The sequence below is a fragment of the Kogia breviceps genome, chromosome 18, assembly GCF_026419965.1.
Source record: "Kogia breviceps isolate mKogBre1 chromosome 18, mKogBre1 haplotype 1, whole genome shotgun sequence".
In the NCBI taxonomy this organism is placed as follows: Eukaryota; Metazoa; Chordata; class Mammalia; order Artiodactyla; family Physeteridae; genus Kogia; species Kogia breviceps.
This window is the reverse complement of record NC_081327.1, coordinates 26261846-26406024: the sequence shown is the minus strand read 5'-3', so window position 1 is coordinate 26406024 and position 144179 is coordinate 26261846. Positions and strand designations below refer to the sequence as shown.

The 144179-nt window shown below is 43.7% G+C and overlaps 1 long non-coding RNA gene across 1 annotated transcript; it reads right to left on the bottom strand.

The window, feature by feature from the left end:
• Positions 1-42000: 42000 nt before the first annotated feature.
• On the bottom strand, positions 42001-118277 carry LOC136793043 (uncharacterized). Its single transcript, XR_010837778.1, has 3 exons — positions 118219-118277; positions 114684-114738; positions 42001-42210 (listed from the first exon to the last, which is right to left on the bottom strand). It is a non-coding gene; the product is annotated as an uncharacterized lncRNA (long non-coding RNA).
• Positions 118278-144179: the final 25902 nt, after the last annotated feature.

The window sequence follows — 144179 nt, the reverse complement described above, 5'->3', positions numbered from 1 at the left end:
CCAGGGATAGCGGGGAGAGTCCAGAAGAAGCATAGACCCAGTGGGTAGCACATCCAAGGACCTGAGGAAAGGTCCTGAAAACCCTACCGAGATCCAGAGCTGCCTTAGACCCCGTTCCTGCTTCCTGAGGCCTCACCCGACTGCCATCCTCCCTGCCCCCAGCGACAATAGCCGCTCCCATCCCGAGTCAGCCAAGAGAGACACTGTTTCTTCATCCCTGAGTGCCTAGTTGAAATGTTTGTTTCAGGAATGAAGCTATTGTGTAAAATTCAACCCATCTGAACCTCCAGCAGCTTATGGCAAGGGAGAAGTCCCCTCGTTTGGCTAATGATCAGAGAAAGCTACAGTGAAACAGCAGGGACGCTCTCTTCAGGGCTGACCCAATGTGACTTTTCTCTGTAGTAGAAAGTCGGATAAAGAATGAGAAACATGGACGGAGACACATCCCGCTAGGACATTAGGAGAAACAGCTAACTGACAAGAAACAATGGTTTCTGAGATCAGCTGCTCTGACAAATAAGTGAAGTCTTTCTTAGTTATTCCTGCTGTTGGGTTTTACTCCTTCCTATGTCCTAGTCCCAGTTAACTATTTTCATACAGTTCTAAAGGCTGGGTTCATATAAGTTTTCTACTACACCAGGAAAGAAAAAAAACACTTCATGCAGACGCTTTTAGAGTAGTTTAATACTCTTGTAAATAGATCAAACAAGCTGAAACCAGTTTGCAGTCCCCAAATTTGAGTCCACAAGAGTACCAAGCAAGCAACCTAGTAGAAAAAAAAAGCCCATCTATCTTTTTCTTTTCCACTCAAACAATTCTAAGAGGGCCCTGAGATAACAGGATAATTAACCTCCTTTCAATAACTAACAGGAGTTAGTGGAAGCAGCTCTGATCAGAGAATGTGGAAAATTGCATTTCATACTGGGTACCACTCAACACTGGCTACCTCATCTTGGGCAAGTTCCCGACCTCTTGGGACTTTGGTTAATCCAGCTATAAAGTGAAATTTGGGACTTGGCCAGTTGTTTTCCAATTATGCTTCCTGTAGCCCTAGGGCCATGTGAAGGAATTGGAGCAGGTGAGGTCCTAGGTTCCCCACCTGCATTAAAAAATGCAACTCTGTGTTGCTTATTGACCTCTGCCTATTCTTTCCATTCAAAGGTTTCATTGCTTAAAATATTCTAAAAATAAGATAAAATAGAAAACCACTGAACTTGGTGGCTTCCAGAGTGAACTCTCTGAAAAAAACAATCACTATTGCAAAGGGAAAAATAATGTTTCTAAGATTTATGCACAGACAAGACACAAAATTAAAATGCCATCAGTGCGGAACATCAGTGTCAACTCTGGAGTTGGGTCCTTTGATCACTTAACAGACCCCAGGATCAGATTGGTTAGAGGATATTTATATCTCACCTTACTAATCCCATTCCAAATATTTGATGTATGTTGCTTAAAATAATCAACCCTATAATAAATAAAACCTTAGTTTTGTTTAGTATTCACTAATCAATATTTTATAGCTAAGAAAGAATGTATAAGTTCACTTGGGGACCTTGTTATAAAAGCAGCTCTTCTGGCCAGTCCCCCAAGATTCTGTTCTAGAATATCTGGGGTGGGGACTTGGAATCTGCTGTTTTAAGAAGTCTCCCAGCCTATAGATCACACTTTGAGAAGTACCACTTGTGTTAGGTTGGAGCTCCCAGAGGCAGACCCTGGCATGAAGTTTTTGTGTAAGTGATTGATTAAGAAACTACTCCCAGTAGAAACTGTCAAGAAAGTGAAGGAAACAGGACAGGAAAGGGAAAGAAAGTACATACGGATACAACTTCAGATAAAGTCTCAGGTTTGTTCTAATCCTGCAGGGAGATGCCTAAGAGTGAGTGAGTTCCTACAAGAGTCAAGGGATCTGGGCTTTCACACACCAGTCAGTCATAAGCTGACCCACAGGGGATGCAAATTCCCAGGTACCACCATCTCTCTGCATTGAAAGTGGTCCTCATGAGAATCTGGGTGGAGCAGGGAAGGTGAAATGCTTCACAAACTGAAAACTATCAAGTGGGTCAGGCTTAAGAGACCACAGTTGAAGGACACATTCAGTCCAAGATGCTCCATTGCTAGAAAATCAGTGCCAACTAACATGAAAAAAAACATGAATGCCCAAGGAAACATTTATGACAAGCTTGGATGGGTGAATAAAAAGGGAATACTCAAGGTGAAAATGTTACTGTACTCATGCATCAGTAATTTCATGTAAAGTCAAAGATCCATCAAATATGACACTGTGAATTCAACAGAAGATTTTCTACTCAAATGGCATTAAATTTCTTTTTGACACTCTCAGAGGGCAGATTTATGAAATAACTGCCCATTTCACTGCCACTTTCCACTATCTTAATTCTTTCCCTTCAAGGCACTCATATATTTCTACAGTTCTGATGATTATACATATTTTTCTTGTCTCTGGTACTGAGCCATAAACTCCATGAGGGTAAAGACCACATTTAATGGTCAGTACACTCTAGTGCTTACAGTAGAGGTCTTCACAAACTCTGAGCAGGTAAATAAAGGCTGCAGGTTGACTTAAACTATCCACAGTCCAAAGCTTTCCTTTGTTAGCTCCATGTAAGCAAAACTTTTCCTAGCCTTCCATTATATTGGATTCCTTGGGTTAATCAACCAAGGAATCCTTTAGGTGATTAATCCTAATTCCTTAGGTAATTAATCAACCAAGTATTTATTGAGCACCTAGTCTGTACCCATTTTGACATTGAGAAGGTTACAAAGTGGTATAAAACACAGTCCAAGTACTCTGGGCTCATTGTTTGAGAGAAACAATGTTTAAATCATATGAATCAAAACAGAGAATAATGTAACAATATAATCAAGTGTTACATTATCAAATGCTACTAAAACTCAAAAGGGAGAGTATATATCAAAAGTTAGTTGTAAAGTACAAGCTATAAAAGCAAAAGGAATTAGAGTACATTTCATCATCATGTCAGCTCTGCTCAGTTGGCAGTGGTTGCCTAGAGAATCATCTTAAGAAATCTTAGCCCAAGTATGAGCTGAGACACTGTCCAAATTGATAAGCAGTATCTGCCAGAGCAAAAAAAAATGATGAGTGGTTTTATAAGTGAAGCAAATTTTATATTCCCAGCAACAACATTACTCTTTGTTCAAGAATAGCTTAAGATGTGGTATATAAATACACTGGAATGTTACTCAGCCATAAAAAAAAGAATGAAATTCTGCCATTTGCAGTAACATGGATGGACCTAGAGAATATTATGCTTAGTGAAATAAGTCAGACAGAGAAAGACAAATCCTGTATGATATTACTTATGTGTGGAATCTAAAAAATAACACAAATGAATGTATATAGCAAAACAGAAACAGACTCACAGATATAGGAAACAATCTAGTGGTTACCAGAGAGGAGAGGAAGGGGGTAGGTGCAAGTTAGGGGTATGGGATCAAGAGATACAAACTAATATGTATAAAATAGATAGGTAACAAGGATATATTGCATAGCATAGGAAAATAGAAACATTATCTTGTAATAACTTTTTTTAATTTATTTTTTATTTTTTTTGCGGTATGCGGGCCTCTCACTGTTGTGGCCTCTCCCATTGCGGAGCACAGGCTCCGGACGCGCAGGCTCAGCAGCCATGGCTCACGGGCCCAGCCGCTCCGCGGCATGTGGGATCTTCCCGGACCGGGGCACGAACCCGTGTCTCCTGCATCGGCAGGCGGATTCTCAACCACTGCGCCACCAGGGAAGCCCTGTAATAACTTTTAATGGAGTATAATCTGTAAAAATCCTGAATCACTATTCTGTACACCTGAAACTGATATAATATTGTAAATCAACTATATTTCAATTTTAAAAAAGAAAAGCTTAATAAGAGAAAGATTTTAGAATCCAACTACCAAAGGGAAATCCTATATTTATATCAGACAAAATAGACTTTAACTTAAAGAATTACGGGTCTTTCATAGAGATTGTCATACTGACTGAAGTAAGCCAGACAGAGAAAGAGAAATATCATATGATATCCTTTATATGTGGAATCTAAAAAGAAATGTTACAAATGAACTTATTTACAAAACAGAAACAGACTCACAGACTTAGAGAACGAATTTCTGGTTACTAGGGGAGAAGGATGGGGGAAAGGGATAGTTAGGGAGTTTGGGATCGACAGGTACATGTATATACTGCTATATTTAAAATGGATCACCAATAAGGACCTACTGTATAGCACAGGGAACTCTGCTCAATGTTATGTGGCAGCCTGGATGGGAGGGGAGTTTGAGGGAGATGGATACATGTATATGTATGTCTGAGTCACTTTGCTGTGCACCTGAAACTGTCACAGCGTTGTTAATTGGCTCTACCCCAATATAAAATAAAAAGTTTAAAAAAAAAGACTTAAGGGGTCTTTCAGAGTTTGACCACTTAACAATGAACAAAGAGGAAACCAAAAATAAATGACGTCAGGAACAGTGTTTCAAACTAATGCTTTACATGTCAAAGAATTAATAGATATCTTTGGAGAAACTGATGAAGCTCTCAAATATTTTCACTCCAAAAGTGACTTTTCTGTGGCATTTTAATAAAAGTCAATGGTTAGGAAAGAGATGTTGTTGAAAAAAATTATATAAAAAATCCTATCCCTTGATTCATTCTTTGTTCATTCTAAGAGTTAGTGAATTGTGTTTATTACTGATATTTTGCTAAATGTAAGATAAATTATTTGTCCCTTTTTTCAAGATATAGACCCGTTGAGACCTTTTTATTTCCTTCACTTATGAAATTTTGATGTTTGATTTTAAGTAAATTTATTCTCAAAAGTCTTTATCTTCTGCTATTTATACTTAGATAATAGGATCTTCTTACATAGAAGGGGCTTATTAAGTGTTTATTCAATATTTGGCTGAATGAATAGGTATGATTTGTCTGCCTTCAGGCGTGAACACAGTTAAAGCAACTTTGATCAACAAGGCAACTACAACATGGTTCTTAAAGACGATTCTGGAAAGGGATAGCTTAGCAACCTTGAGTCTTTCACTCAGAGAGAAGAAACTGGCAATACTTTATTAAATCTCACCAGTACATCTCCAGTCCTACTTCGATAGAGGCACACATAGATGTGAAGCATTGACTATGTGCCATACACCATGCAAGCATTCAGTACCATGAACTTCCTGTAGGGAACTTGGAGATAAATCAAACAATTAAGATATAGAATCACTTGCTGTCTGATATATAATTGTATAAAACCAAAGGCTAATGCATATAATACAGATACTGAGAACCAAAAAGGGGTTAAGACAAGAAGAAAATAGTGTGACAATTATCAACAGCAAAGAAAAGGAAGAGTAGAGACAGCATTAGGAAAGGTAAAATGAAGATAAGGCAAGATGGCACATAGGAGTTTCCTGTGCTCCCCTCCTCCCATGACACACCAAACATACAGCTACACACAGAACAATTTCCTTTGAGAGGGATCCAGAAACTAGCTAAGCAATGCTGACACATTAGATGAATGAAAAAATACCCACACTGAAACAGGAAGGAAAGGCCAAGATACATTATCACCATAAACCCCATCCCTGGCACAGCACCATACAATCAGGAGAGAATGCTCAACTCCCACTTTCTCCCTAATAATTGAAGGGTTTGAACCCAACATTTAGCACCTCAACTTTAAGACTCCCAACTGAGGGATAGGCTCTCAAAATACCTAGCTTCAAAGCCAACCAGGCTCTTACCCATGAGACCCACAAGAGTATAGTAAACAAAAAAGCATCTCTTAACCAGTTATTCCTCCCAGGAATACAGAGGGAGCAGGCAAAAATGCTCATCCATCTCTCAGTCTTTCCCTGAAAGAAGTTTATCCACATACTTTAAAATCTGTTGCCCAGGAGTCAGGCTTCTAATTTAGCTGTGATCCTCCCTGGAGACCAGAGAAGCTGGTGGATACCTCTCCCATCTTTTCACTTCTCACCTGGCTCTGATAGCCATGGGGCTTACAATTCACAGACCCACAGTACTGTGGCAAACAAAGAAGCAGTTCCTTCTTCTGCTTCTAAGGATCACACCCCCTCTTCCTGCAACTATACACCCAGGCACAGCACAGAGGGAATAGACAGAAAGGCCTGTCTCCCAGTTTCTCCCTGGAATGAGATTAACTACATACTTTCTCAGCTACTGCCTGAGGGCCTAGTTTCCAATCAGTCTGCTTCTAAATGCTGACTGTGATATTCCCTTTTGGGAAACTAGTGGATCTTGGCATACCCTCAACTACCGGGAGCCACTAAGAACAAAGAAGGAAGCTTGGACAATCACAAAAGTTTGACAGACAACTAGGAGCTTGGGCTGGGCTAATTGATGATGTTCATCTCCTACACAAGACCACTCTGTCCAGACTGGGAGAGGTGGCTGTTTTGTCTAATGCACAGAAACCAACACGGAGGGTCCAGGAAAATGAAGAAACAGAGGAATATTAAAACAAAAGAACAATATACATCTCCAGAAACAGATCTTAATAAAATGGAGATAAATGATTTACCTGATAGTTCAAAATAAGGGTTATAAAATGCTCAATGAAGTCAGAAGAGCAATGAATGAATAAAATGAGAATTTCAACACAAGCCAGGACATGGAAGCAACCTAAATGTCCATCAACAGATGAATGGATAAAGAAGACGTGGCACATATATACAATGGAATATTACTCAGCCATGAAAAGAAATGAAACTGAGTTATTTGTAATGAGGTGGTTAGACCTGGAGTCTGTCATACAGAGTGAAGTAAGTCAGAAGGATAAAAACAAATACCGTATGCTAACACATATATATGGAATCTAAAAAAAAAAAAATGTCATGAAGAGATTAGTGGTAGGATGGGAATAAAACACAGACCTACTAGAGCATGGACTTGAGGATATGGGGAGGGGGAAGGGTAAGCTGTGACGATGTGAGAGAGTGGCAGGGACATATACACACTACCAAATGTAAATTAGATAGCTAGTGGGAAGCTGCCGCATAGCACAGGGAGTTCACCTCTGTGCTTTGTGACCACCTAGAGGGGTGGGATAGGGAGGGTGGGAGGGAGGGTGACACAAGAGGGAAGTTATGGGAACATATGTATATGTATAACTGATTCACTTTGTTGTAAAGGAGAAACTAACACACTATTGTAAAACGTTATACTCAAATAAAGATGTTAAAAAAATAAATAAATAAAATAAATAAATAAATAAAAGAGATAACAAACACTGGCAAGGATGTGGAGAAAAGAATACCCTTGTATACTGTTGTAAACGGGCACAGGCACTATGGGAAACAGTCCAAAGTTCCTCAAGAAATTTAAAATAGATTATCATATGATTCAGCAATCCCACTTCTGGGTGTATATCCAGAGGAAACAAAATCATTATCCCGATGAGATATCTGTACTCTCCTGTTCACTGCAGCATTATTCACAATAGCCAAGGTATAGAAGCAACCTAGTGTTCAAAAATGAATGAATGGATCAAGAAAATATGATATACATAATGAAATACTATTCAGCTTTAAAAGAGAAGGAAATCCTTTCATTTGTGACAACATGGATGAACCTGGAACCATTACGCTGAGTGAAATAAGCCAGACAGAGAAAGACAAATACTGCATGATGTCACTTATATCTGGAATCTTTTTTAAAAAATCACACTCATAGAAACAGAGAATAGAAAAGTGGTTGCAAGGAGCTGGGGTGGGCTGTGTGTAAGAGGAATAGAGAGAGGTTTGCAAAAGGGTACAAACTTTCAGTTATAAGATCAATAAGGTCTGAAGATCTAATGTATAACATGGTGACTATAGTTGATAACACTATAGTGTATAATTAAAAGTTACTAAGAGAGTAGAACTTAAATATTCTCACTAAAAATCAAAAGGTAAATATGTGAGGTGATGGATGTGTTAATTAACTCAATGAGGGGAATCCTTTCACAATGTCTAGGTCTAGTGAATCATCACGTTGTATACTTAAAATATCTTACAATTTTATTTGTCAATCATACCTCAATAAAGCTTGAAAAAAAATTAGAAAATAAAAGAAAAGGTAAAGTTAACACCTGGGTGTTAGGGGCTTAGGAGAGTTTTGTTGAAGAGTCATAGGGAGTTAGGTGAACATGGGAAAATCCTATTCCCTTTTCAAGTCTATCCATGGGTGACATTTTAACAGTCTCTTTCACTGACTCTTTGAGGAGTCTGCATGTGTAAGCATGTGTGTATGTACATACCACTGGTCCAAAACCACGTTTTCTCCTATTAGTTGAAGTTGCTGTCTTTTGTGAGCAACAAAATGTTCAGTAATACACAAAGACTTAGACTTATGGGTTTCCAAGCCCTGTTTTTCCATACCCAAAGAGATTATTTATCAGTTTGGGTATTGTATCAATTATCTACTGCCCAATAATGCTGTATAATTAGAAAACATAAAACCTCTGTAACATACAGTGATAAACTTTTACTGAGCTAACAAGGCTGCAGGGCTCAGCTGAACTGAATTGGGCTCATCTGATCTTGGCTGGGCTCACTCACATGTCTGGTGGAGAGTGACTGGTTGTTGACATCTAGAAATGTCTCAACTGAGATGAGTAGTGTGACTCAGCTCTATTTCATGTGTTTCTCATCACCCATCAGGTCAGCCTGGGCATGTTCATTTGGCCACATTAGAAAGTAAGAGGTATTAAATCTAATTGCACAAGTTGTACTCAAGCCTCTGTGTGCATCACATTTGCTAACATGCTATTGATCAAAGCATGCCACATGACAGAGCCCAGACTCAGAATGAGAAAGAGGGACAAAGTTACATGGAAAATGGTGGGGATGGAGACCTGGGCTCCTAATGCAACCAATCTACCATTAGAGTAATAACCAGTAGTTACAGTCATGTGATCCATTAGACACCCTTCCCTAAAGCCTTCTACAGGCAACCCTTGAACACCGATAGGAGAAGGGGGAGGGGATTATTTTTTAAAGTGAGGTAGCTGAACAGCCAGCGTTTTCCCAAGGCTGCCCTGGTCTATTCAGAATAAAGATGCGGGCAATAGGCCATGCTTGGATGCCTCAGACCATCTGCCAACAAAAACGGAAAAAAAAAAATTAATTATGAATGGTGTCTTCCCATGCTAATCATTTGTTGTAAAGGATTTCTCCAGCTTGTTTATAATAGCTGTTGCCTAAGGGTGCATGCTGTATAAATTGTCTGATTACAGGATACAGAGCGCTTCTTAATAGGCCTCAGCTGATTAGGAGAAGGGAAAGAAATTAAAGAGGCCATTTCCCTTTAGGTATGCAAATACCTCCCAGAACAAAAGACAAATATATGATAGACCATGATGAAACACACCCTCTTTTCTTTTTACCTTAAATTATGTACCAGGCAAGGAGCAAGCTTCATTGCATGTGTCAGCTGAGATGTGAATGGTCTAGTAATTGAAACAATACCAATGCCAGAAATGCTTGTTAGATGTCGAGCTAAACTAGCTCTCTGGGCAGCCCTGCAGCAAATGGGAGTGTGCTACTTGGATCTTTGGGTAAGGAGTCACTTCTGACTTTGGGATAATTTGACTCTGCCTTGTTGAGCTAAATTTGTTTGTATCACATTGGTCTTCTCATTTCTGAAGCCAGAACTTACATGTCAGCATCTGGCAGGGAGGACAGTTGGAAAGGCAGGATAAATGTGTTTGAAAAACAGTGAAAAACATGGAAGTCTACAGACCTAATTCTTCTTCTCAGGCACACACAGATACCACACACACACACACACACACACACACACGATCAGGATTTTCTGTTCCTACAAATATTTTTCCTCTTAAAACGTTCCTTAGTGTTTTGAAGGGATATATTCAACATAATACTTCATTGTGATTTTACTTTGGGGGTGGGATAGGGGTTCATAGGTCTCCCCTCTCACCTAGCTTATAAGAACTAAAATGCAGAGGTGTGGGGAGATGCTGAGGGTGGCGCCTAAGTAATGATTCTAGCTGTTTGGAAGTAAATGCCTTGAGCCCCAGATTTCAGGTACTTCCAAGTACCAGTCTTGCATCCTTCCTGGGTGAGTCTTCCTACTTCATAGAACAGTAAATCTCATGTACATCTTATTAATGCTTCATTAGAGCTGATTTCATTTTCTGTTGCTGTATAACAAATTACTCCAAAACTTAGTGACTTAAAACGGTAACATTTATTATCTCACAGTTTCCATGAATTGGGAACCCACTTTAGCTGAGTCTTCTGTCTCAGGGTCTCTCACAAGGTGGCAGCTGAGGTGTCAGTCAGGGGTGGGGTCTCATCTGAAGGCTTGACAGGGGAAGGATCCATTTCCAAGCTCACTTGCATGGCTGTCAGCAGGATCCAGTTCCTGTGGGCTGTTGACCAAAAGCTGCCCTCATTTCCTTGCCAGATAGCCTTCTCCATCTGGACAAGCTGACAAAAAGAGCCAGAGGGAGAATGCCAGCAAGATAGAAGTGACAATCTTTTATAATCTAATCTCAGAAGTGGCATCACACTGTGTTAGCTGTGTTCTATGCCTTAGAAGTGAGTCACTAAATCCAGCCCACATCAAGGGGAGGGTATGAATATTAGGAGACAGGGGTGTCACTGACAGCCATGTTAGAAGGCTGCCCCCTGGCATCATTTACCAAACTCCTGCCATTTCTTCTCACAGAATCAACTCCAGATGCTGGCTCAGATTGTCAGCCTTTGCAGTTGTGGTTCCCTCCACACACTTTATAAATGATTATTTTCTCATCATTTGAATATAAATTCAAATGTTACCCTGTAAAAAAATGTTTCAACCCCTACCTAAATTAGTCACTTATTTCCAATCATTCACTTGTTATCTCATTAATCCATTTTGCTTTTTTCATAGCCTCTATGAAAAAATTATTTGTTTATTATTGTTACTTCCCTCTCTAGACTCTAAGAAAAGGAAAAGATCTGGTCTGTCTTGTTCAACATTATATTCAGTGCCTAGAACAATGCACACAGTAGGTGCATTATAAATATTTGATGAATTAATGAATAAATGAACAAATCCCATGTAAGGTTGTTCAAGAAAGCCCAGCTCCCAAGTTTAAACAAGTTGTTTACATCATAAATGCCTCAGTTTCCCTGTGTGTAAAATGAGAATGCATTCTCCCTAGTTCTCCTTTTGCAAAGGGAAAATTAAGGGTAGCTGAGGAACATGTTAACTTTGAAGTATAAAACCAGTATTGTTTTTCAGGAAAAGTTCCTTGAGTCAAAAACTTTTCTCTTCAAACAAATTAAAAGCACCAAAACCTTAAAGAGACTAGAGAATGGACTGGGAGGAAATTTGATCATAGAATCATATTGGGGTCAGAATATCTCAGTTCTAGTTTTGAATGTATCATAAATTATGAAACCAAGGACCAATTCCTCTTCCTAAGCCTCACTGTCCTCAAGCTAAATTAATGAGGTTGGACCAGATGATTTAACTATGCCAACTATGTGTTGCAATCAAACCACTGGATCTAAATAAGCATTTTTTAGGTCACTTCTGAATCCTAAAGGAAACCAGGAAATTCTTTTGAATGAAACCTAATAGAATTCCTAATACATTCCAATGGAATGGTCTATGGAGTCCACTGTATGGAATACGTAAAACTGGGATTACCTAGAAAACGCAAGATGGATAATCATTACATCTGAAAGGCAGCTTCCCAGATCTGACTTCAAAATGTAAATCCTTAATGAATGCATAGATAGAAGGATAGATATGTAAAACAGCAAGTATTATAAAATGTTAACATAGAACCTAGGAGGTGGATATTCAGGTGTTTATTGTAAAATTCTTTCAGTTTCACTACATGCTTGGAAATATTCTTAATAAAATATTGGAAAAAATTAAACCTCAACATCAATAGTTTAAGGGCTCAAAACCTTGACAAACACATTTAGGTATTCTGGGCTGTAAAGGTCCTCTTTCTCAGAATCATCATGTCATCTCATTTCTTAGACTGTCACTTTGCATGGTGGTTCATTCAAAAAGCAATTTTCAGAGGCTATCTGGAACCTTCTAAGGTCCACTAGTGGGTGAGAGATATTCCAGAGTTGTGTTAAAATGCAAAGTGCAAAGAGCAAAGGAAGTGCCAGTGACCACATACTTGCCCATTTCTGACCTCATTTGACCCCATGAGAGAAGCAAGGTAGGCAACAATGTGACCTTCTCATAGGAAAGAAGATGGAAGCCCCAGGAAATGAAGTGACCTCCCCTGGGTCACATAAGTACATGGAAGAGTCAGGATTTGAACTTGAGTCATGGGACTCAAACCCTGCATCATTAATAAAGCATGCTTCTAGCCAACACTAACTGCCTAAAGAGTTGTATCTGTTCTCTCTCTGCATAAATTTAAATTTAATATATGCAGCAGACCCAGAGAGTCTCTCTAAGGATCTATTTCTGCTTAAATTGAGCTTATTTTCTATCTTACTGAGGTAAATACCCACTCCTCCCATTTGGGACTCTCCAAAACGTGGTGGGAGGCCCCTGTCTATGGCAGCAAAGATCAAATCAGTGTTGAAAATATTGGGTTTTGAGGAAGCTTCCCATCAAAAGCACTGTTACAAGTGGAAAACTTCTAGTCCAGGGGTTATGAACTGGTGGCTGCCAGCTGAATGTCATCCACAGAAGTGTTTTATTTGACTGTACAAACTGAAAGCAGAATTCAGGTGCTTTTCTATCTTAGGTTCTGAGAAGCACGAGCGGGAGACAAGAAGGACATCCTGGCTGTATCAATTAGAGCCATCTTTCAAGAAGAAGGGACACTGTGAAGGATGCTGTCTGCATCTTGCACAATTTTCTGATTCCATATCATTTCCTTGCACACCTACCCAACTTTCCACTACCAGCACCTGCCTTCCTTCTCTAAGGACTTTCTCTAGCTGCCACAGCCACTCTGCCTGTGTGTAGCAGGCCACAAGAACAGGGTCAATACACCGTGGGAGCAGCCCTCAGTCGATGCCTCCATGTGTGCTAACTCTGGGGTATGATCGACACCTCTCAAGTCCCCAGTGGGATGGAGTTCCAGTTGCAATATCAAATCTTTTTGGCTTCTCAACTTTCCCTGTCTTGCTTCCCGTGATGAATAATTTTATATGTCAACTTGTCAGGGCCATGGATGTTTGGCCAAACATTATTCTGGATGTTTCTGTGAGCAATGAGTTACGGATGAGGGATGTGTCCGTGGACTTTGAGTAGAGCAGATTGCCCTCCATAAGGTGGGTGGGCCTCGTCCAATCAGCTGAAGGTCTGAATAGAACAAAAGGCTGACTTTTTCTGAGCAAGAGGGAATTCTCCAGCCAACTGCCTTCAGACTTCAGTGGCAACATTGACTTTTTGGACTTTATCTGCAACATCAGCTCTTCCGGGTTCTCTAGCAGATGGCCTTTGGACTTAAACTGCAACTCTTTCCTGAGTCTCCAGCCTGCCAGCTTCCCTCGTCAGATTTTAGATTTGCCAAGCCTCTAGAATAGGGAGCCAATTCCTTAAAATAAATCTCTTTCTTTGTATACACATCCTATTGGTTCTGTTTCTCTGGAGAACGCTGACTAATATAACACCCCACTCTTATATGGGAATTTAACCTTCTCAAACAAATTACTTGTATTTGAATCCTGGTCTCAGGATTTATTTCTGGGGTAACCTAAGAGATCCTGAGCATCTCACTGAGAAGAGATGTGTGATTCTGGGTGTCCTTGTCACATATTGTTCTGCCTTGTGTATCGTATATCAATTAATTCTCACTGCAAATCTGTGCATGCAGTAGGCACTATTGCCACCCCCATTTTACAGATGAGAAAAACGAAATGCAAAGAGGTTAACATGGGATTAAACCTTAAATGACTGACTCCAGAGCTTTCATCTTAAATTGCTCTTCTGTCATGTCTAACATTTATTTATCTAGTCAAGAAAATAGAAAATGATCCTTCCACGCTGAGCCACACATTTCTCTTGGATGCAAGTACTTCGACTAGAAGCTTGACTCCACACCTCTGTCAGCTTTTCCTATAATAAGCTGACATATCTGCTGCTGAGGGCAAAAATCCCTGTTTCTAAGAAAAGTGTGCCACTTTGAAGGGAAAAAAAAGAGAGGAAAGCAGAGAAAAAGGGTAGGGCGGCACCGAATGAACAAAAAAGGACCTCAGGAGTCTTCATGGAAAACAAACAGCTTTTGCAATGCAACATTTTCATGAGTTAAGTGCAAATGAATCAGGAATAATGAGAAACACATGGGCTAAATTTTCCTTAAAACGTACGAGTTTAAAAATTAAGAGGAAAAAATGCTTGGGGAAAATGTGTTTTAAGTTTTAGGCAAACTGAAAACATTCACAGAATGCATCAAGATATTGGTTGAGCCCTCAAAATGACTGGGCTGGTCCATCCTAGACAGGGAGTGTTAAGGAAACAGATCAACAGTGGAGGGACCCACGTTGGGCCAGCACAGGACGAAGCTTTAGAGCCGAGCCAGGCTCCCTGAGAGCTGTAAATGGGGAATTTAAAGAAATACTAATTTTCTTTCATTTATTTCTCCAAGTAACACAAGGCACTGTGCCGGAAATGTAATACTAATGAATAAATAATACAGTCATTTGATAAATTGTTTGTTGACAACATGCAATGGATTTAATGTTTTTTTTAAAGTCCCTCACAATCTGTGTTAGCAAGAGAGTTGAGAAACAAGGAAGATGTGTTGGGATTCCGGAGGTTGACAGAACTTACAAGCCGAAGGGATTCAGCTGTCATTTCCAGCTTCTGGGTGGCAAAAATGACGTGTGTCAACAAAGAAGGACCACAGAGGCCCAAACTCCTTGTTGCCAGCAGAACAGCCATCCAGCCAGAGGAGAGAGTTCTGTGGAAGGCTGAGCAGGACTTCCTGTGAAGTCCTGTGAATAACACTTGACCTTGTGAATATTCTGTGAATAACACTTGACCTTGAAATTGGCTTTGTTTTTCCTAACAAGGAACCTGAGATACCCACTACTTTTTGCAAAAAGAACAAAAGGCTCTTTAATCACGACCTGGAGCCTCACTCCTTCCCATTGCTGCTCTTCCAAAGAGTGACCTTCAGGAGACCAGATACCTTCCTGGACACTGTTGACTCCACCCTATTTCCACAAAGGGCCAAGTGCAAGCCAAGCACATGGACCTACGAATAGACACTGCTTTGGAGGATATACAGAATATTGGGTTTTCTAGTTGTGAAGATGGGCCAGGCCTGGGTGTGGGTACAAAGAACAAAAGAGCAAGTTCTTATAAAGAGACCCACACCCCAAGCAGCATGAAGGTGTATTTGTGATTCTTTTGCTGGCTGCTGTTTTATTGTTGTGGATGTAAGGCCTTATGGAATTCAAAGAATATGGTCTTTGGGTTTTTTGGCCCAAGTTGTTTCTGTCCTCTTTACTATCTAGAACTTCTCGAGTAATTAAAACACCTAATTGTAGCTGAAATAAAAACTCAGAGGGAAAATATGGCTTTGTACCACATTCTCTCTGTGTTCAAGATAATCAAAGAAAATCAATGCAAACAAAGATTTTGGGGAAAAAATGGGAGGGGAAACTTTTCTGTGGATAGGGAAAGAAAAATAGTCTTTTTGAAGCTTCTTTGAAAGAAAAGAGCCTCAGTTTAAGAGGCAACCAGCTCAGTCTCTCACTTACTAGGTGAACAAGCTAATTACCTTTTCTGAGCCTCAATTTTCTCTTCTATAAAATGGGGGCTGATGTGCAGGGCAATGTGAAGATGAGAAGTGATGTAGGTGATGTGTCTGGCACATAGCAGGTAATCGGTACTTGCAAGCCGTTTGCTAACATCGTTTTTAATTAGTAGGTAGAAAACGGGAAAGTGAAGTGCAGCTCCATAAAAACAATGTATTTTGGTTCTCATCTGTCTGCTGATCAGAGAAGCTGGAAGGAGACTTCTTAATGTTCCTGGAGTCTCAGCAGAGCAGCGTGGGCCTCCTGCACAGCGACAATTCTGTGGAGGTGGAGTGACATTTCCAAAATGACTTGATTGACACCTTCAGCCATAAAAATAAAATAAAAAGTAACCTCTGTCTCATTAAGGAATACAGAGAACCCTCCTCTAGATCGCCCACCCGAAACACAGAAAGGCTTTGCTGGGAATGAAACATTCTCAAGGTGCATTTTGGGAGTAATCAAGAGAGCACCTTGGGCTTTCCTTGCAGGACTGGCTAGGGCACCCCGACCAAGAGCGGTGCTTCCCCCAGAAAAGCAACCTGGAAAGTCAAGGCCACTGGTGTCTGTAAAATTCTTCCAGCAAACAAGGGTGGATTATTTCAGAGGAATTACTCAGTGCATCTTCTAAAGCTGCATTTCTTAAGATATGTTCCTTAGGTCTTTAGGGATATTAATACTTAGTTAATAAGAAGTAAGTTCTGTCATCAAGTTTGTTTGAGAAACACTGTTAAACTTATGAAACATGTTTCTTTAGTAGAGATCATCCTAGTGTAATTTATATATGCTTTAAAGAACCTAAGAATCTTGCAGAGGGGAATGCAACTTGTATCTTTTCCCATATTTACTTGATCACATATCCCTTTTGTGGGGGGAGCATGTCAAGGACCACATGATCCCAAGAATACACCTCGGAGAGGGCTGGTATAAGCAATGCTGATCCATCAGTCAATTGATTCTTCTCTTGGATTTTCTTTTTTCCTCTCTCTTGGATTTTGAGTGAAAATTTTTGACTATCTTTTATTGTTGTTTACTGATTTACACCTCTAGTTCCCAAAGTGACTGCACACCTTAGTCATTTAAGCATCTTAAAAAACACATCAACAACAGCTTAAATTCTGGAGCCCCATCCTAGATCCCCAGAGATAGCAGCTCATGAGTCTGTACTTTCAAAATCCTTCACTGGGGAGTCTGGGGCAGCCAACCTGGCACAGCTAACCAAGGCCTGACACTCAAGGGTCAATCCTCTACCCTGTAACATTGACACAATCTTTCATCTTCTTGTCATCACAGACTTTAAGCTGTTGCCATGGGTCTTATCTAAAAGTGAAATGGCAGGTGATGGTGCCCACCCAAAGGGAATTTTGAGGCCTGCAGAGAAAGGAGTATTTTCTTTCCTCTCTCCAGACTCAAGTAAGAGCAATCACTGACTTTCCCTAAAGCCCTTTAATTCTATATTTAGGAAACTATAAGGAAAGAAAGGGGAAAAAAAAAAAAAAAGAGCCAACCACAACCTCACACATGATGGAAAAGATTGTAGGTTCCCAATGGCTATGTTGGCAAAATGCAGAATGAGTTGAGTTCTGCAGGGTGTTACCATTCTCATATTGGATTTTTCTTTTCTAAAGTAGGTGAGTTAATTTATCTTGAACCCACATTCCTCCAGAGTAGAGATCTGGTATGTTCATCACCACAAGAGGTAGTACAATCTGGACACACCAAGTCTCATGTATGCCTGCGAGCAGTTTTAAAAGGCTTTGGTTAGCTCCAATTTTATTAGAACGAAAGCTTTTCACAAGTAAGAGGCTTTATGGGAGTTATTTTTAAAGTAATGTGTTTTTATTGGATTCTGGTAAGATCAGTGAAATCACATGACATTTTAAAAGAATTTCAAACCAAAAAATGATGTTCAAACAACTTACCTGAAACACAAAAGCCAGAAAAGTCAGAATAAAATATTTGAATTCAAGGGGGTTAACACCAAGATAAAAACAGTTCTGAGGAAACAGAAGAAAGGGGTAAAGGAGAACCCCGAACCAGGACAAAGATGAACTGAGTCCAACATCTACACTGTCGCTCACGTATTAAGATATGAGTATCTGTTTCTCTCTTGGACTCAGTTTCCCCCACAGATATGGGGATCGCCATTGGTTGTGTTGAAAATTAAAATTATTAGAAAAGACAGCATACTCTTAGTTACCTAGACCTCAAAAGAATAAACTACATGACACACAAAAAACCAACTGGGTGGTGATACTATCAGCAGAATATCAGACACACAAATCACAGAAGATCCAAGTGGGAATTCTACCATCTCCTGTTCCACCTCTTTTGTGTCTTTGTTTCCTTCACCTTTATTGTCTTCTTTTCTGATTATTAAAGTAACACATGCTCAGAGAAAACAATGTTTTCTCTGTCTAATGTCTAATGTCTAATGCAACCTGTAAAAGATAACCTCTGCTTTCAGGTGAGAAAACAGGCCAAGGGAGAGAGAATCATGACTTGGTCCCATGTTCCACATCAAAGCAGTTGGTTATCTAGGACCAGAAACCATTTATTTCAATAGCTCTAAACCACAGTCTATATCCTAATATGTACTTACTACATACACATATGCACATTTGCTATGAATTTGTTTCCTACTTTCCTAAAACATGCAGGCATGTGCACACACTCCCCCTCACAACAGACACACACTCGTACAGACACAATGTGATAGTAAGCTTCATAAAGGAATGGCAAGGTCTATGTCTTTCTAATACAGCACTGTAGACCCAGTGTCTAGCATTTACTAGGTACTCAATAAATACCTGAATGACTAAATGAATAAATCTAGGTACAATGCTTTTTCAACCAAACCATGGCTGCCTCATAACGCTTTGATCCAATACAAATGAGGAACTAGATAGATCTATCAATGATCAATGATAGATCTATCAACCTGCAAAAGGACTCCTCAGAACTCTTCCCTCTAATTATAGAAAACAAACAATTAAAGAGTGAATACTCACCTGTTCCTTAGAAGAATGAATTGAGGCAACTCGGTCTTCTAGAAAGAGAATAATGAACTTCTAGAGACCTGGGTACAGGTTATGTCCATGCCATTGCAATTGTATAAACTTGGACTTCTGCCCCTCCCAGAGTTGATGATGATATTAGCTGAACTCTTTCTCCTTGAGCTGGTATGAGGGTTAGTGGATTCATAATTTGGGGGAGGAGCAAAAGTTAGAAGTGTTTTATACACACAAAATTTCTACCAAACAAAAGGAGCTTTCTGAGAATGCTATTCTGTCCATTTAGGTACCATGCAGTGATATATAGAAGATGTAAAAATGCTATCATAAAATAATGGTTGATCCATCTTGATAGTATACCAAGGTGAAATTATGGCATTAAAGAATTTGAAGATTTAAAAACATTTTTAAAATTTTTAATATAATATAATAAAACATAGAATAAAAACATTTTTCAATAAAATAAAATAAGAAAAAGAAAAATGTTTTCATAAAGTATGGACCCATCTTACTGTAGATTCTGGTTGTTTTCAATAGGATGTGAAAATCACTCTTTTTTGAAATGAAATCTTCAGGAGAACCATCTCCCCTTATAAGCTCTGAAGAAGGACTCCATCTCCTTCCTCCAAGAGGAGATGACCTTCAACTTTGAAATGCCACCTGGTTCTACCAAGACTCAGTTTAACTGTAAGACCCAACATTATTCAGTAGTAAGAGATCATCCATTTTGGACACAAATTGAGAAAGGGAAAAGTTGAGCCTAGGGCTGCCGTTGCTTGGAGATTCTTAAATGGAGAAAAGATTAAGCTATGTTTAGTATATTGACCACTTACCACTGAGAGTACACTGCCTCTACTTTGTCCCATTCCTTTTGAGTAATGGATCATTCCACCATTTCCCTCTCTTAGTGGGTGGAATTATAACGAGTCATAAATGGTGCTTACCAAATATATCTGGCTCTTCACATTGTAGAACTGTGCTTCCTGGCCTCCTGGGGTGGTGTGAAGCCATAGGACCAGTTCCCCCTAATGAGTTGTGACTGAAAATGATGTGTATCACTTTGAATCTAGAAATTTTTTTCCCAGATATAATAGAGTTCATTTATTGGTTCCTTTTATGTATTGAATATAGGAAATTTAACTGCTAACAAATGTATCTTCAGAGATATGTTTTCTCTGCCATGACACCTAGTGACATTTCTGGTATGAGCCTACATCCCAAAGTATGGACAAAGGGAACAAAGCCCCCAGCTGACCCCAAATGGACATACACAAGACCTTAATTTTGACGTTCTAAGCAACTGAAATTTTAGAATTGTTTGTGACTCCAGCATAACCTAGCCTGTCAACTAAAGCAAATTAGAAAAGTAGAGAATATTTACATCAACTTACCTACAGCCTATACCTATGAAAAAACATTGCAAAACCTAGTGACTTAAAACAACCATTACTCTATGTGCTTATGGTTCTGTGGGCCAGCAATGTGTGTTGGTCTCAGCTGACTAGTTCTTCTGCTTATTCCACCTGAGTCACTTCTATACCTGCAAACGTGGGTATATGGGGTGGCAACTTGTTTGTCCAGGGGGTTTCAACGAGGGTGGCCCATCTATGTTCCATGTATTCTCAGTCTTCAGCAGGTTAACTGAGGATGAAGATCTCAGCAGGTTAATCTTAGATGAAGATCTAAGCCTCAGTAGAGCAAGAAAGCAAGAGCACAAGCTGTAATGTCTCCTGAGGCCTATGATAAGAACTTCCACTTTCCATAGAGTACAAGTCACTAGTCCAGACTCAAGGGAGTAGAAAAGTAAGTTCTACCTATTCATTGTAGGAACAGGAAAATAATATTTAAAAGGGTGTAAATATAAGGAAAGAAGGAATTTGTGGGTTTGGTTTTTTTTCTTTTTTTGGCAATCTATTACATCATCTTATGATTAGAATACTCGCCCAGAAAGTTTAGGCATTGAAATGAAATGTTGTCCTTTTTTTTTTTTAGCATCATCAACAAGATTGTACTGAAAAAATATTAGCTCAACAAGACCATTATATCACTGCCCACCCATAGAAAGCTGTCATCACACAGTCTCCACGAGGCTACGTGGCCTCCTTGTATTACATGCTTCTTTCAACCAATGGCTACCCTATCTCCCAAGACACCTGGGTCATCTCCTCTGTTATTATTTATACAATGTTTTATAAAACACATCTCTCCCAGGAAGATGACTTGGAAAAATCAGATAAGAGCCCAAGAATCCCCAGTTTGACTTAAGTGGATTGGAAGTCCCACAGTGGTTCCCACAACATAGGTCAATGACTGATATTTGAAAACAGTGAAGGCCACAGGGGTAATTTGGATATGATACAAAAGGGGACCCTCCTTTTGAACATGGGCAACTTGATGAAAACACTGATGAATAATAATAGCTATTTCTGAGTATTCTGAGTACTTAATATTACTGCTAGTAAGAGTATTAAAAGCTTAATAAGGCATGTTCTTTCCTAGGAATGAAGTTATATCTTTATCAAAATGTGAGGAGCTTGGATAAGTGGTGAAGGGGACATAGAAAGTCTATGTTGATTACTTGCTTGTGCAATTTGAACAGAGTTGAAATAAAATCCACTGAAAAAGGATAGTCACCAGAAAGAGAAAATATAAAGTGTTGAGGAGCCAATGGCAGGCCACCTAGCCCCCATCTGAGGCCCACCCACCATTCTACCTTCACCTGTCACCCCCACCTGGCTAAAACTCCAGAGTCCATAGGCTCATTCCTCTTGTCCCCTGGATCCTTGGGCCTGCAATGTCTCCACCTTCTAACGTCCAGAGAAGAGCTGAATCGATGGCCAGGTGCATGGTTCTCAGGACTGACATCCCAGATCCTGCTTTCCATTGCTGCACAAAAAAGGCAATGGGCAAGGGGCACATGAGGACAGGAAATGCGCACTCAGCCACATCTCTCCTGAAGACTACAGGGAGACAGCAAGACTCTTGCTCTCTCAAATGGAATGTGAGCAAAATTCCCTGGGGACAATTGGATGGATCAGCTCTAAGGAGTTCCAGAATTTGAAAGGGCAGCCAGTCTCTGGGCTGGTTGTGAAGGTTGTAGGAAAATTGTAGTGTCTGCCCTTGGAGTTGCTCCCTGCTGCTTGCCAGTTCTTTTTGCCCTACACTGACACCCTGTTTTTTGGTAGTCATGTGGTGACTCTTGAGGGAAGGAAATGAGTCTACCTCTACCAGCAAGCCATCATGAGCTAGATGAGGGGATTGCAGAGCCTCTCCTACCCCTAATATATGCTCGAATGCTTATTTCACTCTTAGCCTGCTGTAGTTTCAGCCACTCAAATATCTTTGGATGAAATCATAACAGGGTATTTGAGCTGAGACTGGACTTCTGAAATCTTGAGAGCTTAGAACCGAGGATATGACACAATTTTTAAGCTGCCAAAAGATTTCTAGTTCAAAATACTAGTAAATAACTAAAGTATGTATTTACTGGTCTTAGTAAATAAAACACTAATAAATTCAAAGAGTACTGGGAATAGGAGGAGGAAATCCTTCAGGAGACCAGAACATCCGAGAATCTTCTGGAATATGGAAACTGTATGGGCTCCTACTGAGCGTATAATAAAAGTGGTAGCTGGAATCCAGAGCATTTAGGGAAAGCACCTGCAAAGGTGGTCGGTGGTGCTCTTGGCAGAGCCCTGGAGAGACTATCAGCTATGTGTCTGTGGGTAAACAGAGCAGAAGTGGCAGAGAGGCAAAAATCAAGGTGATGAATTGAAGTTCTGTCAAGTCTCCCCTCTACCATTCCCTACTAGTATCATAACTGAGTGACGGTTTCACCCAAGACCTGGACTGTGGCTCCTGATATGGCTATCAGTGCCTCTTTCAACATGGAGGAAGGGCTTCCCTGGTGGCGCAGTGGTTGGGAGTCCGCCTGCCGATGCAGGGGACGCGGGTTCGTGCCCCGGTCCGGGAGGATCCCACATGCCGCGGGGCGGCTGGGCCCGTGAGCCATGGCCGCCGCGCCTGCACGTCTGGAGCCTGTGCTCCACAGCGGGAGAGGCCACAGCAGTGAGAGGCCCGCATACCACACACACACACACAAAAAAAAAAAAAAACATGGAGGAAGGGATAACCTGCTGGTCAACCTGCCTTTCCTAATTTCCCACCCCAGAGGTCAAGGTTCAAGTCACTCTGCCATACCATTCAAGGAAAGGTGTGTTGGAGAAGCAGAACTGTGTAACTGAAATGAAAATCCATGTCACCCAAGTCCATAATTGACACACATAAAGGGGCAGCCAAAGATCAGGAGAAGGTGGAGGATCGACTGCGGGTAACTTTCAGCCCAAAACAAACACAAAAAACGACGATGCAGAAAACAGAAAATTCAGGAAACAGCAGAGAAGTTCCAAAAGAAAATCTATTAAGTATGCTCAGAGATATTTAAGATCCATGAAAAAGAACAGGCCACTCTGAAAATAAATCAGAGGATAAGAAAAAGTGCTTTGAAAATAAACATATGATAATATTGTGGAAGTTTGTGCTTACCTACTGAGCATCCATTCCATTCTTACTCTTTCCCAAAAGAACTCCCATTTTGTTGAGGTGTCCACCATCCCAGGGATTCCATGTGACTCAATAAGAACATTTTGGTTATTACAAGAAGAGGGTGGGAGGCAAAGGGGATGGAGGTAGAGTGGGCTAAGGAATGGTCCCTAAAGATGTCCATGTCTTAATTCTCAGAGCCTGTGAATATGTTGCCTTACATGGTAAAGGGACTTTGCAGATGTGATTAAATTAAGGATCTTGAGATGGGAAGATTGTCCTGGATTATCTGGATGAGCCATTGTAATCACAAGTCCTCATAGGAGGGAAGCTGGAGAGTCAAGTTGATAGCAAGAGATGTGACAATGGAAATAAGAGGTTGGAGTGATATGAAGAAGGGGCCGAGAGCCTGGGAATACAGGTGGTTTCTAAAAGCTGAAAGGCAAGGAAATGCATTTTCCCCTGAAGGCTGCAAAAGGAGGATAGCCCTGTCAACACCATGATTTTAGACTTCTAACTTCCAGAACTGTAAAAGAATAAATTTGTGTTCTTTCCAGTGATTGTGGTAATTTGGTATAGTAGCAATAAAAAACTAATATAGGAGATGTTATTGAACTTTAGTGGGCAGATATCATAGATGCTACTTGTCCTGAAATGCATGAGCAGTTGCTTACAATGAAGCATCATCTTGACCAAAATGGCAATGGCGCCAAAGCTGAGAAACCATGCATCGCCCGCGCACCACGATGAAGAGTGGCCCCTGCTTGCCTCAACTAGAGAAAGCCCTCGCGCAGAAACGAAGACCCAACACAACCAAAAATAAATAAATAAATTTATTTTTTTAAAAAAACTGCATCTAATTTGTTAAAACAATATGGGCCATTGGAAGAAAGGGTCAAATAATCTGAAAATAAAAAGAAATTATTTGAACCTAGAATTTTATAATTGGCTAAACTACAAAAATGATGAGCGTATGCGTGGGGAGGGGGTAGATATCAGACATGCAGGGATTTAGAGTTTTTCCCCACAAATATTTTCCCAAAATTTACTTGACAGTATAATGCAGGAAACCGAAAAGGAATAAAAGAAAACATGGAATTCAATCAACAGGAGATCTAACTGAAGACTGAAATGAATAGAAATCCCAGGATGAGTTCTGTGAAGCAATTCTCAAAAACAATATACCCAAGTTTGAATTAGCAGTCAGAGGGCTACTAGAAAAGCTTTCAAGAAGAAAGTGGGTTCATTCTTAATAGTGTGATTAAGTAGTTAGACAATCTTGATTAGGACATAAAGGCATAATTTTGTCAACCAGAAAAAAAAATACTCCAGGAAAAAAATATATAAGAAAATTCTTTGTGTAAGTAAAAGCAAACTAAAAAGTAGCATAAATTGAAGCAGCAGAAGGAGATGTACTAGTTTCCTATGCTGCCCTAACAAATTACCTCAAACTTAGTAGCTTAAATAAAAAAACATACTCTCTTATGGTTGTGGAGAGCAGAGTTCAAAATCATTCTCCCTGGGCTGAAGGCAAGATGCCATCAGGGCTGGTTCCTTCTGGAGGCTCTAGGGGAGAATCCCTTTCCTGGCCTTCCCAGCTTCCAAAGGTCACCTATATTCCTTGGCCCATGGCCCCTTCCAACATCTTCAAAGCCAGCAATGTAGCCTCTTCAGTCTCTCTCTGACTTTCTGACCTTCGTTTCTGAAAGGGATCAGGATATGTCAACCCCAAGTAGATTCTTTGTCATAAGAATTATTTTGTGCTGAAGACCTGTGAGTTCCTGAAATCCCTTATATGCCTAAAAGTAGATATTCAATTGTCATAAATCCCTTCCTGGGGAGCAATCTTCTCTTCTTGGAGAGAAGTTGGCAACACAACCAGGTAGACATCTTCACAAACTATCATATGTATCATCTGTATTCCTAAGGACCCATTTAACTTTCCAAAGAGTCACTTGCTTTTTCATGTGTCCTTTTTCCTCCTCCTTTTCCCTACTACATTCCATACACAGACCCTAAATTCTAACCACCCCTTTGAGTTATCTCTGGGTACTCTTGTGTGTATTCACCATCATGCACATGCTAATAAACTTCTGTTGGTTCTTCTCCTGTTAATTTGTCTTTTGCCAGGCAATTTGTAGGGCCCTAGCCAGAGAACTTGGAGGGTAGAAGGAAAAAGAATTTATCCTCTTCTATATTTCAATCATCACATCTCCTCTGACTCTGATACTTCTGTCTCCCTCTTAAAAGGACACTTCTGATTACATTCGGTCCATGTAGGTAATCCATAATCCAGGATAATCTCCCCATCTCAAGATGGTATCTTCTTCCAGGTAAGGTAATACATTCACAGATTAAGGGATTAAGATGTGGACATCTTTAAGGGGTCTTCTTCACATAGGGTGAGAAGGGAGAATTCATGTGATTGATGTTAGAGACATTTTCATAAAACCAGTATCACTACAGTTTATGAGGTTTCAACCTATAGAAAAAACACTGATTATTGATTATAGTTATAGGACATAAAGTGTTAATAAACCTAGGTAATGTAAAAATAATAATATGGATGACAGAAATTAAAGAAAGTGGAAGGGCTGTGAGGAAGTGCTAACTTCATCTTACAAGGGGAAGAGATGAGATATAAGGTAATGTTATTAAATTAAGAAATAGAACTATATTATTTAGCAGTTATAAAGCTCTCCAATAGGAAAACTTGAAATAATTTAACTAACAAAACTGGGAAGAGGACATGGGGAGAATGAGTTCAGACACTCATCTTTCTTATCAGGAAGTCAACAGACACGGCTCAGAATTGATTGACCAAGAAGTAAAGGTGTATTTTATGTGGACATGTGAAATTAACTGAGGAAAACTAAAAGCATAAACAGTTAAATATGGTTAACTCTGTGTGTTGGGGACAAAAATATGGAGAGTGGAGGAAAAGAATGCTTTGCTTTCCATTTTATACCCGGATGTCCCTCCCAGAACCCGGAAGGGGATTACTTTGCAGCTACTGGGAGTACTGCCTGCAGGCAGTCCTCAGGTAAAGAAAGCTGCCTCACCCAAGTTCCCACCTCCTACTGAGGCACCCTACATAAAATGGTTGATCTGGGGCAGCAAGTCCCATGCAGAACAATTCTTAAAGGTCATGCCAATTTCAAGGCTCCCCATGGGGTCACTGAACCATTGGGACAGCATTGCAGCCCGACCACCCCTTCTGCCCCAGAACTGCTCCCATCCTTTCCCTCATGCATGGATCCCAAGTCTTCCCTAATAAACTTCCTACTTGCTGGTCTCCTTCTCAGTCTGCTTCCTATAGGGCTCAAGCTGGGATAGATCCTTTTACACTAATTTTTTCAAACTCTGCCTAAACTACTTTTTGTGTCAGCACAAAGCCACGAGCAGACTCTCGTTTGTTTTTTTCTAGAAATGAAGGTCCATTTAAAATTTGAGGGAAGATTGAATCTTGATTTTGGGAAAAATACAGTAAGGGACTGTTTGCCCACACCATTACACCTACTTCTCTCATCTATAATGGAGAGCTTTAAAACAATGAGGAGCTAAAATGTTTTGCACAGTAATGGAAAACATTGTCTTTTTGGAGTGTGTGTGGCCTTTCATCTTCTCAGTACACTTAAGTGCAGGGTTTTTCAACTGCAGGGCTTGTTTGTGGGTTTTAAATTCAATTTAGAAAGTCAAAACCCAACATTTTTCTCAAAGGAACAAGAGTGTATTGCTATTCTCTGTCCAAATGCATGAACATATAGAAATTATTGTCAGAAGTATCTCACGCCATGGGTAATTGTATGGTCTTAGTCATAACTTCCAATGGTTTCCCACAACACATAAAATCAAATCCCAAATCCCAATCAAATTTTACCAGGTCCTACAAGATTCCATCTCCACCTACGTGGAGACTGTAAATCAACTACACCTCAATAAAAATAAATAAGTTAAAAAAAATCTGGCTAAATGGGCGTTTCCTCATGGAACAGGGAAGACAGGGCTGAGCCGGCAGGAAGATCAAAGGGGTCACCTACTCTAACCCCTTGCCGAGCATGACTGCTCTTCTGAACAACCTCAGCTGCTCAACGATCTTATCAACTGCCCTCCCGGCCTTGGCTAACCTCTCCAAAGTGATATTAGTCCCATCTCACGCAATTACCTTTAAATGTGTCAGTCTCCTGTACTTCACTATAAATTCATTAAGACAGATTTACCTGCAAATCACTTCAACATTGATGAAACAGATACCAAGGCACTGAGCTCAGAATTTTACATCAATAATCTATCTTAATTTTCTAAACTTTAGTACTCATCACTATCCTAAGAGATGTACCCTAGCACATATTTGCCCATTTATTTATTATTTTACTTTCTTCGTTAGAATTTAGGTTTTGTGGGACCATCAGTTACAAGTGAGTGCAGTAAATAGAGTTGGATAAGTGAATGAATGAATGAATGAATGAATGAGTACCTATTCCATGCCAGTTACAATTCTAGCACTGGCAATACCGAAGAGAACAAGATAAGAAGGCCCTTGCTCTCTTAAGGTAGACCCAAAAAAGGCCATAAGTGGATAGGTAAATATTTTATTTCAGAGGATGATCATTGCTCTAAAGAAAAAACAGTAAAGCCAGTTAGTGAGCTTGAGAATGACTTGTGGCAGGAAGTGGGGAGTTAGGGGAGCCCTCTCTGAAGAAGCAACATTTAAGCAAAGATTGAATCATGAGAAGAATGTAGCAATAGTAAGATTCCAGGGAAGAGGATTCCAGATGGAGGAACAGCATGTGCAAAGGCCCTGAAGTAGGAGTTTGTTGTGGCCAAGAAGCAGAAAGAAGGTCACTGTGTCTAGATGTGTGGGTGCCAGCTCAAGTTCAGAAGAGAGGAGACACAGGCAGGCGCCAGATCATGTAATGTAAGCACTCTGGGTGTTATTGGAAGCCATGGAATGGTTTAAATAGGAGAGTGGACTAATATCCTTAAAAGATCACCTTGGCTTCTGTCATAAAGGAAATGTGGGATACATATATACACAATGGCGTACTACCTAGCCATAAGAAAGAATGAAATAATGCCATTTACAGCCACATGAATGGACCTAGAGATTATCATACTAAGTGAAGAAAGTCAGACAGAGGGGCTTCCCTGGTGGCGCAGTGGTTGAGAGTCCGCCTGCCGACGCAGGAGACACGGGTTCGTGCCCTGGTCCGGGGAAGATCCCACATGCCGCGGAGCAACTAAGCCCGTGAGCCATGGCCTCTAGGCCTGCGCGTCTGGAGCCTGTGCTCCGCAACGGGAGAGGCCACAACAGTGAGAGGCCCGCATACCGCAAAAAAAAAAAAAAAAAAAAAAAAAGAAAGTCAGACAGAGAAAGGCAAATAGCATATGATATCACTTACATGTGGAGTCTCAAATACGACACAAATGAACTTACCTATGAAACAAAATCACACACAGACTCACAGACATAGAGAACAGACTTGCGGTTGCCAAAGGAGGAGGGGTGGATTGGGAGTTTGGGGTCAGCAGATGCAAACTATTATATATATGTATAACGGAATCACTTTGCTAACATAGAAACTAACATAACGTTGTAAATCAACTATACTTCAATAAAATAAATTAGGAATAAAAAATAGATCACCCTGGCTTCTGTCCAGAGAATGGACTATAGGGGACAGAGAAGCACCAGGGAGTGGACAAATGGACAGGTAGACGGAGGACTGGATGAAAGGGCAGCAGAGAAGGTTGGCTGCCTGGAGACAGGAGACCTAAGGTCGAATCCCAGTTGAGCCCTACGCCTGCCCCAACCACTGTATGGAATGGGTGAGTCGCTGTCTGCCCAGGCCTCTGTTTTCCCACAACTAAAACAAGAGGATCATGGAGCCATCTTTCAGGACCACTTCAACGGTGACATTCTGGAAACTTCTGCATCTCAGTACGTGGGCCTCTCACTCTTGTGGCCTCTCCTGTTGCGGAGCACAGGCTCCGGACGCACAGGCTCAGCAGCCTAAGCCATGGCATGTGGGATCTTCCCGGACCGGGGCAGGAACCCGTGTCCCCTGCATCGGCAGGCGGACTCTCAAGCACTGCGCCACCAGGGAAGCCCCTGCATCTCAGTCTTGTCCTTGTCCTTTGGGTTCAGAGATAAATCTAAAGCCTGCAGGTCGGACCCCCGGCCTGCCTGAGCAGCTCTGAGACTGCCCACCCAACGTGCAGGTGACAACGCTCAGGCCAGCTTTACAGTGTCCTGCGGCTGGGGACAGGCTCCTGGAGCCCAGTCGTGTCCCTCCTACTGGCTTTCCCTGTCTCCATCAGAGGGGACGACGCCCACTTGATTCTGTTTCTTAGTCAAAAGAGAGACGGCACCCAGCTTTTAAAACAGCAACTCATCAGGGAGCCTTCGATAGGGTCTATTTCTTGCTTTGCTCTTTGCAGCCCCACTCAAAGAACACATGGGCGCCCCTCCTGGCTCATCCCAGCGTCTCCTCTGGGAGGGGAGAGATGCTCCTCGGCCAGCATTTCAAGTGCTATAACTTATTGCATTCGGTTGACTCTAAAACCAAAGAGAAAAGGGGTTTGACCTGGTTGGATATTGAATCTGGCTCCCTCCCTCTCTCTTTTCCTTTCATCTCCCAAAGTGGTCCTCTCCTGGCTCATGGGAGAGGGCTTGCGCTGGACCGGGGGGGTCACACTGCCTCCCCTTCCCGACTTCCTCAGCTCCCTCTCGCCCTTCGGACACTTGCTTGTGCAGCTGCTTGATATAAATTCCCCACATACATCTCCGGCCAGCCAGTTTATTTTTATAAACAATAAATACGACGACATTCCTATAGTGTCCCACTCTGGCCGGCCTAGTTTACAGAGCCGGGGGACAGTGATGGAGAGTTGGTGGGGTTTATACAGATGGTGGCCTGCATGTCATAAATCTCATAAACACGATGGAGGGCTGGTGTTTTCTTTTTCCAGAAACACGAACAACAACAACTCGCTCCCCACCCCGTTTTCTTTCTTTCCCCGAGATCACAAGGCATTATGGAGGCCTACAAATCACCACCAGAAGATATTAAGTTGCTTGGATAACACTCAGGATCCCTTCCGGTGTGTTATTTTTCTTCATTAGAAACAATGGCCCAAGTGCACCAAATCCTCTTTCCCTCTCCTCAAAATTTATAGATCACAGTCTCTAAACTAATTGTTAGTTGCACACTAGGTCACAAGCTGTTCGTCCCCGGTGCAATTACCTCCGAGGCCCCGATTAAAGGGCAGAAGCCGAAGTGTGAGAAAAATGAAACACTCTGGCTGGGTGGGTACCGTGCCCTGACATTGGTCTGTGGATAAGAGTGAGTGAGGGGCCCCCTTATTCATTACAGACCCTTGTTCAAAGCCCAAGATATGACAGGCCATGGGATACAGGCTGCCGACCGCTTTTATGACGTTATGAACCAATGTAGCTTCCAGGCCACTGCAAGCATCTTCCTGGGAAAGTGGAACAAAATCCGAAGCCCTGGGGTCCATTAGAGATGCTATCTGCTGCTTCTTTTTTTGTGTGTGTGCTACGCGGGCCTCTCACTGTTGTGGCCTCTCCCGTCGCGGAGCACAGGCTCCGGACACGCAGGCTCAGCAGCCGTGGCTCACGGGCCCAGCCACTCCGCGGCATGTGGAATCTTCCCGGACTGGGGCACGAACCCGTGTCCCTTGCATCGGCAGGCGGACTCGCAACCACTGCGCCACCAGGGAAGCCCTGCTGCTTCTTGTAGATAGAGAAATTGAGGCTGAGACAGAGAGCAACTTGCCTGACATCACACAGCAAGTGGTGCCACAGTGAAACCACTAACCCCATATTTCAACCTGCTAATCCCCGGAAACACTGATGCCCTGGGAAATCTTGCCATTTGGGGGGGAAATTTCAGTTCAAAATGTCATAGGAGGAATGGCTCCCACCGATGCCCCCAGCCATGACCGGGGTGCGTCACCAACTGTAAACACTACCAAGAGAAAGGGCTTCTTTTAAGGGATCTCAAGGTGATAGTCTTTCTCCACGTGCCTAGGGGCAGGGGGAGAAATGTGCTATTTTGGCATCAGTCCTGGTCCATCAAACTTCTGCTACCGGTCTGTGATGCAAGGATGTTACCAGTGCGCCACGCAGAGCAGCTCAGCACCCACTCTTCTGGTCCACTCCAGCACCTGGGACTATGCCCCAGGGCACTTGCGGACAGAAGGAGAATGCACAGAAATGCCACCGAGTGAACAATCTGGGAGCAGTTCTCAACAGCGGAAGTAGGGGAGCAGGTGGAGAAATGCCCCAGCTTCCTCACCCCTCCAATGGAAGGACACTGACATGTAACCTATGGGTCTCCTGGAGGTCCCCATCCCTGAGGTTCCCAGAAGGAAGAGCCTCACGGTCACGGGCATACCCTCTTCCTAGCACACGCTGTAGTGGCTGCCTTCCCTTCCCCATATCACTCCCCTCAGCCCTGCCTGTAATTCCTGAGGTCACTGTCCAAATAAATTCTCTGCACTCAAATCCTTGTCTCAAGGTCTGCTTATGGGAAAAACCAAACCCAAGATACTTCACAACCATCCTTCCACTTATAAATGGCATGGATGCCAGTTGAGTGGACTGGGCTTTTGCTTTTTTACTTGTTTCACCAGGATTTTAAATTCAAGGTATTTTAAATAAAGACAAAAAGGAATTCCCATTTCCTTTAAAAATCAGAAATTCTGGTGCCCACACATGGCAGCCCAAGCAGGAGCTGGGAGCAGCTGCCCCTTTGATAGACCTCTTGTCCCCAGTTTCTTCAGGTCCGCACCAGACCCTGCTTTCTTCTTTCATGTCGGCTTCCTGGTCCCTGTGGAGAGTTGAGTTTTTGAATCCTAGATTTTGATATTATTCTGGACCTTTTCTAAAGGACGGCAAACAACAAATTAAGCAACAGCCTTCCATTCTGTTTAATTTCTTCCTTACATCTAACAGAGGGACTCCCAAACACTTGAGAAAGTACTGCTCTTTTTATTCTTTTTCATTTCAGGTTCTTAGAATGATGGTTCTCAATTTTTACAGCAGAAGAGTTTCTCCCCAACCTCCAGGCACACTTTGGCCCATTTATGTAAGCTCCATGCACTTGACTCAGATCCAACAGGAAGCCAAACCAGTGAGTTTCCCTTTGACTTCAGTTCATGGTGGGTTCCAGGTAGTCAGCTTCGGTGGCTGTTATCAGACTGTCTTGCCTTGAAAACACGTTTTGCATTGTAGAATTTTACTTAGCTTTGCCTTGGATGAAAGAAAAATTACGTTTAATAGAAAAAAAGTTCCTTTGAGGAGATAAACTTTCAAAAGTAATTCCATCCTTTTACTACCTCATTCCTCACCACTATTAATATTCATGGATATTGTTTTCTCCTTGTATAGTTTCCCAATTTTTTTTTTTTTTTTTTTTTTTTTTTTTTTTTTTTTTTTTTTTTTTTTTTTGCGGTACGCGGGCCTCTCACCGTTGTGGCCTCTCCCGTTGCGGAGCACAGGCTCCGGACGCGCAGGCTCAGCGGCCATGGCTCACGGGCCCAGCCGCTCCGCGGCACGTGGGATCCTCCCGGACCGGAGCACGAACCCGCGTCCCCTGCATCGGCAGGCGGACTCCCAACCACTGCGCCACAAGGGAAGCCCCAGTTTCCCAATTTTTAATCACTTCCCTTTTCCCTCGCATCAAAGTACTACACATGCAAGCTCTGGGGGAATCAGAGATGAACCATTCATGATGCCTTCCCTCAAGGAGCTCACGGTCCGCGGGGGAGACAGACGGTGTGAAATAATTTGCAGGGTTGCCTAGGGAGGGTTGTGAGAGTTCTCAGGTGACAAGAAGAAAGGGGTGATCAGTTCACAGGCCAGGGGGAGGGAAGGCTTCAAACAGAAGACCCTCCATTGCGCTTGAAGGCTGAGGAGCAATTTGCTAAGTGGAGGAGAGGAAGAGAGGCTGTCCAAGCAGACAGACCAGGTTGAATGAGACACAGAGGTTCAGAACTGCCTGGGACATGAGTTCAGGGAAACAGTGGTCACAGAGACATCTGGAAGACCAAGGCCAAGGAATTCCTGAGCCGAAGCTCCATTTTCCAATCTGAGGTACAGGGGAGCACCTGGGCTTGGAGCCCCTGGAGGTCACCTGTATTCCAGGGCTTCCCGTGTCAGTCAGTACTTTTTAGGTTGCACATGGTACTTCCTCTCTGAGAATTGATTGGCTGGTGCTCCTGGGAAATCTAGAGAATATCATGGCTTCATTGCTGCAGTCAGGACCCTTCCTCCATCTCTTGGCTGTTCTTTCCTCATTATTGGCTTTGTTTTTTTCAGCCAAGTTTTTCCCCAAGTGATGACAAAGATGGCCAGTGATATCTTCAAAGACATATTTAATGACTTCAGTCTTTCTGGAAAGACAGTATCTCTTTCTGATTAGTTTCCATGAAATTCCAAGAGAAAGAGCCTCTTTGGCCCCCACATGCTCATTTATAGACCAGTTACTCGTGGCCAGGAAGATGAATTATTTTCACTGGACAGTCTTGAGTCAAGGGCTAATTCCTTCAGCCAGGGGTGCAGTCATTTCCCATTGCTATTTACTATGAGTAGTAGAGGGTCAACAATCCATGAAAAATTGGGGTGCTATCTCTGAAGTGGGCAATGGATGCAGGGCAGAGGAAAGCAAGCACTTCCTCTTCTACAATTGCATCCCTAGCGCCTCACCCTCCAGATGTGTGCTCTGTGCAGAGGACACCATCCCTGTTGCCAAGATGATAACTGCCTTAACGTTGCTGGTCCTCAGTTTCTACTCTGACCTGCAGCTCTTCTGCCCGAGCAACATACTCATTTGTCTCATCTGGAAAGAATTCTGTGATGCTTCTTCTGAGGATAACAGCTATATCAATCAAGGTACACTGTTTCGTTAGCTTTATCAAATAGCACGATTTCTACACTGGTGAGCTGTTTTGGTGACTCTAGATATTCCAGAGTAGCTATGTTTCAACATATTCTTTTATCCTTGCTAATTTTTTTGCCCAAGTCCAAGTTAAGAGAAAAATTAGCAAACTTTGTGGCAACATTCTTATGCCTGTTCGAATTTGCTTATGCCAGCCAAGGTAGCTTTTATCATCTACAATTCTCAGCTGTTCAATTTTGCTTATCAAGCAACTGTGTTCAGCAGTGATGTCACTGGCCTGAATTTATTAACACAGATCTTTAAACCTCACAAATGACCTGTTATGTTACTTCTGCCATTGTTGTGCCTTCTTTGCTTGCATAGTATCGACTAAGGAGATGTCAGAAAACTACTACAGAGAGCAGAGCTCTCCATATCCCAGGCACCAGAGATAGGATTTTTAAAAATCCTCTGATAATAAGGGTATAAAATAGATAAGAATTTATATATAAATAAATTCTAAATAAATATATATATACATGTATGCAACAATGAATATTATTTGACAGGCCCTGTTCTAAGAACTTTACACATAAGAACTTTTTAATATTATAAAAATATAGTATGATAAATACATTTTACAGAGGAGACAGGATCTCAAGCCAGACTCCAGAATCACTCTGCTTAACTACTACAACATCCATTCATTGAATAATCACAATGAGAACCAATTACAAATTGTGGTTAATATTATGATGGTTAAGTTTATAAGGGTCTTATAAGGAGACCAACCTGGTCGTATGGGTGTAGTGGGGAAAGGACATCTCGGAGGAAGGGACATGTGAGCTGAAATGTGAAGATGAGCTAGAATTATGTTGGTGTAGGGTGGTGAGAGCAGAGAGAGAGGCAGGTGGCAGGCAGAGGGGCAGTGGTTATGAACTTGGCCCAGGACCCTAATGAAGCTGGTGGGTTCTGTACAGTACAGCGATTACTGGAGAGACAGTACAACAAAGTTAGGGACGGGTAGGTTCATGCTTTGGGGGATTTTATTTGTGGTAGGCAGAATAATGACCCCAAAGTGTCCTTGTCCTAATCTTCGGAACCTGTGAGTATGTTACCTTATATGGCAAAAGGGACATTGCAGATGGGATTAATGGTACAGACCTCGATATGGGAAGATGAGCCTGGATTATCCAGGTGAGGCAATCTAATCATGAGTCCTTAAAAGCAGAAGACTTTCTCCAGCTGCGGTCACAGAGAAATGTGTTCATAGAAGAAGTCGTCAGGGAGATGCAACCTAGCTGGCTTTGATGGGGAAGGAAAGGGACCACAGAACGCAGGTGGCCTCTAGAAGCTGGAAAAGACAAGGAAGCAGAATTCTCCTCTAGAGCCTCCACAAAGAGATGCAGCACTGCCAACACCTTGCTTCTAGCCAAGATCCTGTCAGACTTCTGACTCCAGAACTGTAAAATTATAAATTTGTCTTGTTTTGAACTAAGTATGGGATCATTTGTTACAGCAGCAACGGGAAATGAATGCATATGAGAAGCTATTGAAGGCTCTGGGCAGAGAAACGACACTCTCAGATTTGTTTTTTAATTAGCTGCATATTTTTATCTGGGTCTCGCACTATGTCACCATGACTTAGGGGTCAAATATCAGACACATTTTACTGAGCTATTGACAAGTTTTCGATCTCGGTGGGAGAAAGCTAACATAGGGAAACTATGTCATAGGACAAAGTGTTTGTCCCCTTTGCTGTCACAAAGCACGTGTAATGACTCCATCTGTTGTCATCAGCCACTGACCCTAAAGCCCTGCAGCAGCAGAGATTTCTAGGGGCCTTGATGCTAATTGGATCTGCGTTCAGATCCTGGCTTACCTTAGGTGTCCTTAGGCAAGTTGCATCGCCTCTCTGAACCTCACCTTCTCATCTGTAAGATGAGGATTCTGCCAACACCCACCCCACTGGGTCATCATGAGGAATAAAAGAAAACCTTAACAATGGCCTTGACACAGAGTAGGGCTCCAAAAATGTGACATTCTTCTCCTCCTCTGTAGTTGCTTCCACTTCTCCAGTTTTTCCAGGTCAGACAATGCAAAAATTGTCTGGACAGTTATAACCCTGGACATGCAGAGACTTTAAAAATGTAAGTGCCAGGGAGAGTCAATTATTAGTACTGGGTTGAGGGCCAACCATCAAAGGACGTGGTGGAGGAGAGAGACCTGGCGATCCCAAGAAGCACAGGAAAAGAGGGGAAGAGGAAGAGGCAAGGCAGAGAAGAGAAGAAAGATAATTAAAGGTGCATCAATGAGCAAGTTACCACTATGGGTGACTGGGGCGCATTCTACTGGAGACCTTCTGAGAGGCTGTGCCGAGCCCACCTCAGAATTGTCCCCCTGGAGAACAGGAGGCCGGGGCATTTATCCACTGGCGACCATCCCCAAATTGTTAGTAGCTGTCCCCAAGTTGGTAACTCCCCCATCCTTCTGGGTTGCCCCCGCTTGCAGGGCAGAGCAAGCTCTGTGCTACCATAGATGCCCTCGGCAGTGAAGAAAAGAGGTCCGGGTGGCTGAAGAGAAGGTGTGCGCTGAGGGGGACTCAGGGCCATGATCATGGGTGTCAAGAGCATCTGTTCCCTGCATGTGGGAGAAAGAGATGATGCACGCGGCTGGACCAAAGTCCAAGCAGGAGCGTGCAAGGCAGAGCTACACACTCCAGGGTTCACTGCATGGCCCCATCTCCTTAAAGGGCCACCAGTGGAGGAAATACACGGCCAGCCTGGGCAGCAGGATGGCCATGTGAGGATAGCAGCTCGCCCTTCAGGTTCAACAAAGCCACAGCCAAGGGAGTAGAGAATCTGAGGGCCAGTCCCATGGGGTGTCCTTTGGGGTCATGCCTGGACTCCCGCAGCCAGGGGCCTCCAGAGGGACTCAGAAATGTGGGACAAATCTGGGACCTCAGAGTGAGCACCGGGCATTATCAAGACCCAGAGCACCACAGAGAGGAGAAAATCATTTTCCTCTTCAGGGTGGCTTAGGGTATGGGTCACACCTCTCTAATCCTCTCAAGGATGAGCACCTCTCTCATCTGGGTTCCCCAGACAGGTAAGAGGAAAACCAGATGAGAGGGCCCCTGGGCTCTAGAGAATAAAATTCCACATGATATGATTCCCAACAGCAAATCCGTGACCTGCTGCTTCTGGGAGAAATTTGCAAACTTTCAACTTTTGAACCTAAACTCATAGTAAGAAAAAAAAATTTTTTTTTTAATGTGTCAATCCAGCATATACACATGTATATAACTGTAAAAAGCTAGTTTCATGTCATCACATAATACGTATCCTTACTACCTGTTTCAGTCTGATATTGCTGTTATATTATGTCATATGACATTATATTTTGTCTTTTAAAATGCTGGTCAAGACTCACTAAATTAATTGTACAACCCACTTTCTGCTTCCAGATTGGTGGCACCCCTCAATTTGATAACACTGAGCTAGCAGATAAGGGACTGGGTACCAAAATAGGAACTCTGGGTGGAGAAAATGAAGCTTGCCTGGGTCCCACCCCACTGTATCTCTGGTGAGCTGTCCAGAAAGATAAGGTTCAAGTTCAGCTGAAGGCAACAGCCTTTTTTAAGGCAAGATTTTTATTAAAGTATAACATATACGGAAAAGGATGCAAACATACTGTGATTGCCCCAGTGAAGCCAGTACCCCAGAGGCTTGCTTGCACCCCATCCCAGTCACTATACCCTCCCCCCAAATCCTGACTCCTAACACCAGATGTTAGTTTCACCTGTTTTAGAACTTTGTAAGTATCGAGTCATGTAGGAGGGACTTTTCTATGTCTGACCTCTGTGCAGTGAACCTAACGGTTCTTCCATGTCCCTGGGTATGAAATTTGTTGAAATTTGCTGAAATTGTTCCTTCTCGTTGCCGTGTACTGGTCACTGTGTGACTAGACCATAATTTGACTTACCAGCTCTGAGCCTTCGATTGTCTCCGGTTTGGGACTGTAAGTACTGCTCTGAGCATTCATCTTTGATATGCGCTCATTTCTATCCAATATTTTCCCATGAGTGGAATTGTTGGGTCACAGAATATGCATATGTTCAGCTTTAGAAAATATTAGCCAGATGTTTTGCAGGCCAATTCTGGAAAAATAAAAATGGTTAGAGGTTCCAATTTTTCTTACTCAATGTCAAAATCATTTGTAGAGAGCCCCATGGGCAGTTAAAAATAAATATTCTTACAGTTGAAATTACTTACTCTACTGAGGAGAAGAATGTCAGTGAGAAAACGGGCCGCCTTGTCAGCCAATATCTAGGCACTTGGGGAAGCCCCAAGGAAACATCTTCCTATTTTGTCACTTTAAAATTGAAACATACCATGTAGGTACACCCAGAAAACTGCAAGTCCCCCTCCCAAAGGTGCCTCCCAGCTCGGGTTTCTAGAAATCCACACCCCATCCCCACCATTTTCAGGCTACGGTGCTGTTTACACTTGTGAAAAAGTTTGTTTTTAAGTAGCCACCTAGAAGCATCAAGATTTGGGGAGGCCACATGAAGGAGTTATTGAGGACATAAGTTCTTGAGTCAGACACAAGTTTTGAAGCTTTAGTCCTAATGGGTGACATTGGGCTCATTATTTCACACCTTGGGTTTTGATTTCTCCATCTGTGAAATGGGCATAATAATGATATCTCATAGGGTCCCAGGGTAGTAAAGAGGATATTCTGAAAAGCATGAACCAGAGTAGCACAGTTCTGGGGGCTTAATTCTCAGTAAACACTAACTGCAGTCAGCATCATCACCATGATTATTCTTACTTGCTAGCTGTCAGAGTCAGGGTGTTCAGAGCTGGGCAGCACTCAAGCTGTGCCCTGAAGACACAGTCTTCCCCCATCTTTTTTCACGCATCCTCGGAGCCTTCACTCTCCACACCCCACCTCTCAACAGTAACAGGAGTGTCCAGGCTACTAGTGCCAGAATCACATCACACGGAGCCTGCTAATCCTCCTGGCTCTCAGATGTGGTTAGCTGGGGATGGGGACGGCAAAAGCTGGGGGGTGACCAAGATGCAAACACAGAGCAGAAAAACTGAGCTGCCTGAAGTTTGCAGCCAGGAGCAAACGGGAAACAAATTAGTTCAACCCCATAATGTAAACCGGCGTTGACAGAGATGCATGGAAGAGCTGTGTAAAGAAACATGCCACAATTTCTCATCCAGTTAGCCAAGGAATCAGTGCCACAGCACACAGGCCATGTAGAAGACACTGCATGCAGGCAGTAGCTCAGGGCCTGGGACTACCTTTAGGACTCTCAGGTGTGGCAGGTGCCAGGGTCAGCTTTGGCGGAGGGGGACTTGCCCTCAGATGTACCTGGTCCATGTGTTTCAGTACCTGAGAGTCCTACACGAGCGCTTGGAATTAGACTTGGAATTTTAGGACGTGGACATAATTTCATCCAGAGACTTTCACACAAGGACTCTGTGAATGTGAGTGCTGTAAGGATGGGGAAACACTGAAGAGGTGGGATCCCAGCTTCAAACAGAGCTAGTCTCATCTGTTTCATATTAGGTTGAATCATATGACATTGTCAATTTTGATGGTCAGAAGCAGTTCATTGATAATTTCATATGGTTTGATATATTCTATTGGTGTTTCATGTAAGTTATCATTTGACCCAAACATTCTGAGGTTAAGTGTATTGGGTGTAGTCCAACCTCCTGACTTTCAGATGGGGGACAGACTGGGTGAGATTCTGCTCCAGCCACCAGCTGCAGGAGGAGGGCAGGGCAATGGGGTTCAGTCTACCTCATCAGCCCCGACCCTAGCAGAGGGCCTGATATACACTGAGCATTGGAGTAGCACATAAAGGAAGCAGGGATCAATTCCATCATGGTTACTTTCCTTATTCATTCATGTATTCATGACCAAGCATTCATTGTACCGTATGTATCAGGTATTTGACTAAGTGCTGGGTTATGGCAATTAAGCAGACACAGAGCAAACTCTACCCAAAGCCATTTCTAGTCCAGTGGGTGAAAGAGACATTAAGCAGATAATTCCTGAGTATTTATTACAAGTGTGATAAGTGGCAGGAAGGAAACAGTGCAAGCAATCCTTGAGTACTTACTAGGTGCGAATCTCCAGGCTGGCCATCATGGAGGGCTGGTAGACAATGTATTGATCATAAGCATTTGGTATCCATCCCTTGGAAGGAGTTTCCTTTCCTCTTCTGCTGAACTCAAGCATGGCCATATGGCTTGTTTTAGCCAATAAAATGTGAGCATGGGTGATCGGCCACTCCCAGGTAGAAAATTCAAACATCTGTGTGTCATGCTTTCTTTTTCTTCTGCCACACTGGTGCTTCATTAGCCAGAGTGAAGGCCATGTGGAACAGAGTCCTAGACCTGCTCACCATGGATGTGAAATGTGAGCAAGAAATAAACATTTATGGTTATAATACCCTAAAAATGTCAGGTTGTTTGCTTCAAGTTGTTTCAGCATAAACTTGCCTAATACAGAAATAAGCACACTTACACTCTAATATGAAACCATGTGTGATTTTCTATGTCCCTCTTCAGTGCCAAGTGCAATGTCTTCCATCCTGACAAGTACTCAGCAAATGATTGTGTACCAATGATTCAACACAGGGTGTGGGGATTGCTGTCAAAGAAGGGCAAGCATGGTGTCCTGGGAGGTCAGTGAAAAGATAGCCCACCTTCAAGTCGAGAATGAGGGTGTCTTAAGCACAGACTGACCCACCCTAAATACTCAATAAATGGTAACTACTGTTATGATCATGCTATGATTCTAGTCCAATTCATGTTTGGGGAGTGGCCTGTAGGCAGGTTGGACCAGAGCATATCATACTGCCCAGGCCCTTTCTTCATACTCCAGGCATCATGGGCAGGAGTGGCCAGGGTCTCACATTCTTAATACCTCATTGCCAGAGAAGTGAAGTACTTCCTTCCCTGCTCAAATTTTTAAAATCCTAGGGAAGACTTCCTATTGGCTTGGTTGGAGTCACGTGTCTGCCCTTGAACCAATCACTGTGGTCTCTGGGTAAGATCCAGCTGAAAGAACTAGCCAAAACTTGGTCCTATGTTATAGGATGATCAGAGGTCAGAGTAATTGCGACAGGCCGGCTCCCCATTTTTATATGTTTAGACAATCACATACTGAGTACCTACTGTATAGAAGACTTTGAACTTGGCACCACAGAGAGATATAGGAAATATAAACGGAGGAGTTTGAGGGTTTGAGGAAGCAGAAGCAAGAAAAAGCTACAGCCTAGATCCTGTCTAGCTTCACTGTATGGACATTCACCGTGATACTCTGCCCTGCCTGGAATATGGCCTACCTCCCAGAAAGCTCTAGTCCCCTCCCAGCAGCTGGCTGTCCCTCCTCCCCCTCCCCTAAGGAGTTAAAAGGCAATGCAGCCTGATCCTGGGCCTGAAAGCAAAGTTGGATGAGAATGAATGGGGCTCTGTAAGGCATCTTGTAGCTCTCTCAACTCTGCTCTGCTCCCATGCACTGTGTGCTTGTGGTTTCTGTCTCCTCTTCTGTTTATAGTGCTGGACAGCTGCTGCATCCCCCAACCCTCACCTTCCCTGGGTGCCCTCGGGGAGACAGAGATGAAGCCATCCAGCTCTAGGGCACATGGCCCAACTTTGTCCAGAGTTGGAGCCTTCACACTGCAGGCACTGCCTCCAGGATGAACTGGATCTAACCAGAGTCCTGAAACTCACCAGCAGGGTAACCTGGGATGTTGGAGCAGCTGGGAATGAGCTAGGCAGGAAGCAGCATAAAATATGTCTGCAGTGGCTTGAAGAAACTGGGGTTCATTTTTCCTTCATAACAAGAAATCCAGCTCTTGTGGTTCAACCATAAAAGACCCAGGAACTCTGAAGCTCTTTGAGCCTCGGCTTCATTTTGCAAGCTGGCCACTGCAGTGCTGGGCAGCACACCTGTGAGCAGATGAAGTGATGAAGGGAAGGATGGGATAAGTCTTGTCTGTCTCTTTTATCAAGAGAGCAAAACCTTTCCCAGAAGCACCAAAAATACTTAGGTCTCATTGGTCAGACCAAAGGCTGTGGACGCTTCTAACTCAAGAGAGCCTGGCAAAACAGGTATTTTGCTTCTCTGGTCCTCATGGTGGAAGCAAGAAATAAAAAAGTGTTGGGAACAACTGGAGGTCAGATAATTAGCCATGTCTGCTCCAGAAGGTTACTTCTCTAAGCTCTGTGTATTAGTTTGCTAGGGCTGCCATAACAAAGTTCCACAAACTGGATGGCTTTAAAAGCAGGAATTTACTGCCTCAAAGTTCCAGAGACTAGAAGTCCGAGATCGAGGTTCCTTCTGAGGGCTGAGAAAGAACCTGTTCCATGCTTCTCCCCAAGTTTCTGATGGGTTGCTGGCCATCTTTGATGTTCCTTCACTTGTAGAAGCATCACCCCTATCTCTCCCTTCATCTTCACAGGATGTCCATTCTCCCTGTGTGCACTTCTGTCTCCGAATTTCTCATTTTTATAAGAACACCAGTCTTATTGGATTAGGGCCCGCCCTAATGATTTCATTTTAACTTGATTACCTCTATAAATACCCTATTTCTAAATGAGGTCACATCTTGTGGTCCTGGGAGCTAGGACTTCAACACATGAATTTGAGGGGAGACACAATTCAGCCCATCACACCCCAGTTTCCTCATCTATAAAAAGAGTACTACTCTCTTTACAGAATTCCTAGCCACACTGTGGCATGGGACTTAAACGGGGTGATCCCCTGAAGGAGCTGGCCCAGAATACACAGCTGCTATGGGGGTGGCTTCCAAGCTCCACTCTGTGGCTGAGGCTGAGGCAAGGTCCTATATAAAAGGAAGGAAGGTGGGGCTGAGGAGACGGCTGATCTCCAGCCTCATCAAGTGTGCCAGTATCCTCAAGATGATAGCCAAGATTGCCAGGTTTCCAGCCCAAAGCTTGTGAGGCAGACATGACTCAAGAACACACTAGCTTGGCACTCATGTTCCAAGATTGCCCCCTCCCACAGCCAGTTAAGGACAGCTGGTCGCCTGAGTCAGTGGGACTTTTGTCTACAATTCAGGGCGGCCCCCAAATACTTGGCAGCCCCACTGGGCATGTGTTTCCAGGGAGGCCGCCTTTAGCAGTTCCAAGGGAAAGGCAAATCAGGGACTTCCCCAGCCTTGCCTGGCAATCCCTTCTCTTCTATGCTGTGATGGAGTTCACCTCTTCTCCCGGGGGTCCCTTCTGATGCCTGCAAGAGCAGGACATACTGCAACCTCGCAGGTTCTGAGGGGCCGCTCTATCTCTCTGCACCATAGTGTATTGAGTAAATTACAAGGTTCTTATCAGTGCTGGGGGCTTTATTGTTCTGCCAGGACATCTCCCTTTGTCAAAAAACACAATAACGTGTCGTAAGTAGTATTTTTTAGGTTTACCATGCAGACAGACTAATTGTATCTTTTAATCTGGGTCAGACTGCTCTTGCTTATTACAAATTGGCTCTGAATCCTAAAAAGAGAGGGGGTAAAATGTGAGGAACATTTGCAAATAATTCAGAGGCAGAATTACCTTCAGATAAACATTATGTCATGTTGGGTTTAAATGCATACCTGGTCCTCAGCCCAGTTATGCTCTGGTTGGCCCAGAGGGATGCTGGGGGACAGAGGGGGGACCCCCATTATGGATCCTGGCCGCTTACATGAACTGTGAACCAGGGCACGCCCCCTCATACGATAGGACATAGAACCATATGTAGCAGGCTGGAAAATAGCCCCCAGAGGCACTGGGTTCTAATTCCTGAAAACAGTAAATGTTACCTTATTTGGAAAAGGGTCTTTCTAGATACAACTAAGGATCTTATCCTAGATTATCCAAATGGCCCCTAAATGAAATCACAAGTATCCTTATAAAAGAGAGGCAGAGGGTGTGATGAGGCCACAAGGCAAGGAATGCTGGTAGCCACCAGAAGCCAGAAGAGGCAAGGAACAGGTTCTCCCCTAGAGCCTCTGGAAGGACCCTGCTGACACCTTGACTTTGGTCCAGTAAGACTGATCTGGGGCTCTGGCATCCAGAACTGTGAGAGAATACATTTCTATTGTTTTAGCAACCAAGTCTGTGGAAATTTGTTATAGCAGCCACAGGGAACTAATACACCAGGGGACTGGTGTCAGTGGCTTCTCTGTGTGCAAGGAGGACCTTCCAAGGCTGAAGAGGCCCCCAAGTGATATGGGAAGTGTCCTAGAAAGGATGGCCATTAGAGGGGCATGCCCTATGTTCTAGCTCCTGTGTCACCACTTTCCCAGTTGCGTGATCCTGGACAAATGCCTAAGTTCTCTGAACCTCAGTTTCTTCATCAGTAAAATGGGATAACCATAGCCCCCTTCACATTGTTGTTTGAGGATTAAATGACATAGCACATGTAAACCACAGCCTGACAATCAATGGAGGTTATCCTTTTTTAAAAAAACATCTGGGACTTCCCTGGCAGTCCAGTGGTTAGGATTCTGTGCTTCCACTGCAGGTGGCACGGGTTCAATCCCTGGTCAGAGAACTAAGATCCCACATGCCACATGGCATGGCCAAAAAAATAAATAAATAATTTTTAAAAATAAATTATTTATTTAAAAATAAATAAATCTTTTGGGGAATTCCCTGGAGGTCCAGTTGTCAGGACTTGGCGCTCTCACTGCCAGGGTCCCAGGTTCCATCCCTGGTGAGGGAACTAAGATCTCACAAAGGAGGTGGTGCAGCCAAAAAATAAAATAAAATAAGAAAGATCTTTTAAAAATTTCTTTCATTTCACCTCTGTTGACTTTCTGGAGCTATTTTCAGAGTGTTCTGAAAGTTCCCTGGGGCACCGTAAACTGTATTCTTATCCTCTGTAAACTCAAAAATTTGCCACACAGTGCCATTTATGCTAAATTCATAGGCTTATATCATTGAGGGCCAATTTCTCCTACTCTCAAAACACTTTACAGAAAGAGTTGATGATAATAAAAACAAACTAGAGCCCAAGTCAGGAAGGAGACCTCTATATTAAGTGGGGAAAGAGGGACATGTTCATCCAATTCACTGATGGAAAGAAAGACTTCATGTGCTTGTGCTTTTTCCAGTTTTTTTCTTGTAGTTGATTTCTAGTCTCATACCTTTGAGGTTGGAAAAGATGCTTGATATGCTGTCATTCTTCTTATATTTATTAAGACTTGTTTTGTGGCTTAATATGTGATTTATCCTGGAGAACTTTTCATGTGCACTTGAAAAGAATGTGTATTCTGCTGTGTTTGAATGGAATATTCTATATATAACTATTAAGGCCATGTGATGTAATGTGTCATTTAAGGTCAATGATTCTTTACTGATTTTCTGTCTGGATGATTTATCCATTGATGAAAGTAGGGTGTTAATGTCTCCTGCTATTATTATATTACTGTCTATTTCTCCCTTCATGTCTGCTAATATTTGCTTTATGTAGTTAGGTGCTCCTATGTTGGGTGAACATGTATTTATAAGTGTTATATCTTCTTGTTGGATTGATCCTTTATCATTTATTTGTCTCTTAACACAGCCTTTGTTTTAAATTTTATTTTGTCTGATATAAGTATTGTTAACCCAGCTTTCTTTTCATTTCCATTTATGTGAAATACTTTTTTCCATCCCCTTAATTTCAGTCTATGTTTGTCTTTAGATATGAAGTGAGTCTCATAGGCAGCATATAGTTGGATCTTGTAATTTTATCCATTCACCCACCCTATGTCTTTTGATTGGAACATTTAACCTATTTACATTTAAAGTAATTATTGATAGGTATGTACTTATTTACTTATTGCCAATTTTCTAATTGTTTTCTTGCTGTTTTTGCAGTTCCTCTCTGTTTCTTTCTTCTTTTCTTGTTCTCTTCCCTTGTGATTTGATGACTTTTCTTTAGTGTTATGTTTGTATTACTTTCTCTCTCTCTTTTTCTTGTTTTTCAGTATAGTTGATTTACAATGTTGTGTTAGTTTCTAGTGTACAGCAAAGAGATTCAGTTATACATACATATATATATATTCTTTTTCATATTCTTTTCATATTCTTTTTTATCTGCTAATCCCAAACTCCTAATTTATCCCTCCCCATCACTTTTCCCTCTTGGCAACCATAAGTTTGTTTTCTCTGTCTGTGAATCTGTTAGTTTTGTAAATAAGTTCATTTGTATCATATTTTAGATTCCACATTTAAGTGATATCATATGGTATTTGTCTTTCTCTGTCTGACTTACTTCACTTAGAAAGATAATCTCTAGGTCCATCCACATTGCTGCAAGTGGCATTATTTCATTCTTTTTATGGTCAAGTAGTAACCCCCATTGTATTCCTTTCTCTTTATTTGTTGTATATTTATTATCTCTTTTTGGTTTGTGGTTACAATGAGGTTCTTATACAACAACTTATGTATATAGCAGTCTATTTTAAATCGATGTCATCAATTTTGAGCTCGTACTAAAAACACTACATTTTTTACTCCCTCACCATGTTTTATATTTTTAATGTCATATTTTACAGCTTTTGTTTTGTATATCCCTTAACTAATTATTGTAGATATAGATTTTTTTCTTTCATAATTTTTATATCTTTAGCTATGGTATTTTTGTTTGTTTGTTTGTCTAAAGAAATCCCTTTAACATTTCTTGTAAAGTCCATTTAGTAGTGATGAACTCTTTTAGCTTTTGCCTGTCTGGGAAACTTTTCTTTTTTCCATTTTTTAACAGCTTTATTGATATAATTCACATGTCACACAATTCATCCACTTAAAGTTTATAGTCCAGTGGTATTTAGTATATTCACAGAGTTGGGCAAACATCTCTACAATCAATCTTAAAATTGATTTTAGATTCAGATTTTTATAATTGATTTTTCGTCATCCCAAAGAGAGGCCCCATATAGCCTATAGCAGTCACTCTCCATTTCCCTTCAAGTCTCCCTAGCTCATGGCAATCACTGATCTGCTTTCTGTCTCTATAGATTTGCCTGTTCTGCATATTTCATGCAAATGGAATCATAAAATTTGTGGCCTTTTATCTTACTTGGGAAACTTTTTATCTTTCCTTCAATCTGAATATTATCCTTGCCAGATAGAGTATTCTTGGTTGTAAGTTTTTTTTTTCCTTTCAACACTTGGAATATGTCATGAAACTCCCCTATGACCTGTAAAGTTTCTACTGAAAAGTCAGCTAGTAGTCTTATGGGGGCTCCGCTATATGTAACTAGTTGTTTTTCTCTTGCTGCTTTTAATATTCTCTCTTTAAGTTTTGACATTTTAATTGAAAATTGTCTTCGTATGGGTCTCTTTGGGTACATCTTGTTTGGAACTCTCTGCTTCCTGAGCTTAGACATCTGTTTCCTTCTCCAGGTTAGGGAATTTTTTAGCCATCATTTCTTCAAATAGGTTTTCCGTCCCTTTCTCTCTCTCTTTTCCTTCTGGGACCCCTATAACGTAAATGTTAGCACAATTCATGTTGTTCTAGAGGCCCCTTAAATTATCCTCATTTTTTAAAATTCTTCTTTCTTTTTGCTGTTCTGATTGGGTGATTTCCACTACCCTGTCTTCCAGATAACTGATCCATTCTTCTGCATCTTCTAAACTGCTGTTAGTTCCCTCTAGCATATTTTTCATTTTTGTTATTGTATTCTTCAGCTCTGATTGATTCTTTCTTTTATTTTCTGTCTCTTCATGGCAGATCTCACTGTGTTCCTCCATTCTTCTCTTGAGTTTGGGAAGCCACCTCTATGACCATTACTTTGAACTATTTATCTGGTAGGTTGCTTTGTTCCACTTCATTTGGTTATTTTCCTGAGGTTTTGTCTTATTCTTTTGTCTGGAACATATGCTTTTGTCTCCTGGTTTTGCCTAATTCTCTGTGTTTGTTTCTATGTATTAGGTAGATTAGCTATTTCTCCTGGTCCTGAAAGAGTGGCTTTATGTAGAAGATGTCCTGAGGGGCCCAATCATGCAGTCCCCTGGTCAGCAGAGCCAGATGTGTGAGCAGTGTTCATCGTGTGGGCCACATGCACCTCCTATTGTTGCTGGGCCACTATTGCTGCAGGTGCACCATTGTGTGGGATGGGCCTCTGGCACGACTGTCTGTAAAGCCCAGCTGTGACTGGTGCAGGTGATCTGGTGTGTAGGGCCAGCCCCTGGGGTGGGATCCGCTTTGGAGGGGCTTCAATGCGGCAAAGGCTACCTGCTCAGTGTGGCAGGGAAGGGGGCCACTTTGGTGGAGCACCAGCTGGAGTGAGTCTTCAGGTAAGTGCTGGGGCAGGGAAATTGATGCTAAGGTAGATAGGGAAAGTAGAAATGACACCCACCAGAGCTAGGCCAGCTAGGTAGAAGGTGAGAAAAAAATGGCACCCACCAGCACATTCTGTACCTGGAGAAAATTCCAACATATCCCTGTCCTTCCAGCACATGCCCTAAAATCAGTCAATGAATCTCTTTCATGTATGACCTCAGCACTTTTCAAATCATCGTTTCTGAGCTGGGACTCAGAGCAAGTGAGTTTTTTTGCATTCTTCCTTTAAGAGCAGAGTCTTGGTTTCCTATGTCCTCCAGCTCTCCCAGTCAAAGCCAGACATTATGGCGGCTTGTCTTCCCAGGGCTGGGTGCTAGGCTGGGGTCTTCCCCAGGCTGGGGTGCCATATGTGGGGTTTGGTTCCCTTGCTTTTCAGGGAGGACTTCTGTGGCTGTGCTAGCTCTCCTGCCTATGGGTTGCCATGCCAGGGGTGGGTCTTGGCCAGACCACATCTTCACCCCTCCTACCTATCTCAATGTGTTTTTTTCTTTATGCCCTTAGTTGTGAAAAAGGTTTTATGCTAGACTTCGGGGCTTTCTCAGATATGATTGTTCTATATGTAGTTGTGGTTTTGGTGTGTCCACAGAGGAGGCAAGCCCAGGGTCTTTCTACTCCACCATCCTGTCTCCCTCTTCTCACAAGGGTGGCATTTACCCTTGGTGTGTTTTCAGGGGTACTCCTGTATTACACACTCCTAAATGCCTTTACTATCAAACCATAAATTTCACCATTAAATATTTATTCCTTTGATGAGTTCAAGCATGGACCTATGGAGAGCAAATATCACCATGAAGCCATTAATACCTTAGTATAATTTGCAATTTAAAACCTGTCAGTGCCTTCCTGATGCTTCAGGATAAGCCATGAAGCATCTTTTCTATGGTCTCCAAATCCTCCATGGCCTGACTTTCCCCTCCTTGCTCTTGTGTCTTTCTTCCAGTTGTTCAGTGGTTGCTCCTGACTTGGGCCTTTGAACAAGCTGCTCTTCCTGATTAGAAAGCTCTTTCTCCTACTGACATCTGAGCTACTGAGGACAGAGGCAGCAGCTCTTCTGCTCATTTCTGTGTCCTCATACGAAACTCAATGCCTGGTGCCTATCTTATGCTGCTAAGTACATACTTGTTGAATAAATGGATGAATGAATAAATGAAACCAGTTCCTGAATGATGGCACTGAGGTCAATGATGACACTGAGTTTTATTTGTTTGATGTGCAGAAGAGTGAAGAATAAATGGCAAGGTTGGAAAAGAGAGAGAGAATGCTGACAGAGAGGCTTTTTAATAAAAATTTGGTTTGAGGACTTCCCTGTGGCGCAGTGGTTAAGAATCCGCCTGCCAATACAGTGGACATGGGTTCGAGCCCTAGGCCAGGAGGATCCCACATGCCGCAGAGCAACTAAGCCCGTGCTCCGCAACTACTGAGCCCATGTGCCACAACTACTGAAGCCCGCGTGCCTAGAGCCTGTGCTCTGCAACGAGAAGCCACCACAATGAGAAGCCTGCACACTGCAACAAAGAATAGCCCCCGCTCACTGCAACCAGAGAAAGCCTGCACGCAGCAAAGAAGACCCAATGCAGCCAAAAATAAATAAATAAATAAATAAATAAATAAATTTTAAAAAAATTTGGTTTGGCTGCATGTAAGAGAAAATAACAATGGTTTAAAAAAGATAGGAAGTTCTGAGGTAAGCTATCCAAGGATGACACAGTGCTCCATGGTTATCAGAAACCAAGCTCCAATATTGGTACTCCACCAATTTTATGAGTGGCTTCAATCTTCAAGGTTGCTTCAAGGTCCAAAAAGGTTGTTAAGGCGCCAGCTATCACATCCAGATTCCAGGCAAGAAAAGGGAGCAAGAGGGTAAATGATATACTATCCAGATGAATAAGCCACTTTTAAGGAGCTGTCCCATAAGTCCCACCCAATAAGTTGTGTCTACATCTCATTGGCCATGCCCACTGGATAATATAATGTTTTAACTAGACAAATTGCCAGCCAAATAAAATTGTGATTCCATTTGGTGAAGAAGAAAGGGAGATTGGATATTGGATAGGCAACCAGCATTCTCAGACACAGGAGCTAATGATTTGGAAGAAGAATCCATTTATTCACTTCACTTATGACTTCACTCACTCATGGAGAAGATATTTAAGACATACTGACCTCCTAGGCTGGATACTGGACAGGGAAAGAGAGGCACGAATATGAAGATAATGGGAGTTGGTCTTCACATCCAAGATGCTCATATTCAAGTAGAGCACAGGCTGATAAGAAGAAGCCCAGAGCCAGAATTAGCAAGTAACTGAGATGAGGGGCATCTAAATGCTATAGGTGTTGGGAGAGACTCTTTTCCTAGAAGTGGCTGGGGGGACGCAAGAGGAAGCTTTGATGAATAGATAAAATTTTGCCAAGTAGGGAAGATTGTTGTAGAGAATACATTTCAGGTGGAAAGAACAGCTCAGGCAAAGACTCAAAGGTTGCAGCATGTACGTACCCAGAGGTGAACAACAGCAGGAGTAAGAACTGGGCGGCGGGAAGTAATCCAGAAAATCGGTACCAGCTTCCTCATGACAAGTACCTGCCCATCGCCCCAGTCTCCTCCAATTTACTCTGGCCCTTTACTACTTAGATAAAATGGTAAAATGCTTTACTGAAAGTATACCTTTGGGGAAGAATTTTCATGAAGCTTTTAAGTGCTGTCTCTATCACTCAAACTTTTAAAATGTTAACATTTGAAAATACCCAGGAGAGGTATACAAAGACACATTTTATTATGGAGATTATACAGGTCACATTTTTGTTTGAACCTTTGAAAGAATTTAGTCTTAAACATTTTCTGATTTTAAAATTTTAAAATCTTTTAACAAAACTTTCGTGTAACACAATACCTTTCATTGTAGAATTTGTTTATAAAAATTCATCCCTTGAAATATTTTGATCTTTTTTAATATTAACCACAGCATTTGTACTATGTTGCTTTCTAAAATACTCATCTTGCTCCCTTTTCTTACCTGGAATCTGGATGTGATAGCTGGAGCCTCAGCAACCATTTTGGAAGATTTTGGATAAAAGTCACATGGGCCTTCTAGCTGTGTCTCCAATAGACAATGAGTCTATTGTTCCACACCTCAGGGCCTTGGTTCACCCTTTCCTCTTGTCTGGAGGATCATCTCCTCCGCCCTTTACCTGGCTGACCCTTTCTCTTCCTTTCTGTCTCAGATCAAAAGTCACTGCCCATAGAGGTTTTCCCCACCATCCTTTCTAATGTTCACTCTGTTTTCTCACTCAGTACACCTTACTCTGTACTTCATAACATTTATTGCAATTTGAGATTTTTTACTTATAAGATTATCTGCTTAATATTTGTCTCCCCCATTAAATCATGAGCTCTGAGAGGCTAGATCTGGCTCTTTTTGTCTATCACTTGGTGAAGCTTAGCACATAAAGGGCATCCAGTGGAAATTCATTGGATTAATTGATATGTGTGTATAGGTGTGTGTGTGTCATAGCTAAAGACTGATAGGGAATTAACGTCCAAGGAAGATAAAAAGTAGCAAAGTAATTAACTGTACTCTTGTACACTTCAATTCTGAAAGTTAATTGGTTATTTGATGAAAGCTTACTACCCTGGTCAGAGATGTTAGCACAGGGAGAGATTTGATGAGCAGTGGCTTCCCAGTTTGAAATGAAAGACATGAAATTCAAGTACATTTATGAAATGCAAACATCACTTAGCAAAGGTCTAGCACCAGGCACAACTTCTTCCTATGTTTTGGGCATAGTCCTGTCATTAATTTGTTGAAACCTTTCCTGTGGGTTGTCTGCTATCATTTGTTTGCTCAGTGAAACCTGGCTTCTAGAATTCCATTAGTTGGGAATTCATGATTACTCAACTCAACCAGGTCAAAGTGTACTCTAGATCCTCTGAAAGGAAAGTTTCCTGAGCAAATGAACCAAAATCACGAATTTTCAAGGATGCGGGTCAATTATCAGGGAAACTGAGGTGCTCTGTAGCAACATAGAGCAATCTACTTGCATACAATTAAAATACTAATTACAAAGCACTATTCACTATTCGTGAAATAGGGGACTGATAGCCATGCTAGGTAATGCTGGGAGCCTTATTTGGGTTAAATGCCTGCCTGCATTTAAATGTAACAACTACAACTACCTTTCCATTAGATTAGAGTGAACGAAAAGGAGGGAAGGAGGCAGGGAGGAACAACAGAAGGGAAGGAGAGAGAGGGATCTGCAGCTGCCATTTCCCTGAGGATTAGTGTACCTTTCATTGGGCTAAATGCTCTACACACCACATCTCTTAATTCTCCAGCCACTCTGAGATAGTGTTATTTTTTCCATTTTACAGATGAGTAAAACTGAAGTTCAGAGAGGTAAAGCCACCTACTCAAAGTTGCAAGACCACACATGCAGGGTGTCAAATCCAGACCACGTCTGACTGGAAGGCACATCCTCCCCCCATCATAATCAGACACCATTTCCAAACCCTATGGCAAAAGACTTAAATGTTTCTGTGTGTGTGTGTGAAATGCCATGTAAACCATAATGAGGAACGTCATTTCCAATGAGGTCAGTTGGAAAACATTTTAAAAGTTCGACAAATCAATGTGGTGAGGTAGTGGAGCAGTGGGAACTTTCTTATGTCTCTGGTGCAAGTATAAGTTGGTAAAATCATTCACGAGTGCAATTTGCTGACATCTAGAAGAGCTGAAGGACTTCCTCACCTGCGTGTATATGCTAGAGAAATTGTTGCCCTTTTGCATAAGGAGACACATACAAGAATATTCATTGTTATAGAGCTTAAAATGCAAAAAAAGAGAGAGAGAACGAAAAAAGAAGAACCCCAAGACACAGTATGGAGAACGAACAAAACAATATTGGGGGAAAAATAGCTGCCAGAGACTATCAACAGTAATATGATTTTTTTTTTTTTTTAAGTTTAGAACCTTATGGGGCTTCCCTGGTGGAGCAGTGGTTGAGAGTCCGCCTGCCGATGCAGGGGACACGGGTTCGTGCCCTGGTCCGGGAGGATCCCACATGCCGCGGAGCAGCTGGGCCCGTGAGCCATGGCCGCTGGGCTTGCGCGTCTGGAGCCTGTGTTCCGCAAAGGGAGAGGCCACAGCGGTGAGAGGCCCACTTACCGCAAAAAACAACAACAACAACAATACAACCTTATGAACACATACAAACGTAGTAAAATTATAAAAACAGGTATGGGGAAATTCAGAGCAGTGATTAGCACTATAGGAAAGGAGGGAAGTAGTATAAACAAGAGGCTTTGACTGCATTTGCAATGCTTCGTTTTTTAAGCTGAGTGTTGTGTACCCCAATGTTTATGAAAATGTTTCTCTGTGGCTTTTTTGCATGCCTAAATGTTTCAGTATAATATAATTTTAAAAGGGGGAGTCAGTGTTTTACTTTCTACAAGAAGTGACACTGGGTTACAGTGAAGGTGAGAGGTGGCCAGACTCTACATGAAACTAGGAAAAGCTTCTAATTTCCCATTGCTTGGCCAGAGATGCCCTGTCACTGGCAGGTGGTCCAGCCAGCACACGGCGACGCCTGCAAGCAGTAAGTGTGGCAACCTCCCAGAATGCCCCACTCGGCCCGCTGCAACGCAGTGTGCATTCCTTGGGAAGTCATGTTTCCTCCAGGTGAAGGATGGGATCGCTCCATCTCTGTCACCTGCACGGAGAAGCAAGTGCTGTAGAGAGACAGATGAGGTCATCTATTATCAAGTAGGCAAAAGAGAGACCTAAGAGGCACCTGCAGCTCACCAGATGTTCTATCAATCATCAGTCAGGAGGATGGGAGCTTATCTCCTCCTCCCTGTCCCCCCCATCCAGCGTCTCCAGGGAAGAATTAGACAAGAGACGGGCTCGTGGACCAGTCCCCTAAAAACCGGCCTGAGGATGGGGTGGAGGCACTTCAGGCAGCCACAGGAGACATTGCTCCTGTGCTGTAAAAATACCCTGGAAGAGAGGAAAACTGGAAGGTTTGTGTACTTGGGACCGTGATGAAGCATGATGAGTATCTCCCCTTGAATCCTTAAAAGAAGACCCAGCCAATACTACATTCTTCTTCTTCTTCCTCTCCTTCTCCTTCTCCTTCTCCTTCTTCTTCATCATCAAATACTACTCTAGGGCTTCCCTGGTGGCGCAGTGGTTGAGAGTCCGCCTGCCGATGCAGGGGACACGGGTTCGTGCCCCGGTCCGGGAAGATCCCACATGCCGCGGAGCGGCTGCGCCCGTGAGCCATGGCCGCTGCGCCTGCACGTCCGGAGCCTGCGCTCCGCAACGGGAGAGGCCACAACAGTGAGAGGCCCGCGTACCACACACACACAAAAAAATACTACTCTAAGCCAGGAACTGTGCTAAGAGTTCCATCAGCAAGTTTTTCATTTACCCCTGGCAACAGCTTTACAAGAAAAGCACTATTAATGTCCGCATGTTCCAGCCGAGGAAACTGAGGCAGAGACAGATAAGAAAACAACCCAAAGTCCCCCAAAGTGGACTCCCACCGATGCGCCATCTCCTTTGCAGCACCATTGGCATGTCAATGATACCCCACTGATTTCCAGCTGGGGAGGTAGACATGGTCCCTCTGCATCCCAAAGCACGCTGGGCAGGGGTGGCACACCCAGAACAGCTGTCTCTGACCACGCCAGGCCCAGAGGCCAAGGTCTTCAAAGCTCAACCTCCAGCACAGGAACCCAGGGTAGCTACACAACTTTCCCCAGAACCCAAAAGGCTTTTCACAACCTTATGAATCCTTGGAGATGAGGAAGGGCGTGGTCATTAGAAGAAACCAGAAGCCTAGAAAGACCTAACCCATTCCCACCGAGCGAAGCCCAACCCCTGTGGTCTCTGGGAACTCCCATCCACCAGCCACTCCTACTTGCTGGCCCCTGGGGAACGAGCATTAGAGAGCAACAAGCCTCACCCCCCAACACACACTGGAAGCCTAGTAACTTCCACATCCACGGTGCTTCACCGTCTGATCTGGAAACCTCTTTTTACACCTCGGAACCTTGGAATGTTCTGTGTCAGTGACTTTGAGAGGCACCCAGAGATGGAAATAGAGCGCCCTGAGGCAACCTGATGCACTTACAGATTTGGCACACAGGCCTTGGGCCATGGAAAGTCCTAATAGTGGAGTTGGAAGCATCCAGTGTGTAGGAGGAGGAACAGATGGGGAGAGGAGATGGCAGCTTTCCTGGCAGAGAAGAAAACTGTGCTGTCAAGACACAAGCCACTTGTCCATGCCCTCCCCTTGCCCCTGAGGATATGAATGAGCAATAAGGTCCCACAGGGAGGAATTACCCTTCACCCTTTCACAGGCTGAGGATGTACTTCAGCTCCACTCTACCCTGTCCGAGCCCCCTCCCTCCCCCTCCCAGAAGCATCCCATCCAAAGCCAGGTTCACTTTCAAAGCCATGTCCATTGTTCTAACCACTGGTTGCCCTGGAAAAATCACACACTTCCCATCCAAGGCAGATGTATTTATCTACTCAGGCTGCCATACAAAATACCACAGGCTGGATGACTTAAAGAAACTTATTTCTCACAGTTCTGGAGGCTGGGAGTCCAAGATGTCAGCAAGTTTGGTTTCTTCTGAGGCCTCTCTCCTTGGCTTGTAGATGCTGTCTTCTCCCTGTGTCCTCACATGGTCTTCCCTTCATTGTGTCTGTGTCCTAATTTTCGTTTCTTGTAAGGACACCTGGCAGATTGGATTAGAGCCCACCCCATGAGCTTACTTCCACTAAATTACCCCTTTAAAGGACCTAGCTCTAAATACAGGCACATTCTGAAGTACTGGGGGTCAGAGCTTCAAAACATGAATTCTGTGGACACGACAGGAGAGAAAACAGATTCAGAGAAATGCAGTGAGTTTATATATGGCATCTGACAAATTTTTCGGTCCATTGGGATCTACCTGGATTTACATTGCTTCTCATTCTTCTCTCTGTTCCCCCCTGCACTCTCTAAATCTAGACATATTAGAGGCTTTCACATTCCTCAAGATATTATATTTTTCTCTTTACAGCTGGAATCAGAGCAAATTTAAAGCATCCCTCTAAGTGCAGGAGATAAGCCCTGGAAAATATTGCTATCACATCCAATATTGGCACAAATTATCTTCTGAGTTGGGCTAAACTACACCAATTCATTAGCTCAGTGAATAGCAACCATCAGTCCTTCTGATGGACTCTTCTCTGAAACTCCTTATTTGATTTCCTTGAATTATCGCCCAAGACAGGCTCAACAAAGGATGCACAAAATATTATGGAATTCCGAAAAGACAGGGTTGAGTCATGCCGGGCCCTGAGCCCCATCAAACTGAAAAACCTGAATTTACAAAACCCGGAGGGAGGGCTGAAGCAGACATGGAGAGGTGAGAGTGGAAAAGAGTAGAGGGAGATCCCGGTTTGTGAGCAAACCCAGTTCATCACAACTGGAGAGACAACGGGAGCCTCACCCTTCCCTGAACCCCATGTCCCGATCATCTTCCAGGAGGAACTGTTCCGAGTGGTCTCCTCCATGGCCCCTGTGGAAAAAGCAGCCAAGAACACCCCCTAACTGATACAGTGGTGAGCAGCTTTCAGCATACACAGCCTCTAAACACAATATGGCATTAGGGGGTTGCACTGGGGAATTGTTTGCATGACTGGAGTCATCATTTTAAAAGCATTTGCCGGGCTTCCCTGGTGGCACAGTGGTTGAGGATCTGCCTGCCGATGCAGGGGACGCAGGTTCGTGCCCCGGTCTGGGAAGATTCCACATGCCGCGGAGCGGCTGGGCCCGTGAGCCATGGCCACTGAGCCTGCGCGTCCGGAGCCTGTGCTCCACAATGGGAGGGGCCACAGCAGTGAGAGGCCCGCGTACCACCAAAAATAAATAAATAAATAAAGTTAATTAAATTAAATAAAAGCATTTGCCAAATTCCCGTGGACAATGCCCAAGATATGATTTTACCAGTGCCCTCCTACCTTGGGTGAAAGCCTCTACATGTGCTGTGGACAGAGCCCACTAACCTGTGGTGCCCTTTGGGTGCACTAGAAAGGCCCCTCTGTGGGAGAATATGGTCTCATCCCACCCCCATATTGCCATGCAGACAAAATGGTGCCCTATCCATTTAGGGGCTGGGGGATGCTGCCCTGGGAAAGGGTACGGGGCTAATGCAGTCCCTAGATCAGTGCCTGGTGCATAGAAAGTACTGTACACTGGGTATTATTTACCCTAAGCTCCATGAGGGTGTCTGTCCTGTTCACCTTTGCCTGATGCAGAGACTGGCAAAGAGCCAGGGCAATTGAAGGAAACGGTAGAGCCCAGGCATAGGGAACTGTCATATTAGCAGCAATTAGGAACCTGGATTTTGCTTCCTAGGACGTAGAATAAGGGAACCATTTATCCCACACTGACCCCCATCTTATACTTTATGACCTTAGAACAAGGGAATTATGCTATGTGTAAAAAAAGCCAATCTCAAAATGTTACATACTAAAGCACTCCATTTACACAGCATTCTCGAAGTGGCAAAAGTGTAAGATGGTTTCATGTACTTTATACATGAAACTGTCACATTTCTGACAATGACCTCCCTCACCCACCCTCCTCAGTGCTTTCATAAGGTAGCATCCAATTCATTGCTCTTCATGCTATGGCCTAATCCAGTGCCTGACCCTAGAGCAGGTATAAATATCAGCCTGTTGAACAAATAAATGAATGAGCATATTGTGAATCCAGGTAAGGAAAGCAGATGGATGGCCAGGAACTGTAAGCAACCTAGACTAGAGGTTTCGAGAAGCCCCGACAATTCGCAAGGTGAACCCAAACGAGAGGCCAGCCAGCATCCCCATGTAGGCTTCCTGCCGAGAATGGTGTGGTTTCAGAGGACCAGGCATCCCCAGCGGCCTGGTAAAACAGGAGAGTGGCTGCCCCTGGCCAGAGGCAGATCATGGCTAGAGGTAGACCCTGAATTTGGGATCCAGAAATGGGCATATTTGCCTAACAGACTGTGCTCTCTGAGAAATGGCTACTCCAGGTGGGCCCTGGGCTCCTTCCGGGTGCCAGTCTGAGCCAGCTCTGTCCCCAGATTTCTCCCACTCTCCCTACGCCCAATCAGCTCCTCCAGGCCCTCCCAGCATGCTGGGCCCAGATGCATTACCCTTCTCCCCACTTGTCAGTGTCTCTTACCTATGGGTGTGTCTAAAATGACACAGCAATGACAGTGGTTTTCAGAGACAACGTGAAGTTGGTCACCTGAAGCAGGGAGTGAAATCTCTGTTTTGAAGAAAATGGAGTTGAAAGCGTTTAACCTCGAATCATAAACAGGAGCAATAAATTAGGGAGAGGCCAGTGAACAGGAAATCACAAGGGAAGAGGCCCATTCCCAGGCCAGAGGAGGACTTTCTTGGGCGATATAATTAGTAACCCTTCATGGAGATGCTGATAACTGGAGCCTGGAGGGCCTGGCGGCTTGAACCACTGTGGGAGGAGAGGGGATGTGGCCCAGAGGGGATGTTCCAATGCTGCCTTCCACGTAGTCCTCTGTCCACTTGTCCCCAGAAGCCCAATCCTAGGCATGGACCTTGCAGGTCAGAGAAATGGACAAAGATCTCAGCAGAAAATGGACATCCTTTTGCAACTCAACAAGGGGTGTACAGGGCAGGCTCTTGAGGGGCTTTCAAAGAGAGGGTATATTTCCAGCACTTGTCCAGTTGCTAATGTGATTTGCAACATTGGGCAATTTACATAAACTTCCCAGCAATGCAACTCTACAGCCGTTCTGAGGGCTTTACTCAATGTACTGGGAGAGACAGAAACGTTGGCCACAAAGCATAACGTCAATCAAGGCAGTTGGCGATAAGGCAGCCCACATCAGTGTGATGTAAGAAGCAGTCTTTGGAAGCACCCTAAGTGTCCCCCTGGACACATGAATGGATAAAGAAGATGTCATATAGATATATGGAATATATATATATGGAATACTACTCAGCCATAGAAAAGAATTGAAATATCGCCATTTGCAGCAACATGGAGGGACCTAGAGATTATCATATTAAGTGAAGGAATTCAGTCAGAGAAAGACAAATAACATATGATATTATTTATATATGGAATATAAGAAATGATACAAATAAGCTTATTTACAAAAGAAAAACAGACTCACAGACATAGGAAACAAAACTTATCGTTACCAAAGGGGAAGGGGAGGACGGTTAAATTAGTTTGGGATTAACAACTAACAAACTACTATATATAAAATAGATAAACAACAAAGACCTACTGTACAGCACAGGGAACTATATTCAATATCTTATAATAACCAATAATGGAAAAATTCTGAAAAAAATATATATGTATATGTGTGTATATACACACATACACGTATAACTGAATCACTTTTCTGTACACCTGAAACTAACACAACATTGTAAATCAACTATACTTCAATTAACAAAAAAAAAGAATAGTCAAACCCAGGTTGCAAACCCAGCTTTACCACTTCTTACTTGATGGACCTTTGGCCAGTTATTTTGCCTCCTGGAGCCCCAGTTTCCCAGATCTAAGAAGGAGGGATCTCATTTCCGAGAAGTTCTGCTAGGCAAGGAAAGCGGAAGAGTGGGAATCACAGGGACAGAAAGGCCCAGGGCATTGTTCTGAAGCTGCTTGTGTGTGAACCGAGATTCTGAGTTTTACATCTAGGCACTCTGTTGAGATTCATGTCATCCAAGAACTCAAAGAAATCTGAAGAAATCATCTGGAGATAAAACCCCAGAGTTTGGACCTGTGTCAGCATTTAAATGTTTGCTGAAAGAATGGGAGGGAAAACAAGAGAATGTGGAGTAAATACAAGAATTCAATCAAGACGGACTCCCTTACCTCTGAATGAGACCCTCAACTGACCCCCTAAAAGGAAAGGAGATTGTACTTATTTGTTTGTTTACTGAATATGCATCAGGCATGGTTCTCAGTGCTTTACCTCAGTGTTTACCTAAGTAAACGAACTTAATATTCCCTTAACTAACCCAGGGAGGTGGTGGTATTATTATCCCCATTTCACAGATGAAGAAACTAAGCTCAGGGGTGAGTGTCTTGCCAGAGGCCACACAACTAAAAGGGGAGCGAATCCAGGCTTCGACCTCAGGCATTTTGGCTCTGGGAAACCATGCTGCTATTCCAGTAAGGAGGCTGACACAGTGCCTGGGGGCTTGAGGGGGCTTGATTACTGGTCCCATCCATTTACATGAGCCAGCTCAGACCAGCTGCCCCTGAGAAGGTGTCCAGAGCCCAAGCAAGGCTGCCCTTGACTTCTGTTTTGAGTCAAGGGGCCCAGTTTAAGGAGTTTACCAGCAAGCCCCCTCAACACTACCATGCCTTCTCTGAGCCTGGGGCTCGATTCTGCAAAGTGTCATTGAGTCTACAGCAGCCGTCCACTTCAAGTCTCCCAGAAAAAGCTCCTACCTGGCTCCTTTCCTCAGGCAGGAATAGCAGATAGGTCTGTCCTTGTGCCAAGTGTGGCCAATCAGTATTGGCTATACCCGCAACACTGGGTGGAAAAGGACTTGGGGTCACACCTGAACTCACCAGGAAGGACACCCTGCTCAGTCACTGATGTCCCCATGGGCACAGAACACAGGTTTCCTGTCACTGGCCTAGCATCTCACTCAACCTCACGGCTGAGGCTCCTAGCCCTCTGCTCTTTCGTCCAACTGGGCTGGATGCCTTCCTTTGGTCACCTACAGGATGTTAAGCCATTATGTCAGCCAGGATGTTACCAAATCAGGTTCGTTTGCCCGATGCTCAGCAAGCCAAACGCTGAGCTGCCAAGGTTTGCAGCAGAGAAAAGGTTTATTCCTGAGGCGGACAAGTGAGGAAACAGGAGAACAAATTTCAAATCTGCCTCTCCGAAGATAGGGTTTAGGAATGTTTCTCAGATAAAGGGGAAGGGTGGTCTGAGGCGTGGGGAAAAGTGATTGGAGGTAAGAAAAGTGAGGTAATCACGGTTCTGCACAAGCATAGGTGAGCTTCATGGCTCTTCTAGGACACGTGTTCAGAAAGTGGCAGCGTTGGCGTGTTCTGAAGGTGGAGTTTTTGGCCCTCTGATGCCAAAAGGTCATCCATTGGACACTCACACAGGCCCAGTTGAGTGGTTGGTGGTCTCAGTAGGTCTGAAGTGGGCGAGAACTAGCTCCAAGTTTCTTAAAAACAATGTAAGCAGCAGTTACTATAGTGATCCACCCATCAGAGGTGTTGTCTTTAAGGAAGCTAGTGGGAGTTTAGTTTAAAATCAACTTAAAAGCAAACGAGGCAGGTTGGTCTGGAGAGCCTAATCAGGTTAGCCCTCAGTTTCAAGAACTCTGCTGGTTGTACCAGAAATCCAGCTCTGTATGAGCAAACAATAAAGAAGAAAGAACGAGTTCACATCCCTGAATCATTTCGGAGCAGATTTCTCACCGTCTCCATCTCTCTGCTTTCTTCTGTAGTAACTCATTCTCACGTAGGTTCTCCCCATCAGTTACCAGTTTGCTAACCGTGTTCTTTATCTAGAGTTTCAGCAAAAGTCTCAGAATTGAATTTCATTGGCTACATCGACCCATCACATGACCACCCCTAAACCAATCACTCTGGCCAAAGGATGCCCCAGTGGACTGTGCCTGGGTTACATGACTGCCTCTGAAATGGATGGGGAGTTGGGAGTGAGGTCAATTCCACTAACGTTCTATGAACCTGGAGGGGGAAAGGGCTGGTTCTCCAAAGGAAACTTGGGGTGATTTTTTTCAGAAGTGGGAATGGATTCTGACACAAAGACATCATATATCTACCGTGACTCCCGTATATCGAATACTTGCCCTCATTCAATGATATACTTAGTGCTCAGGTCTCTCTCCTATTCTATTCCCTGGTGTGGCCTGTTCCTAGCAGACCCATTTTAAAGGTCAATGTAGTCCTTTATGGGAAGGAAAAAGTTGCTTGTGCTCTTGAAGGGGTCTGGATCCTAGTCATCTGTGTGTCTTTCCTCCTTTCTTCTGTGATGACATCAAATAGCTATCCTGGAGCTGCCTTCTTCCAGTACCTACCTAGGGAGGAGAGGCCAGGGTCAAAGGCCATGGCACAGCAACTGATACCTTTACAGGAGGGGAGAGATCATAGGGAAGGGAAGTCCTGGAATACCCTTGGTTCTACCATTCCTGTGTCCACCTGTCCTCCTCCACCACTGCCACATGACTCTCCTGCCAGACTCCTTGTGGGAAGAGGTGGAGGAATGAGACATTGGGCCTGAGAAGTAGGGCGAGACCCTGTTATCGCAGATCTTGAAGGAATCTCAGCTGGTGCAGGTAGGCTAGGAAGCCCTGTGGGCCTCTGAGAGGGAGCATGATAAAACAGTGTTTTAAGCAGGTTTTTCTGTGAGAAGTTTTCACAGGCTGCATTAGAGCAGAGAGTCCCCCAAACTAGTCAATCAACCAACCAAACTAGTCTTCATTCTCTGGGTTTCTTCCCACAGACCTCAATCCTGGGGAGATAAGTTCTTCGCTGGCTCACATCAGAAAGGAGTTCTGCCACTCGACATCTTTTTTAATTATGGAAAATTTTCAGATATAATAAAAAATGTAGAGAATAATCTAATAAACCCCTCTGTACCCATGACTGGGCTTCAACAATTATTAACTCAGGGCTACTTTTGTTTCATCTATAGCCCCACCCATCCCCTTTCCACCCTGGATTACTTTGAAGCTAATCCAGACTTCATATATCCTTAAGATGTTCATATTGTAAGTGCCCCAGAAGATCTGGAGATTCCATTCTCCTTGAGAAGAAAGGAAACCGGCCTGTTATTACTACGTCATTCAGCCAAGGAGATACTGCCCTTCCTCCTCCGCAAACATGGCCCAATTCTCCTTATTTAATATTATCCTTTGCCTCTTTATGAGAGGAAAATTGCAACTCCAGTTATTCTTGTCTGGAAAGGCTCAGCTGGAGTGATTACAGTGCCATCTCCCCGGGTACCGCCATTGCCCTCATCCTGCCACCCTGCCCTCCCCCAGCTCTGCCCACTTTCTGGGTCTGAAGCCTGGTTTTCTAGCCTGCTCCCCACTTCCTCTTATGTGATTTTTGGGTGCCTCTCCCTCCTTTCCCAGGATTCCAAGACACACAGATGGTCCAGGAAACCATGATAGCCTAAAAACCTTCTTTCCCATTTCATAAACCCAGCACAGCACCGTCTCTCTCCCATGCCCTGTACCAGCCTGCCAGTTGCTGCAGATCCTGGAATCAAAGAGAGAATTGGGCTTCTCATCTAAACACGGACTGACCTTGCACTTTCAAACCATATGTTATCTCCACCCTGGCAATACTCCTCAAATAACTAATCAATGCAAAAGCAAGTTTGGGAGGGAAAAAAAATGCAACGAAAGTTATTATTATTACTTAAAGAGCCAGAGAAAGATAGCAAGGTCCTTCTAAAGTTACAACACCATCTTTAGCAGCTGCAGGGTACATTAAAGCGAGGGGCCGGGGGAGGGAAGATAGGGCATATTTCAAAGCTGACGGCTGCAGTAACAAAAAGCAAGGGGGGTATTGCGTGGAATACGCCAAGTGTTTGAAGTGGACAAGATTTCTAGCATGTTGCCTTGATGCCTGTACATACTTAATAACAGATGTTTGGTCTCTCTTGGCAGATAATTGTCCTGCTGTAAGGTTGACTTGACCTGCCTGAGCGATCCGGCTTCGAATACCCCAGCAGTAACAAACGAACCCAGTTTCTCTCTTTTTTACTAGCAGAATGCTCAGCCATGCTTCCTTTTAAGCACATAATTACTCAGCGGCAACTGAAGCCCATCTATCCCCCTCTCCTAATGGCCACGGAGCCATTTGGCCATAATTTATGGGGACAGGGTTCAAAGTTTTAATAATATTTGGATAATATCATTGCCCACACGTCGGTGGCGTCGTGATGAATAGAGGGGAGTGGGCTGATTTTGATTCCGTGCGCGACAGCGCGAGCCTTAACGACTGGGTGCCCGGCATGGCCTTTATGGAAACTGCCACCAGGCCATCAGCTCATGAATTATAGATCTGGGCATGAGGGATTATAAACAGCAGTGGGGATCACGCAGGGACGCTTGTTCATGAGGAACTGTCCTGTTAGTGCCTCTTCTTATGCAGATAAATGAATCGCAGGGAATACCGAACCGGCGTAAATAAACCCTTAGCGGATAACAGATTAGCACATCAACATAAAAACCCAGTGCCGGGGCCTGCTCGGGGATATTTATGTTTATACTCTCTGCTCAAGTGGCTCCCTGGTTTTTTGGCTTCTTCCTGCTCGCCTCATAATTCCCACATCCTAACGGCACCTCTGGGCACGTTTCTCGGATGCTCTGCGGAGCCCGTTGGCATTTGTACACCCGTTTGCTCAAAGGATCCCTTTTGGACAGGCAGATGGGTACAGGAAAGTGCTAATGGGATAAGAGGAGGCATTTCTGCCCCGAGAAGCAGAAAGAAGGGACGGGGTCTCGGCCATAAGCCTTAGCGATGATCAAGTGCAACCCATACCGCTGCCAGAGAGCAGGTGGCCAAAGTGAGCCTGAGAAGGGAAGGAACTCCCTCTAAATTATACAACTTTGTTGCCAAGTCAAGAGCTCTGACTCCCAAGTGGTGCCCCCGGCTGCCTTATCTGGCCTGAGTTTTCTCTCCCAGAAATGTAAGCGTTCAACACCAGCCCCCAATGAGAGCGTTAAAACTAAAACAACGTCTGCCAACTTCCTCCTGTTCATCTAGACTGACTCACCCCAAACTTTGACAAGGTTCACGTGCCATGAGCAAGCGCTGAACTTACGCACTCGATATCCATTTAATCTGAAGGATTTATTTCGAAAGAACAGCAATTATAGCCGCACCTCAGAATAACTAGGAAATGGCACATTTAGATCTCTTTAAATAGCTTACAGGCGTTCTAAATAGCTCTCGCCTACGCCCAGGTTCTGATCTTGAGCTGTCACTAGCCTGGGCCTTCTCGCAAGACACCAGGAGCAGGTGGGAGCAGGTTTCAAACATCTCAGCTTGTTTCTCTACTGTGAGGCATTGAGTACGATGCTTTCTGCTTTCCAAAGCATCTAAAGACATGTTACCTTATTATTATTATTTTTCATCGTACCAGGAAAAAGGAGGTAGCAGAAAGGCAACAACATTTATCGAAACCCAACGTTTAAAAAAATCATCATACAGGGACTTCCTTGGCAGTCCAGTGGTTAAGACTCCACGCTTCCACTGCAGGGGGCACGGGTTCAATCCCTGGTCAGGGAACTAATATCCTGCATGCTGCTTGGAGTGGCCAAAACAAACAAACAAACAAAACCCCAAAACAATAAAAAAAATTATTATACAAAAATTAACTTTGGGAGGTTCACAGTTTTAAGAATTTTATTACATATACAGAGTCCTGTAGCCACCAACACAATCAGGATACAGAACAGAATTATCACCCCTAAATATCCCTCCTGCTGGTTTTTGAAAAAGTCAAATCTTCTCCCAACCCCTAACCCCTAATCCCCATCAACCACTGATCTACTCTCCATCACTTTTTCTGTCTTCTGGGAATGTCATATAAATGGAATGATATAGTACTCCACCTTTGGAAACTGGCTTCTTTCACACAGCATAATGTCTTTGAGTTCCATCCAAGAGGTTGCCTGTATCTAGTACAGTCTTTTTTTTTTTTTTTTTTTGCTGAGTCATATTCAACTGCAGACTGGACATCCAGTTAGGGTATACCAGGCATTTCTGGTTATACCATCATTTCTGGGATGACCATAATGCTGGCAGCTACAAAACCTAGTACATCCATCCTGGTATTTTATTATATTAATTCATTTAATCTCTCAACAACCCGATGGGGCAGCTACTAGCATTATGTCTATTTTGCAGACAAGAAAATGAAGCAATAGAGAGGTGACATAGCTTGCCCAAGGTTACACAGTAGGTAAGTACAAGAATCACTTGTGAGGTTAGAACTGGGTCCAGCCTTGTATTTCATAATGAGAGATCATAATTGTAAATGTTTCTGGCAGGGAGATGAGACATTGAAATCTCCAGGGAGGTATAAAAAGCTGATAGCTTTTTCCCTTCAAGAAGCAGGCTATGCCGGGGATCGGGGACAACTGACATGACCAGAAGAAAAACAAGAAAAAGGGACCAAGGTTTCCCTCTACACCATATTGCTAAGGCCCACTTACAGAGTTTGCACCCACCGACACACATCCCAGGAGACAACCACACTTGAACTGAATATAGTGGCTGATACATAGGATATATCTCGACCTCCGTTCATCCTGCCTGGTCTCAGGGATTGGAAAGAGAACCAGACCTGAGAATATGGAATTATTTACCATGAATCCTGGGGCTGCAGACCTCAGGCTTCCTGAAGGGCAGCCATCAATCATCAACGTTCTTACCCAGCCTGAGATGCTCCTGCTGCCTTTAGAACCATAACTGCCAGTAAAAGCAGATGTGGATTCCAGGTGTCAACCTACCCCGTATTGTGGGGAAACTGAGGCCCAGAAAGAGAATGGACTTGCCCAAAGGCACACAGCAAATCAGTAGCAGATCCAGCCTGTAACCTAGATCCTGTCTCCCACTCACCCACTCATTCATCCATTTATTCAACAAATACTGTACTTACCACATGCCAAGTACTTTTCTAGATGCTAGAGACAAATGATGAATGAGACACAACACTTGCCTTCATGGAGTTATAGTTTTGGCAGGAAGAAAGACATTAAACTAATGATCACAAAGAAACATCATTTCAAACTGTAATAATAAAAACTATAAAACTGTCTCAAGAGCTTCAGGCAATGTGTTTCCCAAGAAACCTAGCTGCTTCCATTTCTTAAAGGAAGGAGGGCCAAGTTTCCTGCAGTGGTAGACACTTCCACATGCCCTCTAAATAAGGCGATGCAAAAGTAGTTATATAGTTCTATAGCTTTTTATTATAGAGGTCCAATGCTGGCTCCCCAGTTATCACTAACAACCTGTTGATAAGGCAAAGCTGAGTCTATTGGTCACTGCGGTGGAAAGTGCCACTTTAACAGAGCTTGGGTAGCATCTTAAAGAGGGAAAGGCAGGGTCATTTTTACTGAGATTCTGTACTCTGATTTAAGGAGGGTTTTCAAAGCGGCGGGAGGGGCAGTTGGTTAGCATTCAGTAAGGACAATGTTAAAGATAGCTGAGGATTGATGGAAACAGCAAGGTGACGATTTTGACACGAGGGTTTCTAAGAGTCTTGGGGGATGAAATGTTGTTAGAGGCTTGCTATTGAAGAGCTTATGGGCTATTCCCGTAATGAACAGCAAAGTTAATTGGGTAAAAGTATTCATGGAATACTTTCATTATGTTAATGAAGACAATAGAATAGTAAAGACACGTTACTATTAGACACTAAGCCACGTGGGATAGATGGTTTTGGTTCTCATAAAGTAACACCTGTTATGATAAGACAGCCAAGAGAAGCAGTGATGATGATGATGATGATGATATCCACCATTCTAGGCCCATCAGTGAGTGTTAGGAAGGAGTTGGGGAGTTCAATTTTACAGAGGTTTGACTCAAGCTCAGAGGGGCAAAGATGCTCAGCCTGAGTTCTCTAGTTGAAGCAGGAGAACCAGGATTCACATGTAAATCTGTCTGCCTCTGACCATGTTCTCTCGCCACCCAGCCAAAAGAAAAGGATTTCTTGATCTCATCACCGATAACCAATACCAACCTTTTGGTGATCACCCTTTCAGTCTTTTTTCTGTGCATATATGAACATACATGATTTTCGTCATAGTTCAATTATTTTTACTCAACTGTCTCTAGCTCTTTGCTCAAGTCACATTTTGGAGCAGTGGCCCAAATCCACTGCTGCTTTTCTGGGGGAAAAAAACCAACAACAACAGTGCCAAGTTCCTTTGGAAATCACCCTACCCTCTTCCACTCTCAGCCATGCCATTCAAATGGAGTTCACCATCCCACCCCACCTTCTTCCTATTTTAATTACCCAGGTCTGGCCAGTTGGCTTGGACATGAACCAAAGCAACTGATTCTGGGAGAATCATGCAATGGAAGGTGGGCCAAGGAAAGTCTTCCTGGAACTTTTTCCGAGACCCCTGTGGGAATATGCCCACTTTTCTCCAGAATTTTAAGCATAAAGATTCAATAAGCTTAAAGTTGCCAGTGACCATCAGTCAGGGAGAATCTGTCTGAAAATGAAGCCCAGAAAGAAGAAAGCAGGGCCGACATACAGTATTCTGATAAGTTGCCTGAGCCTCTGGATCTAGCTATGCCTGAAGCTTCTTGAACTCTTTTGAACAATGCAGGCATAGAAGCCAATAAATTCCTTTTATGGTTTAAGCTAGTATGAGTCAGAATCTAGCCCATAAACCTAAAATCCACAGGCTTTTTCCAGTTGTTCTAAGCTCTTGGACCTCATACCTAAGGCTGGAGAGTTGAGATACAACCCTGGAGTCCTCAGTAACTCACACTTCCATCATGGCCACCCATAGAAAACTGCTTCAGCAGCAGTTTATACTGTTCAAACCTTTCTATTTTACGTAAAGTGCTCATTCTGATTTGAATGTTTGTTCCCACAAGTCTAACTGAAGGATTTTGCCTCAGTCTGGAAGGTTCAAATTAAGGATATCCTCTGTGAAGTCTGCCACCTAACCACTGCCATCTTAATCACCACTACCACCATCACCACCACCACCACCGTCACTACCACCACCACCGTCACCACCACCACCACCTTCACCACCACCACCACCGTCACCACCACCACCACCTTCACCACCACCACCACCATCTCCATCACCATCATCACCACTTCCACCATCACCATCTACATCACCGCCTCCACAACCACTGTCACCACCACCACCATCTCCATCACCATCATCACCTCCACCACCACGACCCCCCGCACTGGGCTGATCATGCAGCCTTTATGCCACTTCAGAAGGGCTTTCACAGCATGTGCCGGTGGCCTTTGCAAGTTTTCTGTGCAACTTATTTGTGTCCTCACTGGACAGAGAGCTCCTTGAGGGCAGAGACTGTGATTTAACACTGAGCCCCCAGCAGCCTGCACATGGCCTTGACCAGAGCGAGAGCTCAGACAGGATACATTCACTAAACGATGGAACATGAGATTCTGATGAAACCCCAATTCCTGCAGCGAAAGCTGAGAAAATGTTCTTGATTCACTCCCAACCCCCATGATGATGAGAATGATGATGGTGATGGTAATGATGGTGATGATGGTGATGATGATGATGGTGATGATGATGGTGATGATGGTGATGATGGTGGTGATGATGATGGTGATGATGATGGTGATGATGGTGATGATGGTGATGATGGTGATGATGGTGGTGATGGTGATGATGGTGATGATGGTGATGATGGTGATGATGATGATGGTGATGATGGTGGTGATGATGGTGATGATGGTGGTGATGGTGATGATGGTGATGATGGTGGTGATGATGATGGTGATGATGATGGTGATGATGGTGATGATGGTGATGATGGTGATGATGGTGGTGATGGTGATGATGGTGATGATGGTGATGATGGTGATGATGATGATGGTGATGATGGTGGTGATGATGGTGATGATGGTGGTGATGGTGGTGATGATGATGATGCTGATGATATCTAGCACTTTATGCCAGTCTTGGGCTGGGGCCTGAGAACTGAGGAGGAGGTCTGGACAGGGCTTTAACTTAGGGGGAGCTCACTCAGTAGACTGGGAACTTCTTGAAGGCTTGTACCAGCTCTGATTCAATCAATGCTTGGACCCCAGAGTCTTACCAAATAGGAACCAGAAGTCAGCCAATATTTGTTCAATGATCTTTATTTTCACTTATTTACTTTTTAACCTTCAAATTAAATCCCCTAGTACAGTAGTTCTCAAATTTCATGGGTGCATCAGAAATCCCTCGAGAGCTTATTAAAACACAGATTGCTGAACCTTCACCCAGAGTTTCAGATTCAGCAGGTTGGTGTGGGTCTGACCATTCGAATTTTTAACAAGTGTCCTGGTGATGCCGACCCTGCTAGTCCAGGGACCCCATTTTAAGAACTGCTGCCCCAGTGGAAGGAGAGTAAGAAGTCACTGTGATTCTGAATTGGGAAGGACCAGACATCCCTACCCCATTTCTCCCATCCTGTGCCCCACATGGCAAGGCCTTCCTGGGCCCCCAGGGCAAAGGTCAGAGGTCTCATCCAAGATCCAGCAGAGAACCTGGAGCTAGAGCAGAGGCAGACTCTTACCTGGGGAAAAGGCAGATCCCTAAGGGTGAGGGACCTCCCGTTTAGCCAACAAACAGAAGGGGCTAAATATGCAACTGGACCTGCTTTTTTTGAGTAAACACAGGGCCGCCTGTGTAAACACGTCTACTGGAGGATTAAGAAGAGCAGGGCTGGGCTTTTTTTTTTTTTTTCTTTCCTCCCCCCCCCTTTTTTTTAAAGCGCTGAGAAAAGCCATTAAGGGATTAACACCCCGATTTATGAAAATGGAGGATGATAAAGGAACAATGGGGTGACAGCATTGTGTAAACGACATTGATTCATTTCAGAGACAGGACTGCTAACTGGGAGAAATGGAGAAATAAATGGGACAATGACGGGATGCTTTTACCAGCTTGTCATTAATTAGCCAAGAGTACAATTCTTTTATTGTCCTTTTTGAAAAATACAAAATTGGTAGGAAAATACAAGCACTGAGCGAAGCGATTATTCTATGTCACGGGCTGACATCTGCTTTTCCTTTTCTCCCAAAGCTTGCCTCCGGAAGTGGTTTTTGTAAGGGAGGAAAAGAAACTCTCCCCCCCCCCATCCCGCAAAAGGTTCTTGTGGGGTTGGGGAACGAAATGACCCCCCCAACCCACAAGTACACCGCAAATTTCTCAGCAGTGGAGGGCGGCCTCGAAGCTAGAAACACCCGCTTGATCCTTTACCTGGAGGGAGTGAGGGCTGGGAAGTGAGAAGCGAGCAGGCTGCCCGGAGGTCTCTGGCAGTGGGTTGGGAAGGGATGAGGTGCTCGGGAGAAGGAAGATGAGCTGCTGGGAGCAGCAAGACCAGCAAAGTAGCCCCCACTGGGCTCAACAGCTGGGCCCGGCCGGCTCTGCAGACCAACTCTCACCCATTTCGTCTACAATGGGGAACTGAAGCATTTGAAATAAGCCCGTGTTGGGATGCATGTCATGAAAAACCTTCTCCAGACCAGGAAAGTGGGCTCAAGTCCTGACAGCAATGGCTTTTCCCCAGAACAGTGCAAGTGTCAGACCTGTCTGGGGGAAGGATGAATGTCTGGATTGATAGGAGTTTAGATACGACTTCTCTGGGCCCAGGAGGGCTTCTATCAGCCTGGGCAGGGGAGCAGGGAATGGATGGCATGGGCTTAGGGCCCTGGAGACTCACAGGGTAGACGCACAGCACGTCTACGTGGACCCTTGATGGAACAAGCAGGGTCCGTGCCGCCCAGATGGTCCTTACCCCGTTGGCCAGGGCAGAGGTACAGCTGCGCACAGGAGCAGGGCTGTTTGGGTCTGAGTCCCGGCCGCCTTTCCATTTCTAAGGGCCATTTGTAAATCTGAGTCTCTCATGTTTAGATTCTAACTTGTCAGACATAGAAAAGTTGGCCAACTGTGGCTATTTCTAGAAAAAGTCAATCACACAAGGGTTAATAGCACTTATTTAAAAAAAAAAAAAAGGAGCTCCCAGAAACAGTGTGCCTGGCAAAGAAACTAAACAGCTCTCCCATTGTTCTTGCCTCTGTGACAACTGGTCATTGTTTGGCCTTTAATCTGGAAACGCTATAGATATAAATATCGCTATCTTTATAGCATTGTATCTTTACTGGCAAAGATAAAACAATGGATCTTTGCATCTCTAAGCGTTATACGTATATAAAGATATCTTTATTCGGGAAGATTATGTATGTGTGCCTCACATATAAATGTTGAACCATCGTAGACTTTTCTCCATACACACACACACCATATTCAGTGTCTCCTGTGTGCCAGGCACTGCTCTGGTGGTGGGCTTACAGTAGTAAACAAACAAGAAATCTCCCCCACTCTCATTCCCTACAGAATTTACATGGCTGTCTGTGAAAACAGAAAAGGAATATGTAATAGAAATAGGTCACATAATCATTAGCGCTATGGAGAAAAATGAAGCATATCTGGGGGTACGGGGACGGCTTCGCTGATACGGGGCCAGTTGAGCAAAGTCCTGAGCTGGCAGCCACGTGGGATGAAGGGTGTTCCAGGCAGAGGGCAAAGCGCATGCAAAGGCCCGGAGGCAGGCGTGTACTTGGTGGGTTTGAGGCACAGAAAGAACTAAGCTGGAGGAGTGAGAAAACGGGGACAAAGTCCAAGACAAGGTCCTTGTAAGGGCATTGTCGTTTACCTGGAGGGTGATGGGGGCCATTGAAGGGCTGTGAACAGAGTAACATGATTTAATGGTTGAGTCAATAGGACCACAGTGACTTCAATGGGTAGAATAGACCAAAGACTGTGTGTACATTTAAGATGCTCACCTAGACTGCTTATTTCAGGCACCTACAGGGGCCAAGCAGGTCATAAAGGGAATGAATTATAGGGAATGGTGGGGAGAGTGGCAGACAGGAGGCTGCCTGCTGGTGTAAAGGGGCAACTGCTACTCAGGTCCTGATGCTGAACTTGAAGGATATGAACATAGAGTAGCCACATCGTGTCATCTTAAAGCAAGGCTGCATTGTCAGATGAACACTCCTGATTTTAAAGTTGAAGCCTGACAGACCACCAGTTTAGACTCTTCCCTGAATCTCTTATCAGGCAAGGAGACCTTGCACAATAGATCTTCTTACCCTTCCTTTATTATCTGGCTGCCAGGAGGCTCAAGGATACGTTTAACTTTAAAGCATTATAACTATAGTGCATAAAATTCTTGGCAATGTCCTCTCTTTCCTTCTCCCAGTTGTCATAGTTTAATATGATTTCTAAACGTCCAGTTAAAGACCATGTGCTTTTTATTATAAGCAACCTCAAATTATGATATGTGAGGAATAAATTCTAAGTAAACTAGACTATGAGAGAATAGCTACTGTGATCATACTCTTTTATAACCATGGATTATAGGTGTTCAGGAAAAAAAAAAGCATTGTGATAACATACGTTATTAAATGTTTGCCTTATGTAGGGAAGCTTATGTTATCATGTCTGCAGGTTTCCCCAGGAACAGAGCTGGCTGTCAGTTCTCTACATCCTCCCCCCTTATAGGTCTGTTGCTGCCAATTCTTGCCTCCCCAATTCCTCCTGTTCTGCCCAGTGATTTGACTTGAAATGTCTCCAACGTTCACACTCCGACTGCCAGCTCAGCCTGCCTTGATTCCCTAGAAAGGCACCTCTGGCTCATATCAATTGGAACCCACGCAAACCCTTTAGACCAGGGATCCCGCATGCCAAGCCTGGTCAGTTGGAAGTGGCAGCTAAAAACACCTGTGTTAAGAAGGAATCTGGGGCTTCCCTGGTGGCGCAGTGGTTGAGAGTCCGCCTGCCGATGCAGGGGACGTGGGTTTGTGCCCCGGTCTGGGAGGATCCCACATGCCGCGGAGCGGCTGGGCCCGTGAGCCATGGCCGCTGGGCCTGCGCGTCCGGAGCCTGTGCTCCGCAGTGGGAGAGGCCACAGCAGTGAGAGGCCCGCGTACCACAAAAAAAAAAAAAAAAGAAAAAAAAAAAGAAGGAATCTGAAGCCATGCTTAGGTGAAGTAGGAAAATGCAGATTGGTGGATTAGGGACGTCTGTGGTCATTAACAAGTAGGTCTTTTTCCATGGCGTGAGTAGGGGCAGGGCAGAAGTTCTCCCTTCTAACAGAATCATATCTAGGGACTCAGGTGAAATCCGAGTCAGCCAACTGGAGGCTGCACGCCTGCTTTGTTTGACCAGCAGTCATCAGCCTTTAAGGGTAACGGGTCAAACTCGGTCTTCTACAGATCACACTTAACCTCTCTTGAGCTTCAGTTTCCTTATCTGTAAAATGGGGAGAATAGTTGTGTCCTATTTCACAGGACAAAGGCGATGAGTCAGTGTAAAGACTTTAACTCAGTTGTCGGAAGTATAAGTCGTCCATGAATATTATCTATTCTTGTCTTTATTACCATTACTTTTCAGAGGGTCACTCTTGGGTCCCCGCATAGCTCTTCAACTCCCCTTGCTCCACATGAGCAGAGAAGCCCATGGAGCTGTATGCTTGCTGTACTAGAGTCAAATCCAAGGAGCCATAAGGGTGCAGAAAAACCTGGCAAGTATAGCTCTGTCCAGAGAAAGTCCACCAGAGAAGAAACCAAAGCCAGTTTCAAGAGGTTCTGAGATACCGTTGGTAAATAAAAATCAAGCAGCCTTGGGCTTCCCTGGTGGCGCAGTGGTTGAGAGTCCGCCTGCCGATGCAGGGGACGCGGGTTCGTGCCCCGGTCTGGGAGGATCCCACATGCTGCAGAGCAACTAGGCCCGTGAGCCACAACTACTGAGCCTGCGTGTCTGGAGCCTGTGCTCCGCAACTGGAGAGGCCACAGCAGTGAGAGGCCCGCGTACCGCAAAAACAAAACAAAACAAAACAAAAAAACAAAAAACAAAAAAAAACAAGCAGCCTGATATCTTTGGCTAAAAGCTCTGTTTTGCAGTAACCAGTGGAGTCACGGTCCCAGCCTGGGAGCCACACATGCCATGGTTACTAGTCATCATCCTTCCCTCTGAGATGGCAACACCGCTGCGGGGTACTAACCGTGGTGAAGCTTGGGAGAACTGGGTTCCTTTATTAGCCATGAGGCCAATGGTGGCCATCACCCGGAGAGCCTGTTAAAATGCAGATTGCGGGGCCCCACCTCAGAGTAGCTGATTCAAAAGGTCTGGGAAGAGGCCTGAGAATTTGCATTCTAGCAGATTCCCAGAGGACACTCACACTTTGAGAACCACTGGCTTAGGATGAGTCACTTCATCTGTAAAATGGGAGCAGTGACGCACCACCAAGATGGTCCTGAGGGTCAATTACCTTCGTGGACGTGAAAGTGCCGCGTATTAAATGGCACCATCTAAATCTGAGTTGCTCATCATACTGCTTACAAGCGCCCCCAGAGTGAAACCGGTGTACAGCTACACACTCGTAAGTAACATCATATTGAAGCCCTGTGATGTGCTCAGCACTGCTGAGGGCACAGGGACTGAGGAAATGGTCCCTACCTCCCCCCAGCAGCTTCCCGTCCCATTACCTTTCTCCTTTTACACTCAAGAAAGCCCTTTGGGTAGATGTTAATCCCAAACTCCTAATCTGTCCCTATCCCCACTTTCCCCTTTGGTAACCATAAGTTTGTTTTCTATGTCTGTGGGTCTATTTCTGTTTTGTATGTAAGTTCATTTCTATCCTTTTTTTTTACATTCCATATATAAGCGATATCATATGATATTTGTCTTTCTCTGTCTGGCTTACTTCACTTAGTATGATAATCTTTAAATCAACTATAATTCAAGAATAAAAATATATTTTTTAAAAAACCCTTTGGTTTAGTATCTCCATGTTACAGGAGAAAATGGTAGCTCTCAGATTTGATGAGACTTCCCAGAGGCCACCTAGGGTGGACACTTTCTGGTATGCCTGAGCGTCTGCCAACAGCCACCCGCCGACACGACCCCCTGCCCCTTCCTCTCAGAACTGCCTTCGCACCTTCAGAAGCTGACGTCATCTTCTTGCCTTGTGACCCTGATATTCTGACCAGAATTGTTGGCTCAAAGGTAGAGCTCTGACCTAAGGTCGTCCGATTAACATCTCCCTCCTGAGAATGGAGAACTGCTAGTAAGAGACAGTGACTAAATGTGTTGACCAGAGGGTACCAGTGGGGTGCACGAGTGAGGAAGGAGAGTGATGAAGCCTGCACACAGAAAGCATCAGAGACAAGGACAAAAGTTCCTGTTTCCAGTCACTTCCTGGGCCCCTACTCCATTCCTGAGCTTGGATTCCATGACAGAGCACTGTAGAGAGTAAAAGTTTTTGGTTTTTGCTGTAAAGAAAACTTATATCAAGTGACATTATATGATAAAGGTATTACTGAATGTCACTCATGTAGCTAAAAAGTCCAGAGGTAGTTTTGGACTGGTTTCATTGCTGAAATAATATGACCAAGGGCCCAGTTTCTCTCTCTCTCTCATTTCTGCCTTTTGCAATGTAGAATTCATTCTCAGGAACCCTAGGGTCCTTTGCAGCTCTAGGCTTTTCTTCGTTGGTAGCAAAATGGCTGCAGTAGTTCTGGACCTCACACCATAAACCATGCTATCCAAAGGAAGAGAGAATCCCTTGCAGTTGGCCCCGTACAAATCCTAAGATTCACGCTCATTGGCCCAGACCAGGTGACATGCCTATTTCTGAACCAATGGACAAGAAGATAAGATATTCTCTTTGGATTGAACCAATCAGACTGTAACTTGGGGTAAAAGGTGGGGTCTATCCTTCCCACACCATGTGATTGACATGGGAGAAAGAATTCCCTAAAGGACAACTGGGTATTTTTGGTGGAGATGGGAGACAAAGGATAGATGCTAGGAAAACAACCAACACATACCAATGACATCCTAAATGTTTAATAAATGCATCTTTTTTGTTTACTCTTTCTTTTTTTTTTTTTTTTTTTTTTTTTTTTTGCGGTATGCGGGCCTCTCACTGTTGTGGCCTCTCCCGTTGCGGAGCACAGGCTCCGGATGCGCAGGCTCAGCGGCCATGGCTCACGGGGCTCAGTTGCTCCGCGGCATGTGGGATCCTCCCGGACCAGGGCACGAACCCGTGTCCCCTACATCGGCAGGCGGACCCTCAACCACTGCGCCACCAGGGAAGCCCCTGTTTACTCTTTCTTGAGTTAATTTTTAACTTTCAACAGAAAATTCCTATCTAAATAGGTACATGTAATCTTCACCCTTTACTTTCATTTATCCCAGTCATTTCTGGGAAGCCCCTGGGATACTCTTGCCCAGTTTAAGTAGGCAAGAGGAAAAGAAGCCAAATCTAACTCATCAGGGAGATAGAAGTTTCATTGAACTTGGTCAAGCTCTACAAAAACTTAACAGAAATAGACTTATTGTGATGAATAATAAGATACGAACAAGATCTGAAAGAATAATACTAAGTAAAATAATGAGAATTAACTCACAATATTAAAAATGCAAATCCGACATATTTCATTAACTTATAATAATCCATTTCAATCAAGATTTTGTTGCCTCACTTGTAGTGAAGGAGTCTTAGCTTCAGTCACTGTGATTTTTTTTTAAGACTATTTTGTTTTACCAGATTTCTCGTATTCGCATAGTATGCATATAAATATTTGCAGAGAGGGGCTTCCCTGGTGGCGCAGTGGTTGAGAGTCTGCCTGCTGATGCAGGGGACACGGGTTCGAGCCCTGGTCTGGGAGATCCCACATGCCGCGGAGCAACTGGGCCCGTGAGCCACAACTGCTGAGCCTGCACATCTGGAGCCTGTGCTCCGCAACAAGAGAGGCCACGATAGTGAGAGGCCCGCGCACTGCGATGAAGAGTGGCCCCCTCTTGCCACAAGTGGAGAAAAGCCCTTGCACAGAAACGAAGACCCAACATAGCCAAACATAAATAAATAAATAATTTGAAATGAATATCTGCTAAAAAATATATATATATTTGCAGAGAGGAAAACTTTCAAAATCTTACTCAATGAGAAGAGCGAATAAAACTTCAGAACCATCACAAACACTTAATCCATCGATAATGCTGCATAATTTGCAGGATGGGTGTAGCTGCTTTGGAAAAAAATGCCAGAGACAATAGCCACCCACCCTTCTAGAAAATGCTGAATCACCAATGTGCCCCGACAGCAGAGAACAATGTTGTATGAAGAACACAGACGCTGAAGTCTCGAAGTCAAAGAGCAATAAAAATGTCGGACTTTTCTCTTTGAAGGCATTTTAGGAGTGCCTTATCCATGGCACTCCATGGATAAGTGACTTATCCATCCTTTATGTTTGCCCAAAAGGAATATGTGATTAAAATCATGGCTAAATACATTTACAAAAGTTCTTCCAACCTATTTAATTTCAAACTCCTAATGATAAGAAAATATTGCCTGATATTTATTTGATGGCATTGTTTTCCTTCTTAGTGGTTTGTGAAATGATCACTGTACCTTGACAGCATCCTGGATTCGACAGAAATATGACAGTCTCATAACCTAAAAGCTCCCATGATGCAACCCCACTGCATTATTATTGTGGGTATAGTTCGTTTTTGCTGCCAGTGGCCACTCTCCTATACTCCATACGCTATTTTCTTTTCTTCCTCTCATATGCATGCATCACAGCCAAAGTATAGTAAGCCTTCACGTTTAGCTCATTCCCTGGTAAGGATATTATTTGTGGTTCTATCCGAAAGAGTCAGTGCTTTTTGCAATTTTACAATAGCACAAATGCTATTATATTCAAATTTTTCCTGTGATTGAACACCTGACTTCCTCCATGAATGTAAGATCTGTAAAACATAGTAACCATATTCAAACACATTACCATTTACTGACAGGCACAGATGATTCCAATGCAAATGGAGGGCAATTCAAACAAACAAATACTTAGTGTTATCCTATGAAGTGCAAACAAGATCCGAATAAATGAGTGGGCACATTTACTTCCTGCTCAGGCACCCATTCCTTATTGGTTGGTCTTTATGTCTTCATTGCCTCCATCCGAATGGGATTTGTCAGCCAAGTTGCCTTACAGCTCCCGCTATTTCTAGAAAATTAATGCTAGAATTACTGCTAGAACCATGTGAAAACATGATCGTGCCTCTTGCAAATCTTTCCTCTCGTTCATAGCTGATCATTCCATTACGTCATAATTGTCATACAGCTATAGCGTAAATATATAGTTATTTCCATCTCTCTGTCCAGATGGTCGGTTACACGATAATTAAAGTATGTTTGTACTTACTGGGTTTAATTACCAGATAATCAGGAAGAACATGCAAATTGCTAGGTTGTTGTAACACAGTCCATTGAACCAAGGAAAACCTGTGTATTGCATATAAGTAAACAAGCTCTTACATGGGATTATGCCCTGTAACCTGTGACGACAAGAAGGTTTGAGATTTGTTATAGGTCCATTGTGTGGGTTCGCATTACACTTGTTGAGCTTGGATGAATGTCCAGATCATAAGGAAATGTAACGGGAGAGATGATCATTCTGCCATGCCTGACATGGGGACAATGGGGTACTGGCCATAGGTGTGATTGAATAAGGCGCCAGATCTTGGCTCCCAAGTCCTACTCTGTTCCAACCTAGGGCATTCCAGAGTCAGGTGCAAGCATCTATTCTCAGCCCAAACATGTACCTGCCCAAGTAATGGCAGAGAGAGTACAAACCATCAACCAAATAAAACTCTCCCAGGAACAAAACGTCACCCTAGATAGAAGCCAACTTATAGTTCTCTGGTGTGTCCAGTTTGCCACCAGTGCTATAACTAAGTGTTTTTCTCCCTTTATCACCCCAAGCGGAGCAGTCTAGATCAACATCTTCTGATTCCCGTGACTGGACTACTGTTGCACATTCATTTTCCTACTTTCCCCTTCATGACTTCCTCTTGGAAATCCATGTTGTTCTAAAGAAGCCAACTTCATCCCTGCTTCCAGGAGGAGTGAAACCTATGACCTTTTCAGTCAGCATCTTCCCTCAGGGATTGGTTTAGGGTTGGACATATGCCTCAAGCCATTTAAGCCAATCTTAGAACAGAACATTTTCTGGAGATGCCAGAAGCATCCCTCTTAAACCTGAATGATGAAGTCTGAAGCCTCATGAGCCACTAAAAGCCATCTTGCAGCCATAAGGAAGAAAGTGGGTCATTAGTGACATAATTGAGCCACAGGATCCAGCTTTACCTGAAACCTATATTGGTATTTTCCAATTACATGAGGGGATACACTCCCTTTATTGTTTTTGTCACCTAGCGTTGGGGTTTCTGTCATTACAATGAGAAGCATAATAACTTAAAAAGTTGCCACGACTTATCTCCCTGGTTTATCACAGAAAATTCCTTATAGATTTTTCTGTGGAACTTTCTGCCCTGCTATCTGGACGTGAGAAGCCTTTATGTTCTGATACATCATTTCTTCCCCACCCACCCCCAACAGTTTTATTGAGGTATAATTGACATAACATTGTATTAATTTTCCATATACAACATGAGGATTTGAATTATGTGTATATTGCAAAATGTTACTACTATCAGCTTAGTTAACATTCATCACCTTACATAGTTACAAATTTCTGTGTACATGATGAGAACTTTTAAGATCTTAGCAACTTTCAAATATATATATATATTATATATATATATATATATATATATATATATATATATATATATATATATATAACAACATTGTTAACTTTAGTTACCAGGCTGTACATTACATTCCCAGAACTTATGTATCTTATAATTGGAAGTCTGTACCTTTTGATAACCTTCACCCATTTCACCCACCTCACCTCTGGCAACCACCAATCTGCTCTCTGTTTCTATGAGTTCAGTTTTTTTACACATATGTGAAATCACACAGTATTTGTCTTTCTCTATCTGACTTATTTTACTTAGCATAATACCTTCAAGGTCAACCCATGTAGTCACAAATGGGAGAAATTCCTTCTTTTTAATTGCTGAATAATATGCCATGGTATGTGTGTGTATATATACATATATATATATATATGTATATATATCATCTTCTTTATCTATTCATGTGTCAGTGGAGACTTATGTTGTTTCCATATCTTGGCTGTTGTAAATAATGCTGCAATCAACTTGGAGGTGCAGATATCTTTTCGAGAAACAAGCTATCTCATTTAATCCCCACAATAAGCTTGCGAGATGGATATTATTATTCTTATTTTACAGATGAGAAAACTGAGGCCCAGAGAGGTGAACAGTAGCTAGTACTGGCCACTGGACTCTAATGTCCATAGCACGCTTGACTCAGGAGAAATCAATTTCTTACGAACGATTAGGAATTTGCTCCCAGATCCCCCCGGTCCATTAGGTTCTGTGCTGCCCAACGCAGGGTAGAGAACTGTCTGCTTCCCCAAGCATTTCTGCCTGATGAACCCCTTGGTCAGAGCCACGGTACTGAGCCAAGAGAGGCCCAATCACCTGCGCCAAGTTTTTATTAAAATGTGTGCATTGGGGTTTGCAGGCTGGAGCTTAATGATTATTTTCAGTCCAGGTTCCTGCTTATTTGGTTTGGGTTTTGCACGATTAATTAGGAGCCTAAATTAATGAGAAGGGTAACACGTGTCCAGCTGGTCCTCCCAGATGTTCCTGGAAACAAACTCTCCAATTTGCACAGCATGACAGTGTAAACATGACGTGGGGAAGTTGCTCCGAGCTGGTTCCGTACCCAACACTCCTGGCTGTGAGGAACGGGGCCCTGCCTTGGAGTCTGTGCTTTGCCAGGTCTAAAATAATGTTTCTGACATGCTTGCTGATCTGATTCTCTTTGGTTCCACAATAGGGCAGCCATGGTTATAATTCCGCACCTGAATCTCTGGAAAGAAGCAAACGGAAATGCAGAGCAAGAGCTGGAAATAGAAGATGAGGAGAGAAAAGAGCTATCTCTAATCAAGATGAAGAGGAGGAAAACTTCTGCAAACTTCAGTGGTGATGTGCATTAAGAGACACATACCAATAGTCCAGTGGTCCACATTGCTTTCTCATCCTATCCCAGTGTTTCTTTTGTCTTTATGATGAGAACAGACTGATTCATCTGTCCCAGTTACAGCTTGTTTGGAGCGGTGAGTGAATAAAAACAAATCAGGATCCACCTGGATGGCTCTCTATATGAAAGTCATATGCCATCAGGGACCCTCCATCATGGGGACCCTCCCCTTCTGTGGCCTCCACAACAGGAAACATGGAAAAACGTACCAATATTGAAGTGGACAATGTCTAGGAAGTCCAAAGAAGGTCAGGGTGTTTTACAACGTCTCTCTCTTAATGTGTTGGCCATCTCCTCTCTTCTGGTGCTGGGAACTGGAGTCATGCAGAGGACAAGGTAAGCATGACCTCCATCCTCCAGGAGTTTATGGTTGTCTAATGGTTCTCACTTTACTAATCGCAGACCTGACCAAGGATACTGACACAGTCAAGAAGCCTCCTTGGATATATACATGTGATGAATATTATTCAGCTTTAAAAAGTCATTGAGAAATGCAAATTAAAATCACAGTGACATGCCACTACATACCTATTAGAATGATTTGCCTAAAAAGTAAATTCCTTTACTTAAAAGGGAGGAAGTTGACACATGCTGCAACACAGATGGACCTTGAAGACGTTATGCTAAGTGAAATAAGCCAGGTACAAAAGGACAAATGTTGGATGATTCCACTTGTATGAGGTACCCAGAGTAGCCACATTCAGAGAATAGAATAGTGGCTCTCAGGGGGATAGGGAGTTAGCATTTAACAGGCACAGAGTTTTTTTTTTTTTTTTTTTTTTTTTTTTTTTTTTGTGGTACGCGGGCCTCTCACTGTTGTGGCCTCTCCCGTTGCAGAGCACAGGCTCCGGACGCGCAGGCTCAGCGGCCATGGCTCACGGGCCCAGCCTCTCCGCGGCATGTGGGATCTTCCCGGACCGGGGCACGAACCCGTATCCCCTGCATCGGCAGGTGGATTCTCAACCACTGCGCCACCAGGGAAGCCCCGGCACAGAGTTTTGACATGGGATGATGAACAGTTCTGGAGATGAATAGAGGTGATAGTTGCACGACATTGTGGATGTACTTAATGCCAGTGAACTGTACACTTAAAAATGGCTAAATTTTGTGTGTATTTTGCCACAGTTAAAAAAAAAAAAGATCTCTTGGGTCTCTGTGGACACAAGTTTCCTGGATGAGTGGGCAAGTTGACATCACTCTATAAACAATCTCCCTATCCTACACTCCTGCTGCAAGCCCCTTATGAGAATTGGACCATCATTGGTCTACGCAGCATTTATTTGTGACGTGTTCCCAACACTTCTCTAGGCACTGGGGAAACGGAGGTAACAAAGACAGAGAAGGTTCCTGCCCTCAGAGGCTTATATTCTAGTGGAGTTCGGGCAATAAGCAAGCAAATTGCAAACCCCATCCCTAGCAGGCTCAGTCCTGGCCCAGTTTTATTTTAATCCTTAGCACTTATGACAGTCTAACATAATATATATGTTACTAATTTATGCTGTGTGCCTCACTAGAACATAAGTGCTATTTTATTGATTTCATTGATATAAACCTGAGCCTAGATAGAATAGGATGTGGCACCTAGTAATCATTAATAAATGTATAAAATGAATAAAAGTCAACAAAAAATTAAAAGGATAATTTTTTATTGTGAAAAATGCTTCAAAGGAAAGAAACTGGGTTCTGTTATGAAGTGCAACTTATGGAGAAAAAAAAGATTAAATAACTTGGGGTGTAAGATTTTAAATTAGGTGATCAAGGAAGTGGTTCTTTTTTTTTTTTTTAAATAATATGGCATTTGAACTGGCCTCTGTAGGGCAAGAGGGAGCTCTCCATGGAGGCATCTGGAGGACGAGTATTCCAGGCAGAAGAAACAGCAAATGCAAAGGCCCAGTGGCGGGAAAACTCTTCATGTGTTCCTATGGCATTAAGTATTAAGTACATTCACATTGTTGTGAAACTATCACCACTATCCATCTCCAGAACTTTTTCATCATCTCACACTGAAACTCTGTACCCATTAAACAATAACGCCTCATTCCCATCTCGCCCCTGGCAACCACCATCCTAATTTCTGCCTCTATGAATTTGGCTATTCTATGTACTTGTGACAAATGTCATCATATGATATGTGTCCTTTCATGGCTTATTTCACTTAGCATAATATCTTCAAGGTTCGTGATGTCGTAGCATGTATCAGAATTTCATCCCTTTGAATGTATATACCACATTTTGTTTATCCATTCATTGCCAATGGATATTTGTGTTGCTTACCCTTTGGACCACTGTGAATCATGTCGCTATGAACATGGGTGTACAAATATCCCTTTGAGACTCTGCTTTCAATTCTTTTGGGTATATACCCAGAAGTGAAATTGCTAGATCATCTAGTAATTCTATGTTTAATTTTTTGAGGAACTGTCCTAATTTTTTCCACAGTGACTGGACCATTTTACATTCTCACTGGCAATGCACAAGGGTTTTAACTCCTCTACATACACACTCACACTTGGTACTTTCTGTTTTTTCAAAATAGCCATTCTGCTGGGTCTGGAGTGGGATCTCATTGTGGTTTTGATTCATATGTCCCTGATGATTAATGATGATGAGCATCTTTTCATGTGGTTACTGATCATTAGTATATCTTCTTTGGAGAAATATCTATTCAAGTCCTTTGCCTATTTGTTAACTGGGCTTTCATTTTGTTGTTGTTGACTAGTAGGAGTTCTTTATGTATTCTGGATATTAATCCCTTATCAGATATATGATTTGAAAATATTTTCTCTGATTCTCTGAAAATATTTTCTTTTCACTCTGTTGATAGTGTCTTTTGATGCACAAAAGTTTTAAATATTGATGAAGACCAATTTATCTAACTTTTCTTTTATTGCCTATGCTTTTAGTATCATATCCAACAAATCAATGCCAAATCTGACATCCTTAAGTTTTTCCCCTACTTTTTGTTCTGAGAGTTTTATAATTTTAGTCCTTACATTGAAGTCTTCCATCCACTTTTAATTAATTTTTTATATGGTATAAGGAAGAAGTACAACTTCTTTCTTTTGCATGTGGATATCCAATTTTCCCATCACCATTTGTTGAAAGATTATCTTTGTCCCATTAAATGGTTTTGGCACCCTTGTGAAAAATCATCTGACCATACATCTCTCTTCTATTCCATTGGTATATATGTTTGTTCTTCTGCCAGTACCACAGTTTTGATTTCTGTAGCTTTGTAGTAAGTTTTGAAATCAGAAAGTGCGATACCTCCAGCTTTGTTCTTCTTTTTCAAGATGTTTTGGATGCTCAGAATCCCTTGAGATTCCATATGGATTTTAGGATGGTGCTTTTTATTTCTGCACAAAGATAGCTGGGATTTTGATAGCAATTGCATTAAATCTATAGATTGTTTTCGATAGTATTGACATCTTAACAATATTAAGCCTCCCAATCCATGAACACATGGATTTTAATTTATTTATGCCCTCTTCAATTTCTTTCAGCCATGTTTTATAGTTTTTAGCGTACAAGTCTTCTACCTCCTTGGTTAAGCTTATTTAAGTATTTTATTCTTTTCAATGATATTGTAAATCAATTTTTTCCTTAATTTTCTTTTCAGATTTTTCATTGTTAGTGTATAGCAATGCAAATGATTTTGTCTGTTGATGTTGTATCCTATAACTTCGTTCAATTCATTTATTTGGTCTAACAGGTTTTGGTTTGGGGAATCTTTCTGGTTTTCCAAGATCAGAGTATCTGTGAACAGAGATAATTTTTCTTCCTTTCCAATTTGAAAGTCTTTTCTTTCTTTTTCTTGCTAGAACTTCCAATACTATGTTGAATAAAAGTGATGATAGTGGGCATTCTTGTCTTGCTACTCATGTTAGGCGAAAAGCATTCAGCTTTTCACCATTGAGTATAATGCTAACTGTGAGTTTGTCATATCAGGCTTTTATTATGTTTACAATTTTGCTGAGTTTTTTTACACATGGATGTTGAATTCTGTCAAATATTTTTCTGAATCTACTGAGATTATCATATAATTTTTATCCTTCATTTTGTTAAAGTGGTGTATCAGATTGATCAATTTAGGGATGCTAAACCGTCCTTACATACCCAGAATAAATCCCCCTTGATCATGTATATGATCATTTTAATACATTGATGAATTTGGTTTGCTAATATTTTCTCAAGGATTTCTGCATCTATTTTGTCAGGGATATTGGCCTGTAATTTTCTTTTCTTTGTGGTGTCTTTGTCTAATTTCAGTATCAGGGTTATGCTGGCCTTGTAAAATGAGTTTCAAAGTATTTCTTTTTCTTCAGTTTTTTGGAATAATTTGAGAAGGATGCATTAATTCTTCTTTAAATGTTTGATAGAATTCACTTGTGGAGCCATCTGGTCCCGGGCATTTGTTTTTTGGACATTTTAAAATTACTGATTCAATTTCATTACTAGTAATCAGTCTATTAGATTTTTCTATTTCTTCATGATTCAGTCTTGGAAGACTGTATGTTTCTGGAAATTTATCCTTTCCTTCTACATTGTCCAATTTGTTGGCATATAGTTGTTCATAGTACTCTTTTAGGATCTTTGTATTGTTGTGGTATCAGTTGTAACTTCCCCTTTTCATTTCTGATTTTATTTATTTGGGTCTTCTCTCTTTTTTTCCTGATGAGTCTGTCTAAAGGTTTACCAACTTTGCTTGTCTTTTCAAAGAATCAGCTCTTAGTTCCATTGATCTTTTCTATTTCATTTATTTCTACTTTGGTCTTTATTATTTTCCTCCTTCTACTAACTTTGGACTTTGTTCTTTTCCTAGTTCCTTTAAGTGTGAAGTTAGATGTCTTATTTGAAATTTTTCTTGTTTCTTGAGGTAGGCCTATATAGTTATGAACTTCCCTCTTAGAACTGGTTTTGCTGCATCCTATAGATTTTGGAAAGTTGTGTTTCAATTTTCATTTGTCTCAAGATATTTTCTAATTTCCTCTTTGATTTCTTCATTGACCCATTGATTGTTTAGTAGCATGTTGTTTAGTCTTGATATGTTTTCCGTTTTTTTTTCTTGTAATCAATTTCTAATTTCATTCCATTGTGGTTGGAAAGGTGCTAGTATGATTGCAGTCTTCTTAATTTTATTGAAATTAGCTTTGTGGTCTAACATGTGATCTGTCCTGGAGAATATTCCATGTGCACTTGAAAAAAATGTACATTCTGCTGCTTTGAGATGGAATGTTCTATATGTATATTAAGTCTATGTGATCTATGCACTATTTAAGGCCAATGTTTCCTTATTGATTTTCTGTCTGATCTACCCATTGATGTGAGTATTAAAGCTCCCCACTATTATTGTATTACTGCCAGTTTATCCCATTATGTCTGTTAATATTTGCTTTATATATTTAGGTGTTCCTATGTTGTATACATAAATGTTTACAAATGTTATATCTTCTTGTTGGATTGAGCCCTTTGTCTTTGTCCCTTCTTTGTCTTTTGTAACAGTCTTTGTTTTAAAGACTGTTTCATCTGCTACAAGTATTTCTACATGAGTTTTCTTCTTGTTTCCATTTACATGAATCATCTTTTTCCATTCTTTCAGTGAACAGATTATTTTGCATTTTCTAGACTGTCATATAAATGGAACTATAGAGTATATGTTTGTTCCATCTTCTTTCACTCAGCATAATTATTGTGAGATTCATCTATGTTGTAGCATGTATCAATAATCATTCCTTTTTTGCTGAATAATATTCCATGATATGGTGTTGCCACAAATTTTTATCTATTCCTCTGTTTATAGACATTTGAGTTATATCTGGTTTTGAACTATTATGTATGAATAAAGTTGCAGTGAACATTTGGTTACAAGTTTTTGTATGAACATAAGATTTCACTTCTCTTGGGTAAATAGGTAGGATTGAACTGCTTAGGCCATATAGTGAGTACATGTTTAACTCCTTAAGAAAATGCCCAACTGTTTTCCAAAATACTCATACCATTTTATATTCTCACCATAGCTAATGAGAGTTCTAATTCTTCTACATCCTTACTGACATTTCATATGTCTACCTTTTTTAAATTTTAGTCATTCTAATAAGATGTAATAGCATCTTACTGTGCTTTTAATTTGCATTTCTCAAATGATTAATGATGTTCAGCATTTGAACATTTTTTCATGTGTTCATTTGCCTTCCACATAATCTTTTTTGTCTAAGTATCCATTCAAATCTTTGGCTCAATTTTTATCGGATTACTTGTTTTATTTTCTTATTATTGAGTTTTAAGGATGTGTGTGTGTGTGCGTGTGTGTGTGTGTGTTTATTCTGTATACAAGTTCTCTACCAAATATATAATTTCCAATTTTTTTCTCCCACAGTGTGACTTATCTTTTAATTCTCTTAGCAATGATTTCAAAGAGCAAAAGTTGTAAATTTTGATGAAATCCAATTTGTTATTTTATGGATCATGTTTTTGGTGTCATATCTAAGAAATATTTGACTAACCTAAGATCAAAAGATTTTTCTCCCATTTTTTCCTAGACAATGTATTTCTTTGCGTTTTACATGTAGTCCTAGAATTCATCTTGAGTTAAATTTTTGTTTGTTGTGAAGTATGAATCAGAGTTCTTTTTTTTGCATATGACTGTCCAACTGCTGTACCACCACTTGTTAAAAAGACTATGCTTTCTCAACTGAATTGCCTTCATACCTTTGTCAAAAATCAATTGTCCATATACGTGTGGGTCTATTTCTGAGCTCTCAAATCTGTTCCATTCATCTATTTGTCTATCTTTACACCAAAACTGCACTCTCTTGATTACTGTATCTTTTTAAGGAGTCTTGAAATCAAGTGGTCTCAGTCCTCCACTTTGTTCTTTTGCAGAGCTGTTTTGGCTATTCTAAGTCCTTTGCATGAATTTTAAAATCAGCTTGTCAATTTCTACAAAACAAAAACCCACTGAAGGTTTGATTGGGGTTGCTTTAAATCTATAGATCAATGAGCAAAGAATAATATTGAGATTTCTGACCCATGAACATGGCACATCTCTCCATTTATGTAGATCTTTTGTATTCCTTTCAGTAATGCTTTGTAGTTTTCATTGTACAGGTCTTTCGTCAAATTTATCACTGAAGTACTTTCAGCAGGGGATTGACATGGTTCACTTTGATGTCTAATGAAAGAATAAAAAACTGGAAGAAGATAAGAGTGGGAACAGGAAGACAACTGGAGACTATGGCATTGTCCAGGCAAGTGATTATGGTGACTTGAACCAGGATGGTGGCAGGGGTGATAGAAAAAAAAAAAGAGGTGACAAAATTTAATTATGTATATTTGCATGTAATTGCCGTATTTTTTGTAGGTCAAAGAAGCTATATTATTGGCAATGTCATATGATTTAATCCAATATTTTAGAGATAAGTCAGGACTCAGAAGCTGCTGATTGATTAGATGCAGGGGACCAACGAAAGGAAAGAATCAAGGGCGGTGGCTCTTAGGTGTTTAGTTCAAGCAAATGAATGGATGATGATGCCATTTCCTCAAACTCCAAAGACTGGGGGAGGAAGGAACCATTCATCCCCATTCTCCCTGACTTTCCCTTTATTCCCAAATCCTTTTTCTTTCTCTCCATCAAATTTAGCCTTTCAGGGAACACAACTGTCACAGGGCTACATGCTTACTTTAAAACATGCATTTTTCCCACCCAGCTCCCTGTCTGACATTTTAACAACTTTTGCTGGCTTAGCCTTTCATGGGTAAGGCATACAGAAAGTACATATTTTCTGTGCACGATTTGAGATTCGTGCATGCTCCCTTGATTTTAATGCCATAGCAACATGCCCTTAACTTTTTATTTCTCTGAGCCCGGTCCTCGTCTGGACAGGTTCTGGGCCACATTTTCAAGCAATTTGGTACAGATCATCGTGAGGCTCCTGAGTTTATGAAGGGAAGGCCAGGAACGCATGCTTGAGTTTATACTCAAATTACTATCCTAAATGACTCCATGGGGGGTTTCTTTTAGGAGTCACTGAGAGCCAGAGTGGAATGTTTTTTCTTCTTCACTCTATCCCCGGCATTGGGGCACGAGGACCATAAATGCAGGTAATGTGTTTTATAACCAGATTCTCTAGGTTCATTTTTCCACCTCTCTCCCCAGCCCCTAATGATAGTCATGCAACTCCACAGAGCTGGCTGGAAACTAACTTTGTACAGCCCTGTTTCTACCCAGGCTAAGAGATGGGTGGCTGAGCAACATACCCAGATACACTTGAAGAGCATGACACTTCCAGTCTGTGGCTCGGCCAGAAATGTGTGATCGCCCTCCAGCCCAATGGAGAGGTCCAAACTGAAAAAAGCCATTGGTCGGGAGTGAGCTTCTCATCACTGGAGGCATTCAAGCAGTGGCCACACAACTGCTTGACCCCAAAACTGTTATAATTGGAGATTTATGCATCTGACAAAGAATTGAACTATAAATTTTTAAAGGTCCTTATAACACAGACTTTTTCTGAGACTAACATATTCTTTCATTATTTCAACAGATATTTATTGAACATCTACTGTGAGGCTGGGAATTGTAACCTGAAGATACAGCTGTGAACAAGATGGCCACTGCCCTTGAGAAGCCTTCAGTCCAGTGAGAGTGACAAATAATACATTTACAATGAGGTGATGAAATCAACTGTGTCTGTCGGGTAATGGGACAGAGTCCTTGCTGGCTTTTTACATGAGTTATCTCAAAGATGCTTCCTGATCTTAGGAGGTCAAGCTCCACTTTACAGACTATGAAATGCAGGCTCAAAAAGGTTGCATATATTGTCCAAGCTTACACAGCTGTTACCTGCTGATGTTGGAACAGCAGTCCTGACCTTTCAGGCTCCAGGGTCTATACACTTAACTAAATCTCTGGTTAAGATTCTTATAAGACCAAGTTAGAGCCCAGGTCCTGAAGACTCAGGTCTCCACATATCCTACCCCCACTCTCACCTCAAGAAAGGTAAACAGTCCAGGTCCCCTCAGTCCCTCTCCCCTCACTAAACATACTAGTCCTCAGAGATTTTCAAATAAAAACTATCTTTCTGCCTTATGCAATTAAGTTTGCCAGCTCAAAAAAAAAAATTAGAATAATACATTTTACTTAAAACTCGAGGCTTGTTGCTTGCCAGAACTCCCACTGTCATTTTGAAAGTGGAGAGTATGAAAAGAAAGGTGAGAGTGGTTAAGAAGACCCTACTATGTGCTTGTGCTTAGGGCTTGTAAAGGCCCTACTATGTGCTCAGCCCTGGAAAGGAATGAGGATTAGGTGGCTGGAGTGTGATGCACAGATGAAATAAAAGGTATGCTACTTTCCCTTGATAAACTTAAAGTCTCGCTGCAGAGACAAAAAAGAGATGAGCCGGAGGTGAGCAACAGAGGACCAAGGAAAGGACTAAGACATGGCATCATGATAGGCAATTTTCAAATCCTGGGTCTTGCTGTGTGTCTTGGACAAGTCCCTTTGCCTCTCTGAGTCTTGATTTCTTCATCAACAACAGTGTTGTCCAAAAGAGCTTTCTGCGAGGATGGAAATGTTCTCTGTCGGCAGTGTTCAGTACAGGGGGCGTTTGATATACATGTGGCTTTTGAATTCTTGAAATGCAGTCACTGTGACTGAGCACTGAATTTTTAATTTTATGTGATTTTAACGATCTTACATTTAAATAGCCACATGGGGCTAGTGTCTACCATATCGGGCTGCACAGATCTAGATAGTTGGGAGTTAGGAGGCTTCAACTATTCCAAATAATATATAGAAAGAGAACCTTAGAAGGGTGTATTCTTCTTCTGCAACTGTTGGTTTGCTTTTTATTTTTTGAAGCAGTGGTGAAACACTTGGGCTCTGGAGACAGGGGCTGCATCCCAACTTGAACTTATCTAGCTGTGAAGCCCTAAACAAGTCTATTAGCCTCTCAGTGTCTCGGTTTCCTCATCTGTAAGATGGGAATAATAGATGAACCTAGTTTACAGGGTGGTTGTAAAGAACTCAAAGAGGTAATAAACGAGGCTGTCTCAGAATAAGGTCTAAGTCTTGGTAAATCCTCAAGAAATACATATGCTTTTTAAAAATTATTATTTTTATCATTATCATCATTATTGTTGTTATTATTATTATTAATGTGACTCAGCCTCCGGGAATCACACTTTGTCTCCCTAAGCAACTCAGTCTTTATCAGGGAGGCATCAGGAACTCCCCACAGCCACCCTCTTGATCTCAGTTGCCAAAGTGACAGGATGAAAGATGAGAGTCCAAAGCCTAAGGGTACCTTCTGCGTGCAAAGAACCACATTTTCTCAAGTATAGAGAATCTCCTCCTTTCCAGCACCTGAGAAGACATTGGGAGAGTTTCATATCTTTATGGCATCGGCACCCTGGAGAACTTTGCCGAAGGGATTAAGATTGTTCTTGGGTTTCTAGACTACATGCTAAGTGCAAATCAGCAAGATAATGATGAAGATGAGACATTCAGATATTTTTATCTGGAAGATTTTTTTTTAAGATTGTTAACAAAATTCAGACAGATCTGACAAAGAACATAGAATTTTTTTCTTTTTCTTTCTTGACTTATTTTTAATGCTTTTAAGAAAGAAAACAATTCTTCCAGTACAGAAATCTGTTCTTAAATTGCTTTGGATTTCATTCAATGTAATGGTTACTATGGGATTTCTGTGTACGGGCTACTCCCTGTGGAGTGCCACTAATGTCACCAACTCATTGTGAGCAAAGCAGGTCTCAGAAGTGAGTGAACTGGGCTGAACAGGGACCAGGGTGAACCAAAGAGCCCTGGAAGGTGTTGCTCTATATCTCCAGCTGATGTTTCCATGTGGGAATGTGGGCATTTCTTGACAGATCTTAACTTTTCTAAGAAACACTAAAAATATGGGTTTTTAAGTAAAACACCCCAACATCCTAATTTTAAATGTTGGCTTTAAAAAACACACAAAGAAGATGTATAGGATGAACTGCCCCTCCAACACCAGGTGTAGATGGATGAACCAGAAGAACCTGAGTCTGGGACAGACCGTAGAAGGTGATTTTTAAAAGAAATCCACACCTCATACCAATTCTTTTAATCTGAGTCTTTCTGCTAAAAAATCCACACAATGACCTTTGGCCAAAAACAGTAAAGTCCAACCTGAACTAAAAACCAACAGCAAACAAGATTCCTGCTGATTTCAGGGAGTTGGCATTGCTGGGTCAAGAGTTGACTTTTAGAGCCCTGTATTGCACTCCACTGATTTCCAGGTAACTGAACCCAAAAAGTCCTGGATTATCTTGAATTCCTGGGCAGAAAAGCAATCATTGCTGAGTCATAGAATCACTTTCCCAGAATTGTAAGGAGACAAATATCCAAGGGGATGTCCAATTCCCATCGAAACCATCCTGGAAACGATGGATGTCCGGTTCCGTTTCATTCCCTACCACAGCAGCCTGTCTATGTCCTTCCTAGCATGTATCACAGTCTCTGATTTTTAAAATATTTTGCTTTCCTTGTTTATGGTCTGCATCCTCCACCCCACTAAAATGGAAGCTCCATGAGAGCAGGTACCCTGCCACTCTTGTTCACATCTGCTGCCCCAGCTCCTATAACAGAACCTGGAACAGTAGGGTTCCAAATATATACTGCTAAATAATAAATTAATGAATGATCATCAAGGTCATATTTTAGTGTCTCCAGAAACAAGAGGCTTGTTACTTCCCAAAGCAGGCCATTATTTCTTTGGACCCTCTCACCGAATGGAAAGCTATTCTAGAACCGTTCTGTACCCACATGATCTATTAGCCCTAGGTTTATCTCTTGTGGTCACACAAGTTAAGCCTACATTCTCTTCCAACTCACAGGCTCCTAAGTGTTGATAGACATGTATCACATCTCTTTGATTCTTATTTCTCCTTTTTTTTTTTTTAATCCAGGCAAATCATATTCATTTCTTCATTTGATCTCTTTAAAAGGGAGAACAGGGCTTCCCTGGCGGCATAGTGGTTGAGAGTCTGCCTGCCGATGCAGGGGACACGGGTTCGTGCCCCGGTCCGGGAAGATCCCACATGCCGCAGAGCGGCTGGGCCCATGAGCCATGGTCGCTGGGCCTGCGCATCCGGAGCCTGTGCTCCGCAACGGGAGAGGCCACAACAGTGAGAGGCCCGCGTACCGCAAAAAAAAAAAAAAAAAAAAAGGGGGAGAACAATGGTTGGTGGTAGGAGGGAGATGGGAAGAGAAGAGGGGCCAGTAAACAGCAAGTCCTGAACACAGTGCACAGTTGACAGTCTCACTGTTACTCTTACTTTCAGTGTGTATTTTAAAGCCAGATGATCTGGTTTTTCAAAATGTGCATTTCTCAGCCACATCTGGATACACACACTGAGAAATAAGCCAGTGTCTTTGGGCCCAATCACATTTCCAGGTGAATGAAATAGAAGGATCTTTTGGTTATGTTGTTCTTTTTTTAAATTTATTTTATTGAAGTGTAGCTGACTTATCATGTTGTGTTAGTCTCTGGTGTACAGATAAATATATATATATATACACACACACACATATATCCTTGTTCATATTCTTTTCCACTACGGTTTATTACAGGATATTGAACATAGTTCCCTGTGCTATACGGTAGGACTTAGTTGTTGATCCCTTCTTTATATAATAGTTTGCATCTGCTAATCCTAAAATCTCAATCCTTCCCTCTCCCACCCCCACCTGCCTTGGTTATGTTATGAGAGAATGTCTTGGGCCCTTTCAGCCTTGAGATTCTAAGGCTCCATGAAGAACACCAAGCACCGTTGTATGTGTAAGTGTGTGTGTGGATATGTGTGTGAGTTTGACAGTACAGACAGGCTTTCCTCCTAAACACGTGACTCTGAGAATGCCCTGCATTGGGGGGTCCAAAGTCAATGGCCCAGAGCAAGGGAGGAATGAGCCCAGGAATGGTGATGATGGCCTTGAATGACCCACATACCTTTGGTGTCCTGAAGAAAATTAATTTTTGTGGAAAACACACCTACGCTTCTCTCGCTTCCCAGACTTCTTGCTTAATTGACCAAGCCTATTAGTTATCTGGCAGAGTCTGGATAGGAAACAGATCAGGAGGCTGAGTCAAGGCCCTCCTGAGGCCTGGACACACCAAGTTGCATGCCTAGCTGGAACCCAGATGCTACTCTCCAAGACTATGCACTGGTAAGGTCCAGTGCCCTATGAGGGACAACTTTCACAGCACCAGAAAGCCAGGGGTGAAGAAGTGGATAGTGCATGATGTGTGATCAGCTAAGCCACTTTATGAAGTAGAATCAAAATGACAGCATATACAGCTGGAGACTTTATATGCCTGAATATTCGGCAAGCTTATTTTTCCCCCAAATTATTTCTTGAATAAGATGGAATTGGATTATACTTTAAATCTGCTTGAAGTCTCTCGTGTTGCAAAAGTCTCTCTCAAATACTTTATTCTGAAAAAACGGTACTATGTCAGAAAAACAAGTAAGCCTGAAATAACCTCAGCCAGCTGGTTTCGGATGCTAAGAGAGGTCACTTGACAGAATCACTAAAGAAAGAGGGCAAAAATATTTAAAACAGATTTAGTCATTCTCCCTGGGAGAAGACATTCTTCCCTTAGTCATACCCTGGGGGTATGACTTTATAAGAGCAAGTTTTGAATATTGTTGTACACAAGTCTTTAAATGATTGGTTCAAAAAGCAATGTAGTAAGTTATTAGCACTGATGATCGTGAACATTACTTGTGCATTGGGATAAAACTTCCAGTGAAAACATCATTCAAAGGTACAAAAAGCCCAGATATCTGGACACAAAGAAGGACATTTTGTAATTGTATAAGTGTCAATTGAATAAGAAGATGTATCAACTATAAATATATGTACATCTAACAACAAAAGCCCCAAATTTATTAAGCAAAAACTGACAGAACTGAAGGAAAAATAGACATTCAATCATAATAGCTGAGGACTTAAATACTTTATATAATGGATAGAACAGAATTAAACAGAAGATAAACAAGAAAATAGAAAACTTAAACAGCACTGTAAACTATCAAACCTTGTAGGCATCTTTAGAATACTCTACCATGGACAACAAAATATACATTCTTCTCAAATGCACATGGAACATTCTCCAGCATAGGCCTTATATTAGACCACAAAACAAATCTCAATAAATTTAAAAGAAGTAAATTCATACAAAGAATATTCTATAACCATGATGAAATAAAATTAGAAATCAGTAAGAAAAAGAAATTTGAAAAATTTATAAATATGTGAAAATTACAGAATACTCTCCTAACTAAACAATGGGTCAGCAAGCAAATCCAAAGGAGATTAGAAAATACTTTGAAGTGAATGAAAATAAGAACACAACAGGGAATTCCCTAGTGGTCCAGTGGTTAGGACTCCAAGGGTCTGGGTTCAATCCATGGTTGGGGAACTAAGATCCCACAAGCTTCACGGTGTGGCCAACAAAAAATGAGAACACAACATAGCAAAATATGGGTTGCAGCTAAAGCAGTGCTTGGAGGGAAATTTATAGCTATAAATGCCTGTATTACAAAAGAAGAAAGATCTCAGATCAATAACCTAAACTTCCACCTTTAGAAACTAGAAAAAGAAGAGCAAACTAAACCCATAGCAAGAAGAAAGAAGAAATAATAAATATTAAGAGAGGAAATAAATCAAATAGAGAATAGAAAAACAGTAGAGGAAATCAATGAAACCAAAGATTAGGTCCTTGAGAAGATCAACAAAACTGACAAAACTTTAGCCAGAATGACCAAGGAAAAAAGAGGGAATACTTGAATTACTAAAATCAGGAATGAAACATGGAACATTACTACTTATCTTGCAGGAAAAGTACAGTATCCATGCTTTTGTTGGTACTGCCAAGCTGATTCTAAAATGTATATGAAAAGGCAAAGGCACTTAAATAGCCAAAATAATTGTGAAAAAGAAGAACAAAAAGTTGAGAGACTTATACTCCCTGTCCTCCAAGACTCAACACTCTGCATAGTCTCCTATGCAGCCATCTTTGATTCCCTCCACTCAGATTTCAACACATCTCCTCCATGTTCCAATAGAAAATTACACAAACCCTCAGGAGATCACTCACTGCCCCATATTGCCTGACCTGCTTCTTGAAGATAAACATGGTATCTTTCCTTCTCGTACCCTCAGGACCCAGCAAAATGCCCCAAACAGAAATGATGGTTAATAAATGTTATTTTATGGAGGGGTAGGTGGATGATAGGTAGATGGATGATGATCTTAGAATCTTTTACCTGTGTACAAATAGATGAGGCAGTGTGGTTTCTCTTAGATCAATATCACAGAAGAAACGTGAAACTGGGAAACCAGAGACCTCCAGTTCTGCCACAAGCCCCCATATGACCTTAGTCAAGTCACTTCCCCTTTCTGATGCGCAGTCCCGTCTGGAAAATGTATGAGTTTTACTAGATGATCTCTAAATGTCATCCAGATTTAGGTTCTGTTATCCTAGGACTAAGCAGGTTCCTCTATCCATGTCCAGCACATTTAGCATTTGATGGAATTGGCCTGTTAAAAACCAAATTTAGTGGACATATTCATTACATCTCGCAAAGTGGCCAAACCAGCTGAGTACCTAAACACAATACTCTATCTCTCTCAAAACATTGTACACAACTTAAAGTCAGTGCCTTTTGAGCTCTTTTTGTAGAGAATGTACATGGCACTCAATCAGCATTCACAACAGGTTTTGGGCATGAATAATTTGTCAACCACAACAAAGTCACCCCGTAAAATGACCCTAAATTCCATTTTCTGTTACTGACGAGGAAGGCCATGTGATGGGAATTTATGGGGTGCCTCAGGTTTGACAGACAGTCATGTGGGTAAAAGAAAAGAGCGAAGGAGGTCTCCTTTGGTATTTAAAATCATGGGTCTCCCTGTAAAACCTGGAAGTTGTTTCTGAATGTATCATAGCAAAAAAAAAGAACGGCTCAGTGATTTTCTTGCCTCTGAATTTCAAAGATATCCTACCTCGGGCTTCCCTGGTGGCGCAGTGGTTGAGAATCTGCCTGCCGATGCAGGGGACACGGGTTCGTGCCCCAGTCTGGGAGGATCCCATATGCTGCGGTGCGGTTAGGCTCGTGAACCATGGCCGCTGAGCCTGCACGTCCGGAGCCTGTGCTCTGCAATGGGGGAGGCCACAGTAGTGAGAGGCCCGCATACCGAAAAAAAATTAAAAAAAAAAAAAGATATCCTACCTCAAGCCTGTATTATTTCTCAGAGATTTTCTTAACACAGAAAAAATTGGCTTGGTCTACTTTCAGAATTTTAGCTCTTTTTAATATTTTGACCAAGACACCCACTCAATTTCTCATTCTGATGCCAACCACAAGAGATTTGACCACAACAACTTTCATCATCCTTGCCTCGGCCAACATGGTGGTTTAAATCTAATAGTTGGACACAGACCCTTGAAATTACTCAACTATCCCATCATTGTAGCAACATTAGTCAATTTTATGTTAGAACATTTTCCAGGGGTGCTGAGGACCACGAAAGCTCCTCATTTTACCATCCTAAAAAAGCATGACCCTTTTTAACAAAAGAAAAAAATCATCCTTTAGAATAAGGGAGTTGGCCATTTTTCCAATGGTTTCCTAGAACTCATCGTTCTTATTCTAGAACTATTATAGTTTAAAACATCCAGAGCTAGAATCCACTTCTTTAAAAACACTATTTTATATTAATTGTGCAAAGTGTTTTCTTTTAGTCACTCTGAGAAATTCTTAAACATCACTGAAAAAATCTAAAAGTTTTAAGCAAAATTATAATTTCAGTTTACCATTTCCCTAATTTGATTTCTCATAGAGAAAGACAAAACTGGACAGTAGGTTAAAAATGAAAAAAAAAAAAAAAGACTTATTTCTCTACTTTTTAAGGAATCGCACCAAAAGGCTATTAGAAACCAATGGAAATGCATTCGGTGAAGAACACAGGCCCATTAAAGAATGCAAAGGCATCTCTGTATATATTTGGCTGGTGACCTTGGGACATAGTTTTAGAATTTCAACTACAGTAGATGTGTCATGCCAGGGGCCTGAGAATTTAACCTGTGAGGACAAAGTGAGTTCCCCAGTTCATTCACACACCAGCAATCTCCCTGACCAACTGTGTGCCTGTGTACAAACTAAATGAGGGGAATCTGAATATCTGGCTTCCTGGGAAATAAGAGGTCAGAGGGTTTACTAGCAGCATCAAGCTTTCATTGCCCAGATCCGTGGAAAGGAGCAGTGGCCTGGAAGTCCAAGTGGCTATGCCGCTGCCTTCCCGGCACCTTGGGGGGTCCCCCCGCCTCATTTTTATTCCATTACCTCCCTTCTGTGCCAGTCTCCTCCTCTAAAAGGAACTAGTTTGTGGACCCTAAGAATGGATCCAAGGAAGAATCCTTTTGGTTTTGAGGAGTAACTCGGAGCAAACTCTGGATGCATCTTAATGTGTCAAATGGTGAGACGAATGAACTAAAAAAAGAAAAGAACAAGTCAGGTCTGGTCTCAGCAGAGATTTAAGGGGCAGAGGAGATGGGGCCTTGCCATGGGCCTAACACTTCAATCTCTCAGCGGTCACCTCAGCTTCCCTGACACGCCGTCCTTCTACACTTCCCGGGCGGGAAAAGGCCATGGCAATGACACGCCTCACATTCACGTCACTGCTTCCCATACAAGATTCAGTCATTTCTCACCATCAGGACCCAAACACGCACCCCATGAGAGAAAAGTAATCCTGGCAGGTAGGCAGATTTTATACAAAAAATACTTAGTAATATAGATAGATAGATAGAAAGATAGATATAGATAGATAGATAGAAAGATAGGTATAGATAGGTAGATAGATAGATTGATTGATTGATTGATTGATAGATAGATGAAGGGAGGGAGGGAGGGAGGAAAACAGGAATAAAAGGGGTTGAAGGTTATGGTTTCCTGACAATGCTCATTGGGATTACAGAATATAAACCTTCTCCTATCCTGAAATGCCATACTTCATCTTTGGCAAATTACGGAAGAACACATCATTTCAAAAAACATTTAGTAGAGGGCTTCCCTGGTGGCGCAGTGGTTGAGAATCCGCCTGCCGATGCAGGGGACACGGGTTCGTGCCCCGGTCCGGGAAGATCCCACATGCCACGGAGCGGCTGGGCCCGTGAGCCATGGCCGCTGAGCCTGCACATCTGGAGCCTGCGCTCCGCAACGGGAGAGGCCACAACAGTGAGAGGCCCGCATACAGGGAAAAAAAAAAACAACAAACAAACAAACAAACAAAAAAACATTTAGTAGACACCACTATTTGTCGAGTGAAATCCCTTGTAGGCTGTGGTGCATAGCTTCCCATGTCTGGCTGAATCACCAGGGGAATTCTTCAAAAATACTCATTCCAAGGACCCAACCCAAAGATCCTGACTCTCTATAATCAACGGTGAGACTAAGGCATCTCTCTCTCTGCACCCCCCCCCCCCAGTCATTTTACTGATCTTGGTAGTTTGCGCATTTCTGCTATAGGACATTCAAAAGAAAGCCAATACATAGGGACTTCTGGCCTAGAGAAATGTAAACGTAATCTGATTCCCATCCGAACCCAAATGCGTCTGAGAAAATGCTAGAAAAGGACTGGGCTGAAGGTTAGAGCTGAACCTTAGCTCAGTTGCCTGTTCACATGGTCATCTTGGCCAAGCCACTTAAACTGAGTTTTCTCCAGTCTCAAATGAAGAGCGTCTGTTCTGTGTGGTTGCTGAACGCATGGAGTAAAGCACCACATGCAAAGCACTTAGCACAAGGCCTGGGACAGGTGACGAGCATTTTAAAAAGTTGGCGAATGTTGTTGTTATTCTTTTCACAGGCAAGTTAGAGAGGTCAGGCCCTATTCAAGTGCTGTGAAAGACAACAGAGGGGAGATAGGTGGAGAAAGTGATATTTGTCAAGGATAATATAATAGTAATCATAATCATAATAACAGCTGGGGGCTGCTTACTCTGTGCCAGGCTCAGTGCTGGGAGAGTTTTTAGAGAAACATTATTAACAGTTCCAAATAGCAAGGTCCTCTTTCCAATCTTCCATGGTGGTCCTTCCTTAGTTATTAGAACTGGGGTCCAAACCAAGCTCTACCCATGCTGAAGTCAAAGGTTAGAAGCCAAGGATGGACCTTGGCAAAATCATGACACAGGGTTGAGCTTATCCCTGCTTCCTTGTTTGGTCACCTTGGCCTGACCCCAGACACTTCTTAACAATCCTTGAGCCTGGCCCTTCCTCCCAGGAAGGGACTGATAAACTCAGTCCCAGGTGCTGTAAGTGATACATGGACTCTAGAAAGTTCACCCCTACCCACTGCCACCTGGAAACTTGCACATTTTCTGAGACCTAGAAGCCTTCAGCCAAGGAAGTTATCTCTGATTGAAGGACCAGAGATACCCATGGATCAGACAGTAAGATGCTCTTAGGGCGGCAGGAGCACCGCCCCTCATGTCAGACACTCGCCCACCCACAGGAAGTGAGCACCTGCCTGCCCCTGAGGGACAGCACTTCCTAGTTTAGGAAGTCCTCTCAACCCATTTTCTCATCAGTGTCTCTCAGCAGTTCTGTGATGTAGACAAGAAAGATGAACCAGTGGCTAGAGCCAGAAGAGCCCTTAAAGATGATGGAGTCCAGAGTTCCCAAAGCACAGGGTGCATTTAATACACGTGCTGACGGGAGCTGCTACAGGGCACAGCATGCCCTCACTTTCAGCTCTCATTCTATCCTTCTGATTAGCTGTAGAGGAAAAAATTCTCCATGGGTCCTAGTGTGTTTCTAACACTGCCCCAGCTTCCCTTTTAAGAACAACAAGTGGACCTAGAGCTCAGAATTCTTAGCAAGCAGTAGAATTTAGCTAGAATTTCTTTTTTCTGGCCATGCAGCATGTGGGCTCCCAGTTCCCCAACCAGGGATCAAACCCATGCCCCTGCAGTGGAAGCACAGAGCCCTAACCACCAGAGCGCCAGGGAAGTCCCCTAGCTAGAATTTAATAACAGTTCTTTGTTTTGTTTGCATTACACATTTTTCCTTTATGTCAGTTGGTTCTCCATTTATGAAAGTGAGTAAAGATTCCTTTTCAAAAATCTTTTATTGGGTAAATTTAGTGAGTCAATTAATAGGAAAATAGTAAGTAAATTAAGAGTACATATTCCCGGGTATGATTGAAAACTGGAAAAACGATATACATGTATGATTTGATTCTGGAAAACCCTCACCAATCCACCCCATCACCTGCCAATAGAGAGCCAAGGCTAACTCCGAAGTCACTTGCTTGCTGGTAGTAGAATTCATCCAGGGCTCTTTCTGTACATGCAGCCAACTCTAAGGCACGAGGAACTGAGAAAACATGGTGTCTGGTTCCAGGTGAGCAAAATGAAGCCTCAGTGATGGAGCAGGGAGTCTAAAGGAAAAGGCCTTGGAGATTCTGAAATCTGATCAACAGTGAACCTGTGGTAGGACTCTGTCTGCAGGATTAATTCTACTTCAGGAAGCAAAGTTCAGGGAAGGAGCACAGCTAAACCCTAGAGTTCACGGCCTTTTCCTCTGCAGAGGATCTAACTGTGGCTAAAATAGAAACATCTCAGGACCAGTCTCCCTGGCTCAGTTGTTGGACCTTAGGAAATAATATATGAACATGTGAACTAAAAGAGCCAGTATGGGGCATCACTGAGTTATCAGCAGAGATTCTTACCAGAATGAATAGTTACCAGACTGCACTGGACCAACCTTCAACGGTGACCCCATGCAGCAGGGGTAAGTAATAGCAGTAGTATACTAATTAACTCCTTAATTCTTTTTTTGCTTGGTGTTTGGACTAGAGTCAACCTCCTTGGGTTAAAGCATGGTTTCTCACCTTTGGCAATATGGACGTTTGTAGGAGGCTACCATGTGCATTGTAAAACGTGTAGAAGCGTCTCTAGCCTCTACTCATTAGATGCCAAGAGCAGTTTCTTCCCCGCCCCCTACCCAGGAATGACCAAAAAGGTTTGCAGACATTGCCAAATGTCCTCAGGAGGTGAGGGGGCAAAGTTGCCCCAGGTTGAGAACCACTGGTCTAAAGTAATCCCAAAAGGTTCTTGAACAATTTAAAGAGAGTATAGAATTCTCAAGAGGGAAATATTGTACATCTTGGTTCTAGGAGATGCAGGAGAAATGTATTAGGAAAAACGGAGTTTGTACAACAGAACTTTCTAGATATAAATATAAAGGGGCCTGGTGTATAGTCAGTGCTCAATTACATTTTAATTTCCTTGCCAGGCTCTGGCTCTTTTGCATGTCTAATCTTCCATGAGCTTTTAAAGATCCTTGTAAATGTGTATATGCTAATTGCAAAATTGGAAAGAAAAAGTAGAGGGAAGAAAAAGGGCATGTGTGTTCAATTAAAGACTTCTCATATAAAATGGTACAAAACCAAGAAAGCAGAAGACATGGCTTCTTTTGCTTTTGTCAGCTCAATAGTCCTTCCCTCCTCCTTCTAGGTATAGTGTCCGCCTTTTCTTTGGGGGAAGTGACAGCTTCCGACACCTTACCCAGTCTTGGTCACAGGGTGAGAACAGAAGCTAACCAAGGCCAATCAAAGTGTCTTTCCTAGGACTTTGGTTCTTGAGTAGAGGTGCACAGGGATGTATGTTTGGATTTCGGCCATAGTATTGTTGCCCTTGAGAAAGATAGGTCATGGCTGAGATCACCAGAGTTTGGGTCTAGGTAGAAGCCCTGCCCCGTTCCTTTTTTTTGCCTAAGTTAATGGAGCTCTGTCTCTATTACTTGAAATTAAAGAACCTCATAACAGTCTTTAAAACTCAGAGTGACACAGATTGGACCAGCTTCCTGTAATGGTAGCTTTTTGAAATTAAATTCTATTCAACCGATTAGAAATATGTTGAAATCAATGACAAATACGATGCAGGTAAACTGAGTCAATTGCAAGGGAACTGGGGGGTGGAGAGGGGGCAGGTAGTTTAAATGTAAAAGAGGACAAATTTTAAAAATACAGTCGGCACTGGACAATTGTAGTATGCATTCTACACAGAGAACCATTAGCATATTATTCTACTTGGGTTGGAGGGGAGGGGTTCTTGTATTAGAGAGTGGAGTACGTACATCGATACAGAATTGTTGCATCATAGAATTGACTTTGCTCAAAGCCAGCTAATCAAGCTTAGCAGAGATAGAGAAGGAGAGAGAAAACTGTCAGCCTCAGTTTCTTCGTGCCTCTCACAATATGAGCACCTTGCCCCAGTGAGTGTGACTTTATATTTTTCACACAGAGCCCCTAAATGACTTCATCCAATGATCAGAGAGAGCTGCCTTCTAGCGCAGGAGGGAATTCTAACAGGGTTGGACTTACTGAGAAGATGATAAGGAGTCATTGAAATGTTTTGGTTTGAAACCATTTGTAATTTTCGTTTTGTTTTTACATTTTGTCTTATGTACTTTCCAGGGCCTGCAAAATGTTTGAGACCCGAAAAAAAGGCATTGGTCCAAAACATCAAAAGAAATCTGCAAAACCAAATGTAATATACATTTGATTAAATGTCTACCGAATGTAGTATGCGGTCAACTAGTCAACCCCAGCTCAAAGAGATTCGTGTGCAGCTGAATGTGAATTAGAACTAACGCGGGGTGTGGGTATTTTTAAATGCTTTTAAGAGGTAGGGCAGAGTGTGCAAAGCATGCTAATGGACTATGAATGTTATAAAAACTGTCCTGGGGGTTGAGACTGGACTCCGTGTGTCCAAGACGACACTTGGACTCTTGAAAAAGAGGAAAAAATGTCTTTCCTGCTCACCCTGCCCCCCACCCCAGAGTCATAGATCACTATCTGCAGACAGAAACCTTTTCTGGGGAGAAGATGTCACCAGCGTTTAGAATCCAATATTTGCCCTGGCTTTGTTCTGCCTTCGCAGGAATCCATGGTCTGCAGCAGTTCTGAGGGAGTCACGGTCTTCCCAGCCAGATTCTGACACCTCTGGGCCCCTCCCCCATATTAGCTTTATATCCAAATGTGACTCAGAGGCTGGCAAGATTCAAGGTGATCAATGACAGCTCCAATCAAAGCCACCCAGATAGGCAGTGCACTCACAGCTCCTGATATAAAAGGTGTTTTATTTCTCATCCCTTTATTTTTGTCACTGAAAGAATGCTTCCCATGTGTGGATTAATTAAAGTGTAAACATTAAATATTGATTGATGCATTATCAGCATGGAGCAGTGGCCTCTCGTCTGATTGATTCCTGCGGTGATTTATTGTCATATTTGGGGAGTCATTTCGCTTGATAACCAAGAGGGATGGCCTGCCTCCCCCCTGCCACGTCGGCTCCACTCCCCTCTTTTTTTCCTGGTACCTCCTCTTATTCTTCTAGGTGACATCCGAGTTCCAATAACTAAAACATCTTCATCTTACTGTCGAGAGAAGAGTGTGTGGCCTGACATTTGTTTTGTGCATGTGTAGGTCTGTGTGTGTCTCCCAGGCAATTATCAAATCAATTAACAACTTCACACAGAAAATAACAAATCTACTTGCTTCTGTGGGATATTTCTGATTAAGAGAGCTTGCCCCTCCAGAGCTCTGTGAAATATGATTATGGGCAAGTTCTGAGGAGAGATGGGGAAGAGTATAAAATGAAACAAAGAGAGAAAAATAAAACCTATAGGTCTACTCCTGTCATTTTTCTGAGGCGTGTTTTCACAATGGAACTAGAAAGTGGGGAGGAACTAAAGCAACCATTCAGATTTATAATTGGTTATAAGGCTCTATAGATATGAATAGACATACCACATGTCATCAGATTGACCCACACAAAATTGTGGTTTATAGAGGTCAAAAATGATCAAATATTGACAATTTCATATGGCTCCACCTTACATATTTTTAAAATTGATGATGATATGATGACGATGATGATGATGATGGCCGCGTCACACAGCTTGTGGGATCTTAGTTCCCCAACCAGCGATCGAACCCGGGCTCACAGCAGTGAAAGCACAAAGTCCTAACCACTGGACCACCAGGGAATTCCCAAACTTACATATTTAAACTCCATTCTGAAGTAGGGTATGAGGGTTATTGTTGATCCCGTTTTCAAATGAGAAAATTTGCCCCAAAGCGGCAAGTCACAGACAGCCACAATTTAGTTTGAGTTTTGGCAAAAACGAGGCATTCATCAAAATGCTTTATATAATTTCCTCATGGAAAACCTATCACAGTCTTTGAGGTAGCGCGATCGTCTGAATGTTTGTGCCTCCCCAAAGTTCATATTGGAAATCTTAACCCCCAAGGTGATGGTATCAGGAAGTGAGGCTTTGGGGAGGCGATTAGGTCATTAGGGTGTAGCCCTCATGAATGGGATTAGTGCCTTATAGAAGGAACCTCCACAGAAATCCCTTCCTGCTGGCCCCCTTCCACCATGTAAGGATAGAATGAGACATCTGCAACCCAGAAGAGGGCTCTCATCCAACCAGGCTGGCACCCCAATCTGGGACTTCCAGCCTCCAGAGCTATGAGAAAGTAAATGTCTATTGTTTATAAGCCACCTCATTATTTGTGATATTTTGTTATAGCAGCCTGAAGGGACTAAGACAGGTAGGCACTATCGTTTTACCCATTTTATGGATGAAGAACACAAACAAACAGCAAAACAAGGCTTCAAGAGGTTAAATGTCAGTGGAGACCTTGCTGGACACATAAGTTTTAAAATGTCAACATCCCTGCAGTATGTTTAGTTCAAGGCATTTGTGGATCAAGGGAGACTCCAGGGGTCCTGACTCCAGTTAGCAGCATGCATGGTCCAGTGGCCGCACGGATGCATTGGAGACTTTCTCTTGGAAAGCTTCCTGTTTCCTGACTCCTTCCTCTTGGCAGGAGAGAAGGTGCAGGCACTGTCCAGAGTGCAGAGGAAATATCAATGGAGGGTGTTGGACTCCATTCTTTAAGTTGCTTTAAGAACAGGAGCCCAGAGTCAGGTCCTGCTTTAAAGAAGTGAGCATTTGACGCCTTCTTTGCTCCGGAAGAAAAATCCAAAGAGAATTTCCCAGTGGCCTCCAGCCACTGACATTCTGTCTAGATGATGTCCTCAGGGAGGTGAGAGTCTGGTCCCCTGTGAGTTATCAGACTAATTATCAAAAGGAACTAGAAAAGGAAGCCAACACACTGTTTCCCCCTCTACCTCCCTGGAAATTCCAGCCGGTGGCTCAGGGTCCTCCCTCCCCACAGGACCCTGCATTTTATACTTATGTCTCCAGGGCCTCCCTGATGCTGCTACCATATTGTACAAATTGCATCACCCAGTAACATGCTTTCCACATGGTCAAGAGTCTCAGTGAGCCCTCTGCTCTCTCCAGGACCTGTCAGATCTCCCACAACTCCTTCCATCTTCTTTGATTGGCACTTTGCAAGGATGATCTAGATAAAATAAAGCATGATTGGCCATTATAGAATGGCTATCTTCTTTAGAAAGCTTCATACTCTGCATAAGGGCAATATATAACTATGAATTATTGATTAGTGGAAAAGGTATCCATTGGTGACCACTTTCAGAAATTCTCCTGGTACAAACACATCCCAGTATCATAAGACTTTTTTTTATGAAAACATTCAACTGAAAATGTTTTTCTTCCTTTGCATGTATGTGCATGTCTACTGTGTCTTTGTTGTTATTGGTGATGTTGTTTCTTCTCCAGCTTCTTGAGTTGAATGTTCAGTTCATATATTTTTACATCTTATGCTTTGATAAATCCATTTAAGGCTATAAATTGTTCTCTGAGTACTATTTTAGCTATATCCCAAGGCCACATCTGGTACATGGTACCATTAATTTCTGAATAGTTTATTATTTCAGTTTTGACTTTGTAATCCAAGAGTTTATTTGGAAAGGTGTTTTTAAATTTCTAAGAGAAAAAAATTTGCAGGATATTTTCTAGAAATATTATCTCAGTAAATTCTAGGACTAACTACATTTCCTTAATTGTCCTTTTCAGAAAGTCAATTTCATAGCTCTTAAAATTCGGAGATCCAGTAAGATTCCATTGGCATTATTCCAATCCTGTCAGGTAGAGCTGGTGTCATTGACATAGAAGATGAATGAAAACCACAGGGGTGAGGTGGCTCTTCCAAAGCCACAAAGCTGAGAAAGGACACACTTTAAGGCCTCTTGACTCCTAGTGGACTGCTTGTTCCTGCCACATTCAGTCCTTGTTCTTGAAAAAGTTTATTTTCTCAACAATATTTATTGAATGTTGAGCATATGTTAGGTAATATCCTAGGCACTGGGAGTGCAGCAATGAATAATACAGGCTGAAATCTCTGCCCTCCTGGGCCTTTGTATGGGTTTCTTACTTTCAGGATGGGGCCAAATGTGTGAAAACAGGACCTGGAAATAGCAGAGGACCATGAAGTGCAGAGAAACAGCCACTCTGAAGTCAAGGAAATCAGCAAGTCCTTGTCATAAGAGTCAACAAAGCCCTGTCCACTGGAATCTCAGTAATTCTTTAGAGTTACCTTGACCTACTCCCTGGAGTAGGTCAGTGATAGAGTTCCTTGCACAACTTCTCTCCAGAGTCACCCTTAAATACCCTCCCAAGACATGGTCTTCTTCCAGCCACCAGACATCTGCTGGACCCCTACCACACTAAGCACTTGTACCCAGGATCTCTTCTCATTTAAACCTGACATTTCTGCCCATTTTATAAAATTCACCCAAAGTCAGCAACCAATCCGAAGTCTGTATCTGACTCCAAGACCAGTGCTCATTCCAGGACCCCAAGGGTTTGGTTTCTTTGTTTTCTCCTCAGGAGGAGCCAGGGAAGAATTTATGGGTTGTTGGTTGGTCTATTGTCTTCTGTTATCTAGATGTACAAATCTTGTTCTCTCAACCTCGTTGCCATCATCATCTTCATCATCTCCTCCTCAACGGGATAACCATCTTCATTGCTGTCATCTCATGAGCAGCCAGGGACTGTGCTAAGCACTTTAGATCCATTGCACCCTTTAATCAGAATAGTTGCTAAAAGCAGGGACTGTGGAATGGAGCTCCTGGGTCCCATGCTGGCGCTGTCTTTTGCCAGCTGGGTAAAAAGGTGGCACTGGGCTTAGTCTCTTGCCTGGTATTGCACAGGAAGTAAATGGCAGTCTGGTCTGTTAGGCCACAAAACTCATGTTATCTTGCCTCCCAGAGGCTGGTTATAGCCTTCAAGCAGAGCCCTTGAGAAAAGAATTCTAACATCCTCAAGGGAGCACAGAATTCTGTTACTCTGCAGACCCATGGATGACACTGAAGGCACTTGAAAAGTGCACAGTTGTATTGGGAGCATATATAGCATCTACAGGTGAAGAGGAAGAAATTAGACATATGGACCCTTTGGGATTGCAGGTGGACCTTGTGGGTGTGGGCAGAGGCCAAGTTTTCTGGCCATGCAGAGCATTCCTGACTGAAAGTCAGATGACTTAGGGAGGGTTCCCTCAAAATCAGCCTGAGACAGGGATCTGATTGCATGGGCTCTGTTGAGGGAGTGCTTGGAGGAGGGGAAAGAAGTAGGAGGGAGAAAGGAAAGGGGCTGAGCAAGGTTGTGGTCTGGAGCTGGGTCTAAGCATGGCCTGTGGAGGTGAGGACTCTGAACGGTGAACTCTCTCTTAGGGCTATCTGCCCCTGACAGGGCCTGCTGTCCACTGGCCATGAGCTGCTCAGGGAAGGTTGGGTGTAACTCTCCAGGGAAGGTGGCAGCTCTGAGCCATTGGCAGCCAAAACTCTCAGTAGCTGGGGAGGGGCTGCCCTGACGCAGAAATGGGGATCTGGACCAGAACCCAACATCAACCCCCATGCACAGCTGAGGTGTGCATTACTGAAGTACTCTCTGTGGCAGTACTTTATCACTAATGTTAGAATTGCTGGCTTACAGAGATAATAAAAGGAGACCACTTTTAGTTGGTGTTCGTTTTTAAATTCTCTGTAGTCAATGCACCCCCTGGTTGCACCCACCCCACCCTTGGTATACCCCCACCTTGGTATGCCCCTTCCTGAGCAGAGAGGAAGCCAGGGGGTCCTTTGCAGAAATGGCCGGGAGGTGTCCCATGGTGCTTCATGATGTTCAGGACTCTGTTTTTTCCACCACCCGCAAATCTGCTCCCCTGGATACCCACAAGGGTGGTTTGAGGTCTTGTCCTCAAAGAAGGTGTCCACCATCCTCACCTCCAACCTCTCCTTCAATAAGAGAACAGAATTTCTATCCACGGGAAGAATAATTCAAATCACACCCAATCTGACCATGCCTCACTCTTACTTATGGAAGTCATGAAATCCAAAACTCTAATTCGAAAACATACAGGTATCCCTATGTTCATAGCAGCACAATTCACAATAGCCAAGACATGAAAACAACCTAAATGCCCATTGGCAGATGAATGGATAAAAAAGATATGGTATATATATAGAATGGAATATTATAGCTGTTAAAAAGAATGAAATAGGGCTTCCCTGGTGGCGCAGTGGTTGAGAGTCCGCCTGCCGATGTAGGGGACACGGGTTCGTGCCCCAGTCTGGGAAGATCCCACATGCCGCAGAGCGCCTGGACCCGTGAGCCATGGCCGCTGAGCCTGCGCATCCGGAGCCTGTGCTCCGCAACGGGACAGGCCACAACAGTGAGAGGCCTGCGTACCGCAAAAAAAAAAAAAAAAAAAAAAAAAAGAATGAAATAATGCCACTTGCAGCATCATGGATGGACCTAGAGATGATCATACTAAGCAAAGTAAGCCAGAAAGAGAAAGACAAATACTGTATGATATCACTTATATGTGGAATCTAAAATACGACACAAATGAACTTAACTACCAAGGAGAAACAGACTCACAGACATAGAGAACAGACTTGTGGTTGCCAAGGGCTGGGAGGAGGGAAGGACTGAGAGTTTGGGCTTAGTAGATGGAAACTATTATATACAGAATGGATAAACAACAAGGTCCTACTGGATAGAGCAGGGAAGTAGATTCAATATCCTGTGATAAACCATAATGGAAAAGAACATATATATACATATATATGTTTAACTGAGTCACTTTGCTGTACAGCAGAAATTAATACAACATTGTAAATCAACTGTACTTCAATTTTTTAAAAAAGTCATGAAATCAAATAGCCCCTTTGCTGACCTCTAAGAAATGGTGCTTGAGAGGGCAACATTCTGATGTCAGCATTCAGTGAGTTCAAAAACAGTGTCCACATGGCTCAAGGACCATCTGGATCAGAAGACACACAAACTTGAAAGGTATATTCTTACAAACATCAACCTCGGACAGACGATCCCTTCCTCTCGGGACGGAAAATTCTGACATCCCGGTGGTGGTGTCATTTCCTCTGTGGACACATCTCAGTCTAACTCAGTGCCAGGTCAAACTGCGGGTGCCTTGATTAAAAAAAGAGGGTTCCTAGGAAGGGAGAGGGATGAGGGCTGCCTTCCACACTGTGCCAAGGAGCCCCGCTTCAACACGGACATTAATTCAGAGACAGTGGGATACTGGAAAGTTGTTCCTGTGTGGTATAGAGGGAGCTCACAGTCTTGACAGAGCAGGAATCAGATAAAGGAACGCAGAAACAATATGTTTGAAAGGCCAGTGGAGCTTTATGGAAACATACTTTATGAAATGGCACGAGACTCCTCTTTTATACAAAAGCTGTATCTGTAGCAAACTACTGGTCTCTTATACACTGTCCAGAAGAAATTATGATCTGAAAGGAAAAGCATCTAATATTTTACTTTTCCCGCGCCACCCAACATTGACACAAAAGACATGCTCATCACACAAGCTCCATAATTCTACTTGAACTTGGACCCTCTTATCATGCAAGCTTACCTAGTGTTCGAAAAATGAGGGTCTGGAAGAGAAAACTGCATCATTTCTTACAAAAATGGCTTTCTGATTTTTTTTTTTAATCAACCAGTACAAGTCATCTCCTAATGTTGGTGTGTTATTTCCTGAAATTGTATATAATGGGTTTAGAAAAGTTTGGGGGGACAAAAAGAGTTTTGAAGTTTACTAAATGCCCACCATCTCCATAACCACTCAAATCATGCTATTTTTTGTAATTCCTTTAAATTAAATATCTTTGATAATAAATCCAAATTAGGGGACAATAAATTATAACTTCTCATCTGACCAGTGACTAATTATATACATTATAATTAACTTCAGTTTCCAACAGAAGGTATTTATCTTAATAATCAGCCCATATACATTAGCATATCTTAAAGGGATTTGTAAAACAGTCTTTACCATTTGAAGAGCCAGCTAAGCTTCTTCCCCTTGTGTATGAAAGGGTGCAGAATCAGAAGAGATAGAATTACTTTAAAAAGAAGTTTGGACTAAATATAAGTTGAGAAACTCAGATTATAGGCATAAAACCCTGACTTTAAACTATTTATCCTAAATACACCCTCTGACCATCACTAAAGAGCCTTCAGGTTCTAAAAATCTACAATTTCCACAAATCAGTTCCAAAAATCTTTAACTCTGCTAGGCTCTTGTGAGTGCAGCCTTCAGCATTTTGGGTTAAGGTTTGAACTTTACTGAAAAAAGACTGTCAGATTTTTCAGGACGCCTCTGATCATTCTCTATAAAAATCAACAAGAAGAACCCACTTTGGTAGTGGTAGGATGGATACCACTGATTTCAAGCTCATTTTAGAAACTTAATTACTTCTCTGGCCTAGAGTCGACTGAGATCTTGGGATTATAAATAAGGCCAGGAGGGCCTGCACTGGTTTTCTGAAGCCCAGTTGTCTGATGGCTTTTTTGTAAGTTTCAAAGTTTTGCATTCTCGAGTTGCTATGGAGTTGAGGGGTGCAGTCTAAATGCTCAGGAAAAGGGCCCCATGGCGCTCGCCCTCCCTGCCTGCAGCTTGTAGAGACGACGCTAACCTCCTCTCAGGGCTTTTTCTCTGGTGCTCAGGAGTCTCTGGGGTGAGCCGTTAAGCCTTTTGATACAGCTGGTAATCCCAGTGCTGGCCATTATCGCTGCATTTTCCAACTATCCCTGGGTAATTGTCCAAGGGACTTAGACAAGTCGGACCAGCCAAAGGTACCATGAAGGTCAAACCACAATAGAGCATGCCCTGATTTTATCCAGGAGATTGATGCTCAAATCACCTTGATTTCGATTTGGCACGGGGGTTATAAAACGCACTTGCAATCACCGATAACACCTAAGCTCAGGCCCAAGAGTGGAACACTGTATTTTATACCCTCTGTGGAGTTTTCCCTAATGCAACCATAAATCAGCCCACAAAGCAGGGCGTTTGGTCCATGCTTATAGACACAACAGCCAGAAACCCTGTGTGCATGGGGAGGGAGACATCTTGGGAACTTGGGAAGGGCTTGGACTCTTTAGCTTATGTCAGGGCCACCCAGGTGTGAACTTCAAGGGCGGACAGAGCACAGTGGGGGCTTTAGGGGAAGCCACACAGGATCACCCAGTGAGAAGTATATGCACGTGTTCCCATGTGCACAAACAGATTTCTGAGCGCTTGAGCAGAGATTCAAAATCTTGACGTGGGAGAAAGAAGTACAAAATAGAAAGCAAAGTCTTGCTAACATACACGTGTGTAACAAAGAGGGAGAGAAAATAAGCAATCCAATCAGAAAATCACACAGTTTGCAACACTTTTGGCAGTAGCTACAATATCCTTCCTACAGTGTCTTTCCCGCATGCCTCTATGAAAGGCTGACATCAAATTCATACTTTTTTTAAAAGAAAGCAAGGCCTTTAAATACTTAAAAACTCACAGCAGCCGTCAGCATAGTTTATATAACTGTTTCATGAAGTGCCCCGAGTGGGAGGTTTTACTAGTCTTGGGATGTTGAATTCAGCATCAGAAAAAGAAAGAAGCAGCTGGTACCTCCAGGCCCATCATCCCCTTGGCATGGTGGCCTCTGGCTGAAGTTCAGCCCCCATTTCTGCTTATGGAAACTGCTCTGCTCCCCCAACCTTCCATCCCTCCCTGATCTGCCCCCACCATCAAACCACTTGTGGGAGTCCAAGCCAGCAGGCATCTGGCCTTGCTCCGTAGGGGCAGCAGGAATGGGGTGGGAAGCAGGAGGGAGGGAGGGCATATGGTGGGGCAGAGTCCAACATGCTTGGTTGGGAGCTACAGAGGAAGAAAAGACAAAATCTAGGTCAGAAAAAAGAGAGAGAGAGAGTAATTACTTACATTATTTTTTCCCAACGTTTTTATTCTTCCAGAGCTTCCAAACTTCTCCACACATCTAAAGCAAGGAAGAAAACAACTAATGAAAATGATTCCTCTGCTTGGGGTGACACAGATCACCCGTTCTCCCCCAAATAAAACAGAAATCAACAGGCTGAATTTGCAGAAAATTTTACTCTACCTCATGCAACTGGAGTTTTCTTCTGCTTAAAGAAAAGCTGCTTCAAATCCTTCACATGTCTTAAGCCTTTTGTAAAGTCTCACATTCGTAGTTCTGAATGTCTTTTAAGAGTGAGCATGATTTAAGCTTGAAGTTGAAGAAACTGGAGAAACCCATCCCTGGTTGTAAGTAAACTTACTTGTAAGCAACCCCATAGGGTAGTGTTTGCCCAGCAAAAAGCCTGTTTCTTTCACTTTTTTTTCTTCTGGCGAATTTAGTATTTTTTTTTTAATTGAAGTATAGTTGATTTACAATATCATGTTAGTTTCAGGTGTACAGTGCAGTGATTCAGTTATAAATATATATCCCTTTCCAGATCCTTTTCCCTTGTAAGTTATTGCAAAATATTGAGTATAGTTCTCTGTGCTATGCAGTAGGTCCTTGTTGGTTATCTATTTTATATGTAGTAGTGTGTATATGTTAATCCAACCTCCTAATTATACTAAGATAATCATACTAAGTGAAGTAAGCCAGACAGAGAAAGACAAATATCATTGATATCACTTATATGTGGAATCATAGTATTTCCAAAACAGAAAGAGAGGCACAGACATAGAAAACAAAGGGGAAAGGGGTTTGGGGGGAGGGATAAATCAGGAAGTGTGTTTCCTAACAGACTATCGTTCTATATTTTCCTTTTTCTTTTCATTAAAGTAGAAAACACACACACACACACACACACACCACTTTTTTAAAAAAGAATTTTTAAACCATGCTTTCTCTGTGATATCTTATCAAGTAAGAGAGTGAGTTCCCAAATGAAAAATTGCATGGAGTTTTAAAAGGGAAAAATCCTACCAATTCTCAAAGCTGAGTCTTGAAGGTAATTTATGTTTCTGGTATCTGGCTTCATTGTATACATATTAAACTCTCCAACAGTTGTATACAGTTTAAACCGACACAAAACAAAATGAAAAGATAAGAATAAAAGGAAACTCCCTGCTGCACTTTGCCCCAGGTCAGGGTGTCAATTTGAAATAACAAAATGGAAAGAGACAAAGTAGAAATCACATTCTCCTTCCCAAAAGGCGGAGGCTGTGCTCGGTGATTAGAGAGAGAAACCCAAACCCCTGGCTGTGCAGGTGCCCATAAGCCTCCTGCACAAGGTGAAAGGTTTGCGCGCATGTGCAGAACGGGCCACCCCAAACCCAGGAACAATCTTCTCACCGAGGGTCCCATGGCCAAGTAGACACACATGGGGTTCTTCCTTCTGCTTCCAGGCCAGAGAGACCTTTCTGGATGGTGCCCCCCAGATTGAAAAGAGAATTTAGAGAAGCCCTATGCTGCTTCCTCCTGGGAGTCTGGACAGCTACACAATTCCCCAGCCGAGGGCCAGGAAGCTGACCTGCTTATAAAAACTGTCACCTAGAGGGCTTCCCTGGTGGCGCAGTGGTTGAGAGTCCGCCTGCCGATGCAGGGGACACGGCTTCGTGCCCCCGGTCCGGGAAGATCCCACATGCCGCGGAGCGGCTGGGCCTGTGAGCCATGGCCACTGCGCCTGCGCGTCCGGAGCCTGCGCAGTGATAGGCCCGCGTAACGCAAAAAAAAAAAAAAAAAAAAAAAAGTGTCACCTAGGGCTGGAGGGGCTGCGTGCATCCTTCGAGGTGGTGGGAGGGTAGGGAAGTGGGGGGTGGGAAGGAGGCAGGGGCTTGTGTGGGACCATCCTGGAGACCCCCTGTGCAGGCTGGGTTTTACTGTGTGTCCTTCGTTTTCTCATTAACTTCTCTGGCTGGTTGGGGGGCCTGATCTAACCTCATCTGTCACTGCTATGGTGAGCTGTGAGGCCTTGTGTGTTAACCTCTCCGGGCCTCAGTTTCCTCTCCGGGAAAGGCGGTGATGTCCCTGGGCTTCAGGGCCGGCCTGGGCATCCACTAAGCTCGGCCACCTGCAAGTTCTGTGACAGGGAGGCGAGACCTCTGGCCAGCATCTCTACACACAAATGAAGGAAGAAATAGTTCCTATTGGTGCCATTGAGACTAGGCGGCTGACTGAGATAATGCTTGTAAAATACTTAGGCTGGTGCCAGGCACACAATAAAGGCCAAAGTTAAAACAAGTTTGTTTGCACGTGTGTTTGTTTAAAAAAAAAAAAATTATCCTTAAAAAAGGAGGTGGGGAGGAACTCAGCCAATCTGAGTGTCACAAAAGCATGCCTCCCATGAGACACTGTCTAATACATTCAGAAAGCACACCAAGCCCGAGTGAGCTCGATCCATGCCAGTTGTGTGTTCGTAAAGGTTACCAGGTTACCAGATCAAAAGGGGCCAGGAAAATGCACACAGATTTAGTCATCCTTTCTGGGGGTTGAGACCTCAAAGTGTTGGGGATCAGAAAAGGCAACTTTGCAAGAGGGCTTTACAAGATATCAGGTAAGTGGCAACATGGCAGAGCTCACCAACAGCCAGGGGGTACGTGAGGCTTGCCATGAACGCCTGGTGACAGACAACATCACACATCGGTTCCAAAAGTGCTGGATCCAAAAGCGTGTTGAGTGGTGAGCCAGGGAGGCTGCGGTGGATTCGGGCATGATGAAGACCCTGGTGATGTTGAACTAGTGTTTCTAGCACAATATATTGCTGTCCCTGTTGGCTTCATATCCCAGCCTAGCCAAATGAATGGCTTTGATCTTGTAAGTGGACATTGGGACGCCGGAAAATTTCACCTTTGCATCAAAGAGTTAAACCAGTATTCTTTACAGATATTATATGTAGGCTCTTATACTCTTAGTAGTGATGCAAAGGTGTAATTGGGATTTAAAGACCCGAGGGCTGCATAGGATGGGTGGGGGCTCCTGTTTTTGCTCCTCTGCCAGGCCCATCGGCAAGGACAGGGGGCCCCCGTGCATGTCACATACCTCTGGTTCTCCCTGCTAGCGTTTGCTTCCTCGGGCGCATGCTTTTTCTGCATCTCTCAGGATGTGTGTGTGTGTGTGTGTGTGTGTGTGTGTGTGTGTGTCTTGCTCTCGCCCCCTCCCCTGTCTCTCTCTGTCCGAGGGACTCCCCACTCCCACAGACAACGTTCCTGATAATTATAGTTTATTGATTCGCCTGGTGTCTGCTGCCCCCGGCACTGTGTTCTTCATCTTAGTTGGGGCACCATCTCATCGTCCATCACAGCCTGCATTTCTCAGGAGGCAAAGTGCTGCGGGTTCCAATCCAGAGAGAGAGCTGCTGCCTAGACCAAGTCCAGGGAGCCTCTCAGAGCTGGGCTTCGCCCCTCCCCCAGCTCCCTACCCCTACCCTCAGCTAAGGCCCTGGGGGCTTAGTCAGGAGGGCAGCCGAAATCATCAGGAGAGCAGTAAACGTGTATCGACACTTACCACATGCCAGGCAAGCTGTAAGTGCTGTTTCACAGGCTGTTTCCACATCCTCCTCCTCATCACTACAAAGGAGGCTCAGAGAGGTGCAGGGCTCACCTGAAGTCACACAGCTGCTAAGTGTCGCAGCTGGGATCTGCACCCTGAGCCTGCGCACACAGATTCCCAGCTATCCCCTAAAAGGCGTAGGACCAATGAGGGGGGTGAAGCAGATGGCGTGAGCTGAAGGGAAAATGCCGCAAGATGCTGGTTAAAAAAAATGTCCCCTGAGACTCGCATAACTGGCAGATTCCCCACCCATTGCCACCCAGAAGGAGAGGGTCCCCAGCCAGCAAGAGCTGGTGCCCCAGCTGCTGTCGGAGACGACCTGGCTCCCAGGCTGTTTACTTCTCAGCCATAAACAGGAAGGCCATAAAAGGGGCCCCTTTGGGTCAAACACTCAGGGGTTTCTCTCTCCTCCTCCTCTTCCTTTTCCTCCTCCCCCAGTACGTGTCCCCAGGCAGAGGGAGGGTTTCCTTTAGAAGGCTGCTACCTCCCAAGTGCTTTGTCCCTTTGCTTCATCTGTCTCCCCTGGGCTGGAAATTCCCATTGTGAAAGTCAGTGCTTAGTGAATAGGGGTAGTCCTGGAACCCACCCCTGAGAGCCCCAGGACACGAGGTGACAGTGACAGATACGTGAGGAACCCCCACCTCCAGTCTCCACTGCACCACCTACTTGTCGAAACTAATGGATAAGTAGAAATGACACATTTCCTGAAGAGAGAAAACTGCCGTTCTAAACGAAAACTGGGGAGAAAGCCTAGGATATTGAGAGGTGAGGAGAAAAGCCACAAAGGAAAAATTAGCCAGCATGTTTCAAAGAACATTCTCTGTCACATTCTTTCCCAAGAGATTCTGGGAAAAGAAAAAGAGATTCCACAGCCAAGCAGGGCACCATGTTGCCCTCTCGGAGGTGCACAGGGCTCGTGGTTCATTCAAGTTCTGAGAAATCGCGCAAAGGGCCTTGTTTCATTGTGTGACTCGGTTTTCCAAACACCTTGGCCTCCAAGCCTCTATTTCCACTGACGGTCCATTTATTCTTACGGCATCTCACGTTCCCCTCTGTGCTCTGGGAACCTGCTGGTTAATGCGTGAGGTCAGATGTTCTGGAAGCACGCTAGTCTCGTCTGACCTTGACTTTCCTTGTCAGAGCCTTAGTGTTAAGAGTCACGTGGACATGACCTTCCTTGTTAACTGCTCATTGTTTCATTCCGCAAGAACGTGCCGAGTCTCACAGACAAACAGCGGAAAAAGAGACAAGGCAGATGGAAATACCTAGGGCTCATCAGGGATTTATGAAGGACCTTTGAGTCCAAGCAGATCTCCTGTTTCCAGGAAGCCCCTTCTCTCTTTGACTCAATGACCCTCGGCCACATCCTGCTCAATCCCACAGGCTCACAAAGCTCCCAGGTATGCATCACACAGACGGATGAGTGTTTCCTCGAGGGGTATTTGTGTGTGAGGATGGCAGTGTCATAGAAAAATTTGAATAACCCTAACAAAACATTTTCTACGTTTTTGAGGCCTTGAAACTGTATGTGACTCTCTTTACTTCCAGGAACAAACCCAAGCCCAGTCATCTCACTGGCTGAGAGACCTCTCCTCTCTGGACACAGGCATCTACCTGCAACCCCTCCTGCCCAGTCCTACCAGCCCTCAAAGTCTTTCTCAGACCACTGTATCTGTCCCCACCCCCTTTCTCGGTCCTTCTCCCCGGAACTCCGTCACTTCACACATACCTGTTACTGGAGTGAATTTTCAGCTGCTTTCTGGTTTTTTGTTCGTTTGTGTTTTAGTGAGAAGTTGGAGGGTATAAGGTCTCAAAACGGTGAACCAAATCAAGCTCACTGATGTGTTGGTCTTGCCGTGCTCAGCAAAAGAAAATGACTTCAATCAGCTGCCCAAGTATAATAATCAGGATTTCACATGAAAACTCTGGATTTACAGCCTATCTTTTTAAAAAATCAGAAGATCTGGCAACAATTGGCTCACATTCCTCTTTTACAACCGTCAGCTGGAGCTGAGTAGCAACCTCTAGATGGGACAAATATCTTCAGTTTACGAAAGGTCCCACCCTTGCCTGGTGTCACTGGGAAATGGAGCCATTGACCCCGGTCCACCACTGGCTAGCTGTATGACCTTGCGCGAGTGACTAAACCTTCCTGTGCCACGATTTGTCATCTGGAAAATGGGAACAACAATAGTCCCCTACCAATATCAGTGAGGTTAAGCTGGGAATGCTGTGGTTAAAAAAAAAATCTCCAAAATCTTCGGGAATTAATTTAACAAATTCTTATTTCACACTCATGCTGTTTACTGTGGGTTGACACAGGGCAGGGGGAGGGGCGGGGATGCTCTAATCACTGTAAGGATGGAATGACTCAGAGTCCCAGGGCAAAGGAGGGTCCGTCGTAGCACACACACACACACACACACACACACACACACACACACGCATCTTCTGTTCAGGAACCCTGAACATCGGGGTTGGGGAGGAAAGTGGCGAATCACACACTGACTCTCAAAACTTCCTCTTAGAAGTGACACACATGAAGTTTATTCACAGCCCATTGACTGATGCAAGTCACATGGCCTGGCTAACTCCACGTGGGTAGGAACATACAACCCTAACCTTTGCCGAGGAGGAAGAGGGAACTCGAGGCAGACGTACCGTGATGCTTCAGAGCCCTTCTCTTTCTTGTGTGCGTTCCAGGGCCCTGTACCCAATTTTATATTGGTAACTTTGTATTCCTGTTCTCGAAGAAGGCCCCCAAATCCTATAAGCTTCAGGCCCTACAGAACCTGGACCCACCTCTGGCCAGAAACATTTGTTAAGAGCCCTGACAACTTCCCCAAGACCTCATGGGCTTGTGGTTCGGATGAAGTGAGTGAACTCAGGGCACTTTCAAGACAGTGTCCAGCAGTGGGTCTGCACTCAGCCAGGGTTGGACTCTATTATTATTAGGACAAAAGTAAACACACAGTTCTGACTCATGCTGGACACAAAACACACACACACACACACACACACACACACACAACATTCACTTGGTAAGGAACTCTGATTCATCAGGAGTGATCATTAACCAACATGGGGAATTGCCGTCATACGATGGCCAAGTATTATGTGTGAGTGTGTTTGTGTGTGGGATGTGTGTGTGTGTGTGTGTGTGTGTGTGTGTGTGTGTGTGTGTTGGGGGATCCTTGAATGGAAAGTCAGGCCACCTGTGGTCTTGAAGGAGTCTTGTCCCTTTCCCGGACCTCAGGCTCCCCTTGTATCCATGGAGGTGGTGCTGGATGATTTGTCTGCTACATGATGCTAAGGTAGGGGCTGCAGAAGGGGTGGTGGAAGCACTGGGAGAGATGCTACTGGTGGCAGAGAAAGCAGCTTACTTATGCCAGTAGTCCCACCTCTGCAAACCACCCATCTGGGAGGTCAGCCCATAGACATTGTTCCTCTCAATATTATAAGCCTGTGTGTCTTGCTCTTAGTCATCCAAATAAAGCACCCCTGCCACCCACTTCCAGCAGCTTCCAGGCACCCCGCTCCCACACACTGTCACTGGCTCACAGCTGTGAGTCCATTTTCTAACAAGCTTTTCTGGTCAGAGACAAGGGATGAAAGCAAGGACCTTTCTAACGAAGCAGTCAAACCCTTTGCCGGATGTGTCCTCTGAATTAATTTTTTCCTCCTCCTTTGCAAGTTCCCAACTGCAATGTCTCCCAATGCTCACGTTTTTTTCCTATTTGAAAGCAGGAGGAAGTAAAGGAACTCCCCCTCACCCCAAGTCACAAATAACAGCCCCCTTCAAGTCGCCTTGCATGCACTTACTGGCTGAGTGTCTCGGGCCAAGCCCCTCAATCTCCCTGAGTCTATTTCCTTGCCTGTAAAAATGGAGACACCTGCCCTGCCCTGTCTGAGCATATCGCTGGCAGGACCTGATTAGACCGAACCTTATAAATGTAACGGGGTAGGGAAGAGTGAACACAGTTAATTCTGCTTTGAGTTCTCTGAATCAGCATGTATTCGTTTTTTATTGTTGAACAATGAAAGAATTACCACAAACTTAGCGGCTGAAAACAAGACCTGTTTATTGTATCACAGTTCCTTGGGGCAGAAGTTGGGTCAGGCTCACCTTGATTTTGGCTCTCCATGCCAAAGTCAAGGCCAAAATCCAGCCGTCGGCCAAGCTGGACTCTTGTCCGGGGAGAGGGGGCTCTGGAAGAATCTGCTTCCAGGGTCACTCATCTGGCTGGCTCAGTCCCAGTCCTCGTAGCTGCAGGTCTGATGCCCCAACATCTCTGCTGGCTGTCAGCTGGGCGTCACGCTCAGCTTCTCCAGGCCTTTCGTATCCCTTCCCATGTGGTCCTCTTCACCTTCAAAGCCAGGGGGTGATGGGACTTCAAACCATCTCACTCTTTCAATCTGGGGCTCAACTCACACAGATCATCTCCCTGTCATAATAAGGTCAATGTATTTAGGACTTTATTTCCACCTGCAAAATCCCTTCACAGCAGTAACTGCATTAGGGTTTGACTGGGTAACCAGAAGAAGAGGATCTTGGAAAGAGGGGAGCATTTTTAGAATTCTTCCCACCACACAGTGATTCTGAAACTGGATTTCACAAGAGTAAGATGATACTAACCATTCTGTGAAGGAACGAATGCATAGCCAAATAATTTGGGGAAACACTGGGTTGAGCACAGTGAAACCAGTTTTGTTGGCTGGGTTTTTCACTTCAGGACATGGTACGCTTTCCTGCTATGATACATGATATTCCTCATAACCCAGTTTGGGATACAATCATCTGATTTTAGTAATTAATTTTAGCTTTTTGGATAGCCAAGGACCAGGGTGATATATAGGGAATTCCTTATATCTTTATTCATCAATTTTTAGAGACTTGTGACCTCACAATTCTCAGTTGACTCATTGCCTCTCGGTGTCCTTCAAGGCATCATCCAGAATGACTGTTTACCAGAAGGGGTTAATTATTTGTGGTCCTCTAAGGGGTCTCCACCCCTCTTCCTCCAAGGGAGGGTCCATGGTGTTATGCCTCACTGGCCCTAAGAGGGCTGCAGTGTCCACAGTCTGATGGCACTCACTGCCTCAGAGGGTATCCTCCTGCCCCAGAACTCAGGTTGCTTTTGGTTAAGTCTGAAAGTCTGAAGTGAGAGCTGCTCCTACAAAGCCCAGAGGGAAGGGATGGTGCATGTAGCCGAAACTGCACACCAATGCAGAGAGGACTGCCTTTTCCCGGAAGGTAAATGCCCCTAGCAAGCAGCTCCATCCCCTGCTGCCCCTTCTCCCCTCCCTGGCACGGGCCTGACACCAGCCAGTGTCCCAGGGATGCAGCTTAGGCCAGACCTGTGGCCACCCATGACTTAACCCTGTACATTCAGGTTAGGAACTTAGGTGCAAGTTTTACCTTATCTCACCTGACACTGACTCCAAAATAAAGTTTGTTTTCAGTCCTTCATCTGTGACTCTATGCTTCATTTCAACTTGTCGTTTATCTTCCCTCTAAGGATCCACCCAGCCATCTTTTGGGTAAATAGCAAGTATGTTCTGGGCACTCTAAGAAACTGCAGCTGAAGATGGAAGGTCACTCGTGCTGGAAGCATGTGATTAAACTTTTTTTTTTTTTTTTTTGTGGTACACGGGCCTCTCACTGTTGTAGCCTCTCCCGTTGCGGAGCACAGGCTCCGGACGCACAGGCTCAGCAGCCACGGCTCACGGGCCCAGCCGCTCCGCGGCATGTGGGATCTTCCCGGACCGGGGCACGAACCCGTGTCCCCTGCATCGGCAGGCGGACTCTCAACCACTGCGCCATCAGGGAAGCCCTAAACATTTTAATAGTGCAGCAAACTTATCAACAGACTCGCGGAAAAAAAATAAAATAAAAAAAATAAAAGGAAGTGATTTTGTTCTCTCAGCTTGTGTTTCAGAGTATTTCACTACTGCGGTCAAATGTCTGTCAAAGATTTTCGAAGCCCAAATTTGACTTTGAACGACCTCAAAGGTTCCTGTAATGCACACTGCGTAGGGCCCTATAAACAGCCCAGGATTTTGCCTGCATATGTCTCACTATCCAGTTCAATATCACCATGGTGCCTAAATGTTTTTTAATACAGATATTAAATATATCCATATCATCACTTCACTGAGAGCCTGGGCTGTGTCTTTTCCTCTGGGGTCTTCCGAGCTATTTGCTGCTGACATACACTATTAAAAATAAACCTACCCTGAGGAACTAGTCGTTTTACACCGTATTAGGACTAATGTTATCATTTAAGTAGCTCCGGAGATTTGCCAACTACAGAGGTCCCAGATAGCGATGGAAACATGATCACGTGAGATAATCTTCTGCATGGAAGTGACTTTCATCATCTGTAATATGTCGTTTAGATGCTTATTTAAGACTTACACTATTGAACAAATATTGATGCCTTCAACAAAATAAAGAGCCTCAGTGCCATGGTGAGATAAAGGATCAGATTCACTTCTGGGGCTTGGGACTGGACTGGGTCTGAAATATCCCCAGCATCTGTGTAGTGATTAGGGAAGAAGGGTGGAGGGGAAAGAAGAAGTTCCACTTCAATTTCTCTACCTTCCCTGTAGGAACCTGCAGGCACTGGTAAGTACAAGTTTAAGAAATCTGCACAATGACCTTATAAAGGAGGTAATATTTTTATCCCCATTTTACAGATGAGGAAAACTGAGGTTCAGCCAATTTTCTTAAACTGAAGTTCAAACAAGGTTTGAATCACTGCTAGGATATGGCAGAACCAAGATTTGAATGTGGTTCTGACTCCAAAGTCAGTCTGCTCTATACAAGTATTGCCCTCACTATTTGTAGAGGGACCAGGATTCTGACAGCTCACTCGACTCTGCCCACAGGGCAGAGAAATTTATGATGCAATTCAGCATTTATTCATCCATCTATTCAGGCAACCAATAAATATTTCTTAAACATTTCTAATGCACTAGGCACTGTTAGGAGCAAAGCATACAGCAATGAAAACGGTCCCAATCCCAATGCAAAAGTCAAGTGTCCATATGCAGAGCCTCACGGTTTGGCAGAAATGGGATGCCCACATTGAATGCCTGAACAGCTTGGTAGAAGTCAGTGCCCATGTTGCCTGCCTGCACAGTTTTGAGTAATTTTTAACAGACTGGATGGGAACAAAGTCCTCTTCAACCCATCTTCAACCCATACCATCAGGTTTGGAGCTCCCGAGAGATTCAGACACCACTACTCCATACACATAACTAGCTTCTGTGGTTTACTCTCATACACCATGACATCCATCCACTGTCTATCTGACTCTCCCAACAGCCCAGGAAAGTAGACAATAGTAGCCCATTTTACAGATGAGGAAACTGAGGTTCCGCGAGGTGAAGTGATTTATCCAAGATGGAGGGATATAGTGGAGTGAGGACCTGGGCCTGATCCTTGAGTCTCCCTCCTCCCCCCACTCCCTGCCCCCATGAACCCATTACAAAGGATAACATCATCTGAGAGCTTGCGGCTTGCCAGTCCCTTTCAGGTAGGTACTGTTATTATGCCCATTTTAGGGTGAGGAACCTGGGGAAGAGAGAGGTGAGTCACTTGCCCAGGCTCACACCATCAGGAAGAAGCAGACACACAACTCAAACCAGAGCCTTCTGACTCCTGACACCAAACTTCCAGGCCCTCCTAATGCAGTGGTTCCCTTTGAAAAAGGCAATTAGTTCTCAGTAATGATTTGCCAGGTCTGGTCATGATGCTACTACTGTGGGGACAGAACCCTTATTAAAGGCCAAACATTAAAGAGGATCTCTCTTCTCATCCCTCATTGCCTCCCTTGCCTCTCAGATGCTCAGATTCCTGCAGCCTCACCAGATCTGGGGCTACTGAAAGAGCCTTTTCAGAAAAGTATGGGAATCAATTTGTATATGAAAAAGAAAAATAATTTGCATGAGGGGGTCCGGCACCAGGCCTGGTTCTAGTGAGGGAGTGGTAGCGAGCGATGGGGCGGGCCCCAGGTTAAGCTGCATAGCTGGTCCAATGGGATTTGGCAAACTCAATTCCTATCTCATTGCTAGTCATTTTTACCTGATGCATTAGCATATACATATGATATCTGTTATCCTAATTATATCTATTTTCCCAGGTACAGACAGACATACCCCAGAGTTGGGGGCCCATTAGCAGATCACATGGGCCTCTGCAGCTGTGTTTTGATTAGCAGAAAAGGTTCTTTGGCATCGGAGAACTGAAATCACCTTTTAGGGTGTGACAAGCGCAGCCGAGCGTCTCGCAAGTGAAAATCAGAGGTTTCTCTAAGGAAGGAGTGAGCACGACCACAAAGAATTGAAAGGAGAATAACCTTTAATGGTTTCAACTGTGAAAGCTCAGTCACGCTTAAGGCCCGCCATCCATCAGGCAGTGTAGCACTGAGCTCTCCGCAGGCCTGGATTCGCTCCCATCCCGGCTTGGCTTCTGGGAGGAGGGGAAGGCCGTGGGAGCCCCCAGGGGGAGCCCAACCCACCATTTGTCCAGGCTGGGCTCCAGCGGTGGGGGTGGGGTGCAGCTTTGAAGGTGAAGAGTCCAAGGATGGTTGGAGGAGATCGGCCACTGGCCTCAAAGGACTGGTAAAGGATATGCAAATCATTATGCAAATCACAAAAGCCATCTTTTAGACCCTGAGGCTCAGGATTCCTTTTAGAAGCCATGTAGGTATTTTCTTGTTTGCTTGCTCCCACCATGGACTTCTTGCCCATGCTCTGGCAGCTTTCTAGGGAGGGCTGTGCTTAATGCTACAAATGTGGCTTATGGGTCAATACCTTAGGTGTTAAGGTTGTGAATCCTTTGTAATAGATGGCATGTTCAAAAGTTCTATCCTAGTTGACCCTTGACCACTCTATAAAGGAGCTTGAGCGGGTTTTGTGACCCCAGTGGTACTGAGCCAAAAGGTATTATAATGGGCTTACCTAAGGTCAAACAGCCAGGCTGTGCGTGAGCCCTGCCTTGAACCCAGACTTGAGTTTGATGCTATTCACTCTACGTTTCCCTGATTAAAATATTACACACCAGAATGGTGGAGGGACCGGAGAGGCAAGGAACATCAGGAGAGGGGATTCTCCATCTTTTTGTGCCCCCTTCGGAAACAGTGGCAGGGTTTCTCACTGGAAAGGTGCAGGTTGGAGAAAGGAGCAGGACTTTGTCGATTGCAAATACTTCTCAGGTGATTACGATGTGTTCCCAAGTATGTCTGATTGAGAGTTACTCATTAATTCATTTTTTCCTTCAACAAATATTTATTGAGGACCTACTATATGCCAGGCATTGTTCTATGCAGCTTCAGTCAACTGGGGGTAGACGAGTATCAATTGTGCTAAGGGTGACGACGAAAGAAAACAGACCAGCTAAAGCCCAGTTAGACAGGACAGTCTCTCTGAGGAAGGGCATCTGAGCCAAGAACCTTCAGGGAGCCTGAGCCAGCCTTGCAAGAGCTGAGAGGGGAGGCTTGTAGCAGGGGAGTATAACACAGAGGTTTGGGAGCAGAAAGGCCAGAGTTTAAGAACCAGAAAGGAGGTGGGCCTGGCTGGGGCTGTGTAGGACAAGGTTTTTGAAGAGTGGATGGTAGAGATGAGTTCAGAAAGGGAAGAGGAAGGAGCCCAGGGGAGGCCTCAGAGGTCTTTCCTAAAGGTAGTTTAAGCTTCCCCCAACTTTGTGGCTTACAAACAACACTTTTTAAAAAACAACGAAATAGGGCTTCCCTGGTGGCACAGTGGTTGAGAGTCCGCCTGCCGATGCAGGGGACACGGGTTTGTGCCCCAGTCCGGGAAGATCCCACATGCCACAGAGTGGCTGGGCCCGTGAGCCATGACCGCTGAGCCTGCGCGTCCGGAGCCTGTGCTCCGCAACAGGAGAGGCCACAGCAGTGAGAGGCCCACGTACCACAAAAAAACAAAACAAAACAAAAAAACAACGAAATAGATTAGAAGAGTATAATATATACTATGCAGAAATTCTCAAACTTTAGCATGTAACAGAATCACTTGTAAGGCTTGGTAAAGCAACCAGAACTTCCGATATAGCCTGTCTGGGGCAGGGCCTGAGAATTTGCATTTCTAACAAGTTCCCAGGTGATGCTACGCCTGCTGGTTCAGGACCACATTTTGGGAACTATTGTGTTAAGCATGCAGCACATACATTAAGGGCAAGTTTTGTTTCATGACACTCTTGTTTCAGTAATATATGTGTTTATGTGTACTAGAATCCTGATGTAAAATGTATTTTGTAAGAGTGGGTCATGTTCAGAAAAGTTTCAAAGCCCCTGAATTAAAGACTTAGGACCTTTCTTTTTTTTTTTTTGCAGTACGCCGGCCTCTCACCGTTGTGGCCTCTCCCGTTGTGGAGCACAGGCTCCGGACGCGCAGGCTCAGCGGCCACGGCTCACGGGCCCAGCCGCTCCGCGGCATGTGGGATCTTCCCGGACCGGGGCATGAACCCGTGTCCCCTGCATCGGCAGGCGGACTCTCAACCACTGCGCCACCAGGGAAGCCCAGGACCTTTCTCTAGAAGAGAAATCATCATCCTTTCATGCTCTAAAGGCTCTGCTGGAAATCTTGTGACTTCCCTAGAAATGAATAAACCAGCAAGTATATGAATGAAAACTGAACTCAAAGAAAATCCAGCTGGAATAGGAAATAAGATTCTCCTCGTTCCTAAGTCCACCTCGACCTTCATCCTACCGAACCTTCTAAAATATTGTGTCGCCCTTGGTCTAGAGCCCAGGATAACGCTGCCCCTGTGCTCCCTGGCCCCTGACTTCCATGCTCAGCAGCACCCTGGCTGCTGTGGCCCTGCTTTCCTGCCCTGGTACCATCTCCATGGGGCTGCCATTCTCTGGAAGACCCAGCAGTATTCAGTCCTTAAGGTGCAAACCCACTCACCTGAGGTGTCCTGTGGCTCTGATGGTTTTCCACACACACCTGTCGAATGGCTTCCTCTGCACTGCAGCCCTGCTTCTCCTGTGAGCTGCACTGGGCTCCAGATCCCCATGGGAAATTGAAGATGAGTCCCAACTTCTCACCCCCCTGGTCAGTTCTGATATCAATTATAAAAGAGTGTCTAATCCCCATTCAGAAACAGACTGTCCTGCTGGGGAAATTGAGGGCTTCTCTCTGGAAGTCCGATAGGAAGGCAGCAGCCTCTGGAATCTACAGTGTTTTAGTTGGCTCAGCCAGCAGTGAAAACGTACATAGATCGGGTAGCTTCTAAACTGTAGAAATGTATTTCTCACAGTTCCGAGGCTGGAAGTCCGAGATCAGAGTTCCAGCATGGTTGGGTGAGGGTCCCCTTCCAGGGTGCAGACTACAGTCTTCTCATTGTGTGCTCCACATGGTCGCAAGAGAGCCAGAGAGCTCTCTGTGGTCCCTTTTATAAGAGCACTAATCCCATTCATGAGGGCTCCACCCTCATGCCCTAATTACTTCCCAAAGGCCCCACCTCTAATACGGTCCCGTTGGGAGGTAGGATTTCAACATATGAATTTGGAGGGGACACAGTCAGTCCACTGCATACACCAACTCAGGAGTCTGGAAACTTGCATTGATTCATTCAACATCTTTCCTAAGCACCTACTGTGTGCAAGATGCTATGGCTATCACAGCGGTAAACATGAAAACACAGATCTCATCTCCCTACTGCTCACAATGGCTTCACTTCCAAGAAACTTCCCCAACTTGCTGAAAAACTTGGGCCAACCACCACCCTTCTTAGGAACTTGGCACTTCCTGTCAGGCACAGTAGGGGGCATGAAATGTTAAGAGCTGGAAGGTTTCACAAGGGTAACTGAATTCCATCTCCTCTTCCTATAAATGGGAACTTGGGTCACAGTGAAGGAAGGGGACTTGCCCAGGGTCACACGGTGTGTTGCCAGCAGAACTGGCTGCAAGGCTGGTCTGAACCTCAGAGGCCTGCCTCTCACCTGGCTTTCCTACCCTCCTGCACACGGCACCCCCAAGCCCTGCCTTCCCTCCTGATCTCCTAGGGCTATTGGGAACATGAATAAGATGGTCTAAGTGGAAATACGCAAGGCGTGGTGGACAGCAGGCAGGTGCTGACTTCTTGGGACAAGCTCTAATTTAAATGGTGTCCCCTACATCGGGTTGTCAGAGCCCAGGCCAGGGACAGAAGTCCCAGGGGGAGTTGAATCCCCACCTCTCCCCTTCTCATTGATCGCATTTCTTCCCATCTGCTGACCCCTCATGGCACATTTCAGTGGTGCCACATCTGGGATGCCTTTCCCAGTCCTCCAGCTGGAGAGAGCCAAGCTCTCCCCTCTCAGAGTAGCCAGCCTGTGTCTGTCTTTAATACTCCTCTCATTCTGAATGGAGGAGTGTTTATTTATTCCATCACTTACCTGCCACATCCGTGCAAAGCCAGAAGAACTAGGGTCTGGAGCATGGCAGAGATCTAGACACAGCCTAGAAAAAGAAGCCCATGCATAGGTAACTGGCATGGTGCACAGTGAGAGTAACAGCCGAGGTCCTTTTGGGAGCCCAAATGAGTTGTATGCATATCTGTCTTCCCCACCAGTCTGTAGTCTCTTGAGCGAAGGGACTGTGCTATATTCATCTGTCCAGCTCTGTTAACCACCTTCTCCTGAAAGGTCTAGCAGCTTTCTCAGAGAATCCTCACGAAGGAATGGGTGAAGTCACAGAGACTTCTGGTCTCCTTGGAAAACTCCAGGCAGGGCCAAGTCCACAGAATCACAAGGAAAATGCCCTTCCTCTCTCCTGCTGCCCCCTCCCCTCGATGGCACTAGATGATTGTGATGGAGTCTCTGGGATTGTCCTCCCAGAATCGCCCTGCTCCCCCTCTCCCACCGTTCACATGGTCATTGAGGGAGCCACTCTGTAAGTCCACTGTGACTCCTGAGCACAGGTGACAGGCCTGGGGATGGGGCCCTGAGCCTCAGTGAGCCCATCGGAGACCTTTCGGCGATCCCTGAAATTAAAACTGAAAAAGAGCATCCGGCATCTTAGAGTGAGGCATGGATTGTTCCAGACAGCCCCATCCCCTTCCATGAGGGTGTCAGAAATGGATGAAGGCCAGCTGCAAGCGGATAGGATGGAGCAGGTTCTCCGTGAGAGCACAAGAGATGGAGCATTCTGATGTCATTTGAGCCCCGCATTTCATTGGTTCCTGAGGTCTTGCTGCATTTTTTCAGAGATACTCTAGTATCTATTTAGGTCCCCTCTTCCCTCTTCCGTAAACTGGTTCAACTTGAGCTTCTGTTGCTTGCAACCTACAGCATCCTGATTAATGTACAATACTGCTCTGGGAAGTCTGTCCACTTGGAAAAAGTCATGCCTTTGGTGGAGTTTCTTCTCTGCCCTATCCCAAACCAAGAGTCACCCCGGGATGGTGCCAGTAACTGTGTTAGAAGGAGACAAGCTGTGTTTAAAAACAGCATTGGAGGGCTTCCCTGGTGGCGCAGTGGTTGAGAGTCCGCCTGCCGATGCAGGGGACGCGGGTTTGTGCCCCGGTCTGGGAGGATCCCACGTGCTGCGGAGCGGCTGGGGCCGTGAGCCATGGCTGCTGGGCCTGCGCGTTCGGAGCCTGTGCTCCACGACAGGAGGGGCCGCGACAGTGAGAGGCCCGCGTACCGCAAAAAAAAAAAAAAAAAAAAGAACATTGAAAAATAAAATGAGTCTCTACAGGTCATGGAAGGTGGTTAGCAAAGTTCCAGGGCAGGGTGTCTGTGATAGGTGAGTCTGGGCCATAGATTGGTCCAGTTCTAAGTCCAAGCTGGAAAGGATAATGAACAAATAATGTATCTTCATTCTGTTTATGATGTAGCTATGTCGTAAAAGTATTTATTAGCTAAGACAAAGAGAGAAACTGGATCATAGGCATCAGTATGGTGAATATATTGACTGGCCTGGGTCCTTGTTATAAGTAAAACGTGAGTTAAGCTTACACGCATTTATGGATATTTAAATGCATTATCATTCCCATAGTGGACCATGCTCAACTCCCCAATATCTGAATCTCTTCTCTGTCATCGTGGAAAGGCCATGCAGTTTGGGGTTTGACTCCAGCTCCAGTGACAGGTCTGAGGTTAATCACAACCAGCCTGTGTTTTAGTTGTGGTCACGTGACCTGATTCTGGTCAATGAGACTGAGGGAGAGATTTGCTGGAAGCTTCTGAGACAGTTCTTTCACGCACTTTAGGGAAAGAGAGAATAGGAAAGTCTACTTCCACTTTCCCCATGAGATACGAACAAGGAAGCAAGGAGCCTGGACGCCTGTGTTTGCCATCCTGCAGCCACCTGATGAGGCCGGCACAGGTTCCCTGATGTCATGGCTGAGGCCCTGGATTCACCAGCGCTGGGTCTGGAGGCTAATGAACTTCCTTACTGTTACATCAGTCTGAGAAGAATATCGTGTTACTGTCAGCTGAGCTCCTCCTAACAGATGCACTCCCTACTGAAAGGAAGAGCCACTTGGTGGTTAAGAGCTTAGTGTCTGGGCTCTGAGAATTCTGTGTGCACATCCCACAGCTCTGCCACTCGATGTCTGTGTGAAATTGGGCCATCTACCCAACGCTTCTGAGAATCAGTTTGTTCATCTGTACAATGAGGCCATTAATGTTACTGTGAGGGGTATTTGCCAATGGAGCCTCTCTAGAATCCATCACCCCCCAACATTTGACGCCTCTGGGGGGTTCCCAATGCGGTGTAGTATTGGTGAAAGATAGAGCCTGCCTGGCATTATTGATGCTTAACAGACAAGAGCATTTTTTCTCCCGCCCTGGCCTAGCCACATGGCAGGTCTCGATGCAAAACTCAGCAAATCCAGATTGAGTGACTAGGACCTGGAGAGGACTGGAGGTTATGGTGATTGGAGCACCACAGGCGGGCACCTGGACCAGCTCTCCCCTGTCGCCTGGCCCTCTGGGGCTCACTGGGTTCCTGCCCCTTTCCACAGCCTTGAGTTCCAGCCTTCTGACAATTACCAATGAGGAAAAAAATCTCCTGAAAGTGCAAGAGTTATCTCTTATATTGGTAGCCCTCAATGTCCTTCCAAATCAACTCCCTCCTTCTGGAACGGCAAGTCAGCCTGGGTTGTTTGCAGCCAAGAAGGCTGCCAGATAAAAGGGCCTCCTTTGTCAGGCTGTTGTGAAGCTTAACTGAAATTGCACTTGGAAAGCAACGCACTGAATGCCCGGCTCAGTACATATCAGCTCTTGAGATGATTACAGACTCAGATGGTCCCCATGAAGGGATGATCTGAGTTAAACACAAGGTTTGAATTGACCAGCAAGGGTACACAGAATCTAGTTGCCGGATTGGCAACTGTTCCCTCCACACTCAGACTCTGGCTGCTTGGGCTCTCCTATTTGCCGTATTCACCGTGAATTGGCAATCCAGGATGAGCAGGATGGAAGGAAGCCCCAGACCATCCAACAGCCACACCAAACAGACAAGAATGTTGAGTGATGATTTTGGCAGCAAATTCTCCTTCTTCACCGTGGTTCGCCAGCCCTAACGTGAAAGTCACTCCCCAGTCTGGGGACACCCAGCCAACGGGCAGCACAAGGAAGATAGATGAAGGTGAAGGAACAAGGGCTCGAGGGCAGAGGTCCAGCTCCAGAGTTCAAACAGTTATCCCAGGGGCATGTCCTGCAACCGCTCTGCCTGGCCTGTTTACCACCAAGCACGCCTTGAAGTGGTCGAACCCGCTTTTCACCTGACAGGTAAGAGTCACGTGAGGCTGTACTTTGTCATCGCGTACATTTCAGACCAAAAGGGATCATTGCCATCAACAGCATCATCATCAACAGCATCTCTTTCTTCTTCCTAACATTTCTGGAGCTATTATTAAACCCCAAGGGCGCGCTGCACATTTCCCACACGTTAGTTCTTTATCAACCGCCTTATGAGGCCAGGTTCTATTATGGTCACAAATGAAATGATGTTTGGAGAACTTAGGTGACTTGCCCAAGGTCAGCTAGCTAACAAGTGATGGAGCCACAGTTCACTGCCAGGATTGGCCACACCCTTAACCACTCAGCTATACCTCAGCCGATTGCTCCAGGATGTGCCCTCTTCCTCCACCTCACACTCACACATTCTGACTCCAATTTCAGCCTGCTTTATTCTCAACAGACCTTTCTCTGCAGCCTTCACAGCCACAGAACAGAACTTTTGCTAAAGTACCTTTGCGGTTTTTATTTGGAAGATGGGTGTTATGCCCTGGTTGGGGCTGGTGGTAGATCCCATCTCTTCTACGTTGTAAACTCTTATGTACGCGCCATAAACATGGCCCCTTGAGGCTGATGGCGATATATTGATCATGGCCATGAATCCCATGTGCAAAGGCAGAGGGTTGGGTACACTTTCCTGCGAGTTTGGGCTGTAGGCTTTGGGTATGTAAATCTCCCCTGGCACACCAGTGCTGGGGGTGTGAACAGAAAGCCTTCTTTGCGGATGGGATTCTCAGGCGTTTCGCCCCAGATTAATTGCTTTCAATCCTATGTAACAGGGGTCCAATGTGTCAGTGGTGGGAAACTGAACCACAGCCACACCACTTTGATGAGGGAAAAACCAGAAGAGGCATCTTTCTGAAAGGTCATCGTGCAGGCAGGCCCGGGAGGTCCCTGTGGGAGGCACCGGCTGGTGATCAGCCTTGGGGAGCAGCCTTGAGGACTATCCTGTAGACAGGCACCCAGGGGGGCAGCTGTAGCCACCGGCACCTCATGGCTGGGGCTGTGCTGCTGCTCCTGACGTTTTACTCCTCTTCCCTTGCTCCAGGGAGGCAGGAGCACAGCTGATCAATAAGATGCGTTGACGGGTGTGCCTGCGGCACGGCCATTTCTCAGCCTGACACGGACGGCACCGTCACTAGCAGTGAAAGGCTGCCGGAAACAGGATGGAGGCTCGTCCCCCGGCAGGCCTGTCTGCCCTCTCTGATAAACATCCCCCGCGCAAGCTCGTAGCGAAGAAACAAATTCCAGGAGGCATCGCACCACCAGCCTGTCACCTGGCCTCCCACGGCCCGGTGGACGTTTCCTTGTGTTGTTTTAACAGCTCCTCCCAGGCTTGCTGGCACTGACCAGGCCATCTCCAAGGAGCCTCCCTCCGCTTTGATTCCCATGGGTCGCGTGGAGAGAGCAGATTGCCCCCGGCGAATGCCGGTGGAGGGTTGGTGGTGGTTCCTGGCTCCCAGGGAGGTGCTTGCGGAGACCCAAGTGCTGTGGAGAGGCGTTCCAGATTAAATTACTCCGGGGAGGCCACACTGCATCAGGCCTTCCTCATTTTTTGGAGAGGAAAAGGCTTTATGCTGCCAAAGTGTTGCCTAACAGGGTTTTTTTTTCCCTTCTTCTTCTGTCTTTTAAAAAAAAAAAAAAAAAAAAAAAGTCTGGATGTTGTAGCCAAGGTGGGGCTAAGCATTCCGTCTCCTCACCCCTGCCAGGCATCCCTTGCTGCGCTTGGTCAGTGAGATGGGAAGCAGACAAGAGCTCTAGGGCCTCGTTCTGAAATAGACAACACAGGCACACACCCGCTGGGGCCCTCTTCTCCCTGCCTCCCTACACATGTTGAATGGGCAAAGACAATCGCCTCACCCCACAGCATCCTTACTATAAACAGCAGTGGGAATGGCAAGGAAGCTCTCACTGGCCTCGATTTGAACCCATAGCATTAAAAGGCTATAGGCCTTAAAAGTTAAGACAATAGCACAATGAGATTATTCCACTCCAAAGTCCGTTTCGAGACCTCTAGGGTATTCACAGGTGGGGTTGGGTAGAGCATTCTCTAGAGGAAAAACTATCTAATCGGGTGTTTCTCAGCCTGAGCTGAGATGACATTTATTTCAGGCTCCGTAACTATTGGTGGTGGGGAGCGGTCCTATGAACTGCAGGATGCTTAGTGGCATTTGTGGTCTCTACTCACTAGGTGCCAGTAGCAACCCCTCCCCCAGTCATAACAACCAAAAATGTCTCCAGACACTGCGGAAGGTCCATGCAGGTGGAAACTGCCCCCCCCCCAGGGGAAAACCACGGCTTCAAGCAAAGGTGCAGAGGTGGGAATGAGCCTGGTACATCCAGGATCTAGAGAGAGACATTCCAGAGCCACACAATTAACACCCACATCGTCCAGTTGTCAAGAGAACTAAAAGAGATGGAAAGGATTTCATAAAGCAATCCTCATCTGCAGCAGCAGCTACCTTTTCTGGAACGCCTCGCATGTGCCAAGCTTGTGCAGACTGAGCGCACACCATGCCTAACGAGTATCAGTGGTTATTAACGCTACTGCCAGGCACGGGTGACTCAGAGTAACGGGCAGCCAGAGGGATAATTTTCACCAAATATGGCCAACATGGGATACTACCACAAGGCCACACTCACTACTGCATGAGAAGAAAGAGCATGTGCTTTTTGGACTGGGGATATTTCTGGAACCAGGATGAGCTGGAGAACTGAGCCATGCTCCTATTGGAAGATCACTGGCCTAGGGGACCCCTTACCCACCCCACCCCACCTTGCATGCCTTGTGCACTTGCTGGCCACTTAGTTCAACCCTCACTACACCAAGAGTGGTCCATGACCTGAAACATCCCCATCAGCCGGGGGCTTGTTAGAAATTTGGAATCTCAGGCTCCAGCCCTGACCTTCCCATTCAGAATCTGCATTCTAACACGATGCCCAGGTCATTTCTGAATGCACTCAATTTGAGACACTGCTTTATCATAACAGTACAAGGCTGCTAGCATCTGTCAGCATTTTAGAGTGCGCACAGATGCATAACTTTCTCTCGCTAGATTCATTCATTCCACAAATATGTATTGAATGCCTACCAGGTGTCCTGCCCTAGTGGAACCGACAGTCTTGTGGTTCTTCACCACCTCCCAGACAGGTGACCACACAGATGAAGTCCCTCGGGTTATACAGGAGGGACATGAAGCTCCAAGAGCTTAAGAGACTTGGGGAAAATCCTGCTGCTAATAACCAGAGCAAGGGTTTTAACTCAGACATCCTTTCCCCAAATCTTGGCTCTTTCTACTACACCCATACTACTTTTCAACTACAGTCATCAGGGAAAAAAGAAGAAACAGAAGTTTCTGCCTGTCTTAACTACTGGATCATACTGAAGGCAGGATTGGTGGCTGAGAGATCACTGAGACCAGCTTCAGCTATGAACTCACCAGCTTCAGCTTCAGCTATGAACTCATCTAGAACCAGAGATGGTTTAACTCACTGGGGTGGGTTGGCTTTGCTCAAAGCAATTCACCAGTTTCATCAGTTCCAAATCAAAGGCATTTAAAGACCACCCATTAAAAAAAATACAAAGCAACCACAGCTCCTGAGATTTTAATGAACCTGCACCCTCAAACTCTACCTTCCTATCTTTTGAAATCAAGTTGGAGGTCCAGATTATGTCCATGTTGTGAACTCCTAAATCCCACCCCAAGTCCCTTCCTCACTTGGGCCTCCTAAAACTTGAAAACGCTTCTGTTGTCATTTAATTCCATTCAGTTTAGTTTAGTTTAGTTTTCTCATAAAGATGTCATGAGACCTGGTTTCAGGCATCGAGCAGCTCCAAAGCTCTGTGGTGCCAGGGAAATTACAAAAGAGCCCGTTTTCTCATCTATAAAGTGGGAAAAATAGAAACTGCTTGCAAGAGTTCCTGGGGGCATTCGTGTAGCTAATGTGTGCACTGAACTCCACCCCAGCCCAAGTCCTGGCCTGTGTGCAACAAATATCAGTTACCTTCTCCCTCCCTTTTTTCTGAGAACATTCCAGGGGGCTGCTGAGGGCTGATGGTGCCCGATGAGTCTTCCGAGGCATCCTCCAACACATCAGGTTGAACTGCTAAGAGTACAAAGGAGTCCCCTTCAAATGCAGGGGATGGAACCCTGCAGAAGGGCTGTTGCTGTCCTACATGCCTACAGGCGAGCTCACTGTCGCCTTTAACAGTGTTCTCTGGGCCTTCTGTGATGCTCAGGAAAAGAAGACGATAGGGGATGAGGATGTGAGTCTGCAGGGACAACTGACATTCTGCTGGTTCACCCAGCTCAGGGAACACCCCACTACAAGAGCTTTAGATCATCCCTGGGACAGAAGCTGAAAATGTCAGACATCCATTTCTCCAGCCTCCCTTGCAGCTATGAAGCAGTCACCAAATGCCCCTGCTGACGACTTTGACTTTGGAGCCATAGCCTGTAAAGAAGAGAACCCAGTCTGCTGAGGATGTCCCAGGAGTGGCAGGGGTGCTGGGAGGGGGGGGGTTTCCCAGCCTCTGTGGGCTCAGCAGTGTGACCGTTTCCAGTGGCAATAATGACGTCTCCTGGAAGCTCTTCTGGAGATCGAATCTAAGACAGACTGAGCCTGACTCTCTTGCCCTGCTAAAGAATCTGTGAGCTCCCCAAGTCCTTAAAGAGGTTATTTCTCTGTTGAAATAAACAGTGCCTCTTGCTGAAGCTAAGAACATTAACAGAAGCATCTCTCCGTTTAATTTCTGGTCTTAAACGTAGCTTACGGAGAGAAGTAAGTACATACAGATGGAGAACACCCCACCACTGATCCACCTGCACTATGTGGATGTATGAGTGCTTCTCAAAATGAGGTCCTTGGAACACACGCATGGGAGTCCACTATCGTGTAACTAGGGTATTGATTAAAATGCATATTCCTGGCCCTCACTCCTCAGATACTGAATTAGAAGAATCTTTGGAGCTGCGGTTCAAAAAAATGGATTTTTAGCAAGCCCCGCTCCTGCCCCCACCCCTGCAATTTTTTTTGCTCACTGAAGTGTGAGAACCCCTGGTCTAAGGTGCTTCCTATCCTTTTCCACAGAGACCACTGGAACATCTGTGTGGCTCAGTGTGAAAAAAGGAAGAAGCTCCTTGTGACCAGAGGCAACTGGTTCTTGGGGGCTCTGGCTCCCCAGGCCCCATCCAGCTTCCCTGAGCACTGAGGGGAAGCAGTATCTCACCACTCCCCTTGTGACCACACTGGCTGCGAGGTTCTGAACTACTCCAGAGCTACTCAGACCGTGGTCCTCAGACCAGGGCTCGGTCCAGTTTGCTGTCAGTCTGCCACACCATAACCGGAGAAACTGAGAGTAAGCGGTTAGAAGCTACTTTGGCAGTTTGCCAGAATAATTTCATGTTGCTGAATCTACGCAGGTGTACCTTGTTTTATTGCACTTTGCAGATATTGCACTTTTTTTTACAAATTGAAGGTTCATGGCAACTCCGTGTCCAGCAAGTCTGTTGGCATCGTTTTTCCAACATCATGTGCTCACTTCATGTCTCTGTGGCACGTATTGGTAATTCTCACAATATTTCAAACTTTTTCATTCTTATTATATTTGTTATGATGATCTGGGATCAGTGATCTCTGACGTTACTACTATAATCGCTAAAGGCTCAGAAGATGGTTAGCATGTTTTAGCAATAAAGTATTTTTCATTAAGGTATGTACATGGTTTTTTTTTTAGACATAATGCTATTGCACACTTAATAGACTACAGTATAATGTAAACATAACTTTTATATGCACTGGGAAACCAAAACATTTGTGTGACTTGCTTTATTGCAATAACTGCTTTATTGCTGTGGTCTGGGACCAAACCCACAATTATCTCTGAGGTATGCCTGTAATGCAATTTGGGGCTTCTATTTTGTGTGACTCTATTTACTATTCAATTTTTTCTAGTAATATATTTTTATTGTATTCTACAAAAGTATTGGTCCATGACATATTGAAGAAAAAAATAACTGATCCTTCACCAAAGATGGTCCTTCATGGCCAGCATGGTCTATGGAATTTCAAAATAATCACCCAATCAACAATCCATAAGTCAGTTTGAATAGTGTTAGTGCCTCAGACCCTGAACTCCATCTGGATGCACCTGCCAATGGGGGCTGTGACCTCTCTCACCACCCACAGGTCCTCTAATTCTGAGACTGGATTAGGACCTGGCATTCAAAGGACTTTTTGTTTGTTTGAGAGTCAACACTATTCAAAATTACAAGGATATCTTTATGCTTTTTCCAGGGTCAATGCAGGAGCCAACCCCAGTGCCATCCCCATCAAGCCAATACTTGTTCCCAGAATGAATGTGACCAAGCCCCAAAGAATCTTTAGGGTTCAAGTGTTTAAATGTGACAGTGGCAATTTCCATTTTCTCTTTAAATTCCTTATCTAAAACCTCCATTTCCAACATTGTTTGAAATGAGAAACGTAATGCTTCAACTTTACTGAGCTATGATTTAAGTACACTGAACTGCCCATACGTAAAGTATACAATTTGATCAGTTTTGAAATATGTATATAACTGTGAAACCATCACTACAATCGAGAGAGCAAACATTTCAGTTACTCCTCAAACTTTCCCTATGCTCCTTAACAATCTCTCCTTCCCTCCCCCTCCATACCCAGGCAACCATTAAAACACTAATTTACTTTCTGTCACTATAGATTGGTTTGCATTTTCTAGAATGTTATACAAATGGAGTGATACTGTGTGTACTCTTTTGGTTCTGCCTTCTTTCATGCAGAATAATACTTTTGAGGTTCATCCACATCACTGCAAGTATCAGTAGTTCATTCCTTTTTTGTGGCTAAGTAGTATTCCATTGCATGGATATTCCACAATTTGTTTTATCCATTCAATTGGAAAAAAAAATTTTTTAATGATATTTAGTTTCCCTAACCCTCCTGAAAGCATAATAACAAGGAAGAGGAGAGGAAAAGGGAAGAAGAAAAAAGAGCAAAATTCTGCAACCTCATTGTCTCCTCGTGCCTAAAATGCCTACATGGAGCATATAGTAGGTGCTCAATAAATGTTGGTTGAATAAATGAATGGGAAGCTTTGCAGTCATTATAGATTTAATTGTATTCTTTAAAGTTATAAAAACCTTCCATTTTGAAAAATCTCAGAACTCCCTAATGTAGTAAAGATATTTCGGAGGTCACCCACCAACGCTGTGGGGTTACTCTTAGACCAACTCCAAGGCCAGGAGGAGAATGGACAGAGCAGCCAAGACATGGAAACCTATTTAATGCAATGGTGAGAAACCCAGCCTGGACTCTCACCACTGCCCTGGCTGGCTCCAGTGCTCCCACAAATCATCTGAAAGGCTAAATCATGTTTAAATCCCTCTGATTGTGACCACCAGGAACTATGAAAGACACTCACGCATAATTTACATACTGCCAAGCTCCTAAGAGCCTCTAAATAAAACCCCTGAGAGCCCCCGGGCACTATTTTTGAGGGGAAGGACATCAAGGGACAGATTAAATCGAGTCTGCTCCCTCAGCGCTGGGGAAAAAAGAAACCTCACTCTCTGCTTGCTGACATCCGCGACTGTCTTAAACTGCATTTGCCGTCAGATGCTTCCCAAGGAAGCCGTTATTACACCGAAAACGGGTACACATGTGCTATTGTCTCTCCCGTTTTACACAACAGCTCCACCGCTAACAGGTATTTTGGCCCAGACTCTTTCATTCTTTTTCCAGATTCTAACCATAAAATGTGTTTTAATCTCAAAGCACAGGGGAAGGGGGGTGGTTCACAAGAGCACTTTGCATTCCACCAGTAAATGTTAAATTACATTTGGTCACAACATGGTTATAATACTAATACTAAGTTGGTCCATGCAGCAGCCACCAGAGGTTTTGTATCCAGAATAGACCAATTACTGGGGAGAGCAGGACAGATGATAGGAGGATTTTTCCATCCCAGCCATTAGATTTGGCTACAGAATGGTCTACTGTAATGACCGTGATTAATTTTTATAATCTGACAAAAATGGAGAGCAAAAAAGCCAGAAATGGGAGGTCTAAGTAAACACTGTAAGTGATTTAGACCTTTCAAGGAGCCCAAAGAAAAACAACACCCGTTTTATTGTTTTGTTTTCCGCACAACTCAGAGGAGTTCACACCATCAAAAAGACAAATATGTGAGCCAAATAAAACAACCAGGTGCATACAGCCTGGCACCTAAGCAACAGGCCACTTACATGTCCACTGGAGCTTACGAACCTTCTAGAAGCATGAAGATGATCTGCCCCTGGCCCAAAGGACCCACATGCAAAACAGGTCTTGGGTACACGCACAACCTGCTCTAGTTTCAATTTTCTTTATTAGTTGGGACTTCCTATTAGAATGTTAGAAATACCCTAAGTTTATGCACTGTTTTACCCTTGCTCCTATACTGTTCCCCTCAGCCCAACACTGAGCCAGGCAATAATAACAGGCTCCCAGGAAATAATCGGTTTGATTAATTGTCTGTAAGCAAGGAAAGGAATGATAGTGTTTGTTCCACAGCTGTTATTCCCCATGCCTCACATGTTACTCTGTAGAGTGAATGAATAAATAGATAAGTGAATGGATGGATGGATGGATGAATAGAGAATGATATTTTAGCCATATTGTATCATTGGATTCCCACAACAAGCCTGTGAGGTAATAACAGTAGTAGTTAACACTTATGTTGTGCTAATTATATACCAGCCACTACTCTAAATTCTTCATACATATTAACTCTTTTAACCCTCAAGAGCTCTATGAAATAAGGACTATTATTATCTCCATTTAACAGATGAGAAACTGTTAGAGGCATATGGAGGTCACATTGCTAGGAGGAGGCAAACCTGAGTCCTTGCTGGATGCTCTTAAGCTCTGTGCTTCCTCTGCATTAGCTGCACTTGATGGAGCAGGAAACAGAGGCTAGTGAAATTAATTTGAACAAAGCTACCCATCACACGGGTGCATACACAGGACTGTGTTCCCAGGACACTGTCCTATGACAGAGCCAGGATGGGAACCCCAATAGCCTGACTCCAACGACCAAGCAGGACATGTGAATAAAGATGGTCCGTGGCAAACATCTGAGATCAGGAGAGGAGAGATCGTCAAGGGGGGCTGAGCTAAGAGGCTGGTTTTCTCAGCAACTGTTCTCCCAAACTGGAGGCACTAGGGGATCCAGGAGGGAAAGGGAAAATCAAAACAAAGCTGGAAAATGTTTCCACCCCAATTCTCCTGAAATCTTTTTGTTTGGGTCGGAGAAGGAGAGATCTGCTGGCATCTTCCTGTTTGGAGACGCCGGGAAAAGGCCGCAGCAAGTTTCTAGCCAAGTTCTAAGCAAAAGTTATGTCCATTATAACCTGCGCGAGATTCTGAGGAAGGCTTCCAGAGATTGGGTTTTACTATAAAGTATGTCAAAGAGTCTGGAGGCAGGGGAACCCAGGATGAAAGAATGGAGGCCAGGACAGAATGAGAATTATAAATGGGAAGAGGACGAAAAAGTTAGAGCTAGTTTCTGACATGACTGTGTAGGTGTTGATGGTTTCAGGATTGTAACTTAAGAGATAATTGCCTCTGTTTTGAGAAGGCACAAGGAAGCAGGGAGACAGTTTTGGAATTGGGAAATTTTAGTCTCTTAAATGTAAAAGTCCATGTTAAACTGGATATTAAGTTGGAAAGAATTGTAACTGTGGCTAGAGAGATGAGGATGAACATTGGGAGAAAGAAATCAGTGCAACAATTTAGAAAATTTCCTTGAGCTGGAAAAGGTGAAAGAAGGAGAAGAGAGGGGTGGGTTATCCGCCCCTCACCCACCCTTTTTAAACTCATCACACATAAAGGATGCAGGTCTGAACTGCACCGGATGGATGAATTGAACTTGGCTGTGGGGATGGGGTAAAGCTACAACTCTGACTCACTGCAGCCCCAAGAAGAAATACCTCTCTCCCTCAGAGAAAGCCCTTTCTCAGTAGAGAGAAATATTCCCTAAGAAACTCATAGCTCAGCTGAGACTTGTGGGATTTGTAAATTACCCAAAATGTGAGTGACAGTCTAGCCTTGCTCACAGGCTGCCAGGCAGACAAGGGCCAGGACCCCAGGATGGTTCGG